Source organism: Puma concolor, chromosome B2 (assembly GCF_028749965.1).
Source record: "Puma concolor isolate L17-30 chromosome B2, mPumCon1.1.hap2, whole genome shotgun sequence".
NCBI lineage: Eukaryota > Metazoa > Chordata > Mammalia > Carnivora > Felidae > Puma > Puma concolor.
The window spans coordinates 140,652,146-140,774,041 of NC_141671.1; the positions used below are offsets into that span (position 1 = coordinate 140,652,146).

General features: G+C 36.9%; 1 protein-coding gene across 1 annotated transcript; it reads left to right on the forward strand.

Annotated features, from left to right (window-relative positions):
- Positions 1 to 50,029: 50,029 nt before the first annotated feature.
- Positions 50,030 to 113,514, forward strand: OPRM1 (opioid receptor mu 1). Its single transcript, XM_086708188.1, has 4 exons — positions 50,030 to 50,544; positions 89,401 to 89,753; positions 90,485 to 91,005; positions 103,068 to 113,514. The coding sequence occupies exons 1-4, from the start codon at positions 50,252 to 50,254 to the stop codon at positions 103,104 to 103,106; spliced, it is 1,206 nt and encodes a 401-aa protein (XP_086564314.1). The 5' UTR covers positions 50,030 to 50,251; the 3' UTR covers positions 103,107 to 113,514.
- Positions 113,515 to 121,896: the final 8,382 nt, after the last annotated feature.

Below are 121,896 nucleotides of genomic sequence, written 5' to 3' on the forward strand. Positions count from 1 at the left end.
AAAGCACTGAACACCTTGGCTTTTTATATGAGACTTCAAAAAAAGCCTCTTCTTAAAAGTAGGGCTAATTTGGAGAGGAAAAAAAAAATGATGTAGATCATTTAATACCGAAATCTGAAAGCTGAAAAATGAATTCTTCGGGAATCCATGCAAAAATATCAAGTAATTGTTACAATGAGAATATAAAAACCAGGCTGGCTTTATACTTCTTCCCAGGTTTAGTCAATTCTGGAAGCAACAAAACAAAGATTTCTCAACCTCAGCACTACTGATATTGTGGGTCAGATATTTCTTTGTTGTAGGAGAGCTGCCCTGTGCCTTTACCTATGAGCTCCATCATTTACTGACCTCCACCCAAAAAAGACTCCAGATGCCTGAGGTTTTTGCTATGGTCTGAATGTTGATGTCCTTCCACAATTCATGTATTTAAATCCTAACCCCCAAGGTGATGGCATCAGGAGGTGATTAAGTCATGGGGTTGGAGCCCTCATGATTGGGATTAATGCCTTCATAAAAGAAGCCCCAAAAAACTCCCTTGCCCCCTTCCACATGTGAAGACACAGCAAGAGAGTGCCCTCTAAGAACCAGAAAGTGGGCCCTCCTCAGATTCCAAATCTGTCAGTGCCTTGATCCTATACTTCCCAGCTTCCAGAACTGAGGTTGAGAACCAGTGCCATGAAGCTACCAGTTGATAATATTTTGTTACAGAAGCTCAAATGTACTAAGACAAATCCATGTGATCGGAGGTGGGGTGAAAACTGCCCTCTAGTTCAGAACTACTGAGCTAGAATAACAAAGTCCAGAGGGAAGGTATGACTAAGATCACTCTACGAGGATGGCATACAATCTAAAAAAAAAAAGAAACCTAGGGGGTCATTCTTAAATAACTTGAGTCATTCTTAATAAAAACAGAACTCAGGAATAGAATGCAGGTGACCAAGCAATAGGAGGACATGTCATAGTCAAGTCTGGTGCCTTATGATTGTTGACTGTTTTCTAATGATAAGGAATAAATCTAAGCAGCCATGGGAGATATGGTCACAGAAGATAAAAGCAATACATTGGGAGAAACTAAAATCACACTTTGATAAGTAAAACCTGTGAGACACTTTTGTGTTACTGTGAAATAGTAACAGAAAATAAGTTGAAAGATATGTGTAATTTCCTCATATTTCTTAAAGGAAATTCAGCAGTCACCTCCTGTAATGGATAAATCAAGGATGAATGGTGTAAGCCAATGCGATAAACTTACTAAAACAGGAGAAATAAAATCTATGAAAGGAAGCAGGCAGAAGTACAATTGTGTTGATTTTCTCATCTTTGAGATAGAACATTAATAGATGCATCTACAGAGGTTGTATGAAAAGATCAAGGGTTAGGTGTCATGGATACAAAGATATCTAGTAGAAGAGTAAAAACAATGAACCTTAAAACTGGAGTCACACATGAACTCACACATTCACTCTGCCTGCCACACAGAAAACAAAATAGAAAAAAAAAAAAGGAAATCCAACTAGCAAAAATAAGTGTCTAGGAAACGTTCTAAACAGAAAATAAAACGAGATTTTGGGGCACCTGGGAAGCTCAGTCGGTTAAGCATCCGACTTCAGCTCAGGTCATGATCTCATAGTTGATGAGTTCAAGCCCTGTGTCAGGCTCTGTGATGACAGCTCAGAGCCTGGAACCTGCTTTGGATACTGTGTCTCCCTCTCTCTCTGCCCCTGTTCTGTTTGCACTCTGTCTCTGTATCTCAAAAATAAATAAAAATGTTAAAAAAAAGATTCAAAAAACAAAACAAATGAGACTTAAAACTTAAGATTAGTTATCCCAGTTTTATGAGGAATCTGAAATAGAAGATAAACTCTATTGAAACATAAAGATTCATACCTGAACCAATAAACTAAAACAAGCTATGTGTTTTGTACAAATGACACAATGAAAACCAAGTGTCTCAGACAGATTGCAGGTAAAAGGGTAAAAATGTTAAATCAAGCAAAGAATAACAAAAAGAATTTTGAAATTGCAATAATAATAAGGTTGAATTCACAGCAGATATTGTTAAATAAATCAAAGAGGGACAGTACATTTGTCAATTAATATAGATAGGGAGATTTGACCTTTCTACAATATTCTTTCTTAAAAAGCAAGATGCTATGAAATGTATTTAAATTTCCTTTAGCATTCTTAAGAGTGTTTGCCTTTCTTGTATTAATAAGAAAATTAGATTTTTAAAATTAAATAAATCTTTTGCTACATCAATCTAACATTAGACTCTGTCTTACAGAAGTAAATCTCCATTATGTGAGGATTTGTATGTAATGTTGTCTATCTTGGCTGGGTTAGAAGATTGAAAGTCAAATGCACGTGCGTCTGCAAGTGGGTAGCTGCATAAATTATGGTATATCCAACTATAAGCTACAAGGAACTACTAAAAACAATGAGTTGTATAAAATCTACCAGGGGCTGCCCTCTAAGCTGCAGATTTATACATAATGGATACTTCTTTTTTATTATTTCTTTAATGTTTATTTATTTTTGGGAGAGAGAGAGACAGGGCACAAGTGGGGGAGGGCGGAGAGAGAGGGAGACACAGAATCCTAAGCAAGCTCCAGGATCCAAGCTCTGAGCTCTGAGCTGTCCACACAGATCCCGACATAGGGCTCCAACTCACGAACCCTGAGATCATGACCTGAGCCAAAGTCAGACACTTAACCAACTGAGCCCCCCCCGCCCCCGGTGCCACTATAATGGATAGTTCTTAAACACACACACAACACAATACCCATACTCTATACATGCTTGTTTCTGTTTGATTGATCACAGAGCAACTTGTGGAATATATACATCAAACTGTTCATATCGCTTATTTCTGGGAGGGAGATTTTACAGGCTTGGTAAAAAGATTTTATTTTGTTCTGAAAGAATCTCTTAATCCTTTGATTTGTTGTATAAAGCAAGTATTGCCTGGCAATTTAAAACACAAAGTCTTAAGATCTCAAAAAGCAAATCAAAATAAAACCCTACTCCCTGAAGGACCTATGTATTAGTGTGAACATAGAGATGCATAGTGTTGTTATAGATGAGGAAGCGGTCATTTGATGCCACAGTTTCATGTGGGTGTTTTTCTACTAAAAGGTTAGGATAGGTAAACTTTGTGTGGCAAGAATCAGACTGTCAACCAGTTAGCCTTGGCAGGTCATATGGAATCTGTCATAACTACTCAACTCTATGGTCTGAAAGCAGCCAGAAGCACTAAGTAAACAAATGACTGTGGCTGTGCACTTTATTTGTGGACACTGAAAGCTAAATTTCATGTAATTTTTGTGTGCCACAAAATATTCTTCTTTTGATATTTTTTCAACTATTTAAAAATGTAAAGGTCATCCTAGGCTTGGGATGCCTTAGCTCATAGGCTGCCCCTAAGTGAGCTTTGGATCATAGTTTCCAACCTTGTACTAGGGAGTTCAAGTGGAAGCAGAAACATACCTACTGGAATTGGGTCCTGTTGTCCAAGCCACTGCCTTTGGGATGCAGAGGAGCTGGTACCGAACTTATACAATGTGATTTGATATGTGGATTCTGAAAAATATCTCCCCATGTTCTTTCTGGATGAAATGCACTTGATTATTTTATCTGCTCTAATTCTATACTTAGTCTCATTGTTTGCCAGGGGAAAAAAAAACTAAAATTCTAAGAGACAGAAATGCATTAGGCTATGCTATCTCTCATTGTGTGGAATTGTGAAAATGACTTTCTCCTAACAACTATACCCAGAAAATGGAAGTTGTAATGGGTTAGAAGGGAGAAGAGACGCCCCCCTTTTAGATAATAGATCACCACTGAGAAAGGCTGTGTGGGCTGTAGGGTGGGTGCGGAGTGGCCAAGGAGAGACAGGGAGTGAGGTATAGGACAAGAGAGGTGGTGTGGTCCCTTGGCTGTAGAAGCAAAAACAATATAAAACATAAAACAACATATTCAACTGTTGGCCCCAGACCGCATCCTGATTTTACTACTAAGATTAAAACTGAATAAAACAAAGGCATTTGAAGGAAGGAAAGATAAAAGGCAAAAATCATTTCCATGTTTATTCAAATTTATGGCAAGGAATTACTCAGATGCCTTTCAGTCAGAGGACAAACCAATGCATCATGCATTTGAGAATATGGGGCAGTGGGTTATGACTTAGGTAAACCAGGATTTCATAAAGTAGGAATGTTGGAGAACTGCAAATAAACTTAAGGAAGAATGTGTTAATGTTAATAAAGAAGGCTCATTTTTTGTAAGACTAGTTAAAGTCCTAAATATTCTCATATGCTTTGTTAACCTCTACAGGGAGCTAGACTGTATCTTCTTTCCCAGATATATTTGAAAACAAGATGTGTGTGTGTGTGTGTGTGTGTGTGTGTGTGTGTGTGTGTGTGAGAGAGAGAGAGAGAGAGAGAGAGAGAGACAGAGAGAGACAGAGAGAGAGAGAGAGAGAGAGAGAGAAACCTCTCAGGATTAGCTCCCACAAAACATACTTTGGAAAATACTACTTTAGTTATAATATTCTATGATAAAATTTGCCCTAAGACAATAAAAGTCAACAGGCACACACAAACTATATAATGTAGGAAGAGAAACAAAATTTAAAATATGCATTTTAGGGGGTGCCTGGCTAGCTCAGTCAGGAGAGTGTGGGACTCTTGATTTTGAGGTCTTAAGTTTGAGCTCCACGTTGGGCCAAGAGATTTCTTTGAAATTATAATAACAAAATATAAATTTATGCACACTTTCATGCATTTAACCAAAATGCCTTCCTGTTGCACAAATTGTGGGAGATACTCACATAAACACTTTCTTAAAAGCAAAGGCTTCAAACTACCAAACATATTTCACATTCTAAAAGTTTATACTCTTAGTAACTCAGGATGTACTTACTAAAAGAAACTAATAAAAATGATAGCTTAGTTTCCCAGCCAAGTTTACTAATTTTTTAGATAAAGTTGAAATAAAATTACTGATGATACAGTAAAAATTTTTTAAAAATCATTGTTAAAATCTGTCATTAAATAAAACAAAAATGTGGGGCGCCTGGGTGGCTCAGTCGGTTGAGCGGCCAACTTTGGCTCAAGTCACGATCTCGCGGTCCGTGAGTTCGAGGCCCGCGTCGGGCTCTGTGCCGACAGCTCAGAGCCTGGAGCCTGTTTCAGATTCTGTGTCTCCCTCTCTCTGACCCTCCCCCGTTCATGCTCTGTCTCTCTCTGTCTCAAAAATAAATAAATGTTAAAAAAAAATTTAAAAAAAATAAAAAAATGTAAAGATTTTTAAAATAGTATACTAAATTTGATGCTTCTGAAAAAATAAGTGAAAGTAGATATAATAGTTTTAAAAATTATAAAGGAATGGTTTGAAATATATATTCCCAGACTATTTTTGTCTGCACACGTATTTATCAGGAAGAGATTTTGTCTTAAAAATATTCCATTTATCTCTTTCTATTTAAGTATAACAAACATAGAAAACACGTATAGAACAAATATTCATCTCAGTGAATTATCACAAAGTGAACACTCTGGTGACCATACCTCTCCCCACATACAACATGATCCTGACTTCTAACATAATGGCTACTTTCATGAGATTTTAACATTTATGAAAAGGGAAAATATGCTACATCTTCTTCTAGATATGGCTTTTTTTAGGAAATACTATGTTTATGATATTTATCCATGTAATTCTGCCTTGCTGTAATTGGTTTTCCTTTATTGACGAAAAGCACACTACTATGTGAAGATGCCACCATTTAATTATCTAGTCTACCTTTATGTTCAGGTTTTGGCTCTTTCACATGGATTTCTGATGATACTTAGCAGTGCAATAGCTGAGTCACTGGGACTAAGTATATTCCAATTTAGTAGATAAGCCACAGTTTTGCAAATAGGTTATTCCCATTCACATTTCTATTAGCATTTCCATTGCTTCGCATCTTTATTCAGACTTGATACTGCCAGCTTGTGGAATTTAGCCATTCTGGGGTGTGTGTGTGTGTGTGTGTGTGTGTGTGTGTGTGTGTGTGTGTGATTATGTTTTCATTTACATTTCAGTAATCACCTTTCTGTATATTCATTGAACATTGGGTATCCTCTTTCCTGTTCAAGACACTTGCCTATTAATTTTACGGGATCATCCATCTTGATTATTTTCTTTTAATAATTCTTACTATGCTCTGAATATCAGCCCCATTCATTTTTCAATCTATTTTTTTTATTTAGTATTTTGATGAGTTTTTCAGAGTAAGCTAAGCTCATCCTAAGAGAACAAATAACCTTCAATGAGCAGTGGATTCACACATGCATGTTAAGATTATGTCATTGGACGTGGGGACAGCTATTTTACCCCACAGAGTTCCTCAAAAGCCCACAGTGACCAACAGTCCACTATTTGAAATGCTGCTTATTACCATGGCAGGAAAAAAGAAAGAAAAGAGAAAAGCTCACACCAAAAGTGATACATGTCATTTTTGTTCACATGACAATACGCAGTTCTAGTCACTTGTACATACCTAACCTTGAGAAAGGTGGGAAATGTGCTCAACCAAACACCCAGGAAGGAAAGAATGCAATATTGGTGAGAACTAGTGATGAGAACTAGGGAAATACCTAGACATTTTCCCTTATCATTAATGTAAGTCTGATTTTTCTTTTTGAATGTTTGTAGTACATCCCGGTTTGGGCATATATTTAGTAAGTACTTCCCAAAATTATTCACAGCGTGGCACACAAGAAAAATAATATTTCAGTGGTAAAATGGAATAAATATCAGAGATTTAGTCATACTAGTGACATCTGTATAGTTTTTGGTGGCGAAAAAATGTTACTTTTTTCTACTACTTCATTATTAGAAAAACAATATTTTCAGTCATATATTGCATGCCAAATTTCTATAAAACATTCAAACTATAACTTTTTGAAAATTTAAATGAAAAACTTGAACTGCTTCTGTAAACATGTCTTTTTAATATCCGATCTTATACTTGAAATGGTAAGATTAAGTTCCTGGTCAAGGCTTTTAAATGATGATATATTCAAGTTTTTATGTGATCATCAATAAAACTTTGTCCACAACAAGTTTGCAGAAAAAATAAAATTACTATAGTGGAAATTATATTTGAAGATTCCAACAGCTCCTTTTTTTCTTTCAAAGTAAAATTAATTTTGAAATGGCTTATGGAAATGGGAATGGATTCTGAAATCCATTGTCAACTCAAGTATTTCAACTTACTGATGAAGTTTTCATTTGTAGAACACACATGTAATGCATTTTTAGAACAATATTCTATAGCCAGCATGAACATCATAAAATGGGTATACCAGCCACAAAAAGATAAAAGTATCTGTTATATGTAAAAAAAAAAAAAAAAAAAAAGAAAGAAAGAAAGAAAAAAACAGAAATTCAGAGCCTCCTGGGTGGCTCAGTCTGTTAAGCATCTGACTCTTGATTTCAGCAGAGGCCATGATCTCACAGTTTGTGACTTTAAGCCTCACATCAGGCTCTGCACTGACAGTGCAGAACCGATTTGGGTTTCTCTCTCTCTCTCTCCCTCTTTCTCTGCCCTTCCCCTGCTCATACTCTCTCTCTCTCAAAATAAATAAGTAAAAATAAAATAAAATAAAATAAAATAAAATAAAATAAAATAAAATAAAATAAAATAAAATAAAATAAAATAAAATAAAATAAAATAAAATAAAATAAAATAAAATAAAATAAAATAAAATAAAATAAATAAAATAAAATAAAATAAAATAAAATAAAATAAAATAAAATAAAATAAAAACAGAAATTCAGAGACCGGGCAAGTGCACCCCCAAAAGCCCTTGTCTCCCCCCATACACCAACCTAGGACTGCCTGCATGAACCCTTGTATGCCTGAGATACCACCTCTCCTTGAAGCATACAAACCCCTTCTTCCTGATGGGCAGCAACATATCCCACAGCTGACCGCCGAAGAAGTTGTCAGGGTGGTTGACACTGACTGGTGTGTGGCAGTGAAGTCATTAGTGGCAGATTTTGCCCATCATCTGCAGAAAATGTGGGTGTATCACAATCCTGCTCTGAGGAGCTCTGGGGGAGCTTTGTGCCAAGGCAGGGGCAACTAGCAGGGAGACATGTTTGGCTAAGCTTATATGGCTGGACTCTCTGGCTCTTTTCACAATTTTCTGGGCACTAATTAACTAGACCCAAATAGGAGGTCATAATGACATTTGCCCAATTTAACACAAGAGAAAACTGGGGCACAGAGAGATCAAATGTCTTATGCACAGCGACACAGATCGCTAAGTGGGCAGTTAGGATTTGAAACAAGGGAATGTGGCTCCACACACTGGGGATGGTCACTGATTTTCTCAAGGTAAAACAAAAATGGCACAATTGAGAACCATGGATATGTTGTGTTGATATTAACAACCTCCAGTGTGTGACCTGTTGATCTACAGAGCAAAGACGTCTGCAGATGTGCACTGAAAGAAAATAATGGCCTTTCACAATTCATCATGACTCTGCCTTTTCCTTGCTTAAAATAAACTCAGAACTAGTTTGTCTACAAGTTCAGTGTTAGATTGTAAGACAAAACCCTGACAATTATAGTTGTAGTTTGTACAGTACTTTTAATGCTTCAGCGTTTTAATATGGTATTAATTATATCAATAACATTGTGGCTTCTTTCAGATAAAACAAGTAGAATTTAGTTGCCAAAACTGGTCATTCGTTAAATTAGAGCTTAAGTAGAACGTTGTTTAGCAACACAATTTCCCTATTCTCTTGTAACAACACAAAAAGTCACAACTACACTCGGGAAATCACAAAGTACTTAAAGTAATACCACCATGAAGATTATTATTCAAGCATACTCTCAGTTTATCATCTTATATAAAATTTGAGTAGTCAATAAGAGTAATATATAAAGAGTATAAAGAGTAATATATAAAGAATGTAATTACAAAAAAAAGAATATAAATAAATTACAGTAGCTATACCAAAAGATTTAGATCAGTAAAAATAAATCTGGTTAACTTTTCTGACACCCTGATCTTTAGAAATCAAAAGATTTACATGGATTTGTCCTTCAAACTGCAGCAGATTTAATGATATTTTAACTTTAATCAAAAACCCAAAATGAAGAAAATAGGACATAAGCTAAGCATAGATGGAGCCTTGACAAATTCCAGCAGCAGAATATGTTACAAACGATATTATTCTGATGTGGTTCTTGCTTTGTCCAATTTGTTCATTTTTCACACGATTTAACTGCATGAATGCAATTTGAAGGAAATAGAAAATAGTTTAGGTTATTTGGTTCTGTTTTGTGGGAGGTTATTTCATTCTTTTGGACTTCAGGCACATAGAATTGGAGCTACCGGCCAGTTTGTGGCTATAATGCCTGCTTCTCGCAGTTTTCTTTTTAAATTTCTTTTCATCTGCTTTATTTTTCCCTCCTGTAATGGCTTTGTGTACCATCCCTAACATCACCAACCCATTGTGTCACCATAAATTATGGACTACAATTTATAAAATGGTTTGGGGCTATTCACCTCTTCATGTTACTTTATAATTTTCATGCAAAATACTTCTGACTCATTCATCCTGCTTCCTATAGATAGTTTTCGTTTTCACTGTGGCACAGTACTCCATCATTTGTGGTACATTTTACCTTCCCAGTCCCTACTGATGGTCATTTAGATGGTTTCCCATTCTGATTTTACTAGCAAAGCTGGACCATTTCTTCATGGATATGTAGAATGGTTTTTCTCAGAAGAACATCTCGGGGAACAGAGTCAGTGATGACATATGTACATACACAAATCCACTACAAATTACTCTGCAGAACTGTCAAACCTATTTATATTTCAGAAGCAGGAAGAGATTTTCCACTCTGATACCTAATTTCTGACCTAATACCTAATACCTAATTTTCTGACCCTAATTTCGATGGCAAAAAAAAAAAATGCATTTCATTGCTTTTTTAATTTGAAAATTTTCCTCACTACTGTGATTGAATAATCTTTACTGTTTAGGTATTCATGTTTCTTTCCATGCATGTAATTCATCTGTTACATCTTTTCTTGGCTAATTAGAGATTTTCCTGTCTTCCATCTAAACTGAATTTCTTACACATTTAAGATTTCTTGCAAATATTAAGAACGCTTTTTAGTTGCAGACTATATCAGAATTATCTCCAAGTCTGTGTCTGTCAATTTTGTCCATGCTATTTGTATAACAGAAATCTTTACTTGTGTGGTATTCAAACCCACAAATATTGCCTTTTTGTATTTCTTGCACATTTTATTTTTTAAAGTTTTGTTCAGGTCAAGGATGTATAAAGGGCACAAATTTTGAGTGGGCAGTTCGATCAATGTTTAAAAATGTTTATATATGTATAAACCCTTGTAATTGCCACTCAGGTAAAGATATAAAAATTTCTTGGGGAGCCTGGGTGACTCAGTCGGTTAAGCGTCTGACTTCAGCTCAGGTCATGATCTCACAGTCAGTGGGTTCAGCTCCACATCAGGCTCTGTGCTGACAGCTCAGAGCTCAGAGCCTGCTTCAGATTCTGTGTCTCCCTCTCTCTCTGCCCCTGCCCCACTTTCTGTCTGTCTGTCTCTCTGTCTCTGTCTCTCTCAAAAATAAATAAACATTTTTTAAAAATATATATATAAAATTTCTAGAATCCTAGAAACTTCCCTGTGTCTTTTCCCAGCCAAAACCCACTCCCCACCCTATGCCCATAGCTAGACTGCAACCATTCTATAGCCAGACATGAGTTTTGTTTCCTCTTCAACTACATGTAAATGGAATCCTAGCTTCTGTACTCTTGTCTAGTTTTATCCACTCATTGTTATGACAGTGAGATTTATCTCTGTTGTTGGCAGGTAGCGGTACTTCTATTTCGTAGCTGTATGGTTCTTCATTGAATAAAGACACCATATTGTATCTACCCATTCTACTACTGATGAGTGTTTGGGTTGTTTCCACCTTGGGACTACTATGAATAAGCTACTACATATTGTACAAACAAATTTTATACATATGTCTTTGAGTGGATATATGTACTCATTTCTCTTGAATGTATTTATATAACACACACGTAAGTGTATATAAAATTTCTGGGTCCAGAGTTGTGTATATATTTAGTATTAGTAATTATTGCAAACTTAGTTTCCAAAGTGATTGTCCCAATTTACATCCAAATTGCACGACTCTAATTGTACTACATTTTTGCCAAGAGTTTGTATTGTTGATGTGCTTAATTACCGGCATTCTCATGAGTGTGTGGCAGAATTGCATTTGTGTTTCTTCTTTTTTTTCTCAATATTTAACTTCATTTCTCTGGCTTATCAGTTGTTTAGAGATCAGTGACTGGAATACCACAGTACTAAAGTTATTGCATATAGACTATCAGTGTGGATGAGTCAATTTCCTGCTCCAAGACATTATTTAAGAAAATTTTCTAATCACATATAATAACCTTCGTCAACTTTATTTTCAGCATTTCTGTGTATGTAAAATTGCTTCATTTTAATGTATTAGTTGATGAATTAGATTACCAGGTTTCCCAGTGCTGAATCTGTGTTATATAACTAGAATGAAACTCTGTTTATTATTCTGTCAACGTGTTGGTCATTCTTTTTGCTTAGAATTCTGTTTACTCAGAATGTTTCTATCGGTATCCATATGTGATCTTGGTTGAGCTATTTAAATGTGCTGTATTTCGGGAGCATTCATATGAAGGCTATAGTTGCCTCCTAGAAAAAATTGGAAATGTCTTCTGTTTCTCTCCTCTGGAGCTTTCAAATAATATTGATTAGATCTCATTCCAAGCAAGGTAGAATTCTTTTTGCTTTTTTCAGGAAGTAACACTGACAGCAATCCCCCTTTCTTCTATGGCATTTGACTTGTGTTTTCTTAAAGACAAGGCAGTAAACTGGCTGGAAGCACGGACTCTGGTGCTGGAAGCCCATGGTTAGAATTTTGGTTCTACTCCTTACTAGCTGTGTGACCTTAGGCAAATCACTTGTCCTTCTGTGCCTCCATGTCTTCATTGGAGAGTAGGAATGATAATACACACACACACACACACACACACACATATACATATATATACACATATATATATATATAATACACACACACACACACACACACACACACACACACACACGCAGGGTCCTACCTCATAAGGTTGTTGCGAAGATTAAAAGAATTATTATGTAAAACCCTCAGAAGAGTATGTGGCACAGAACTATTAGAACTATTATTTCGACACTTCTGGGGGCAATTAAGACAATTTACATTCTGGTAGAAAACATATTTCATCACAATAAAATGTATAACATGGATGGAAATATTTCTTTTACATCTGTACATTTCCTTTGTATCTTTTATCATTTCCCCATTATCATTTTTTATACTTTATTGATCTATTCCTCTTTTTTCCTTGATTGATTTTGCTAATAAGTTTATGGTCTTGCTTTTTTCCCTTCCAAATAACTGGCACAAGATTTATTCATTATTTCCAATGATTTTCATTTTCTCATTTATTATTTCCTGCTTTTATCTTTATTTGCTTCTCCCTTTTGTTTCCTCAGGTTAATTTTAATTTTTCAAAGTCATTATGCTGAATGCCTAATATTTTCCTTTCATTTTTCTTGAGTATTTAGTCACAGTTATTTTATTCCATCTGTATGCCAAAGGTTCAGAAATGTAGTCTTTTCATTATGTTTAAGTTCCAGATATTTTGCAATTTTGGTGTAAAGTTCCTCTTTTACCAAATGATTCTTTAGGAGAGGCTTTTATCTATTCATTTTGTTTTTCTGCTCTTTCAATTTTATTTTAATAAATATTTGCCTTATTCTCCAGGTCTTTTGTGAATAAATTAATTTTTATTGAATTTTTATCAGAAAATGTTCAAACGGCATCTCCCACTCTGTGACTTGTTTTTACTTTTTCTAGTGATGCCTTTTAATGAACGGGGTTCTTAGATTTAACTTAGGGAAATCTGTCAAATGATTTACTTATTATTGTCACTTTATAAGCATTATTTTTTATTTTTACTACCCAGAGTTCATATAGGTTCAGCCTACATCTTTTCTAAAGTTTTCCTTTTGCTTTTTACATTAAATGATTTAATCTACTGAAATCAATTTTTGTATACATGAGGTTCATTTTCACAACACTGTCTATTCAATTTCCCCTCTTTAATTCCACTTCTCATATCCATTGTGTCCATATTGATTTGTCAGTTTGTCTCTCTTTTCATGAAGTCCAATGCCAAAAATACCTAACTACCATATCTTTCTAAAGGTTTGGTGACCAGTAGGGCATTTTCCTGCCATCATCTTTAGAAATACCCTGTCAGGGGCGCCTGGGTGGCGCAGTCGGTTAAGCGTCCGACTTCAGCCAAGTCACGATCTCGCGGTCCGTGAGTTCGAGCCCCGCGTCAGGCTCTGGGCTGATGGCTCGGAGCCTGGAGCCTGTTTCCGATTCTGTGTCTCCCTCTCTCTCTGCCCCTCCCCCGTTCATGCTCTGTCTCTCTCTGTCCCAAAAATATAAATAAACGTTGAAAAAAAAAAAATTAAAAAAAAAAAAAATACCCTGTCAAATTTCACTCACATATCCTACTGAAATTTTAACCCCAGTGAAATTTTGATTTGAATTGAATTCAACTGACAGATCAATTTGGGAAGAATCAACATTTTTATAACCTAAACCACAATATATTTCTCCATTTATTTTCTTGACTGCTTTACAGAAAATATTTACATTTTTTCCCATACAGTACTTGCATATTCTTTGCTAGCATTAAATCTAGGTAATTTATATATTAGTCTAAAATAGCATTTTATTGGGGTGCCTGAGTGGCTCAGTGGGTTAAGCATCCAACTCTTGATTTTGGCCCAAGTCATAATTTCACACTTCTTGAGACAGAGCCCCACGTTGGGCTCTGTACTGAGCATGGAGACTGCTTGGGATTCTCCTTTCTCTTTTAGACCCTCTCCCACTTGGACTTTCTCCTCCCTCTTTCTAAAAGGAAAAGAAAAAAGAAAAGAAAAGAAAAGAAAAGAAAAGAAAAGAAAAGAAAAGAAAAGAAAAGAAAAGAAAAGAAAAGAAAAGAAAAGGAATGAAAGGAAAAGGAAAAAGAGGAAAGAAAAGAAAAGGAATGAAGAGAAAAGAAAAGAAAAGAAAAAAGAAAAAAGAAAAGAAAAGAAAGGAAAGGAAAGAAAAAAGAAAAAAAGAAAGAAACTACATTTTACCAACTTAATTTCTGGTATATAGAATCCAATGAATTTTTATATATTGATGTTATATTCAGCTATGTTATTGAATCTCTTATTTCTTCTAATGATTTCAAAGTATAACCTTTGAGTTTTATATGTAAATAACATAAAATCTGAAAATAATTAAAGTTTCTTTCTTTTTAATCTTCCGATCCTTTATTTTCTTATCTTATAGTAGTAGTAGTAATCTTGTCTTATTCCTGAAACAAAACAATTTTTTAAAATATTCTACCATTCAGAATGGTTTGCTTTTGGTTTATGTTAGGTATCTTTTGTCAGGCAAAGGGAAGCCTTATTTTCTAGTTTAATAAGAATTTTTATCATGTGTGGAAGTTGAATTTCATCAACGCTTTTTCATCCATGTGTTAGTATGGTCACATGTCTTTTTCTTTTTAATATGTTAATTGGTAAAAGATATTTCTGGACACTTATGCCTTCCTGGGATAAATTCAACTTGCTTACGATATGTTCTTTTTTCTCTTGTAGATTTTGCTTTGAAATTTTGAATCTTTATTGAGATAGGCCTAAAATTGTCTGATATGGAAATCAAGTTTCTATCAAATCTGAAGTATGAACTGGGAGTATTCTCTTCTTCCATTCTTACAATAGTTTGTATAAGATTGCAATACTCTATTTCTTAAGAATTTATTAGAATCAGCCTGTAAAGCTATCAGGCTCAAGTGTCATCCTTGTGGAAAATTTTTTAATGGAAGAGTTAATTTCCTGAATGATTATAGGGGAATTTAGGATTTCTATTTATTTATTTTTTATTTTTTTTAACATTTATTTATTTTTGAGACAGAGACAGAGCTTGAATGGGGGAGGGTCAGAGAGAGAGGGAGACACAATCTGAAACAGGCTCAGGGCTCCGGGCTGTCAGCACAGAGCCCGATGTGGGTCTCGAACCCACGGACCGTGAGATCATGACCTGAGCCGAAGTCGGACCCTTAACTAACTGAGCCACCCAGATGCCCCACGATTTCTATTAATTTTTAATAAATTACAGTAAATTACATTTCTTCCCATTTTATCCATCTAATTTTATTTGCCTAATATTTTTCTTGCTAAAATTTTACAAATATTTTCTATTTTTTTTTCAAAGAATTAACTTTAGGTTTGTTGAGATTTCTTATGTCATCTTTAGTTTCTATTTTATTAATTTCTACCATAAACTTTTTATATCCTTTTTCAACCTCTAAAAATTTTTGTTCTGATATATAGATAGGAAAATTGTATATGTATTACATATATATACACATTTAAGTTCTACTCTCAGCAAAATTTTTTTAACGTTTTATTTATTTTTCAGACAGGTAGAGACAGAGCATGAACAGGGGAGGGTCAGAGAGAGGGAGACACAGAATCTGAAACAGGCTCCAGGCTTTGAGCTGTCAGCACAGAGCCCGACGCGGGGCCTGAACTCACGGACCGCGAGATCATGACCTGAGCTGAAGTTGGCCGCTTAACCGACTGAGCCACCCAGGCGCCCCCAGCAAATTTTAATAATGCAATACAGTACTATCAACTATTCTTACTATGTTCTGTATTCAATCCTCAGACATTATTCATTTTATAGTGGAAAGTTGTTCTGTTCTTATTCTGGCCTCTTAGATTGGCTACTTACCTCACCCATTTTTAACCTGTATGTGACTTGCTTTTTCTCTGATGGCTTTTAAGATTTTTCTTTACCTTTGTTTTCTGCCATTTCACCACAATTAATTTAAGTGTAAATTTCTTAGTGTCTATCCAGATTGGTGAATATTTCACTTTCTTAAAAACCTATAGGTGTGTTTTTGTTTTTTTTTTTTTAAATTTATAAAATTTTCAGACATTATTTCTTCAAGTAGTTTCTTTTCCCCACTTTTTTCTATCCTCCTTTTTCTGGAAGTCCACTTAAAATATGTTGAGCCTTCTCATTCTTTCCTCCCTATATCCTACCTTTTCTCATATTTTTCATCTCTTTGTCTCCCTGGGATGCAGTCTAGTTAATTCCTTCAAGTAGTGGCTGCAAGCACCTTCATTCTGTGCTATGTCTAACCTGCATTATTAGAGTTACTTCAACACTTTCTATTTCTAAAAATGTTATTTGCTTATCTTTCAGATCAATCTGTTATTTTCTAGTGTTTTTTTTTTGTTGTTGTTGTTGTTTACTTTCATGTCACCATCTATTTCTTTAAGCATTTCATCCATAGCTATGTTCTCTTTTCTGTGTCAGGGTTACTTACTCCAGGAAAGCCTGTCTGAATTCTTCTGCGCTGACAGCAGTGATTTCTTGAATCACAATTTTTTCTGTCAGTGGCCAGGAGATTGTTTATAGCTGACTGGCAAATAAATGGTCAATTGTCAGACTATAATTTTTTTCTCTCCCTATAGACTTTTGTCAGATTTTTGTAATTTAGAAGCCAATGTTATCAGAATATGTTCAGAGTTTTCTTTTTTTTCCATCATTCCTACCAGGAATTTGATTAGTCCTTTCTCTTTTTTTCTAAGTTTATTTATTTATTTTGTGACTCACATCACATGCTGACGTGAGTGAGGAAGGGTCAGAAGGAGAGGGAGAGAGAGAATCCCAAGCAGGCTCCATACATAGAGCCCAATGTGGAGCTCGATCCCATGAACTGAGAGATCATGACCTGGGCTGAAATCAAGAGTTGGATACTTATCCAACTGAGCCACCCAAGGCACCCCTGATTAGTCCTTTCAATCTATAGATTCAACTCTATCCTTAGCTCAGAGATCCTTTTCTTTTTTTAAAGGAGCGCATATCCTTAATCTGTTATTTCTTTTTTAAATTATCTACATGTTAGATTCCTGGATCTACCAACCAAATATTTCATCTTTTCCCTCATCATTGTTATCTCTGTGTCTTTACTCTGAATTTTGAGACAATTTATGCCTTTTAAACTCAAAGTCTTTAATTCAGTTTCCACAGTGATAATATGTTCCTCCATGTCATCTACTAAATGGATGTATTTGGGTAAAAACGTAGTTTCTAATACCAAAAAGGGAAAAAAATCATTTGTGTGCTGTATTTATATCTCCTTAAAAGATGGGGCAGGGGAGTCCCCCCAAAATTGTTTCCTGCCTATAAAATCAATTCTATTATACCAAATAATCTTATTTGTCTTCACTGATAATCATTTTTACCCTATTGGATTCCCTTAGATGAGATGTATTATTCTTTGTCCAGTTGTCACAGACAGTGGAAAGCAAAGTGGCTGTAATCTAGAACTAGGCATGCTTCCTGCCAATGGACCTGGAAGAACCTCTCTTCTCCTCAGAATCTTGAACTTCACTGGCCTCGAGGACAGAAATGACTTATTCCTCCCCTCATCCCTTCTGCCCCTCCGGGTGTTGGGGAACCTAATATCCCTGATGGTTAAGTGTTGCTCCATCTATTGCTTTCCAAAGCTTATCCCAGAATTCCAGGCAAAGTTCAGAAGCTCTGCACAGTTCTGTCTGCATGGACCTCAAGAGAGCCCAAGGCTTTACTTGCACCTAATTTCCTATGGGCCTATTGCTGCTGTATTTTTGCTTTATTTTCAACTACTTTGTTCCTCATTTAGCTTTTATGAGAAAGAGAGGAATATTTTGAGAGCTGTACTTATTCAACCACCTAAATGGTACTTTTTTTTCCAAAAGCAGGTCAGTTGTTATTGTCATAGCCCTTGCTCTATAAAAGTTTTCTCATGGCCCACAGGTTTCAAATTATTTTAAAGTCTCTGTCCTCTGCATACTGCTTCTCTAAGCACCTCAAGCCAGGGTTATTACAATTGCCAGCATTTAGTAGTCCCGGCCCTTATGGTTTCAGTTAAATTAAATCATTTTAATTTTTCAAATCTCTTAGGAGATTTTTTATTTATTTCCTGTGGCAGACAGAATAGAATTAGAACCATAATCTCCATGTCTTCTGGAAAAAAAAACATACATATAAGGGAGAGAAAAAATATTTTCCTTTGCTACACACATCATCTTTGATCTACGGTAGCAGTTGTGTGTTCTCAGAGGCTTCGGCCTGTCTCTTTCGGAGCTCTAACAATCCTGGAATACCTCTCCCTGCACAATGAAAGCTTCCCTATTACTGTCACATCGTGCCTGAGTTCCTCATCCAAGTCCAATATCCACAGATCAGAAACATACACAAAAGGGGAATAGGGGTGGAAAAAAGAAAAATACCCAAAAGTACATCAATCCTGTACATCATTTATGGGAAACGTGAAACATTCTGTGACAACTCAATGCAAGTTAATAGCATGTATCTGTTTCATACAGATAAGGAAATGCAGACTAGGAGTCTTTAACATTGCTTAATTTAGCAATAGTTATAATTCTAATTCCCAGTATTTATGTTGAGAGCCCAGAATATATCACTTCTATTCTGTTCCATTTGCAAAGGCAAGCATCCTCAGGCACCCCCTAGGCTTATATGGCCAAGCCTGTTACCCTAACTTGTCACATCCCCAAATAACTTGGCCATACTTTTGTCTGAGTTTCACCTCAGCCTATGAGCATGCACCAGTCTCATTTCCAAAAGTTCAATTACTTGGACTAAGCAGTTTCTCTAGAGACATAGAACTGGGAAAATTCTGGGTGCTCTCACTGTTACTTCAAAAGCTAATTCTCATTCCATCGAATGAAATATTTATCCCCTAGGGGAGCTAGGGAAGCTGAAGAGCATGTTTCAATCGTCTGCCTATTATCACTTCCAGTGCTTATTCCATTAGACAATTCAGTGACTCAAAGCCAGATGTTTTTATCCCCAAGTGAAAAGTCCTACATTTGGTCTAAAATGACAAATACACTGCAGTGCGGAAAATGACATTCTGAAATTGGCCAAAGGGTTTTGTTTAACATCAGAGCACTTAGAGCGTTTCTGAACTTTCCCCAAAATTTTATCTTTCACAAATACAGTCTCCGTATCAGTACGTGCTTCATGACATATCAATATTTATTGCCTGACCAGTAAGATTTCGTTTTCATACAGGTCTGGTTTTACTTAAGTTATGGCTCAAAAATAGATTGTCATGGTACTTCTTTTTTGGTGCTGAGGAAGATAAATCACATCTTCCTCTTACTTCTCCATGGGCTCCATCACTAATACCATCCTCCCACCCCGCCTTGCTTCCTCTATAACATTGGATAATTCTATTTACTTATTTTTAGTGCAGTAACTGATCTGTTTTTAAAATTTAGGCTGCTAGCATTTTTTTTTTTACTTACCACTTGAATAATTGAATGATTATTTTTGAAAAATCAGTGAGATTATATATATATTATATACAAGAGAGAATTCATATAATATATACTATATATCTATCTCCAGGTTTTTCTGGACACCACTAATGTATGAAATTCAAGAGTTTGAAATTCTCCTGTAGCTCTGTGATTCCTTGCTGATAAATAAGGATTATGCCACAAAAACAAAAAACAAAAAAAAAAAAAAAAAACACCATTGTTGATGGGGGAAAATGTGTTGGCAGAGAATTCTGGGACAGCAAAACAGAATGATATCACACTGACAGTAATTCACAGTTAGCCAAAAAACAAGGAACCACCCTGAGGCCAGCTGAATGGCTTCAACAACTCGGCAGATGCAGAGCAAACATATTTTCTAACTCCAAAATGGAATCCTATCCTTTGAAATAACTCTGCCATATGGTGGTGTTGCTAAAACTTTTACAATGATCAAGATAATTTAGCAGTTTGCCTGTGCAGAGTCCAGTAAGGTGTCCTGACCGAGATCACACCTATCCTGAATCTATCCACAACAGATACGAAAATTTGTGATGATTCACTAAGACTGCATACCCAAGCTCTATGGCAACCTTAAATCAGAACAATTTCTACAATAACTTTTGGGCAAAACAGCAGAATATGTAACAACAGGGCAGAGGGTCAGGATCCGATCCCTCTTGAGTGGAGAAACAGAAACGCAGAACTTCCTAATTGCTTCCAGATGTCTAAAGCATTTACTCTCTTCAGATGACTGTTTCACAAAATTTTATTTCTCCCCAAAATGACAACATCTCCTCCCCAAAACATCACTCAAGCGGCAAAATTAGAAATGCTCAACAGATAACTTCCTCATCCAAATCCACCAAGATCAAGCATCTGTTCTTTTACACACTGCTTCCTTTGGTGAATGGCCTTTCTTCCAGAGCACGTCAATGCCTCTCCCTGTGTTCTGGATCCCAGCTCCTGAAATTACCTACTTATATCCCTTGTCAGGATTTCCCTCTTCACTGGATTTTCTCATGACAAAATAAACATGGGACATCTTTTTCCTTTTAGAGAGTCCCTTGTTTGGGTGTCTGTGTTTTGTTTTTTTGTTTTTTTTTTTGAATGTTTATTTATTTTGAGAGAGAGACAGTACACATGTGCAAGAAGGGAAGGAGCAGTGAGAGAGAGAGAGAGAGAGAGAGAGAGAGAGAGAGAGAATCCCAAGCACAGAGGCCAATGCAGGGCCCAAACTGATGAACTGTGAGATCATGACCCGAGCCTAAACCAAGAGTCAGACTTTCAACTGGTTGAGCCACCCAGGCATCCCGTGTCTGACTCTCATGGTCATGAGTTCAAGCCCCACGTTGGGCTCCACGTTGGGTGTGAAGCCTACTTAAAAAAAGAAAAAAGAAAGAAAAGAAGAGAAGAGAAGAGAAGAGAAGAGAAGAGAAGAGAAGAGAAGAGAAGAGAAAAGAAAGGGAAGAAAAGAAATCCCCTTACAATCCTACCTACCTCCAATTTTGAGGAATTTTGCTCCCTTTACTAGCAAAAATAACAAAAACTGTTTTGTCCTCATTGCCTTCATTTTTTCATCATCCACTCTCTCTTAAACTCATAATTTTAGGTCTTCATCTTTACTACTCCATTGAAATCAATCTTGCTCTTCGTCAATAAATATATTCATGTCGTCACATCCAAGGGTCATGACTGACCCTCTTCGTACATGCCCTCTCAGGAGCATTTGACCCAACACACTTTCTTCTTTCAAACACCTCTTCACTTGGATTTAAGGACATCATATTTTTCTGATTTTCCTCCTATCTCACTAATCATTTCTTCTTGATTTCCTTTGTCATCCGCACATTAATGCCTCCAACAGGCTCCCTAGTATGGATCCAACTACTTACAAGGCAGTTCTACTAGATGTCCAGTAGTCATACTAATAGTGATATCTAAAAGCTAAACTTCTATTTACCCTACGTAAATAAACTTTTCTTTAAAAACTTTTTCACCTCTAGGTAGTATTGTTGTGATCCCAGTTGTTCCAACCAGTAACATAAAATACCTTGATTCTTCTCTTTATCTCACATCCAGCAACCTCTCAACAAATCCTGTTATCTCTGACTTCAGTCTCTTCCTATATCCTGAAATTTTAGTTCAAGGTCACATCATCTCTCACCTGGACAACTGACTAGCCCTCTAACTGCTCTCGCTGCTTCTTTTTTTTTTTTGCCTTTCCGCATCCCCGTTCTGATTATCTATTGTTGTATGACAAACTTTCTCAAAGCATAGTGACTTATAAAAATAAGGTTATTTTTGATTTTCATCTTTCCATTTGTTGACTGGGTTTAGCTGAGCAATTATCTGGTTGGTCTCAGTTGATGTCATTAACACAGTAGCTGCTGTATAGTGATTAAGATCTTGAAAACCTGGGTCTCTCTCTCTCCTTTGTAGTCTCAGGGCTTGTCCTCTCCATGTGATCTCTCCAGTACAGTAACCATATGTCTTACATGGTTATATATACTTCATTAGATAGATAGATAGATAGATAGATAGATAGATAGATAGATAATTTGTTCTGCTTCTCTAGAGAACCCTGACTGATACAATGATGCACATTTTGCATACCGTGCATCCTTTTAGCTTAAATAGACTTTCCTATTATTAATGTCTCTTTGAATTCTCTTATCTGGTTTCATTTCAATATGTCTTTGGAAAAAGAAAAGCAGTTTTTGACAGCCAGGAGGCAGCCTGGCACTCATAGCTAGGTCTTGGTGTTCTCCTGTGGAATGTAATTTCAGAGAACATCAACATCAGAAAAGGCCAATCTGTGACTCTTGTGGATCAACACAAAGACAAGACCATAACCATGTCTGAGTACAGACAAAAACATTAACATTCTCCAAACTGCAAAAATGTCTGAACATCCCCCTATCCTGGTTGATACAAATGACTACAATTTTAACCTTAATCTAGTCTTCTTTCCTTTTTGATAAGATTTATTAAGATAGAATTACCTCCACTCTCTGACAGTGTCCAATCCAGAACAAAGTCAGCTTCCTCAGTCTTCTTCAAAATTGATAAACCAAGCCCAAATCTTATTTTGAAAAGTTGTTTCTAAAACTCTCTTACTTAGATGACTCACAGTTCTTGATGGTGCAGATTTCCCCTTGTTGAAACAAGCAATAAACCCAAGTTGTTCAATTATAGTTATATTTCTGATAGTCTGGCTAGACAGTATTTGCAATCTTAACTTGTTATATATATTATCAGTGGCCTTAAATGATATCTGGATCAAATCAAGGTGCCACGCAATGCTTAAAAACAGCAGCATAAAATATGAAATTTTAAAAGACCAATAAAAGTTTTGTATCCTAAATAATTCTCAATGATACACTGATTGCCTTCAATGTTTATTTTAGTTTCTTATGGTTTAAAATCAATATTGAATATCAAAAGCACTCAGCAAATTGCTGTCTGGAAGTTATTAAATTAATCCCAAGTAGCTATATTGTTTCCTTTTCCTGAAGAAAACTGTAGGCTTGTAATCATTATAATTCTAGGTCCTGTGAGTATTCTGCAGCAATCAAACACTTATTAACTGCCACTGTTAATGCATCCATCAAAAAAATGTAGAATGTATAAATTTAAATTCAATTTAGGAGATAATGGAACAACACAGTTAAAAACTCAAATGATGAACAAAAAAGAGACAGAGAAAAGCCAAACATATTGAGGCACAGAAAAGAAAATGACAAACATACATCCAAATGCATTGAAAAAAAGATGAAAATATCTCCTACTAGGCAAAATGGAGCAGTAGAGACTTAATTAACTCTCCCATTGAAACAATCAAAAACAGGATGAGATGTATAAAACAAAAACTTTCAAGACATTGGACCATGGCAACAAAGGGCAGGGATTCCTGAGAAATGTAAATTGAGGTATAAACCCCACAATTGCTCGAGCTTACTGCTTTGAAATAGTTCCCAGTCAACTGCCACAGGAAGGGGCAACATAGGCAGAGAATCAGAGTTGTGACATCGAACTAATAGTCCAAACAGTTAGATGTACCAAGCAGAGTCCTGGAGACGAGAGGGCTGTCCGGGAAAAGGACCCTGAAACCTGCAGAAAATCACTCTTGAGTATTCAACAGAGTACTGAACAGTGCGTGTGTGTGAAGAAGGTATTGGAAGGCTGGCGAAAGAACCACCCAAAAGAATTAGAGGGACCAGTACCTGATACTCACACATAGCTGAATACAGTGCCCGTTCCTACCAGCCAAATGGAAAAACATCATATTTCACGCAGCATTGAGTAAAATAATCACAAGGCCCTCTAATCTACCAGTCAAAAAACCACAAAGTACATGGTTTGGGACAGGAAATGATCTTCCTATAATTTTAGTTATCTGCTCAAAAATCAGCCTTTGTTTTTACTAATTTTCTCTATCATTTTGCTATCATCTGTTTCATTGATTTCTTCTCTGATTTGTATTATTTCCTTTCTTTTGCTTGCTTTGGGATTATTCATCCTTTCTAATATTCTGAAGTGGAAGCTGAGGTCATTGATTTGAGACCCTTTTAAGACTAGTGCTATTAGTTTCCCTTTAAGTACTGCTTTGTCTGCATTGCACAAATTTAACAAGATGTATTTTCATTTTTATTCACTTCAAGATACTTTTTCATTTTCCTTTTGAATTTTTTATCCTATGGGTTACTTAGAAGATCTCTAAGATTCTAAAAATATTACTTTTAATATTTCTTTCTAATTCAATTCCACTGTGCTCAGAGAATATCCTATGACTTGAATCTTTGAAAATCTATTGAGAGTCATTTTATGTTCTAGAATATGGTCTACATTGTTAAATGTTCCACGTGCAATTAACAGATTATTCAATTAGTCTTGGTGGGGGGGTGGTGTTCTGTAAATGTCAATTTGTTCAAACTTGTTGAAAGTATTAAGTTCTCTACATCTTTACTGGTTTTCTGTCTACTTGTTCATTTAATATTAAGAGTAGATGATTAACTAACTATAATTGTGGGTTTGTTTATTTTTCTTTACAGTTCTTTCGAGTTTTTCAGTTTTTACTTGAGGATTTACTATTAAATGCATAAATTGCATTTAATTAGGATTGTTAAGCTCTCTTCATGAATTGACCTCTTTATTATCATGAAATGGCTCTCTTTATTGCTGGTAATATTTATTCTGAAATCTACTATTTCTGATATTAATGTAGCCACTCCAGATTTCTTTCAATTACTGTTACCATGGTATATTTTCCCATAGTTTTACTTTAAATTTATTTGTCATTTTTTACAATATTTCTTTATACTTTTCCTTAGTCCCTTTATGTAAAGATTCCATTGCTTGAATTTTTTTCTATAGCTATCTGATATTATCTTCATTTTTTTCATTGTTTACCTCTATTTCATTATAAGTATTATCACTATATATGCCTGTTCACTGATTTCTTTCTTCTGCAATATCTAACCTACTGTTAATCTCATCCAGTGTATTTATTCTCTAAGACATTGTATCTTTCATCTTGAGAAGTTTAATATGGAGATATATACTTTTTCCATTTCTCTACCTAATATGCCTAATCATTCCCCAGCTTCTTGAACATGTAGATTATGATTACAATAACTGTTTTAACATCCTTATCTACTAATTCTATCATGTGCATCATTTGGGAGTTGTTTTAGTCAATTTTTAGTTTTACTTCTCATTAAGGATCATATTTTTCTTCTCATTGATACACCTGGTAATTTTCTATTGTTTGTCAACATTATAAATTTCACCTTATATGTTGGATATTTTTGTATTTCTATAAATATTCTTTACCTTTATTCTTGGACAGAGATAAGTTATTTTATATGATTCTTTCAGGTCTTGATTTTCACCTTTGCTAGGCAAGACCAAAGCAGTATTTATCTATGGTGAATCTTCTCCACTATTGCAATAAAAGTCTTGATATCTGATGAATTAAGAGGTTTTTTACACTGGCTGGTGAAACTATTCTCAGTCCCAGTTCAAGTACTATTTTCTCTAATCTTTTAGGTGTTTTTTCCTCTAGTCTCGGTGGCCTCACATGCATGTACTTACCAGAATACACCTATATAAAAAGACTTGAGAAGGAACTCTACAGGTCTCTCTAAATACAGCGGTCTCTTATCTGGTAATCTGCCATACAAATAAAACCATGTTGACCTCCATGGACTCCCCAGCCCTCTCTTCTCAGCTGAAGGAGACCAGCAAGTTCTTTCTGGGTTCTTACCTCCTTGTATTATATGAAATTTTTTTCAGGCAAGGAGTTGGGACAATGTTGAAATTCACCTTGTTTGTTTCCTATTTTTGAGGCATCACTATCCTTTGTTACCTGATGTCCAATATCTTAAAAACCACTTTCATATATATTTCACATTTCCTCAGTTATTTAGGAGGTTAAGTTATTTAAGAGGTTAATTGCATTTCCACTGAAAGCAGAAGCCCCAGACTTGAAGATTTAAATTTACAAAGGACTGATCCCAGATAGAAATAGACTCCAGCTTTAATGTAATATACCCTGATTCTTCCCAAGGATATAATTATTGGTACAAGAAAATGGATGATTACTAAGAATGGTAAGGATTGACATTATCTTAATATTTTTTTCATTTCATACACAGTAAAGGGAAGAAGAAAGACTTCTCACATTAAAGATATCTGAATCTGCCCCTACTTTTATTCTTTCAACCTCCATGGTCTATTAATTTTCCCATCAGCTATTTCAAAGGAAGAACATTTCACCAAATAGAGTGACTGGCCAGCTGTCATTCTGTATGGACACTGTTTTTTTTTTTTTTTTTTTTGCATTGAGAACAACACAGACAATCACTCTGGGAATAATTTGGGGGAAGACTGTGAATAGTGTTCTGTTGTGTTTCCCTTTTTTACTACTGCTTTATGGACTTTATATTGTACTTGGGTTGAAGTTCACAGAAGTTTTAATAAATGTATACCCCAGGAACTCATAAACCATATCTGAAACTCTACAACTGTAATTGTTCTTTATTTTGCTCTGCTCTAAGGAATTCTGACACACGCCCATATCTCAAAAAAAAATTTCCCACTCTATTTAACTTATGTGTTTATTTAGGAAATATTTATTGAATGACTACTATGTCAAAATACTGTGTGAGACACCAAGGTTGTAATATATGAAACAAAAAATAGTCTTTTTATTAATGAAGTATATAATCTAGTGAAGAAATGGATAGCACAAGTAAGCAAATAAGTATTTAAATACAAGGTGTATTAGGTGCTGTGAAGGAAATCAACTAAGGCTATGCTACAAAATTTTTTAAAAATCAATTTTTATAATATAGAACCGTCTTATCTAAGTAAGTTAGTTATAAAATGACCCACTGAATGAAAAGAATCAATCACACGAATAGCACAAAAGAGAATGGGCATGGGGATGTGTTTGTGCTGAAATATTAAAAAAGATTAACTTGATGTGTTCAAAGATATGAAATAAAGCCACTGTGGTTGAAGTATATAGCAAAGGGGACAGTAGAAGCAGATGAGGTTGAAAGAGAAGCAGAAGCCATATTGTACAGGTCCTAAATGCTACAGTCACTGAAGAGTTTAAAGCATGGGGACAGCAGGATCAACCTTATGTTCCTAGAAGACCACTCTAACTTCCATATGTATAATAGATCAGAGGAAGGCAACAGTAGAAGCAAAGATGTCAAGTGGGAGACTAACGCAGGAGTCCAGATAAGAACAATGGTGAAATACACTGAGGTGGTGGAGATGCATGGGGTAGATGACTATATGTTTGGACAGAGAGTTTGTGTCTGGATGGGGATGGGGGGGGGGGGACAAGTTTCTGGTTTCAACAACTAAGTTAGAAATGATATCATCATTTACTGAGATGGTAAAAGACTAAGTGAGAAAAAGCTTTGGAAGTGAAATCAATTCAGTTTGGGGCACAGTAAGTTTGGAATGTTGGTGGGTTATCAAAATAGGGATGTCAAGTAGCCAGCTAAATAAAATGATTTGGGGGAGGAGTTTGAAATGGAACTATTATTTTGGTAGTTGTAAAAATTTCAATTATACTTAAAGGCATGGGATTTAATAAACTCATCTAAGGAGAGAATGTAATCAGAGGAACCTAGGACTTACCTCAAGTGTGATAGTTAATATTATGTGTCAACTTGACTAGATCACAGAATGCCCAGATTATCTGCTTAAACATTATTTCTGAGTGGGTCTGTAAGGATATTTCTAGAAGATATTGGCATTTGTATTGGTAGACTGAGTAAAATACATTGCCCTCCCCAGTATGGGTAGGCATCATCCAATCCACTGGGGACCTGAATAGAAGAAAAAGGAAAAAAGAAGAACTGTCTCTCTCTCTCTCTCTCTCTCTCTCTCTCTCTCTCTGAATATTGAACGGGAGCATTGACCTTCTCCTGTCTTCAGCACCTCTAGTTCCCAGGACTTTAGACTCAGACTAGAATCTACACCACTGGCTCTCTGGCTCTCAAGCCTTCAAACTATGCTACTGGTCTTCCTGGGTTTCCAGATTGTAGATGGAAGATCATGAGGCTTCTCAGTCTCCACGATCAATAGATACAACACCAGATAGGCAGGTAGGTAGGTAGACAGATTCGATTTCTCTGGGGAACCTTGACCAACATACACCAAGGAACTCCAACACCTAAATTTCACACAGAGTAAGAGAAGAATCAGAGAAGAAGAGAGAGAACAGTGTGACAGAAAAGCCAAAAGAGAAAAGTATTTTGAGAAAGGTAATGTGAGTAGGTTGTGGAAAGACCTGTGCTGATCAGTCCTAAAGCCCAATTGGACTCTTGTGAAGAACAGTTTTTGCAAAGCATTAGAAGTGACAGCCAGGTTGAATAGGGTGAAAAGAAGTAAGAAGTGAGGAAGTAGAGACTGCATGTGTGACAAACTTGGAAAAATGATCTTGAAAGAAATATGTGTGTGTGTGTGCAAATAAAGATATATTTCCTCACTAAAATAGACCCTGAATATTTGCCATGGTACCAACCGGAAGCATATAAATAAGTTAGGGAAAGAAAGAAAAGTTTCCAAGCATCATCAAGGAAGGAAATATGCCTAGCGGTCCATAGTCTTGAAAGATATGTGGAAATCCATTCAGTCTATCAATATTTGTGCAAACCAACCTATTGCAAAAATTCATTAGTATCAGCACAATGTTACAAAACACCTATCTAGCCAAAGATATTCTTTCTATTTAATAAGAAGAAATGGTTTTTGACACATATTCTTAAAAATTGCAGTAAGTTATGTGACCTTTGCCACTATGAAAGCTTTCTTTCTCTGACTGTATAAAACTACCATTAAAAAAAACAAACAAACAAACAAAAATACTATGTACAACCAGAACAAAATAGACCTCAGATTTAACTTCTAGGTGTGATTTTCCCATAATTTTACTTCAAAAAGAGCCAAATTCACAGGATATTTTCAGCAAATAAGAGAATTCGTTATGTCTCCCAATATGGGTGAGATACAGAGAGGTGAAAAGTCCATAAAATAAGCGAAGGTGAATGGCTGTTGCAATGGCTGTTGCAAGGTGAATGTTGTTGCAAGGGAGCAATCAAGAAACTAGTCTTATTATTTACTATGAAAACATACAAAGTTTAAGTGAAGGGACTATTTTTTAACTTAAAAGTTTCCACCCAAGTAAGGACACAGAGCCTATTCCATTCATTCTTACTGAACACAATGAGGTTGACCTTATTATTTTAATTTTACAGATGAGGACACTAAGGTTTATGGAAGTTAAACATCTTACCCAAGGACACACAACTGGTGGGTACCAGAGCCAGGGTCTAAACCCAGCTTGTCCAACTCCAAAGCCCATGCTCCCAGAGATGTGGCATAGTGATTAGCAGTAGAGGGAAGAGGTTAGGGCTGTAGGCTGGAAACCAGACTGCCTGAGTCTGACCCCTAACTCAACCCCAAATTAACTCTGTAAACTCCGGCAAGTTGTTTCTTCTACTCTAGGTCAGTTTTCTCACATATAAAAGGAAGATAATATTTACTTCATAGGATTGGTATGTAAATTAAATGAATTTAAACAAGACTTGGGCCATGGATTTCAATAAATGGCGGTCATTTGTATAGGAATAATTCTATCTTTAGTAAAGTCACCCTTGTAAGAGAGCATTCCTAGTGACTTCAGGAAGCAAACATGCTTTCCGGTCAAATCACCCTAAGCCGCTTTTGATCTGATATCTGAACACAGACAACTAGAATTTTAATTTCAAAATACGGACAAAATTGTCCTTCTCTCATCATTGCTTACGTGTTTGCTTGTTGTTCAGGCTTTCCCCTCCCCAGCCCCCAATAAGTCTTTGTCTGCCTGTAAAGAGAAGGATCGCAACTAAATCAATCAGCACCAAAGCTGGGAAGTCTTCCAAGATCATTTGGAGAGTACCCACAAAGCTAAGGGAAGTGTGATCTGTCACAATATTGTAAGCTTTCACTACGTCTGCGTTCTAAAACTCACCGGAAAAAGCAAAGGCGAACAAGATGGAGCAGTGGGTCCGGAAGGGCTTCTCCATGCCGTGTGCGGTAACGATTTTACCTGCGTTAATTGCCCTTTTCTTTTATGAACGAGAGAATTCAGTCCAGTAGATGTGGCAGAACTATGTTGTTCTGAGAAGACAGAAGAAGACGCCTATCTTTTATGTAATTGCAGCCCCTTGTTCCTGTGTTTGTTACATGCAATAAATGTCATTCTATGAGAAGGACCAGCGCTTGCATCCCATCAAAATCTTCCCCAAAAAACCTGGGGCATACATACCCTCTCATATTATGGCAGAAAAGCAACAGTACAAGGCACGTTACCGAAATAACATAGCCCAGGGGAGACAGAGCTGATTTGTTTTGTGGCAGAAACCTTTTCCACTGAATTTGCTGCAAAAGCAGGTGTAAGGACTACTGAAGACTCATCTTTTGAATATGGTGCATTCTGCCTTGTCCCTGTGATGGAAGAGCTGACAAATGAGGGACAGCAAGCACAAAAGGAGTAATTAACAGCTTTGAGAGTTAAACGAAAAGACATGTATGTACGCATATCTGTGTTTCTCCAGAGTGGCTATGGAATAAGTAATATCTATGCCAAAGTATGGTTTTATAGAAATCATTTTAGAGTTCCTGTGGTTACTTATTGATTTTATTATACATTTGGAACCTTGGAAAACATAGGGAAATCTAGATTTCCTAGCTCTAGGAATTAAATATTTAGAAAAATCAGCTTAAGAGAAAAGACAAGAAAGAAAAGTTTCAACAGATGACAAGTTTCATGCAAGTTTTTTTTCAATATAAATATAAACTGCATCCTGACTGTATGCTTATCTGTGTGCGTGTCTTCGTGCCCTCACACATGGTTATACACACGTACTGTGCACTCACACGTGGTTATACACACATAGAACTCAAGGGCAAGCAATTTGAATTGAAGTAATACATACATCTCAATTATCTGGATGCTACAAGAAAAAATTAAAAATATTCTGACCATAATAGTTTTCCATTTCAATCACGCATAGACCACTTTAAAAATGTTTAGGACATTTTTTATTTAAAATAAATCTTTGGCAGCTGTTGGAATGGAGAATAAAATAGGCCCATTGGTTTATTTCTTTCACAGATGGACTTCTAATACAGATGGTGCTACTAAAATTATGTTACAGCAATGTTTGCACAGAGATGGGATTTAAATTCAAACATGGGGGGAAAATGTTCATTCAGGACAAAAAAGAATTGCACTTTAAGAGTCGAGATGAGGGACACCTGGGTGGCTCAGTCAGTTAAGCCTCTGACTTCGGCTCAGGTCATGATCTCACAGTTCATGGACAGCTCAGAGCCTGGAGCCTGCTTCAGATTCTGTGTCTCCTTCTCTCTCTGCCCCTGCCCCGCTCATGCTCTGTCTCTCTCTGTCTCTCAAAAATAAATAAAAGTTAAAAAAAAATTTTTTTAAAGAGTCAAGTTGAGACAACCTTTTAAGTAACTTAGACCATACTGTAATTATCAACAAAATAATTTAAGTTATTGAACTTCCATTTCCAAATGTAAAAACTTAATTCTCTCCTGATACCAGGAAGTCTCTGTCTTGAGGACACAGCTGGAAGAGACAAATAATTGCATCTTTAACACTTCTGTGATGGGATCAATTCAATAATACCAATGGAACTGACAATTTATAATCATTGCTTCAACAAGTGATTTAATATGGGCTAAATAATAAAACTATAACATGCTAACATTTTCACAAAGGTGGGTTTGAATATCTGACAAAGTTCTAAAATAATCCCAAGCAAGTAAAACTCAACAGAAATAAACATTTGTCGGGGCGCCTGGGTGGCTCAGTCGGTTAAGCGTCCGACTTAAGCCAGGTCACGATCTCGCGGTCTGTGAGTTCGAGCCCCGCGTCAGGCTCTGGGCTGATGGCTCAGAGCCTGGAGCCTGTTTCCGATTCTGTGTCTCCCTCTCTCTCTGCCCCTCCCCCGTTCATGCTCTGTCTCTCTGTCCCAAAAATGAATAAACGTTGAAAAAAAAATTTTTTTTTTAAAAAAGAAATAAACATTTGTCTTCTAATTGCTGTCATGATGGAAATTTTCCATAACATACATTATTGAATTATACTACTCAAAGAGGAGCAGTAGGCAGATCCATCAGCTTCTGGTCTAGATTATCAATGGCTACATCTCTTTCTTCCTCCACAAGGTGCTGGGTAGACTTAAGCCGAAAATACACATTTGTGGAGCTCCCACTATTGGCAAAACAGTGGCATTTATGATGACATCTGATTTCCAGAACCCTTCCTGGGTATCATGGCTTTAAAGGGTTAATGTGGCAAATAATGCCATCCTCTAACACCTGTGAGCCTAGCCCAGAGTCTCACATTTAAAAGCAGGATTTGGGTCAAAACTGGCTTCAGGTTTTGATTACAGCTCAGGCAATTAAAAACATTTTCTCTATCTTTAAACTATTCATCCTCAATAATGTTCAAAAATAACAGAGGCTAAATTAAATGTTTTCCAAAAATAAAAAAAATATGAGATAATTTTTTTAGTAATATTATTGCTCACTATCCTTAATCAGTTAGGCTTGTGCAAGAGGAGAGGAGAGCTTCAAGTCTGTTAACCTTGAGCCCCAAATATTTTGATTCCTGCCTTTTTAAGTCAGCCAATAATCCAGAGAAAATAAGAACAATGAAGATGGTTATGTGTAGAGTGCCAACCAGTTCCAGCCAGGATATTTTCAAAGAATGACGTATGGAATTCTAGGAAGAGTTAAAGACAGCTATGTGCATTTAATTTAAATCACAGTGTAAATGTGTGTGAGAGAGTGGTTTGAGAAAATCTATTAATGATGTCGTTCAAGTGTCAAATAATCAATGCATGTTAACAAAATATGTGGAAACAATTTGGGAATTTATTCATCTAACAAATGTTTATTGAGAAACTACTCTTGCCAGAAAAACTCCCTGCTTTCATGGAATTAGTATTGAATGGTAGAACACAATAAACATAAAAGTAACATATAATCAGTTGACCCCTGAAAGCATGGATTTGAACTTCACGGGTCCACTTATAGGTAGATTTTTTTTTTCAATAAGTACAGTATAGTGTTGACATTTTCCTTGGAATTTTCTTAATAACATTTTCTTTGCTATAGCTTACTTTATTGTAAGAATCCAATACTTTATTGCAACAATGAATAATAACACAGCATACAAAATATGTGTTAATCAACAGTTTATATTATCAGGAAGGCTTCCATGATACAATTGGCTACTTGCAGTTAAGTTTGGGGTGAATCAAAGTTATACATGGATTTTCAACTATGTGGGTGTCAGCACCCCTAACTCCAGCTTTGTTAAAGGGTCAACTGTAATTGGTGGATAGTGGTAAGTGTTAAATAAGGCTTAGCGCTATGAAGTAAAATCAAGTGGCAATGGTGTGTCTATAGTTAACTATTACTACCAAGTTGTGACATTCAGCAATAAGCGTTTATTGCACATGTGTCAACTATGCTGATCTGACTGGGGTTGGCTGACTATAGAGTGGTCAAGGTCAATCTTGGCCAAGGGATTGGGGCAATTTAGCTCTAATCCATGTTTCTCAAAAGTCCAGCAGGCCAGTCTGAGCAGGTTCTCAGGGCCTTGTAAGAAGAGTGGGAGAACATATAGAAACAGCCAAGGCTTCCTGAGACCTAGACTTGAAATGGGCACAGTGTCACTTCTAGTTCATTCTACTGGCCACAAAAAGTCATATTACTGAACTTGAGACTCAAAGAAGAGTATAGGTCATCCCACCCACTGGCTTCAAGAACGAACTGGAATTAATAGTAAGGGTATGGACACAGGGAGGAGTAAAAAAAAAAAATGGAGCCAGGGATACATGAACCACAGTGTGTACGCTACTTGAAAAGATTGGTCAGGAAAGGGGTTATTGATCTATTTGATCCAATTGATCAGACACCTTAAAGAGCCAAAGGAGTGAGACACTGTGATAAATGGGAGAAATAGTTCAAGTGCAAAGGTCTTGAGGCAGTAAGGAGGATATGAGGAGAAAGAGGTAGAAAATGAGGTTACAAAGATGATAGAAGGATGTGGTTTGAGGAATAGATATTATAGGGCCTTGTAAGCCTTTGAAAGAATGTTCATTTTTTTTTGTAAGATGAAAGCCATTTAAAGATTATGAGATAAGGAGAAACAAACTTTATATTTAAGGGGACTACATCTCACAAAATGCAGGGCAGGCTAAAAATTGTCATGAAAATTGAAAAATTGAGAGCCATCGAGAAATATTGCCTACAGACAATAAGAAGAATGGGTAAATTTTACATATGGAATCATATATACAAAAGTACATACAGTAGTCCCCCATTACTCACAGAAATTGTGTTCTAAGACCCCTAGTGGATGCCTGAAACCCCAGATAGTACTGAATCCTATATGTACTGTATTTTTTCCTACACAAACATACCTATGATAAAGTTTATTTTATAAACTAGGCACAGTAAGAGATTAACAACAGTAATTAATAATAAAATAGAACTATATTAATATACTGTAATAAAAGTTATGTGAATATACTCTCTCGCTTAAAATGTCTTACTGTACTGTCCTCACCCTTCTTCTTCTTCATGTAATGATATGAGACGATAAAATGCCCATGTGATGAGATAAAGTGAAAGAAATGGCATAGGCATTGTGACATAGCATTAGGAGCTTCTTGACCTTCTGACTATCTCAGAAGGAGGATCGTCTGCTTCCAGACTTTGGTTGACCACGAGTGACCACGGGAAGCAAAACTACACATAAGGGGTGACTACTATATATAGGACCTTAAAGGAATATTCAAAGTAAGGTTATTCACAACATTCTTGTGCTGAATTTAGAAAATAGCCCAACTAAACAGAGACTTCAGACTTCAGTATGAATTGTGGCCTTGGATTTATTACTGAGAGGCTCACTAAGCACAGATATTCTCTATGTTATGTAGTATATGCATTTCTGAAAAGTTTTCTGGGACTTTGAATTTTAAACTGAAGTAATTTCCCAGTGCTATAATTTAAAACATGTAACCTCATGCAAAAATGAATTGAAATCCCCTAAAGTAAAAAACTTTACCATAGACAATAATGAAACTTAATAAAGTAACAGGTATAAAAAATTAACATACAGAAAGCTATACCGTGTATACACACACACACACATACATACACACACACACACACACACACACACACACACACACGCACACACAAGCATCCGACTTCAGCTCAGGTCATTCATGATCTCATGGTTCGTGGGTTTGAGCCCCGCTTCAGACTCTGTGCTGACAGCTCAGAGCCCGGAGCCTGCTTTGGATTCTGTATCTCCGCCTCTCTCTCTGTCCCTCCCCCTGCTCGCACTCTGTCTCTCTCTCTCTCAAAAATAAACAAACCTAAAAAAATTGTTTTGAAAAGAGTTTAAATTGCTTATAAAACATCTTTTAATAAGTTTTAGAACTGAATTTAAAGAATTTATATTGAAAGTCATTTTCAAATTTGGAAATTCTTTTTTTTTAATTTTTTTAAATATTTGTTTTGAGAGAGAGAGAGAGAGAGGGTGTGTGTGTATGTGTGTGTGTGTGTGTGTGTGTGTGTGTGTGTGTGTGAGCAGGGGAGAGCGGGGGACATAGGGGATCTGAAGCAGACTCTGTGCTGACAGCAGCAAGCCCGATGCGGGGCCCAAATTCACGAACCGTGAGATCATGACCTGATCCAAAGCCTGACATTTAACCGACTGAGCCACCCAGGTGCCCCTCAAGTCTGGAAATTCTAATTCAACTTTTGTTAACATAACATTAAGTTATTTTCTACAGCTAGTCATACATAAACAGATGCCTTGGTATGCGTGAAAGCACAGTACGTACGGACCTATCTTCACTGTGATAGGTGTTCCATCATTATACAGGGAAGAAGGAAATTGAGACTGATAGAAAGTTTTCTCAGTTGAAAACCAGGTTATCACCAAAACTAAAAAAGAGTTCTTTAGAAATAATAACCTCAATAGTAAATAATTGTATAAGGAAATAAAAATATGGTTGGGCTTCATTCTCTTAAGGGCTATGATCTCATTTATATGATTGAAAGCAAATATCCCGATATACCTCTCAATCTGGTTCTTCGTTGGACTGCCAATCTGATTTTAACACAAAATTGACTTGGTTTTTTACTAGCACTTATTATCTTCTGACGAATCATAAATTAGTCATAAACTAATTTATTCCTCCTTTCTCCCTCTCCAACTGCTCCCTACCCCCTCTTCCCTCCCTCCCTGTAGAATGCAAACTCCATTAATGCAGGGACTTGGCCATACTTTTATCTTTACCTGGTTCCAGTGCCTGACACATACAAGTTGCCCAATAAATATTTTTAAATAAATGAATGTGTGAATGTTATGGCCACATATCTATCTAAGAAGTGATATGGTCCTAGTGTGTTTGACGATGTGTATAAACCCAGGTATTTATGATGGACAGCTTAACCTCTAGGTTTTCAATTCATTCCACCCTCTCACAGAGCCTACTTTACTCACCTGTATAGAAAAATTCAAGATAGTACCTGCCTCATGAGGCTATTCCAGGTAAAGCACCTACCACAGTGCCTGGCATACAATAGGCTCCCAGAAAATGTCTTACTCCTATTCATATGTTGTGAGAAGAGATTGAGAAAGGAAAGGGAATTGGCCCCCTAACATCTAATTTCCTGAAGTCTCTGTTCTACTATGTTCCATTGTTAAGTTGTGGAACTATTCTCAATTTCAGTTGCTGAGTTAGTAAAATGGAAATGAAATGATTCCTAATCAGCTACCATACCCAGGTTCTTCCAAAAATCAAATCAGACAACTTAAATGGAATTGCTATGCTACTATATGATGTGGAAAACAAAGGCAAATGAAAAATTAAATTTCCTTACAACTTACAACCCACTGACAAATCCTTGAGACAGACAGAGTGATCTTCTGGGAACTCAGCTGCCTCTGTGATGACACTTTGCTAAAGGCCAAAGGCAATCTTAGCTTAACATTATCCTGACCCACCCAGGATCCTGTGAGTCAACTTTAACATATACAAATGTCTTTGGAAACTTATTGTATCTCTACCCTCCAAGATATAGGTTGGCAATCATCCTCCAAGGTTATGGCCCCCTGATATACATCTGAAGGGTCTCATGACTGAGTTTTCCTAAATAGTAACAAATGACCTTTTCCTAGCAGCAGCTAGCGCCTCCAGGTCCTGGAAACTTTACTTCCAAAATACCTTAGAGACATATGTTCTCCCTAACTTCCTCCAAGTTTGAAGGTATATCATCAATCACCCCTCACAACTGCAGTGCAGCTCTTTCTGCCCATGGGTCCTGTCCCCATGCTTTAAGAACACCATCTTTTTGCACCAAAGATGTCTCAAGAATTCTTTCTTGGCTGGCAGCTCCAAACCCCAACACTTCAAACCATGTCACTATACAACTGTGCTGTGTCATATGCCATCTACCCATTCAAACCATTTAGTCAAATAAGTCTACTGCTCTATCAAATAGTACATATTTCACACACCATGTGAAAAGCACTGAATTCTTCACCATGTGCAATGATTTAGCTGTTCATGGCACCGCCCAGGGAAGCCATAAATGGATCCAACATTGTCTTCTGACTTTAGTTTAGCATTTGGCTGCTAGCACCCGCATGTAAACATGGAAGAGATTTTCTTCACAACACATCCCTAGGTTCAAAGTTCTTTCTCATTTTCCATTTTCCCCCAGAAACTCCCTTTCTTGTCTTTTCTGGTCATGCTCATCAAAAATATGGGAGTCCAAAAGCTATTATAGTTCTGGGAAATAACAAAAATAAACTAAGGTTACTTATTGCCCAAGGACAAAGCATTAGATTTCTCTTTGAAGCATAGTGCCATTGTCTTACCCACACTTCAAGCCCAGGAACGAACACTCAAGTCCTGAAAAAACTACTATGCCCAGACCTATGATAACCTTTCTCTTTGTGGTTCATACATCTTGGAAAAAAGAGAGCATCTTCTATTTAGATGTAAGACCCACCCTCCTTAGATCCATCATTAAGCTCTTCTCCCAGGCATCCTACTCGCACCCCATTAATATCTCTCTCCTCTCTTTTTGAACTTGGAATTTCTCTCTCATAGAATTTTTTTTCATTATATATTTCTGACAACATGACCATCTTATTTGGCCCAGTTTATAGGTTCCTATTCTCTTTGTACAGGTCTCTAGATCCCTTCCATGGGGCTTCACTGAATTCAAATAAAAATTCATACATAAAATAATTCCCCCTTTATGCTTTGATCTTTCCTTAAAACATTTTAATGTACATAAGACTGACATTTTTTAAGGTAGTACATATGCAACACGACAGCAAATTAATTTTTTTTTTAAGTTAAGCCCTCTAGAACATAAATGAAAGTACTTTTTATATGGTTATTTTGTGAGGTTATATTTCTGGAAATACTTCCTGTTTCAAGGACCAATCTTCAAATTGCCTTCAAAAAATGTATAAACCAAATATTTTTTAAAAATTCAGCTCCATAGTCTAAGGCTGACTATCTCATTTTAAGCCCCATGTAACATGACATAAACACAATACATAAACTTGGCTCTAAATGACTTTTTTATTACATGAGAAAATCAATCCTAACATCAAAGAAAGAAGACCAACATTTGCAGCTATATTGAGGGATACATTAATAATTATAAAAAAGCACAGTTCCAGATGAGATTATTCTATCTAGATGAGATGGGCTATCACTGGTAATTCTGAAGGCTTCTATCAGAAAATGTTCTATCAGGAAATGAGAAAAATCCCCATTTATTTTTATATTCAGGAGTATTCCCTTAAATATTCAGAGTATACCTGACATTACCTTTCTGAGAGTCTCCTGATGTTACCCAGATATGTATTTACATTTAAGAAGACATATTAACATATTTACAGGGAAGTGTAAGCCCTGGTTTTTGATCTTGAAGTTCTTAAACTTGTTTAAAGAAATAACTTGACAAGTATTATGGAAACACTAGGATTTTAGAAATTTTCACTTATGCTGAGAAATACTGTAAAAATTCAAAATAAGACTATGTCTGGTGCCTTAAGGAATTAAAAAATTTTAATAGGAGTGTATTATCAAGTGTAAGCTTAGAAGTGTTAGCTTTCTTGAATCAAGTCTTACTATATGTCTGAATTCTTTCAAAAGAAATGCAGAGAAAAGTAAAATTATAAGCTAAAAATGAAAGAACAATAGATAGTTAATCAAAGATATGTGCTCAGCTTTCTTCTCACAAATTTTTTCTGGTAAAGACAATTTGGGGATATTTTCCTCACAGGATTTACAAAGTACAGGGAGATTGAACAAGAGGTTTGGGTGATGCACGTTGTCCTACATCAAATTTTGTGCAATCTACTCACTGAAAAGAGGAAAATTATATGAATGTCAGAAGGATCCAGAGTTAAAAACAACTTTAAAAATATATGTATTGCTTTCATTGTTCCTGTTAAAAAAGGGGGTCACAGAAAAGACCAAAAAATAGGGCAAAGTTGTATTAACTTATCTCTCTGAACCTGCAAATGGATACAGACAAAGGCTAGAATATGTAATCCAAGATAATGGCCAGAAATTACAGCCACAAAGAATCCAAGTGCTACCTAATGCTAGGGTTTTTATAGACATTTGTTTTAATTTTATATTAAAAATAATAAAAGAGGCACCAAGGTGGCTCAGTTCGTTGAATGTCCCACTTCAGCTCAGGTCGTGATTTCACTGTTCATGAGTTCCAGCCCCATATTGGGCTTGCTGCTATCAGCACAGACCCTGCTTCTGATCCTCTCTCCCCCTCTCTCTCCACCCTTTCCTCCCTTGCACTCTCTTTCCCTAAAATAAATAAAATATTTTTTTTAAAAAAAGCAATAAGAAAAGAAAAATCTATAATAGTTTAATACCATCAAAAGCTCCATGAGGGTCTATATCTCTTGAAATCCTATTTCAAAAACACAGTCTCTGAATGTTAATATACAGATATTGGCATTTAGACAATTTTACATTATTATTTTGCTAAAAGTGTTTACGGGGAAAATGACCAATCAGTTGTTTGGCACAAGTGCATTAAGTTCTGAGATACTCTGCTCCCTATGTCCAGAATGCCTCTCACCATCGGCTCTTCACCATGTTCCTGGCAATCAGTTGTTACAGAATGTTCACTGAAGATTTTCTATATTCTATCACTGACCAGTCTATATCATCCAATGGGGCCAAAACAGTGCCTTACAGTCAGTCAACAAACACTTATTAAATACTTCCTGTGTGCCAGAGAAGAAAATGATCAAAATACAGAGACAAGAAAGAGTATGGCAAGTGCAGAAAACTGTAAGTTGTTTAGTATTCACAGGGAGCAAAGTGCAAACAGTGAGTACCCCGGAGATGAAGCTAAAAGGGTTTATGCTGAAGGACTATATATAACAGGAAATTCAACTTTATCCTACAATAATAAGGAGCTAACAAACATGACCAATAGTGGCACAGTCAGATTTCCATTTGTAACATCTCCTTTGGCAGCACTGTGTAAGGTGAATGCATAGAGAGAAAAAGAGAATCATTGAGATTACTATTCAACTCTACAGGAGTAATAAAAGCCTGAACTAGAAGACTGATAGCAAGAATGAGACGAAATTTAAAAGGTAGAATCAGCAATCACAGTAATTGAATCTGGGGATAAAAGGGGAGTGGGAGCAGTCTATTTATTTACTTATTTAACAAGTATTTATACCACGTTTAATGCACCAAAGACTCTTGTAAGTGCTTCTATTAACAGCAACACATGTAATACCCATTAAAGCTCTAGTGAGAACTCAATTTTATAGATGAAAAAGCTGGCCACTAGCAGGTTAAGTAAATTGTCCACAGTTGCATTGCTTGTTTGCGATTAACATGGGAGTTTACCAACAAACGGGGCACCAGAGTTCATGCGCCGAACCACTGCAGGATTCTGCCCACCTAGAAGTGCTGAGGATGGCTACCCAGTTTCTCAGTTGGGAGACTCCAGGGATAATGACACCATGAAGAGAAGTATGTTTGGACAAGATGGTAAAAATACATTCAAAGGATGGCATTTCTAGTACCCGTGAGTTGTTCAAGTGGAAAAGTCCACCAAACCCATGGGTATTAGAATCTGAAGCTTTAGATAAAGGTCAGAGCTGGAGATATAAATTGATTGGGTCCATCATCCTATAGGCAAAAACCAAGAATGATTTGATATTACTTTGGAAAAGCACGTTGAGAAGGTTAGTAGACCGGATGCTGAAAAACATCAGCATCTACAGAGCAAGTACAGGAAGAAAGAACTATTAAAATAAATTAAAAGGTGTGATCAGAGTGATAGGATAATCAAGAAATGGAGTTGAGGAGAGAGACAGTGAAGAGACTCAAGAAGACAAATCCTGTAAGACTGAAAATGCCAGGAGGTTAGCATTATGAAAGTCCCTAATGCCCTTAGAAATGAAGGTCAGATTTTAAAGTGTCGAGGAATATGAGGCTGTGAGAAAAGAGGGGAAAGATTAAGGGCAGAGCCTGGGTTAGAGATAAAAACATGAATAAAGTGCCATTTTAATGAGAATGGAATGGCATCCTTTTACTAACACCAAAGTAAAAGGGTCTTTTGTACAAAGGCCTATGTGTAAATGGTTTGAATACAGAAATAACATGCTGTAAAAAAGCTGCCACCATCACTTTCTTTTTTTTTTTCTTAACGTTTATTTTATTTTTGAGACAAAGAGAAACAGAGCATGAACGGGGGAGGGGCAGACACAGAGGGAGACACAGAATTGGAAGCAGGCTCCAGGCTCTGAGCCATCAGCCCAGAGCCCGACGCGGGTCTCGAACTCACGGACCGCGAGATGGTGACCTGAGCTGAAGTCGGACGCTTAACCGACTGAGCCACCCAGGCACCCCTGCCACCATCACTTTCTATATGATCTATGAAGCATGGAGGTTCAAGGAGGGGGGAAATGGGGCAATGAATCAAGAAAAAGGAAACACAAAGTAGTATGTAGATAAGAATGCAGGTTAATGAAGTTGGTTTGGGTGAGTCATTAAAGGCTATGGTGCAAACGAATGATTTGCTCAAGGAATGACATGGCACTGACACATATGGTCAGTAGATTGGCAGGAAACAGAAAACAAGAAATATTTATAAACGTCTAAATCAGTGGTTCTGAAAGTATGGCTTATGGATTCCTGGAGGTCTCTAACTCTTTCAAGGGAGCCATGAGGTCAACACTATTATTACAATAACTCTATAAAGTTATACAGCTTTTTCACCATGTTGAAATTTGCATCAATAGTGCAAAAAAAAAATGATGGGTAAAACTGCTAGCACCTTGGTAGGAATCAAGGCAGGAGCTGAAAACTGTGTTGCTGTATTTTTCACGAATACACAGTCACAGAGAAGAAAAAAAATTCACTTTTAACATGTCATTGACAGATCAGTAAAAATAATCGGTTTTATTAAATCTTGACCCTTGAGTATGTGTCTTTTTGATATTTCAGATGATGAAGTGGGAAGTGAAGCACTTTTGCCACATCCCAGGGTAGAACGGTTGTCCCCAAGAAAAGCATTTCTGTGATTTAGTGCAAACTAAACTTTTTCTATCACTTTAAGGAAAACTGAATATATTTCTTACCAATGATAAAATTCAGACTTTCAAGCAAAATTGGAAATTAGAAAACTTTTGTCTTCCATTGTAGTTTGACAACATCCCAATATCTGAATAAATTTCCTAGAATACCAGTGGTGGCATTTTTTGATATCATACAGTAGACTGTTTCAGCATTCAGAAAATTCAGAAAATTGTCATAATCCAGTAAACCAACATTTTCCAAATCATCAGTGCATGATGTTACAAAATCATGCATGAGTAGCAGATTCGCTCAAAGTGGAAGATAAACCAATGGCTTTTAATATAACAGAACACACACACACAAATCACTATTTCAATTTCCACATTCCAACTAACCTTTAAGTAACTAGCATTTGCTAAATTCAGGTTTAGTATCAAAGAAAAATATCCACAATTATCTGCAGAGGCCACTAAAATACTCTTCCCCTTTCCAACCGCATATTTGTGTAAGACTGTATTTTCTTCATATCCTCAACCAAACAACATATTGCAACTGACTGCATAAAGAAATGTCCTCTTCTAAACCAGACATTTAAAAATAATTGCATAATATAAAACAATGCCACTCCTTCACTAAATATTTTACTTTGGAAAATATAGTATTTTTCTAAAAACTTATGTTTACCTATAATAAGTTTACAGTTATTTTTTTAAGCTTCTAATGTTTATTTATTTTTGAGAAAGAGTGTGAGTGAGGGAGGGGGAGAGAGGGAGAGACACAGAATCTGAAGCAGGCACCAAGCTCTGAGCTATCAGCACAGAGCCCAACGTGGGGCTCGAACCCAGAACAGCAAGATCATGACCTGAGCCGAAGTTGGACGCTTAACTGACTGAGCCACTCAGGCGCCCCAAAATGAATGGATGTTTCTAAAGTTTTTTTTTGTTTTACTTTTTAATATGATAAGTTGTAATAATGATAGCCTACATAAAACAAAGTTTGTTTTGAATCCTCGATATTTTTTAAATGTGTAGAGTCCTGAGACCAAAAATATCTGAGAACTTTTTGTCCAAACATAAAGCTAAAAAAGAAATAGAGTAATGGCAGACCTCTATAACTGGAAATTGAAGAGAAAGACTCAAATAGAAACGAGAATCCAGATTTTAAGAAAGATATTTAGACCAATGAATCACTTAAACTAGCTGCTGAAACTAGCTCAAAAGAGTTAACTGGACCCATAAATACTACCTTCAGGTCCTTAAAGCAATCAGCTCTTTAAGGTCAATTTTATACTATTAAATATAGTGTAATGTCTCCACTAATTCTTCTTGCTAATATTCAAGCCACACACAACAAGATATAAAAAGCCAAAAGGCAAATTATAAATACTTTCACATACAATGGAATATTACTCGGCCATTAAGAAGAATGAAACCTTGTCATTTTTGGCAACATGGATGGACCTAGAGAGTTTTACGCTATGTGAAATAAGTCAAAGAAAGATGAATACTGTATGATTTCATTTATATGTCGTATCTAAAAAACAAACAAGTGAACAAGCAAAATAAAATAGAAACAAACTGATAGTTGCCAGAGGGGAGGAAGGTGGGGGGACAAGCCAAATAGGTGAAGGGGAGTAGGAAGTACAGGCTTCCGGTTATAAAATAAATAAGTCACAAGGATGTAATGTACAACATAAGGTTTATGGTCAACGGCATTGTAAGAGCATTGTATGATGACAGATGGTAGCTACACTTGTGAGCACAGCATATAGAGTTCTCGAATTGTTCTGTTGTGCATCTGGAACTAACATAACTTGTGTGTCAACTATATTTCGATTTAAAAAAAAAAACAGGACAGCACCTGTACGATCCAAATAAAGAATTATCCAACCCCCTCAAAATGTGAATCACTATGTAGTACACCTAAAACTAATACATTATATGTCGATTATAATTCAATAAGTAAATTTTTTAATGTTTTAAATAAATAAAGTCCAAGGCTTTTGTCCACCCTATCTCAGACGTCTCTCTCTTAGGTTTATCAAGTTGAGGTAGTGTGAAATTATTTTTTATTTTTTGTTCTATTTTTACCATGTAAATAAGTGTACCTGTTCCATTTTACTGAATGTAAAAGCAACAATACAGTAATTAAGGATAATATTGTATCATAATGCAATTAAGTCCTTTAGTATACACATTTAGATATTAAATGGCATAGAAAGTATCAGTAAATAGGGGCGCCTGGGTGGCGCAGTCGGTTAAGCGGCCGACTTCAGCCAGGTCACGATCTCGCGGTCCGTGAGTTCGAGACCCGCGTCGGGCTCTGGGCTGATGGCTCGGAGCCTGGAGCCTGTTTAGGATTCTGTGTCTCCCTCTCTCTCTGCTCCTCCCCCGTTCATGCTCTGTCTCTCTCTGTCCCAAAAATAAATAAACGTTGAAAAAAAATTAAAAAAAAGAAAATATCAGTAAATAAACACATTAAGTGTTCTTCTAATGAAACCTTAGATGCCCCCTTTTTTCCAGAACATCAAACCACTGTAATACTTTTATGCATTGTATTTATGTATTCTTCATTAATAGCTGTTAATCTTCTGTTCCATTAATAGTCTCAAAAAAATCAGGACTAAGCTATTAAAATATGTGTGGGGTAAAGGCATTTATATGAATAAAGCCAATGTATTTTGAAATTCAAAGAAGAGGGGCTTTTAGCACTTGTTTAGAATCTATTCCATTACTAAATGCATCGCTTTGAAGCAAATATTTTTATGAAAAAAGTGTTTTGTGATAAGGTTTGATATCAATGTTAAATCTTGACTGGTGGATAAGTTTTTCCCTCTTCAGATAGAAAAATCTAGGCTAAACAAGAAATGTTAACAAAAAAGCACATATTCCTAATATATAGATTAAGGAAATTAAAAGCTTAAGGAAACTAAATATTATATGGCTAGAATCCATGTTATATAAAATAATTAAGCATGTAATAAATTGACTTATGTATTTACATTTCACCTCCTTTTACAAGAGACCTGAGATTTCACAGCAGACTTAAGACCACTCTGGTATGAAACATGCAATTATGGAGAAAAAGGAGAACACCCCATAAAGCAACTAAAATATAACAGAAGCTGGAACATGAGGTCCTTTTATACTATATGCTAAGTGATACCAATTTTTATTCCCATAACAGCTCTTCCCTGGTTTTATCAAGGCTTTCCTAAGATATTTATTTGAAAGAGAAATTAAGTTTGTCCTGCATTTTCTCAAACTGTATAGTGAATAGATGGGAGATACTGAGATATAGATATAAACATAATTTAAGGAAAGACTTATGATGTCCAGAATATCCCACATTCAAAACAGAAATGATAATTTTCTCAGTGAAACTTGAGAAAGAGTAGCAGAAAAGGAAAACATCAGATTTCAGTTAAAAATATATAGTTGAAGCCCAGAGTTCAAATTCCTACTCCATAGAATGAAAAACAAATAATGTTTCTAGAGAAAGACAGTGGGAATTTGTACTCTGTGACAGTAATTCTAAGAGAAAAGTCACATGGTTAGTCCATATGTCTATACACTGAGTCCTGGTTAGTTAACAGAATATACTGACTTAAAAAAAATAAATGTTATTATTATACTCATAAAGGTGTTTTGTTTTCAAGCTGTGCCATTTAAAAATCACCCAGATTATTTTAGATGAAGTATTGTCTTACTCAGTTTGGGCTGCTATAATAAAATCCAGAAACTAAGTGGCTTACAGTCAAAAGAAATTTATTTCTCACAGTTCTGGAAGCTGAAAGCCCAAAATCAGGGTGACAGCATGGTCAGATTCTGGTAAGGGTCTCTTCCAGGTTGCAGATTGCCAAACTGCTCTTTTCTCATTGTATCCTCATATGGTGAAAAAAGAGCTAGAGAGTTCTCTGGAGTTTCTTTTATAAGGGCAATAATCCCATTCCTTTTATTTTTTTAATGTTTATTTGTTTGTTTTGAGAGAGAGAGACCAGGCAAGAGGCAGAGAGAGAGGGAGAGAATGCCAAGCAGGCTCCAAGCTGTGAGCATGAACCCGACACAGGACTCAATCCCATGAACCATGAGAATCTGATACTTAACCCATCGAGCCATTCAGGCACTCCAACAATCTCATTCCTGAGGGCTCAACCCTCATTACCTAATTGCCTCTCAAAGACCCTATGTCATAATACCACCACACTGAGTGTTAGGATTTTAACATATGAATTTGGGGGGAGACACAAACATTCCATCCATAACATTTATGAAACATATGCTGGGCACCTGGGTGGCTCAGTCAGTTGAGCCACGACTCTTGATTTAGGCTCAGGCCATCGGATTGAGCCCTGCATCAGGCTCTGCGCTGAGCATAGATACTACTTGGGACTCTCTCTCTCTCTCTCTCTCTCTCTCTCTCTCTCTCTCTCTCTGCCCTTCTCTCCTGCTCACTTGCTCTCTCAATAAAAATGACCAAAAAAAAACACATATACTAATTATGTCTCAATTAAATTAGCATATTATAGATGGAAATATATTACACATTTAATACATACAGAGGAAAAAGTCTACTATGTATTAAATACCACGTAGTGAACGGGCCTACCCTCAGGAATCTTCTTGCACAGTGTATAAAGCTGAGAGAGTAAATAAAATATGTAAAGTAGGAAGTAGGCATACAAAAGATGACAAAATCATATTCCAAAAGATTTTCTTAGATTTGAGTCATGAACTAGATCTAACAAGATGTCATTTTAAAATTAAAAATCTATTGTGTTGTGCTCAGATCCCTCTAAACAACTATAAATTTATAGGACAGGAGAAACATGACTTATAAGGCATAAGAAGTAAGCTCCAATTGTATCTAACTTTTAAAACTGCAGAACTTGGACCAAAGTAGACCTTTAATAAATATCTATTGAACTCATTTGGCTCATGTTTAGGAAATGTCGTCAATACTAAACATAAGGACATAAGGAGAGTCAAGAAAGTAATGTGACTTCAAAAAAAAAAAGTCAATGGGGACTTCCAATAACTATATTGGTAGAAAGAAAAGTTTGTAATATTGCTAAGTTTTTATTGGTCAAGCCAAACTTAAGGCACTGTTTTTAGCTCTGGAGCTGTACCTTAAGAACCGGGGTTGGTGGGGGGAGGGAAAAAAGGAAAGGAAAGGAAAGGAAAGGAAAGGAAAGGAAAGGAAAGGAAAGGAAAGGAAAGGAAAGGAAAGGAAAGGAAAGGAAAGGAAAGGAAAGGAAAGGAAAGGAAAGGAAAGGAAAGGAAAGGAAAGGAAAGGAAAGGAAAGGAAAGGAAAGGAAAGGAAAGGAAAGGAAAGGAAAGGAAGAGTGAAAGGGAGGGAGGGAGGAAGGAAAAAGGAAATAAGGACATACAAACTATAATGTGACTAGGAAAAAGGCAAGGTTACAGAAAAAAACCAAAACTACATTTTATAAGGAACAGCCAAAAGAAAGTAATATTTAAATTGTAGAAGAGACTACTTAATTATTGTCAAATATATGAAGTGGAATAATAATAAGTTATCATTTATTAATTACTATTGTATTATATATATCATTTAATCCTGCTAACAGGCCTATGAGGTATTATTAACATTTTTTTTACTGATAAGAAAACTGTCACTCAGTGTGAGAAAGTAACATATTCAGATTCACACAATTAAAAGTTATAAATCTAAAATTCACAAAATGATTTGAGTCAAAGGCCAGGGCTTATTCCATTGTGCCTATTTGTCTTTCACATCAAATAAAGCTTAGACTGCTTCTATGTGTCCTCAAGAGACTAAATAATGCCAGAGAGATTTCAGTTCATTGTGAGTGAATTGATATACAAGTTCATACAAGAATATGTGGTAAGGTATTTTTATTAGTCTTTGGGAAATCTCTGTAAACTTTTATTGCTGAAATTACACCCTTCAGTATAAAAGGATAAAAATAATACTGAACATTGGCCAAGAAACTTATGGTTAGTGGAGTTTACTAATGAGTTATCTGTTTTCAAGAAAATGATAAAAAAAAAAATTGGAATTAAATGTTCTTTCCAAGCTCCTTAACCTACTCCTCTCTCTGTTCCCCAAGAAGGTTGCTTTTTACAACCAATTGGGGATACCTAATCCCAATGCTTATTGTTAAAAGACATATACATACACAAATACACACATGTACAGATATGAGAATTACTTCAGAATTAGTATTAACTTACCAAAAAACAAAGAAACAAACAACAACAACAAAAACATCTTACCCCTGGTTGATTTAAATTTTATTTCTAAAATAAAAATATTTGGGGTCTTGGAAGTGAGGTATCAAATTTTTAAGTGTATCAATATTCTTCAACCTTGTGTGGATATCAACCAGTTCCAGATATCTATGAAATTCCTCTAGGAATCTCTATAGGAGGAAACAGACTGAAATAATGCGAATGCTTGATGTTGACACACTTCTACTGAAAAGCACATGTTCATGTGCCTGGCAATAAAAGAGGTAATAAATAATTCTAAACAGATCTGTGAGAGTTAAGTGTGGAGGATCACCTTTATCTTTCGTTGACTTTCCTGAATGCCACAGTCCCCTGATTGCTGTAACCAGTTCTTGTGCCTTTTCCCCACCAGGATAGAAATCAGTTGCAACTAAAGCTTCTGCTCTAGGAGAAATTAAAGGAATATGGACTGAATGGAATAAGTTTCCTACACAAAAGTTTGTTTCTCGCTTCTTTTTCAGAAAAAGGACATTTGTTTCAGACAGGTTTGTAGGGTTGAAAATTCTCGTTCAGTGATGTAAAAACACCTTTGCTATGTGTAGACACGCAGGACTGAGACAAGGAGACTAAAGACGAGGAATTTGTGCGCCCTATGCCAAAGATTTCAGCAGACTAGAGGGCTGGAAAAGGGTTGGGGGGTAAGGATTACTCAGGTTGCACCAGGCCAATGTGCTTCCTGTCGTATTGTATTATACAGAGAAAACGGCGCTAGGAAAATAGAGTGATGTCAGCCCCCTTTCTTATGCTTTACTGCTGCCAAGAACTAACTCTCTCTCCCCCCAACCCTTCCCTCCAACTCCCTTCCCCATTCTGCTCCTCCTTAGATGTGTTTGCAGGGACGAGTGCCGGATGGGGAGACAGACCAACTCGTTAGATCGCTTTGCGCAAAATCCACCCCCCTTCTCTCTTCTCCCTCCCCTCCAGCCTCTGGATCCCGCACAGCCCTCCCTCTCCTCCCTACAGTGGTGTTGGGTTGAGGATGTGTCTCTACTACTAAGGCGAAAGGGGGCTACAAACAGTGGATAATATCAGATGCCCAGCTCTCCCCTTCTGCCTGAAGCTCCTCTCTGGCTGCACCAGGATTGGTCTCTGTAAGAAATAGCAGGAACTGTGGTAGCGGCGGCGAGAGGAAGCAGCTGAGACGCGTGGAACCTGGAAAAGTCTGGGTGCTCGCTGTTACCTCACAACGAGGTCCCAGCCAGGCGTCAGCACCATGGACAGCAGCACCGTCCCCACTAACGCCAGCAATTGCACTGATCCCTATTTGCACTCTTCAAGTTGCTCCCCAGCACCTAGCCCGGGTTCCTGGGTCAACTTCTCCCACCTAGATGGCAACCTGTCCGACCCATGCGGTCCTAACCGCACGGAGCTGGGCGGGAGCGACAGCTCGTGCCTTTCGACCGGCAGTCCTTCCATGATCACAGCCATCACCATCATGGCCCTCTACTCCATCGTGTGCGTCGTGGGTCTCTTCGGAAACTTCCTGGTCATGTATGTGATTGTCAGGTAAGGAAGGCGCCAGGGCTCCCAGCAGAGATTTCAGCAGCTAATAGGGGCTTAAAGGGACACCTGACCCCTGGGTAGTGTTTGGCGGGAGGATGAGAGAAGAGAGGTAAACAGGGGGGTATTATGGGAGCGACAGTGGATAGAGTGGTTGTTGTGAGTGCAAAAATCTACTTTTCTGTTTTTCTCTCCACTGTTAAAGAATCAAAAATTTCAGAAACAGAGAAGTTGCTTTGGTAGAAGCTGTAAGCTCCGGGGGGAAAAAAAAATAATAATAATAAGCTCTGTCTTAGAGCTCACTTACACTGAGCCAAGGGGGCTCTTGGGCACAGGAACCCACAGTCCCTTCCACAGGAGCTGTGGACACAGTAATTTGTGAATAATGAAAGAGAAATTTTAGTTAGATTTCCTAATTTGGGGGCCGATCTCCTTTTGAGTTCTTTTCAGAGAAGAACCTTGGCAACTCTCCTACCCCTGCTGGTTTCCGTGTACTTTGCTGCACCCCCTGCCCTCCTCTTTCCTTGTCACATTTGTCTCACTTCCCTCGTGGCCATCCTGAGGCCACACTCAGTGAGAAAGTTTTTCTTGTGTCTCTCCACAGTAAATAATGTTGTTTTGTTGTAATAAATATGACAGTTGGGCTGCCTAGACCATTTTGCAGTTGGCAGCTGTAGATCTGCTATGGGAGTCACAAACCGAATTGGGAATAGAGTGTGGTTCAGGAGAAATGCAGGGTATGACTGTTTTTCAAATCCTCTGAAAATGAGACCCAGTTAAAAGTGACCAAAAGCGACATAATTCTGGATTATAAACTATAATATAAAGAAGTTACAGTGGTTGCTCATGGGGAAAAAAGTGTCTTTACTCAGTGAAATTATTTCAAAAGAATTTGTGGGCCATATTCTGTTTACTCATATGCTCCAGGTTTGTTTGGCAAAGAGTGTACGAGTTTTCAATATTAATTGAGATTAATGTAGATTGCGTTAGTGCTGGTGTGTATATTCAAATCCTACATGCTAATATGGAATATGATATATTCATTTTTGTTAAAGTAAATAAATATTTTAACACCTTAAAATGGGGTTTTCTTCCTACTAGGGGTTATTTGTATGTAGTGAACATGGTATTTTCATATTTTGTTACAATATTCACTCCATCTATTCAGCAAGTATTGCAGGGCTTAATGGAGCTCCTCAATCATTAAACAATCATGTTTCCTATTATACTTTCATGATCAAGGTGCTGCAAGTTGCTTGTAATCGATTCTTTCTTATATGCCTGGTCTCTTTAATTAATGATTGTTAAAGAATAAAACTAATTTCTCTAATCTTTTGCTGAGGTATAAGATAAGTAGTGTCTCTGAGAAAAGAGCACCATCTATTGAGAAGAAGGCTAACAACAGAAGGGAAAATGCAGGAAGGAAATCAATGGAAGAATTTATTTTTGAAAACATTTACCTTGTAATAATCTAATACAAAGATTCAAAGATAAAAAAACAAGTCTAATTTGCAGTTATGATAATAAAAATAAATAAATAAAGCATAATTAAAGGACTGCTTTATAAAGAGAGAATATGATTCTCATTTGTCCTAAGAAAATTCATAGAATCACAAGCTGATAAGGCTGGAAGGGACCCTAGAGATTACCTATGCTAGATGAGTAAACTGAGGCACAGAAAATATCAGTGATTTCTTCAAGGACAGATAGTTCATTAGTTCTATAATACTGTTAGTTCAATATAATATCTATATTAGCCAATATAATTTTCTTTTTATTAGAGTGGCAAATTATGATTTGAGTTAATTCAACTAAAAGACTGACGGAATAGATTTAGTTAGCCGTAATAATGTGGAAATAATAAAGTACCCCAAATTTATGTCTGGAATCATGGACACAATGAAGAGAAATTACTAAAGTGTCTAGAAATCCTGCTGTCTGAAGCATAATCTTTTATTTCCTTTTATTTCTTCTCTTGGTATTTTCCTTCCTTATTTTTCTCCCCTCTAGTTTATGCTTTTCTATAAAGAGAGAGCCAGTAAAGCAGCAATTTGGCTGTGAAATAAGAAGGCTGGTCTTATTTCAGTGTTTAAGAGATTGCTGGTTAGGTGAGTTTGTTTTAAAGGCATCTGACCTCTTGATGGCTTGGAGACGGATAGTGACATTGCATCTTAGTGAGAACATGATATTATGCTTTACTTCTCTGTTCTAACAAAATGCAGTATGATTTGAAAACTCATCCCCAACACCCACCTGTGGCAAGTTGGGTGTTTAATTCCACAGTCAGGTAACCCTCTGGGAATATGACTGTGAAACAGAAAAATAGACAGTTTAGTGACTGATGAAGTGATGAAGAAAGCATCTGGGGTTGAAGAAAATATGTTTATTTAGCTTAGAATATTTAATTGGACTGTCTCCAGGCTGTGGTGTTTTTACTACAAAAGTGATAGTTCGGAGATATTATTGCCCCTGTTAAAAAGGTGAGTAAAATGCTAACCCCCATTAGAGTATTGAGGTAAAATGCTCACTTCCTGCTATTATTTAAAGTTCAACAAATACTTTTGAAAGGTCAAGTACAATTAATGGTCAAGTTGCAGTTTCCTAACCAGATTAAGGTAATATTTATTAGTATGTTTTAATACACCAAGTGAATCATGAGGCTCAGGTGACTATGGCAACCAAAACAACAACAAAAATAACTGCTAATGCAGATACCATGATTAATACTGCTCTGTTCTGTCTCAACTCCATCATCATCATACCTTCATCAACAACATTATTAAATAGTATAACTGAAGTAGGATTCTTACACAGTGCTGTTCTGAAAAACATGAGGGAGAAAAAGAGATACCATCGCCATCAAATGATCTAAAGATTTAAAATCCAGATGTCAAATGATAGAAATGCTATAGCTATTCATCACACAAAAACTTTTTTTGGTTTTAAAGAAAAAAATTACTTGCAAGATAATATTATAAAATTTACCACACAAATTCTAAAAACTGTGGTGATAAAATATTACAAAATGTATTATTGTCAAGAATATTTTTTAAAAAATCAACCGGAATAGTACACAGAGTTATAGCCACCAGGAATGTTTCATTTTTTGAGAGCACTTATCCAAAGCACAGAATTAATCATAAATATAAAAGTTGATATTGTCCCAGATGTATTTATTTTTGTAAGTTTTTTTTCCAAAAAGATTTGTCCATGTAGTCGTGAACATTGTCTATGCAGACACTGTTAAGAAAGAAAGAAAGAAAGAAAGAAAGAAAGAAAGAAAGAACAGAAAGAAAGAAAGAAAGAAAGAAAGAAAGAAAGAAAGAAAGAAAGAAAGAAAACAGAAAGAAAGAAAGAAAGAAAGAAAGAAAGAAAGAAAGAACAGAAAGAAAAAAGAGAAAGTAGAGGGTTGGAAACTGTTAGATCTCTATGAGTTGTGTAAATCATCCTGACCAATAAAGTTCCAATGAAGAGTGCCAAATGAATGATATTGCCTTCATTTTTCAGATTACTTCTTAATTTGAGTAGATAAATTCTCAATATGACCAGTTACCAGAGCAGAGAATGTATATATATGCAAGATGTTATTGTCATTTTTCTTTCACTAAAAAGTATTTCTGACTTTAAAACAAGTCCTATGAGCTCATACTTGTTTTATATACTAAATATTTGATTCAGATTTAAACTACAAAATGAACAGGCATGACTGATTAGAACAGAAGTATAAGCTTTTTTCCTCACTTCAGATATAAGTAGCTGAAAAAATAAGCAATAACAATGTTTTATCTAATATATATATATTAGATATATATTTTATATATATATTATATATATATTTTTTTATCTAATACACACACACACACACAAATACGTATATACATATGAGTTAATTTTAATGCATAAGTCCCTGAATATGGTCGCTAGTAATTTTAATAAAATAAAAAAAGATAATTGTTTATTTAGAAAGCTCAAATACTAACAAAGCTTGCTTTCTTTTTTAAAACTATAAAATATCCTAGTTAGAGGATGATTTTTTTTGAGGATGGATTTAAAGGAAAAAAAATCCTACTAAATAAAAATCTGTCCTTAACATAACGGTTTACATGAAAATATAAGAATTTACTTGTATTCCTTTTACTTGCAATACAGAGCTCCTGGTAGTATTTCTTACAGTGTCAACTTTAACTATTTCACATATAGGTGCTAATTCTACCATAACACTGTTCTTCACTGTGTCCTAAAAACACTAAGTTGCTTTTCATTTCCTCTGTGGTAGGTTGTGTTTCTGTCATCTACAAAGAGTTATCACTGAGTTTCTTTTCTTTCTCTCCTTTCTTTCTTGAAAGAATGAGCTATCTTATATTTTATTAAATGTTTCCAGCACAAAGGAATGTATAGAGAGTAATAAGATTCTTCACCTTCAAAAATTATATGTATAATTATAATAATTATATATACTAGTAATATATATTATATATTACACATAATAATATATATTATATACTTTATATAATATACAATACATGATTGTATGTTTTATATATTATAAGTTGGGGCACCTGGGTGGCTCAGTCGGCTAAGCATCCGACTTAGGCTCAGGTCATGATCTCATGGTTCGTGGGTTCGAGCCCCACATCAGGCTCTGTGCTGACAGGCCTGTTTCAGATTCTGTCGATCTCTCTCTCTCTCTCTCTGCCCCTCCCCCACTCGCGCTCTGTTTCCCTCTGTCTCAAAAATAAACATTATATATTATAAGTAATCCATAATATATAACAATTATATATACATAATAACCTATAATATGTAAATTATATTATACATATGCTACATATATATAAGAAGCAGCCTCATTTCTCCTATTATACTGACTCCCCAGAGACTATTATTATTGTAACTTTGGTGGCTATTATTCATAGGCATATTTTAAACTTTTATTTTTGCTGTGCTTCCATAAAGTATAATCTTTTAAACATGTTCTTTGAACTTTATATATTAAATGTTTATATTTTATATTAATGTGAATAGACATAATTTCACTATTTTCCCAGAGTTGTTCTAGTTCCAGCAGATCATAGAAACGAGATGGTAAAGAATTAACTCTCCTTAATACTGTTAACTTATCTCTAAATCTGTGTTAAAAATTATTGTGAAGATTTCTTCACAAGTGTTTTCCTGAACAAATATTTTCATTAATACTTACATGCAGTATTTGGGGAAAAACTTCTGGCAACTGCTACAATAAGTAAATCTTGTGAATAAAACCTAGGTATAATTTCTCTACTTCTAAGGAGGAAATAAAAATAATTGGTTTCTGACTACTTCAAAATGTCATTCATGCTAAATGCTAACAATCCTTACTTTGGGATTTTGAATGTCTTAGAGAACTCTTTACACATGAAAGTTTAAAATGTTATTTCTTCTAGAATTCCGCTTTAGGTATTAATTGAAATAAAATTATTTTGGTTAGCAGGAGCAGATAAACTGGTTTTGATAAATAATGTAAAACAGTTTGACATCTTAAAATATATTAACAATAAATACCAAGACTAAATGTTGTGTGAAGTTTTTAAAATATGTGAATTTCATATTTTTAATCTTCATAAAGATTAATGTATATGAATTAACTAAAACAACGATTTATGACCATAGTCTCCAAACTTGTGTTTAGATGTAGACATTTACTTCAAGAACTCCTAAGTCAATATATTGGAGTGCCTGGGTGGCTCAGTAGGTTGGGCAATTGACTCTTCCATGGGCATTCAGCTCAGGTCATGATCTCATAGTTCATGGGATCAAGCCCTGTATTGGGCTCCGTGATGAGAACACAGAGCTTGCAGAGGGATCAATCTCTCCCTCTCTCTCTGCCCCTCCCCTGCTCCTATGCACTTGTGATCTCTCTCTGTCTCAAAATAAATAAGTGAACTCTATTTAAAAAAACAAACTCATAAGCCAATATATAAAGGAAATCAAAGGAGCTATTCAGGATGAATCACATGCTGGGGCCACAGAGCACTGCTCAACTGCTAGCCCCATCCTACCCTCCATTGCTGTCCTCAGAGCACTTTCATGGAATTTGCAGAGCTCTCTCAGGTAATATTTTAAAATAGTGATTTTCATATCGTTTCAGACCTTTGTTGTACCTCACCTCTCATCCTGCTGTTCACCTTTGACTTCAGTGATTAGTATGGCCGTTAGTTTTGTCCGGATATATCTTGGCAACTTTCTACCCTAGCTGCATCTATAGCCCTTGTTTTCATCCCTGGAACTTCTCTGACTCTACCACCCTCCACAGAAATCAGCCTGGTATTCACAGGTGAGAATGTGTGAGGAAGTTGCCACCCACGAAAGACACCTTGACTGGGGAAATGGGAAGCTGTGGACAAATGGTCCCCTCTGCTTCCCTCTACCCTTAGGTACACAGTTCTGAGGAGCAGACCACAAGGCACATTAGAAACTCTGGTCTTCATTGTGACCATTTCAAGAACATGCTTTTCCTTCTTTCCTTTTTACCTTCTACTCCCCCACTTCTGTTCCCACTTGTATTCCCTGCAAATGCTTTCCAAAATGATTTACCTTCACACCAATTTCTGTCTCACTCTGTAAAGCTCATCATTCCTGTTATTTTTATGACTGGTTACAATGTGTTGGCACAGTAAAATCCAATTAATAAATAGGCCTTTGCCAATTCATTAAATATAGGTTTTCCTGAATAATTAAAAGTTCTTAAGAAAAATTCTAATCGGTATCCCATGTTAGAACAATGAAGAGAATTCATGAGCGAAGCTTTTCCTTTTATTAGTTTTCCTGTTTCAGGATTCAGGAAAGGCTTTAGTAGATTTTCCCTTAATGGACAGGAAGGAGGTAACAGTCATGTGTAGTGTTCAGATTCCTTCTTGAGTTCAGGGTGATGGTAGCAATATGCTCTCAGATATGTAAAAGAAATAAATAAAGCCTCCTGTGCCTTCTAATAAATTATCTGAAGACAAAAACTACCACCCCCTTCTCCACTCGTTCCAAGTTATATAATACCCATAAAAGTTCTTATGATAACTAAATTCAAGAAAATTTCAGGGTCCTCAAAATGAGCTGAAACAACAGATAAAAGAAATGTCGTATACAATAAACATCATGTAATGAGTTTGTCTTCGCATCTCCTTTCCCTAGTCATCCATTCTTGCTTCAGGCCATTTTATTTCCCCACAAATTCTTCAGGCTGAGGGTCTTTGAATTCAAGATATACATTGTAGAATATAAAGGTCACATAGAAAAAATGTTTTTTTGCTTTGGCTCAGGACCCCAAGTGCCACTTGTGGCTCAATTTCAAACGGTTCTGTGCCTCATTCTCCTCATCTGTAAAATGTAAGAATTGAACTGAAAAACTCTTGAAGTCCCTTCTAGTACTAAGAATTCCTATGGCAACTTCAAGGACTACTTCTCCATAATTTTGCAGCTACACTATCTAGAGAAAAAAGAGTAATGATTTACCAAGTTAAATAATGTTGTTTTCAATTCCATCTCACCCTCTTGCATTTTAGATAAGCTCAAATGGATTCTGTCAGAGAGAGAAATTGCTGAGATGCCAGTTTGGTGTCAATTAATATAATGAGCCAGACCGAAGGCAACAGTCAAGGCTTCATTCACTTACTGTGAGAGTATAAGCAAGACACAAAACAAGATAAAAGTGTCCGCTCCCCAAGGTTCTGTTTTTCCCCCACATTAAGGCACCAGGTCACAAGAAGAGCTAGGAGCGGGAAAGTATTGAGTCAGAGAGAAGAGTTTCTTCAAGGACTCCTGATAAGAAGGTCTCAGCAGAGACACCTGGAAATAGCTTTGTCAAGGCCTACTCAATAAGAAGGCTCCAAATGGAGGCAGTTGGACTAGTGATGCATATACATCTTAGAGCATTGCTGTTGAGGTGGAAGAGGGGCATGAGTCCTTGAACACAAATGCCTCCAGAGTATATACCAAGTCTCTTGTGGGGAGGACAGCTTCTCCCCATGAAGTCTACCAAGTAGAGCCTTTGTAGTTGCCTATGGTTGAGCCTCAAAGGTCACACACAGTATATGGCCTGGACTCAGACTTCTCAGATTCAGCTTAAACCCTGACACTTCTCTTTCCTCTCCTGTTCTCTCCCCCTCCACTCCTTTTCTCCTCTCCTCCCTCTCGAACTCCCCCTCTCCTCCTTCCCCCTCCCTCCCTCTCTCTCATTCTCTTTTTAATTCATGTAAAGATTATTTTAATATTTGCTTTCAGAAATTAATTATATTCAGGATGTTGCATTCTAAAGTAGGGCAGATAGGACTGTTACACATGAGGGAACCCTGGATGGGTTCAAATGAGAGAGATCATTCTGTTCTGGATATAAGTTTCTGCCCAGGCAAGAATATTGTCAAGTATGTTTTTTAAATTCAATCATGTGTTATCTTATTAGTTGCATATAAGTAGGTGTCCTAAAGAGATTCAAATGTAATCATTCACACTTAGTAAAAATTATTCTTTGTAATTTAAGGTTTAAATATATTAAACCAACATGATACATTCAGTCTCCAAATATGCTACATATTAATTTCTTCTATAAATTTTTATTTTCCCCTGTCATCTACTTTTTCTAATAAAATCCTTATTCTTCAAGTCTCAACTTAAAGCCATTTCTCTTTGCAGCCTCCCCAAAGTACTTCTACAACCAAGTTCCCTGCACTGTAACCCATGATAAAGGCTCTGATTGTGAAAAGTCTGGGCATTTTCTCATGCTTTTACAAAATGTCACTTGATAATCCTTGAAGACTTGATAGACAACTATCTCTCTGTGATAGTTAAGAAATGTGATAGTTGTTCAAAGTTGAACAACAGAAGCATTCATCTTTGAAATATTTTGTAATTCAAAGTTTTCAGCATTTCAGATTCACCTCAAAGTATTCAGATGTAAATTCTGATTCAGACAATTCTCTCAATTCACTGCTTTATTCATGGGTATTTAGCTTTTATAACTTGAATCATGAAAACTGATCTGTATCACTGGATTAATATCAGAAAATCATAAATTCACATACACACACATATATCTATATGTGCATATATGTGTAAGTCCAAAAACATTAAATTGGAAATAGATTGTGCTCTTATGATTGAAATACAGAAAGATTTTAAAGAGTGAAATTACTAAAAAGTTAATACAGTTAGTTCTCAATATTCATGATAGTTATGTTTTATGAAGTCATTGTGATTAATAAATTAGACAAGACTGAAGCTTTGCTTCTAGGGAAGATTTAGGGTTACGTTCCTGTGAGCCACAGTCACATTTGCATCAGTTAATCAAAACATAACTTTCTGTTATTTGTGGTTCTGTATAAAGGCATCCATTTAATCTTTATTGTCGATTCATTAACATTGAATGCACAGTCAACAGCATTGTAACCAATGTCTGCATGAAACTCATCTAAGATATTAGACACATCACTGCCATCTTATACTTAGGCACACCAGACAGCACTTCAGCACTCTGTTTGAGGTCAATTTTAAATAGTAAGATTACCGACAAACAACGCAAAAATGCTATAAACGTGTCACAGAAAGGAGACATTTGTAGTCTGAGAGTTGAAATGGGAAGGCAGAGTGTTGCTTTGTTTGACCTCCGCTGAAAACTTGTCCATCAAAGCAACTCAAAGTTTCTGTCACTCTGTACATAACTGCAAATGACCATAAAAACACATCAGTATAGAGTTTAGGGTTAAAATAAAATTTAACAAGCAAGGTTGTTTGCAAATACAGAATCCATTAATAATGAGGATCGACTGCATATACAAATGTTTTCCCAGGAAATATTTTAAAAACAGACCTGAAGAAAAAAATCAGAAAGCATGTTCCATATTAAATATGATTACAATTTCATGTCATGAAGGCACGTTTTGTATTTTTAATCATTATTTATCATAATCAAAGGGAATAGCTTGAAGACAAAATGGGTTCCCATATGAATCAGTATATCACTAGATACCTATATTAGCACACAAATTTAAGAACATGCATGATGCACAAGAGTCCCTTTTTCTCCATATCCATGCCAGTATTTGTTATTTCTTGTCATACTGACATTCATGAAGTGATATCTCACTGTGGTTTTAATTTACATTTCCCAAATGCCTAAAGATGCTGAATATTTTTCCATGTACACATTGGCCTTTTGTATATCTTCTTTGGATAAATGTCTATTCAGGTCCTTTGCCCATTTTTTAATTGGGTTTTTTGTTACTGAGTTATATGAGTTCTTTATATATTTTGGATCTTAACCCCTTATCACCTATATGGCTTGAAAATATTTTTCCCATCCCATGGATCATCTTTTCACTTTGTAAATGATTTATTTTGTGTGTCTAGAAGCTTTTCAGTTTGATATAGTGCTGTTTGTTTATTTTTTATTTTGTTGCCTGTGTTTGAGTTGTCATATCTAAAAAATCATTACCAAGACCCATGTCAAGGAAACTTGTTCCTATGTTTTCTTATAGGAGTTTCATGGTTTCAGGTCTTACATATAAGTCTTTAGTCTATTTTGAGTTAATTTTTGAGAGTGGTGTAAGATATGGGTCCAGTTTCATTCTTTTACATGTGAATATCTGATTATCCCAGCACCACATATGGAAGAGACTGTCTTTTCACCATTGAGTATTCTTGACTCCATTGTCAAATATTAGTTAACCGTATATGTTTGGGTCTGTTTCTGGGCTCTTAATTCTGTTCCCTTGGTCTATTTGTCTCTTATTAGGCCAGTACCATACTGTTTTGATGACAATAGTTTTATAATATAGCTTGCAATCAGGATATGTGATGTCTCCTGTTTTGTTCTTCCTTCTCAAGATTTCTTTGGCCATTCAGGATCTTTTTTGGTTTCCTACAAATTTTAGAAGTGTTTTTTTCTACTTCTGTAAAAATTCCATTGGGATCTTGATAGGGGTTGCATTGAATCTATAGACGGTTTTTGGTAATATTGACATTTTAACAATATTAAAATGGGTTGGGTTCTCCCAACACATAGTATGAGATACTTTTCCATTTATTTGTGTCCTCTTTGATTTCTTTCATCAACATCTTATAGTTTTCAGAGATATTTTTTTATCTCCTTAGTTAAATTTATTCCTAAGTATTTCATTGTTTTTGATGCAATTGTATATGAAATTATTTTCTTAATTTCTCTTCCTGATAGTTTGATATTAATGTATAGAAGTGCAGCAAATTTTTCTGGATATTTATTTTGTATCATGCAACTTTATTGAATTTATTTGTTAATTCTAACAGTTTTTTTGGTGGAGTTTTTAGGATCATGCATATATATAGTATCATGTCTACAAATAGTGACAGTTTTAGTCTTCCTTTATAATTTGGATTTTTATATTTCTATTTCCTTTTCTTTTCTTTTTTCCTAATTGCTATGGCTATGACTTCCAATACTATGTTGAATAAAATGGCAAGAATGGGCATCCTTTTCTAATCTTTATTCCTGAGAAAAATTTTCAGTTTTTCATTGTTGAGTACTATGTTAGCTTTGGGCCTGTCATATGTGGCCTTTATTACATTGAGGCACATTCCCTCTATACCCACTTTATTGAGATTTTTTATCACAAATGCGTGTTGGATTTTGTTAAATGTTTTATATGCATTTATTGAAATGATCACATGATATTATCCTTCATTTTGTTAATGTGATGTATGTGTCACGTTGATTATTTGCAGATGTTGTACCATCCTTGCATTCCTAAAATAAATCCCACTTGATCATGGTGCATGATCCTTTTAAAGTATTGTTGAATTTGGCTTGCTAATATTTTGTTGGGGATTTTTGCATATGTTCATCAGGAATATTGGCCTGTAATTTTATTTTTCTGTGGTGTCTTTATCTGATTTTCATATCAGGGTAATGCTAGCCTTATAAAATAAATTTGGAAACATTCCCTTCTTTTCAATTTTTTAGAAAATTTTGAGAAGGACAGGTATTAATTATTCTTTGAATGTTGGGTAGAATTCACCAGGAAAGACTTTTGATCCTGGACTTTTTTTGTTGGGAGGTTTTGATCAACGACTTGATCTCCTTGCTAGTAATCATTCTTCTCAGGTCTTCTATTTCATCATGAGTCAGTTTTGTTAGGTTGAATGTCTTTATGAATTTATCTATTTCTTCTAGGTTGTCCAATTTGTTGACTAAAATTGTTCAGAGTAGTCTATTATGATCTTTTTTATTTCTGTGATATGAGCTCTAACTTCTCTTTTTCACTTCTGATTCTATATCTATCTGTCTGTATGTCTGTCTATTTATCTTTCTCTTAGTGAGTCTAGCCAAAGGTTTGTGAATTTTGTTTATCTTTTCAACTCTTACTTTTATTAATTTTTTCTATTGTTTTTTTAGTCTCTATTTCAATTATTTCCATGTTATCTTTGCTGTTTCCTTTCTTTACACTACCTTTGGGGTTTTTTTTTTTTTTTTTTTTTTTTTTCTAGCTTCTCTGGATGCAGAGTTAAATTGTTTATTTGGGCTTTCCTTGTTCCCTGAAATAGGACTGTACTGCTGTAAACTTCCCTTTTAAAATTGCTTTTGCTTCATCCCGTAGATTTTGGACTGTTGTATTTCCATTTTAATTTGTCTCCAGGTATTTTTTTTATTTCTCCTTTGATTTTTTTTTTTACTCATTGATTTCAATAGCATGTTATCTAATATCCACACATTTGATTTTTCGAATTTTCTTCCTGTGATTGATTTCTAGTTTCATTATATATTTAACAGTCTATATCAAGTTAATAGCATCTTAAGTTTGAACATGTTCTAAAAGTTCTATATTTTTACTCCCGCCCCCATGTGTTCTGTTTCTGATACCATATTTAGCATCTTTTCTTTTGCCTATCCCTTAACTAATTATGATAGTTATAGTTAATTTTACTACTTTTGTCTATTAACTTTCATATTAACCTTGTAAGCGGTTAATCTACTGTTTACTATATATTTGCATTTATTAGTGAGATTTTTACTCCCATATGTTTTCCTGTTACTAATTAATGCATTTTCTTTTCAGCTAAAAAAAAAATCCCTTTAATATTTCTTGTAAGTCAGTTTAGTGTTGACAAACTCCTTTAGTATTTGTTTGTTTGGAAAACATTATCTCCTTTTCAGTCTGAATAATAACCTTGCTGGGTAGAATATTCTCATTTGGAAGTTTTTTTTTCCTGTCAGCACTTTGACTATATCATGCTACTCCCTTCTGGCCTGCAAAGTTTCTACTGAAAAATTAACTGATAGTCTTATCAATTTCCTTTGTATGTAGCAAGTTGTTTTCTCTTGTTGCTTTTAAAATTTTTCTCTTTATATTTAACTTTTGACATTTTAATTATAATGTGTCTTAGTGTAATCTCTTTGGGTTCATCCTATTTGTAACTCTGTTTGTTTCCTGAGCCTAGATGTCTCTTTCCTTCACCAGGGAAGTTCAGGGAAGTTCACCAGGGAATTTTTCAGCCATTATTTATTTAAATAACTTTTCTACCTCTTTCTCTCCCTTCTACATCTGGGGCCTCTGTATGTAGATGCCTTTTCTTTTGATATTGTCCCAAGGGTCCTTTAAACTATCTTCATTTTGTTTAATTCTTATTTCTTTTGTTCCTCTGGGTAATTTCCGCTGCCCTATAGTCCAGGTTGCTGATCCATTTTCAGCTGGTTTTGTCTTGTTCTTTCATTTGGAATACATTCTTTTGTGTTCTCATTTTGGGCAGCTCTCTTTTTCTCCTTATTAGATGAAACAACTCTCTCTTCAAGTCTTGAAAAAGTGGCCTTGTGTAGGACATGAACCTTATCATTCAACCTTGCCCTGGATTTTGGTTGTTTCTCAGACTTCTTTGATTGTCTAAGTAGCATGATTGGTTTTTGATGGGTCCTAGTTGTTGAGAGTATGCCAAGACCTGTCAGAGTTCCAAAGGTTTGGATCTCAGACAGGGCCTGGTTTTAGGCTAATTGTAAGACAGATCCTCTGGCACCAGCTTTTAAGATGATAGATAGATGATAGATAGATAGATAGATAGATAGATAGATAGAGATAGAGATAGAGATAATCTTATGTATATATAGATGGGTCTGCAATCATAAACCCTGCTGATTTCTAGACCAGGAAATTTGGAGGTATCCCCTCAGCAACACTGGCAAAAAAATTCATTAGTCATATATATAAAATCTCATTTCTTGGATGCATCAGGGAGCTGTAGCAAGGTCAAGGAAGGGCTCTAATATGGTATCTCCATGCCCACACTCCCTGGGAGCACTGCTGTAGCATCTGGATATGTGGCAAACCTGAAGCCTGACCCTCAGGCTGAAGCTCCAGGACAAGAAAATAGGCATTTGTCTCATGAAGACTGGGGACATGTTTTAGTCAGCTGTTTGTTCAGTACCTAGGGATGGTAGGCTGCTAAGAACTGTCTCTCTGATTATCTCAGACTCATAAGGCTCAGAAACACAATTCCCACTGGCCAACAGAGCCAGGCACTCAAGAGGCCTGTCTTGTGTGGGCTGCACATGTCTATATCTGTGGCGAGGCTGGCTGTGGTTGTGACATACCAGGACTGGGACAGGACAACCCACAGCTGAGATGCAATGTGAGGTACTTGTATGTCTAGCTATGGTGCATGAGGGGCAAGACACTCAGCAACAATGGCTGCAGTGTGAGGGAGTGAGGCTCCCACTAGAACTAACAGGCCAGAAGATGGGTGCAAAAAATGGTACCCACCAGCCCCGGCACCAATAAGGCAGAAGGTGAATGCAAATATGGCACCTGCCAGCACCTCCACCCCCAGAGTGAGTCTCAACAGGTTCTTGCCTTTCTGGCAGATGCTTTAAGGTTAACATAATGAGCCCCCTGATATGGATTAGTCGCCTTTCAAATTGTTGCTTTTTTTATGGGTCCCCTTGTAGTGGGTCTATGCTGAACCTTTTGAGTGGATTTCTGTTCCTCATAGCCCTATTGTTCTCCTGGAAGTAAGCCCTGTTTGTTTATGTTTTTTAAAGTTTATTTATTTATTTTGAGAGGGGGGCAATGCACACAAGCAGGGGAGGGGCAAAGAGAGGGGACAGAGAGAGAATCCCAAGCAGGCATGGGGCTTAAACTCAAAAACCATGAGATCATGACCTGAGCTGAAGTCAAGCGTCTGACACTTGACCAACTGAGCCACCTTATCGCCCCCAGTCCTGTTTGTTTTTAAGGCCAAACTCTAACTCTTTGGTGGCTCATTTGTCTGATGCAGTTCCCAAGGGGTGCCTGATATGTGACAAGAAAACCCTCACTCATCAAGGGACAAGTTCTGTATTATAAGAACCCTCCTGACTATGGTCATTACACCTGGGGTGGGGTTTCTTGCAAGGCCATGTCTCTGCCTCTTCTACCCATATTGATGTAGCCTTTTTATCCTTTTTTGTGTAAACACTGTTCAGCTAGCTTTCAGTTCCTTTTCAGAAGGAAATGTTCCACATATAGCTGTGGGTCTGTTGTGTTTGTGGGAGGAGGTGAGTTCAGGATCCTCCGATACCATTACCTTTAACCCTCATCCCCCCAGAAAATCAGCAATATTCATTACCATCCTTAGCCAGTGATTAGGGAGCAAGTGCTTAGAAAATAGCATGCTGAAAATTTTTCTCAATTGGACATGCTTTGTGGTTATCTTAAATCAGTGCAATTTTTTAGGCTCTCTCACAGTATTTTCATCTTCAACTATTTGAAGCTTTCAGGAAAAATTGAAACTGTCATCTGCAAATTCATATTAACTTCTTAGCAAATACAAAATCTGTCCTCAAAGACACCTATGTCTGCACACCAGCCACTCTGCACCCACCCCCATGCACCCAGATGGTGACTGGCAGCTTCATTTCACTCAACCTCTCATTATGCCCTTTCAGGCACAAAAGCTCACTGGTTGGATTTTTTTTTCTTTTCTTTCTGATTTATGTAACTTGCTCATTTTAAAAAAATTGTTTTCTGCAGTTCTCCAAGTTTCCTTTGAAAAATGTTATCTTTTGTGTTTTAGGACCAGGCTGGCTAGCTCGATAAAAAGGAGCACTAGTTATGCCAAAGTATTCTGTGGTGTTTGTAACCCCTTGGTTTCTTGTCCATGGTTTTACTCAATGGTTTTTCTAAGGACTCTCTGAAGTCTCTTTTCTGCCTAACTCCACATCTTTAATTTGGTTCCCATCTGTCTCCAAATGACTGAATCTTTGAATAGTTGTGCTCAGATAAAACTTTCTGGCATGTACAGGAATTCTTTAGATTAGCCAGATAGATGCTGGGTCTAAGTCTGCAAGGAGAGCAAAGTTGAGGAGAGATTTAACTGGGTGATATATAGTCCAGCCAAAAATTCTAAGGTTCCCAGAATCTCTTAAATGAGAATGAGATCTATATTTTATCAAGGAATCCAGACAGGTTAAAATAAATCATTATTTTTTTCCAATTAACTTATTAACTCATGGAACATCATAACTATTGCATAAGTCCTTGAAATATGCTTAGACACATAGAAGAAGGCCTCCCAGATCATCTATTCCAGTGGTGCTCCATCTTCATTGCATATCAGAATCACCCGGGAAGCCTTAAAACAAAACTAAAGGCCTAGCTCCACCTAAGGCTATGGTTGATTAAATCAGAATCTCTGGGGTTAGTTTTTAGACATAGGCAAGAAGGCCTCTTAATGTGCAGCCAAGATTTAGAGGCACAGATCTGGTTCAACCTATTCACTTCATGGAAGAGGAAATGGAGTCTTATCTGTCCAGGAGGTTTACGAGGTCTGTTCATACGCCTTGCTTCTCTGAACTTTAAGTTGTTTATAGTAAAAGTAGTAAATTAAACCACCTCTCAGAAAAGCCAAAGTTCAGGGTGTTTTCAAAATTTCCCTAAAATTGACCAATTGGCTCTCTTCCCAATAGGCATGGTGGAGCGGGTAGAGTCCTAAGAAGACTCATGTTTGAATCTCTGCCCCTTGCTAGTTAACATTGTCACCCATCCTCCCTAAATCGTACTAGTAAAACTTTACTAGAGAAATAATAACCATATTCAATCTCACATGGATTTTAGGTCCAAATTAGATAAGATATATGGAAGTGTACGATGAACATTAAAAGTGCTATATAAAAGTAAGGAGTTTTGTTACTTGTTCCCCTCCTACTGAGAATTCATCTTCCCACCCATTAGGCTCACGCCATTAGCATGTAGTGTCTCAGCACTCACCCAATGCTTTGCTTTCTCATAGGTCAGATATATTACCCATTATAATATTTTGAAATGCAGTTTATCTCTTTAGAATCACAGTTTCTGCAGAGGCAAGGCAAGGCACTGCATAGGTGTCACTGTTGTCATTCTCTTGGTTCCAATCAGTTCCTTCCCAACTGGATCATTCCAAAATCATCTTGCTGACTACCAAGATGATGTGAAGAGAACTCTAAAGACAGAGAAGTGCAACTTACTTGGTTCCTTATTGATAAGTCTTTCCATACTGTCCACTGAATAAATTCAGTGGGTAAAAAAGATGCAAACCAATTATGGGGGAGAAGGGAAATAGTTATTTTGTTACTTAAATGTTTCACATTTAAGTTGAGGTTACAGTCAGGGCATCTGAAGCAAAATTTAAGTCTAAATGCTGACTGCACGTGATGAAACTCTTTTTAGCCAGCAGCATTGTTTATTAACTTATAATACTGGTGTTCTCAAACACTAGCTTTGGAAGTTTAGTCATTTAGATTCCATCTCTGAGAAGACTCCTAGCTTCTTTTATGAGTCTGTGTCACTCACTAATCATAGTAAAATTGGTCAGAAAGGTGGAGCTCTTCATAATGGATGCCTTAATGATGATACAGTGAGTCTGTGTGTCTATCTTTTCTAACACCTTCATGATGGATTTTTTTTCAGAACTTGCAAAGCAATGTCCATAAACGTCCTAAGGATAGTAAATGGTGTAAATAAGCAACCACAGGGTAGGAAATAACATCCATGGGGCTTAGTGTCTTCCAGAATGAAGATCATTCTAAATACAAAAGCTGTGGAAAACAAGATCAATGAAAGGGAAGGTGTTCTTTGTTTCTGAACATTTTCCCACTGAAACAGTGGGTTCAGTGCCAGCGAGAGGTTGAGCATTTTCTGGGGGAGCATTAAATGTTAATTGAAAAATTCTGCCAGCAGTATGACCTGAACATCAGAAACTGATTGTGCCTGCCAAGAAGAACAGGGGAAATTATTACAGACATTATAATTTCATACTTATTCAGCCCCCATTGGCTATGAAAAGGCAACCACATGAGTTGAATGAAATTAAGAATGAGTGTGCTTCTGATGCTGCTGGTGATCCAAGGCCAAAGAAATAAGAGGTCCTATTAAAATCAGACAGTGTAAATTGAGATCCTGCAGTCTGTTCTTCTGAGAACAACAACAACAACAAAAAAGCTTATTTAACTTCTTTGCAAAATAAACGATACACATATCTAAATAATAAAGATTATACCTTACAATTTTAAAGGACTTTAAATTTTTCATTACATTGAGTAATTTGAGTTTCAAAAAATTTTTGTGATCATAGGGAAAAAATTGTTAACTCGACTAATATTGAAGAGGATGAAACTGAGGCTCTGAGCATTTATTTGCTATGCTTATTGGCCACTCACCATGTACAAAGCACTCCCCTTGGGGGTTGTAGATATACCAGTGAGAAAACTGATACAGTGTTCCCTGTCCCCAAATGTACAGTCTGGTGGAGAAGAAAATCAAACGATTTAGCCAGTTGATAAATGCCTAGGATAGGACCATAACAACTAACCTATGATCTTTAACCACACTATCAGGCAAACACTATTCCCAAGCTTTTTAACAATCAATCAGTATAGTTTTTCTGTCTCTATCACCAATCCCAGCAATGGGATAACTCCTGATTTAAGTGTTTATTCACTTTCCAAATTTTTTAAAGGTATTATTTATGTCTCAGAGACAAGAGAGAGAAAAGTGAGTGGACAGGGCCCTGGTTAATTTAATAAAACAATGAAAGAGAATCTTATCAACCATAATTTACAACTTTCTCAAAGCAGTTTATTATAAACATTTTACAAATAATAAGGATATTGCAGCAGAATAGTAGAGTCCTGAATGAATGGGATATAGGGGAAGAAAAATCTCAAGAATCATTGCTAAGAGATTCATTAGTGTCACTATACTGTAACCATGGCCATCTTCTGAACATTTTGTAACATGCACACGCACAGGTGACAGAAAACTCAAGCTGGAAGTCAGACAGGAAACTTGTATTCTTTAAAATTACTATCCTTTGTGTGGAATTTAAGATATAAATATCAAAGGAAAAATTGATACCATCTTTTGAAAAGATTATTTCTCTGAACATAAGAGATGTTTCCTGCATACAAATAAATATGTCACATTTCCACAAAAGACATTGTTCCATGAGTCAATGCCACAAAGCGTATATTAAAACACATAAACCACACCAACGATCATTTCCACAAGAGTATTATTTTCTCAACAATTTAGAAACTCAAAATAATAGTACATGAACAAATGAAGTAGCATGCCCATCTACACAGACTTGCTTTAATTGCTTTTTAAAATACATTTTATATAAAGTTGTAGGTCTTCTGCACTATCAAATTAATTCTAGTACAGTGACAGAAACCATGCTTTGGTGTGGCTGAGATGTTTTGTTCACACAGTTGTTTGAAGTTAAACTGATGTAAAATATAATATAGCAGTCAGCATTCTAATTAAAATAGATGATGTTATGGAACTTAACCAAAACATTTTGTGGAGAGATAATTGGTCAAAGAAAATAGTTGTGTTTTTTAGAACAATCATTGGTCAGGATGCATCTTTAGCACACTTGAAAAAATGTTACAAACATTATTAGTATAAGCAAAACAAAAGTAACACTTTTATAAATATTAACATTTACCAGGGTCTTTTGGAGAATAGTGTCAGCCTCATTAAATTTGAAGCCCATGAGAAGCATAGCCATCATTTTAGCTAACATTTGTTGAAAGTTAATACGTGTTAGACTCCACATAAAAATCCTTAAATAAACCGGGTTGTTTTTTTTTTTAATTTCATCATTACACAAACCATCTGAGGAAGGTACTAGTTATATTCCAAGTTTTACAGAAGAGAAAAATAGAACTCAGAAAATTTAAGTAATAAGCCCAATTTGTCCAACTAAAAATTAGAGAGCTAAGATTTGAATCAAGATCTATGTAACCCTGAAACTTAACTTTCAAAACTGTTATGTGTAATTGCATCAAGGCAAGATTTTCAAGCCAGTTTGCAAGGCTTCTATCTTCTCTTCTATAGCATACTTCTAAGAATATTCTCTAATTGACAATCTGTTCATGACTTTTCCTTTATTGATTGGCTATACTCCCACTGAAATGAAAATGAATTAAACAGAACACTTGTCTCCTTATAGGTCTAAATCTGGAGTTTTTCCTTAAATTGGACTGTGACATTTTGAACTGACTGGATCTAGGTCTCTATCTTTCAGCTGAAAGGTAGACTGATTGGTTCTGATTAATACGATCCATTAATTATTTGTGAAACTTTTAATTACAAAAGCTCAGCTGTCATCTAAAAGTGCAGTCATATAGGGGATAGATCCCCAATAGCATAACTTGATCTGCTGACAAGTGGATGCTAATACTTCATATCTGATGAATACAACACACTGATCAGGGGAAGGTTTGTATGCCAGGCTCAGTGCTGACAGTTATAGGTCAAGCTTGGTTTTGGATCTATTATCTAGCCAAGCACCATGCCATTTTCAGATTTCCATTTACATCAGCAATCCCTTTCTACATTTTTGGAAAAAGGAAGTTTGCAATTTGGAGAAGGTAAGCTCCTTGAGGGTGTGACTGTATACTTTTTTTTCCACTCTTTTATCTTGAAACCAAAAGAGTAAGAAACAGTCATAGGACATAGGACATTGCTGAAATGTTTCAGTCCACTTATTTGATTATACTGTATATTAATGCTAGATTCATTTCAGCCCTCTGTGTTTAAATGTCCTGATTCTGGTTTGTGAAAATTATAACTTTTGTATCATTGCTCCTATGAGAGTTAATGGTTGGTATAAACTTAGAATTCCTAAAAGTAAAATTCTTATAAATATCATTGCCATTGTTTAATTTGGGAGCAAAGATATTTTCTAAGGTTATTTTCCACATTCAAGAAGAGAACCTGAGTCCATGGAATCTGCTTTTTCCTTCTTCCAACTCACTGTCCCAAGGAATCCAAATGGGATATGGGCTAGAAGGAGGTAATAATGAATGAGAAACATTGAATCTGGGAGAATTAACTCTAGAAGAATCTGAGAAGAACTCATCTGGAAGAAAAGATAAGCTTTTATTCAGGATTTTGCTAAAAATTCACCTAATTAAATTCAAAGAAAAACATCTTATACCATGCCCTTATCTCCCTGGTGAGCAAAACACCAGATGGAAGGCAAGTTAGCTGGAATTACTGCCGATGAAAGTAGCAAGATATGTCAGTGTTACTCCAGAGAGCCTAAATAAAGTAAACAGAAACCTTCCCTTGTCACTCATGACTCTTACCTGTGACACTTGTTTTTGCTTCTCAAATGGCTTATGGAGCCACTTATGAAACATATGGAACTATATGGTCAACTGATCTTTGACAAAGCAGGAAAGAATATTCAATGGAAAAAAAACAGTCTCTTCAACAAATAGTGTTGGGAAATCTGGATAACAGCATACAAAAGAATGAAAACTGGACCAATTTCTTATACCATACACAAAAGTAAATTCAAAATGGATGAAAGACCTAAATGTAATACAGGAAACCATCAAAATCCTAGATGAGAAAGCAGGCAGCAACCTCTTTGACATCAGTCACAGAAACTTCTTACTAGATATGTCTCCAGAGACAAGGGAAACAAAAGCAGAAATAAACTATTGGGACTTCATCAAAATAAAAAGCTTCTGCACAGCAAAGGAAACAATCAACAACACTAAAAGGCAACCTTTGGAATGGAAAATGATATTTGCAAATGACATATAAGATAAAGGGTTAGTATCTAAAATCTATAAAGAACTTATCAAGCTCAACACCCAAAAAAAAAAAACAAACAACCCAGTTAAGACCTGAATGGACATTTTTCCAAAGAAGACATGCAGATGGCTAACAGACACATAAAAAGATGCTCAACATCACTCATCATCAGAGAAATATGAATCAAAACTACAATGAGATATCACCTCACACCTGTCAGAGTGACTAAAATTAACATATCAGGAAACAGATGTTGGGTAGGATGGGGAGAAAGGGGAATACTCTGACACTGTTGGTGCGAATGCAAACTGGGGCAGCCACTCTGGAAAACAGTATGGAGGTTCCTCAAAAAGTTAAAGAGTAAAACTACCCTAAGACCCAACAATTGCACTACTAGGTATTTATCCAAAGGACACAAAAACACAGATTCCAAGGGGCACTTGCAACCCAATGTTTACAGGAGCACTATCAACAATAGCCAAATTATGGAAGGAACCCAAATGTCCATCAGCTGAAGAATGGATAAAGAAGATGTAGTATATATTTACAATGGAATATTACTCAGCCACCAACAAGAATGAAATCCTGCCATTTGCAACAATGTGGATGCAGCTAGAGTGTAGTATGTTAAGTGAAATCAGTCAGTCAGAGAAAGACAAATATCATATGATTTAACTTATATGTGGAATTTAAGAAACAAAACAGACGAACATAGGGGGAGAAAAAGAGAGGTAAAACATAAAACAGAGTCTTAGCTATAGAGAACAAACCAAGGATTGCTGGAGGGGAAATTGGTGGGGGATAGGTTAAATGGGTGATGGGGATTAAGGAGCACACTTGTTATGATCGGGCTTGAGTGTTGTATATAAGTGATGAATCACAAAATTCTACTACTAAAAATAATATTATTCTATATGTTAACTAACTGGAATTTAAATAAAACTTAAAATAAAAAATACATATACAAAAAAATTAAAATGTCTTTATTCTAAAAAAGAAAAAATAAATATATTCTATGACAATTAAAGACACGCTTATAATTCTTCAGATGTTCTTTTTCATAATATAAAGTCTCATGTAACTCTTCTCCTAAGATATAAGAAATGTGAAGTGTTTAACTTTGATCACAAAGTTAGAGTATTAAATACAACAAAATATTATCAGAGTTTGTCTCTACATGTTAAGCTTACGATGTTTTGTATTTTACTTTTCATATATTCTCCAGGTTTTTTACAATGGATATGCAATGGTATAATGAAGAAAAACACAATAATATGAAAATAAAAGAGGAAAAATTTTTAATGTAATAGATGATCTTGAAAAGCAATAAAATATTCATCAGATGGCTTTTTCACTAAAATATAAGTTGAGACATGTTTGAAGTTCTCCCATTAAAAATACAGTTACATACATTAATTTGTGCCTAAAAATGTTGATAGTGCCAAATAAGTCTATTCCAAGTTGGAAGACAACTCCATGTCGACTTAACAACTCTTCACACCATAAGACGAAAATTTCAAATTTTAAAGACTAATGGGACTTTTTTGCTTTGCCAAATTACTGGTTTATTCATGAATCATTTTTTTTCCTACTAACAAGTGCTATTGAATTCCCCACAGGGGAAAGAAATACCTTCCAAAAAATCTCTCTGCATGAAAATACTTAGAAAAAAAATCTCAATAAACTGCCTTCTTTTTCTTAGAAAAATCCCAGGTCAGCATGATCACTAAGTTATAAAAAAATTTATAATGCTTGGATGGAAAACAGTCATCATAAATACACTACTTTACATAAGTGAAGATTGAGAGGAACTAATTGTATTAACTTTATTTCTCCTTCAATTGGTCTTGAAAGATTTTGGACAGCTACTGTCACTGGAATTAATTGAATGCCAAAATATTTAGATATTAGCAGGTTCTATGACACATTAAAAGAGATAGGCAGGGAATGCTCATCAACAGTTTTGACAAACGGAATTTGAAATTAGGTCTTCGTGTATCTTAATTAAATCTCTCAATTGCAAAACTCAGGAGTGGGGCACCTGGGTGCTCTGTCAGGTAAGCAGCCGACTCTTGAGCTCAGTTCAGGTCTTGATCTCAGGGTCATGAGTTCAAGCCCCAATTTGGGTTCCACACTGGGCATGAAGCCTAAAAAAAAAAAACCCCACTCAGGAGCAATGAGAACATTCCTATTTCAACTCCCTACATGATAAATGATTCTTTCCAACATGCTAGACTATTGTTAAACACTGGTAATGTTTATTTCTATAGGATACACACACAAAACCACACACAAAACATCTAAATTATATAGGCATTTTGCTTGCATAGCAACAAAACACCCAGGTATCTCAAATGTATAGTGCTAAGCGTATCTGTCTTTGACACTGCTCCAAACCTTTTCAAAGTTCTCTTTGAAACAGGGACAGGGGCTCCTAGGTGGCTCAGTCAGTTGAGCATCTGACTCTTGATTTTAGCTCAGGTCGTGATCCCAGGGTCATGGGATTGAGCCCCAATTCAGGCTTCACACTGAATATGGAGTCTTCTGAGGATTCTCTCTCTCTCCTTCTGCCCCTCTCCCCCACTTGCTCTCAGTCTCTCTCTCTCAAATAAAAAAAAAATAAATTTAATAAAATGGGGACAATAACCATAGTTGTTTCAGCTATCAGTAGGATTTTTGTGAGCATCAGTTTACACAAATGTATGCAGAAACCTTATTGCACTTTATAAAAGTATTTATTATATAGATAGCTTGTATTGCATGGTGTGTGTTATAGCAGTGCCACGTGATAGTGAAGAATATAAACTGTAACAGATGTGGATTTACATCTTGCTTCTGTCACTGTCATTCTTCAGTGGGTTACTTAATCTCCATGAAGCTCTTTCCGATGATCTACCAAAGAAAATGGATATGCCATCCATAAGCCTGTTACAAAGATTGAGTTAGAAAATCCAAGTAAACTGCTCCTGGTAGTGCCCCCTTATCTTCAGTTTCACTTTCCAGAGTTTTGGTTACCAGTCTCTTAACGGAAAACGACCCTTCTGGTGAAAATAACATCAGAAGGTCAATAGGCTAATGCTACATCACAATGTCTGTCATCATTCATCTCACGTCGCCTTATCACAGGGACATTTTATCATCTCATATCATCACAAGAAGGAGGGAGAGCACAGTACAATAGAAAATATTGATGTTTATGGAGACCACACTCACATAACTTTTATTAAAGTATATTGTTATAATTGCTCTATTTTATTATTAGCTACTGTTAATCTCTTATTGTGCCTAATTTAGAAACTAAACCTTATCATAGGTATGTATGTATAAGAAAAATCAGTATACACAGGGTTTGGTATCATCTATGGTTTCAGGCATCCTTGGGGACGTATCTCTTGAAGATAAGGGGACTACTATATAGCAATGCCCAACATAAAAGATTCAATAAATATTGGCTAGGGTTAAAATAATTTAAAATAGCACCCATTACCATCATCATTTAATGTGTTCTCATAGTAATTTTTAGAAGTAATGTAATCACCTCTTTACAATTGTAAAAATTGAAATTCAACCACTTGGCCAAGATCACAAGACACAGTACTCAGACCTGTGTATCCTAATTCTAAACCATATCTTCCTACTAGGCTATGCAGGACTGTTTTACTCTTATCTTGATCACGAAGGTAAATTGGGAGGAAATTTAAAAAATCAAGGTAGTTTTGGTTATTCACTGCTCTGTGGGTTCATAACACTTTAACAGGACTGGCCTTGCTCCTCAAAGTCAACAGTTTCTATGACTTGAGAATTGCCAGGAATGTTCCTACCTTAAAAGGTAAGATTTTTGGTTACTTAATCTCCCAACATTTAACATTTTAATTAAGGAAATACTGGATTTTAAAATCTAAAATATCTCTAGAAGATATTGTAAAGGAACACTATAAATATAAAACATAGGGCTGTAATCAAACAAGAAGGTTTTTTGCTTCAATGACTCCTAGACCTAAGGAACACTACTTGAAGGAATGGAATGCATTATAGGTGAACGAGTTACCAAGGGCCTGGTGAGGAGCCAGCCAATGGCTCAATGCATGGTCGTGGGCTCTGAAAGAAGCGAACAGCCCTGAAAAAAGGTGAACCCCCAGTAGCATCTGCTACAGGCAGACAATGAGTGAATACATTTGCCACAATTCCAGTGGTGCAGGCAGCTGTTGTGGCTGCAATGCCCTCTAAGTGGCCTGTGCCCATCTGTGGACATCACTGGAAAATTCCTAATGCTCCTTCCAATTGCTGATTGCTGTTGGCCCGCTGGTGCTGGTACAATCTCCTGAGCCAAGTATGCTCTACTATCAATGCTCACCAGCTGATAGCCACAGGGAATACACCTGGAGCCAAAGACAATTAAACTTATTAAGCTCGCTGCAATGAGAACACCACAGGAATTTTAGTGTCTGGTGATTTAGGATAGGCTTCAAGGAAGCAGAGGTCTATTTGCATAGGATGCTATCTCAAAGCAAGAGTAATTTGATGCGTGAGCATCAGTGATTTTTTATCTAGGACACAGAATTCACAAAGTAGGGCTGGAGTCATCACTGAATAAGAGGCAGCCATCACTTAATGTTAACCAGGAGAGGGAAATGTTTAGCATTTTTATGGCTGTGGGTGATTTGGATTTTATCTCTGTTCAGGCGTAGTTATGGAGTGGATTGTTTTTGTCTTGTTGCATCACGGCCATGAAGAGTTCTCCTATGTTGATATTCTATAGAGCTATGTTCCACAAAAAAATACCACAGCCTGGCTGTCAGCAACTTGGCTAACTCCCTGAAAGCTCCCTGGGGCTTTTTCCCTCAGATTCCTCAGCCTCACTACCATTAGGCACCACCCCCTGCTCTCCTCTGGCAATAGGGGAAGGATAAAAATGGGGATCAATACGGCGTGGTAAGAGCACATAGGAGGAGAAGATATGATTTGTTTCTGTTGGGGATGATGAGAATCCCTTAAGAATACGAGATGAACAGGAATGTCATATTTAAAGAGATATATAGATGTGGGCATTTGGGTCAGGAGAATTCATCACGTTGCTTGGGCGAGCAGACAGTAGGGTAGACAAGGAGCATGGTCTCTGGACTCCAGAAGCTTACAGACCAAGAAACAACACAGCTAATTCTAGCATAATCACCACATACGTTACACAGCACTAAGATTTCATGCACGAGCATGCGCAAGGTTGAAATGTACTCTCAAATTCATTAATAGCACGAGATTTCCCTTTATTGACTACTCAAATACTTCTTGAGAGTAAATATTATACAATGTTTCATTTCCAGATTTGAGAACAAGCACAGCACTCCACTCTCATCCCCCAAACTCTAGACCAACTTTCAGAAATTATTTTTTAACTAACATAATTTTGAGCAATAAATCAATGAATAGCCAGATATAAATCTGTGAAAATTAGAGAGGAGTTCTTGATAGGCCATGTGGATGTTTAAAGGGACCCATTAAATGCCATGCCTACTTTCCATGAGAATGTTTGAGCCAACCGAGAGAGAGGATGTCATGATTCTGTGAATGGAGAAAATACATCAGTATGTTTAGGATAGTACTTTGCTGGTAGGTATGCCTTAGATATGTAGTATTAACAGTTTCCTAATTCTAACCCCAGAATGAAATACACTAACCCACCTATTTGTAGTCCTGGACCACCAGTGACCTCCCTATAAGGAAATCAACCTCTTTAATATTTAGAATGTGAAGTAGCTGGATATGACATGAACAGGAATGCCAACTTTTAACTTCCCTTATGGTGTGTGTGTGTGTGTGTGTGTGTGTGTGTGTGCACGCACACACACATGCATGTTTTTCACAAAGGCCTCTTTTACTGTATTTCAGACACTATTAAAAATTGTCTCTGAAATTTCCTTTCAATAGTTTAAAAATGTTTTTTAGAATGTATTATTATTATTTTTTAATTATCATTATTTTTAGAGAGAGAGTGTGAGCCGGAGAGGGGCAGAGAAAGAGAGAGAGAGAATCCTAAGCAGACTCCATGCTCAGCACAGAGCCTGATGTGGGGCTCAATCCCACACCTTGGTATCATGACCTGAGCTGAAATCAAGAGTTGAATGCTCAACCAACTGAGCCATCCGGGCACCCCAGAATGTATTTTTACATTAAAGAAAACAATGATGCATCTTAATGTAAAAATAAATAATACAGGGAAGTACAAAGAAGAAAATAAAAAATAAATTGGAACCCAGCTTCCTGGAGATAGCATTTTGGCCGATATCCTTCCAAACAGCTCATATATGAGAAGAGTGCTACATTCTTGTTATTGCACTAAGCAATTCATGAAATTTAAGAGAAATTGGCATCTTTCATCACCAGGATGAAATTATGTTCAGGGATTTCTTTGACAAAGATTAAGTGTATTTTTTTAAGTAACTAAATAAAATAAGCATTTTTTTTTTAATTTTTTTTTTTAACGTTTATTTATTTTTTTTTGAGACAGGGAGAGACAGCATGAACGGGGGAGGGTCAGAGAGACAGGGAGACACAGAATCTGAAACAGGCTCCAGGCTCTGAGCTGTCAGCACAGAGCCCGACGCGGGGCTCGAACTCACGGACCGCGAGATCATGACCTGAGCCGAAGTCGGATGCTTAACCAACTGAGCCACCCAGGCGCCCCTAAAATAAGCATTTTTGATTGCCTACTGTGGGCTGGAGGGAAGAGTACCAAGACTCAAACTCTGACTCTGAGGGACTTTTTGTTTGTTAAGGGGGAAGGAACACAGAGTAGTAAACAGACATGGGGTCATCCCAGTTCTGCCCCTCACTGGTTTTACAACCTCGCGTTAGCCTGCTTATCACTGAGCCTTAGTTTGCTCATCTGCAAAAAGGGAAAGATAAAGTGCCTGTTCCATCATGAAGGACAGAGTTTGAATTGGACTCACTGGTGATAATTCACTGTAGCTCGATTTTAGCCTCAGTTTTCCTAGTCACACCCTAGAGCTATTCTCCATCAAGAACTGTGAAGTCTCCCCTTTAAGGACCCCCTACTCCTTTCAGACTAATAATACCTCCTCATTCTCTAGACCCTGAATCTGGTGCTCCCTCAAAACTGACCATCCCCATCCATCATTCTAACCACTTGTTTTGCAAACTACAAATCTCAAATGAGCACCCAACACCGCCAACAAAATGTTTCTTCGCTGAATTGGCTCTCCTGCTCTCCTCCCTGGCAGATCCCCCACCTTCCTTGCTCCATCACCTTCATTCACTGATGCCCAGACTTTTACTTCGTTCACTCATTTAACAAATATTTATGGTGTGCCTACATGGTAAAATTGAAGGCAGTGAACATGGATTGTTTTTTTTTCCAGCAGCTTTGCTGAAACAAAAAACAGAAATGGACACCAGGAAATGAAAAATGAGGTCAATAGAAGGATTTCACTGGAAAAAATATAAGCAAGCCAAAAAGGTCTTCAATGAGTCTGCAGACCTTTTCTGTATCTGTCCCCCTACTTTTAGTCTTGCTGCTAGTAATAATCAAGAAGAGACCATGTGTGCTATGAGTCCCATCTCCTTTCAGTTTCTCAAGGACATTGCTGCCACCAGTGCCCTCTATTTCCTCTGATTCACCAGATTCCCAATGCTAGTGTTTCTATCAGTGCACACACGCTCACTGATATATACCAGATCAAGGTTTTAAAAAAAACCTTTCTTGGGGCACCTGGGTGGCTCAGTTGGTTAAGCGTCTGACTTCAGCTCAGGTCATGATCTCACAGTTCATGAGTTCGAGCCCCACATCAGGCTCTGTGTTGAAAGTCCAGAGCCTGGAACTTGCTTCAGATTCTGTGTCTCCCTCTCTTTCTGCCCCTTCCCTGCTCACACTCTCTCAACAATAAATAAATGTTTAAAACAAAATTTTTTAAGTAAAAATTAAAAAACCCTTTCTTGACTCACATTCCCTCTGTTCTGCATAGCACAACATCTCAAAAGCATTCTATACGTTCCTTCCCCCTTGCTCCCCTTTGCTTTTTAACTCTTAACTAAATATCTCCCAACCCCACCACTCCACGGCACTGGTCAAGACTGTTAATAATGTGTATTTTGCTAAAGCCCATAAACATATCCCTGTCCTCATCTTACTTAATCTCTGCAGCATTCCATGACTTTGACCACTACAGACTTCATGACACTCTTTATTTTCTTGGTTTCCTTAACCCCAGTTCTGGGTTTCTTCTCTAAACTGGGGCTATTCAAGGGCACCTGGGTAGCTCAGTTGGTTAAGTGTCCAACTTCAGCTCAGGTCATGACCTCACAGTCCATGAGTTCAAGCCCTGTATCGGGCTCTGTGCTGACAGCTCAGAGCCTGGAGCCTGCTTCAGATTCTGTGTCTCCCTCTCTCTCTGCCCCTCCTCTGCTCATGCTTTGTCTCTGTCTCAAAAATAAATGAAAACGTTAAAAAAAAAATTTAAACTGTGGCTATTCATTACCTGCCATCTTTATTAGGACTTTAACCTGGGCCCTTTTTTCTTCCCTATATGGACTTTCTTCTTAAGCTTTATATATTATATATTATATACCTTAGTAATTAAGTCTTATTGATCCTTCTTCCCAATTATCTCAATTCACCATCTGTTACATCTTTTTAAATGATGTTACTAATTATTTTGCTGCTGTTGATTGTGGTGATGGTGGTGGTAGTGGTGGTTAGGGGGTAAGAAAGAATAAATACTTTGGGGGATATATTGCATTTGAGAAGCCAATAGCAGGTGGAGATGTCCAAAAGAGAGCTGCAAAGGCAGTCATAGAACTTGAGAGAGAGGTTGTGGATCAGCTAGGATTATGAGAAAGTAAAGCAAAAGACATGAACTCAGCTCTTCTTTTAAAAATATGATTCTGCTACAACATTCAATATAATGAGAAAATGTCTCAAGATTTCCAAGATGTTCCCAGCATGGCCATTTTTGAGAGAAAGATTAAGAAGCTTTGCATACCTACCATATTTTAGCTAGATAGTGAGTCAAATATTGCTGGGGCAAACTACTTTGCAATGTTATCAGCAATGCACTCCCAGAAACGTACATGACCCACATCACAGTACAGAAAGCACGTTATAATTTTAGGTGGAGCCTAAAGAAATGGAGGGGAAAAAAATCTCAAAATTTGTACATCTCTCTGTTTCAGGGTCTCTTATCATAAAACAAGGTGATCAGACAGCGCGGTTTTGAAAGCCCCTCTCAGTTCCTACTTATCATTACATGACCTTTTTGACCAAAGTTCTCTTTAATATGACAGTGATTTGACAAGGAAAAAAGAATATTCCCTCTTCATTTTTACTTTAAAAACTTCTGGTTCCCAAAAAATGTTTGGCTTATCTTACTACAATAAATAAAATAACCCAAGCCCTTCTTTCCATATTTAATTCCATTCAACAAGCATTTACTTGTCCCCATTTTGTGCTGAGTTCTGTGCTAAATGGACAATTTTCTCTATTTTTATTTCTTTTATCTTTTCCATTTGTGTTATCTTTGATATTTTACTTACATTGAGTGATTGTATGCGCATCAACACCAAAAGTGTAAAGGAAGACTTATATTCATTCTTTCATTAAGTACAATAGGTAATAATTTCATAGGCAGACTATGCCTCCTAAAAATTTATAATCTTTAGCGCATGCTTGAGCTTCTTCAGAAAGCAATTTTCTAATATTGATGGTGGTAGAATTGTTTTATCATATTTTGAAGTTGTATCCTTTTTTTGTTCCTTCATTATTAAATAAATGCCTAGGGATATATTATTATTTGAAGTTAGTGATAATGTACAACTCGATTATTTTTTGTGTACAAAACTGTCAGATTCTAAAATAGAAGAAATTTCTTTTTCTCTTAGAACTTCCAAATTTGAAATCTAAGATATTTCTAAGTTCTCAAAACCAGGTCTCTAAAATAAAAGTGAAACATTGTTTCTATGAACCAAAAGGCTTTACTCTGAGGTAGACATTCTCATGGTATATTTGAAGTCTGTTAGTCTATAGAGATGAGATTTTCTTGTAAACAAAAATATAAAGTTATAGACAAGAATATTTCAACCAGCAATGGTGGTTAAACACATCAGAAGATTTAGCATAGTAATATTTTTCTATGATACATAAATAATATTTATCACAGAATATAGGTATTAAGTAGGCAAAATATATTTTTTTCATATAAGCTTTGGATGAAATAAATGCTATCCATGTCCTGAAGTAAAATTTTCAGGAATGAAATAAAGCAGTAAGTAAGCCCTTCCGAAAGGCATAATCCAAAAAAAATGATTAACCAAAGTCTCTTAGCCAGAATGGAAGCCTCTCATTTTTTTTCCCTCTAATCAGAGGCCATGTTCTCACTCCATCGTCCACCTCAGTTCCATTTCCGAAAGGAGAATTTGAAAAGCCTTACAAAATGCATACAATAAAATAAGAGAAATAAAGATGAAAATAGGCAAAGAGGAAACCAAAAGAGAATGCAGTGATGAGACCATCAGTAAAGTTGATAAGATAGAAAGGTATGCGATTTTAATGTCATTAGGATTCTACGCAATTATTAATAGGAAATGCAGATTTTACTTTGATTTTTCCAAGCCACAAATGCAAAAAAAATATATAATCACTTATTCATTTCACATTTTCTATTTAAAAGATTCATCAACTCAATCGACTTCAAGAGAGCAGATTTTTCCCTCGCTGTGTGTGAAAGATATTTTTCTCATGAATTGTCATTAATGGGAGATGGAGGAGGAATAAAGTAAGAATAAAAAGAGAGAACAAAAAATGAAGTGGGGTGTGGATAAAGAGAGAGCAACACTCAGCCAAAAAGATTCTGATTGTCCTCACATTCTGGTGACAAGGAGACGGAAAGAGCCAATTAACCTCTGGAAGGAGGTGCCTCTGTGTTTATTTCCTGTAAGCCTCTCTCTGTCTTGTCTTGTGAGTCAGACTGGCAGGCAATACTCACGTTCTTGTCCACAGGACTCAGAGGTCTGAGGTTACTACTCTCTCCTTTTTCTAGTATAAGCTTATTGGAAATTTGGTCGTTGACCACACAAAACCACTTTGAAATAAATATAAGTGAAATATTTTAAAACATTCTATAACAAAGCGAGGAAACCCCCTGTTCCCTCTTTCCCTAACCTAGTGGAGAATATAACAGAAAATAACAAATGAGTATACGGTTTCTTTCTATGTTAATACCTAATGAGAGTATTATCACTGGCTTTGGTTTTGGTTCTTGTTTTACATCTCTCTCTCTCTCTCTCTCTCTCTCTCTCTCTCTCTCTCTCTCTCTCCCCCTTCCTGCCTCTCTGTCTCTCTCACACACACACATACACAGACACATGCTTGCCAGAAATATAAGAATGAAATGGACAATAAATGAGAATTTTAAGTAGGTAGTCATATGACCATTTTTGTTCATGTACGTAATAATTCATTTTCTCTATTAAAAGTGTGAATTTCTTTTTTTTAAATTTTTTTAATGTTTATTTTTGAGAGAGACACAGAGTGGGAGCAGGGGAGTGGCAGAGAGAGAGAGACACAGAATCCAAAGCAGGCTCCAGGCTTTGAGCTGTCAGGACAGAGCCCTATGCAGGGCTCAAATTCACAAGCTGGAGAACATGACCTGAGCCGAAGTCGGAGGCTTAACTGACGGAGCCACCCAGGTGCCCCTAAAAGTGTTAATTTCTTTTTTTAATTATTATTTATTCATTTTGAGAGACACAGACACAGCATGAGTAGGGGAGGGGCAGAGAGATAGGGAGAGGGAGAGGGAGAGGGAGAGGGAGAGAGAGAGAGAGAGAGAGAGAGAGAGAGAGAGAGAGAGAGAGAATCCCAGCAGGTTCCATGCTGCCAGCATGGCTCAAACCCACAAAGCAGTGAGATCATGACCTGAGCCAAAACCAAGAGGCAGAGGCTTAACCGACTAAGCCACCCAGGTGCTCCAAAAGCATGAATTTCTTTATGTGAGGTAGACAGAAAAGTCATGGCAGATGCTAGAGAAGTATCTTTCCAAGCACAGTGCTAGAAAGGGCTCATTGAGTCTTTACTGGGTTAGAGATCTTTCTACTTCGCTGGTATTAGCAAACGGGAAAAAGAGCGAGAAAAACTCCATTTGGTAAAAACACGAAAGAGCAGCAAATTAGCCCAAAAAGAGGTGAAGGCTCTGTTGCGAACCCCCAGAAAAGGTAGTAGAGCGATATGAAGGGTGACATGTTAGACAGCTGACAAACTGGATTCTAAAATATGCTCTTCCTCTTTTCAAGCTTCCTTGGCCATTTTTCTTCTGGCTAGAGACAAGGCCATCATGATTCAATAATTAACTCTAAATAAAAGAATAACAAAAGGTTTGCAAAGCCCATTTATACAAGCAATTTATTCAGCGTGGCTTCATTTAACACCTGTTGGTCACAATCAATGGTGTTTTGGCAAGTAGTAATAGTTGCAAAAATGACATTAAGAATGGGTCTGAAGATGAATAAGTATTCTTTTATAACCACAAAGAAAGGAAGGGCATTGACAAATAAAAAGTGTGTACGAAATAGGGGAGAATATTTGAGCTGCCAATGAAATGGGCTTCATAATGCCTCTTCCCCAACACAGCATCTAAATATGGGTCAAACATTGAAGGTCCTGAGAATACAGTTTCTTAAAAAAATAATAATTGCATGGTAATACATTTGGATTTTAATAAGCTACTCAATCACCTAGAACAGTTTTAAAGAAATACATACCAGGAAAGATTTAGTGGGATAATTATAAAAAAAAATAAATGAAAAAAGCTTGAGCCTCTGCCTAGAGAAAAAGCCCCAGTTCAGTGGGCAGAGTAAGGCTGGTCAAGGTCACGAAGGCCCTATAATCCAGGTGAGACACTCCAAGGACATGCCATGTATCCCTCCAGTCGTTGCCCATTTTGTCACCAAACTCGTTCATGGCACAGTAAGAAGGAATAGGTACAAAGGATGGAAAGAGGCTTGCGTGTTAATATCCAGGAGCTCTACTCAGATCCACTCAGGTGAACCAGGCAGCAGAGATGGTCCTTCCTTCAGCTCACCTCTTTGGTAGGTTTGCAAACTCTGGTTTGTATACTCCTATAATTCGTGGGGTGACTGATTGTTCGTGTAACTTTTCTGGGGCAACATTCATACCACTGCATCAGAGCAGAACAGAATGATCAGCTCATGTTTGCTGGACTGAAGGACCCCTTTTCTGATCAGACTGTCCCTTTAGAGTAAAGCCTTTAGAGATACATTGGAGGCAAACTGGAATTCTGAAACCTTTGGTCTTGTATAATTCTCTTACATATATTTAGGAAATTGCAAAACCCTCATTTATATTTGCTGTGACTCAAAGTGTGAGTAACTGGGGTAAGAACACTGGCTATCTTTAGAGGAAGACTCTTTGGATAAATTGAGAAAATTCAAACAGCATTGTTCCTGTAAAATGCCATTTGAAACAGCTTTTGTAGACATCCACTTTTTCTTTTGTGATGTAGGACCCTAACCTAATTTTGTTACACAAACATCTCTTTCTGGGGGAGGAACATCTTTTTAACTGAAATAAACACACATTAATAAGTACCTAGTGCTATAATGAGCCTGAAGGAAAGGTTAGAGGTATGTTGAGTCATAAAACTGACAGTAAAGAACCTGAATATTCAACATGATACACTCTTAAAGATAAGATGTGAAATGGAAGGTCGGCTGGGTGGGAAGTGACTAATGCAGCGGCGTGTGCCTTTGTATCGTGCACGTCTGGAATCAGTGATGGAGCTAGCAAGCATTTTGTCTGCTTTGTGGGAGAAATTTCTTTTTATAAACGTCAAATAAATTTTTTTAATTTTTTAAAATTTTTTATTTGAGAAGGACAGAGACAGCATGAGGCGGAGGGAGGGAGAGTGAGAATCCCCAGCAGGGTCCACACCCTCAGCTCAGACCCCAACACGGGGCTCGAACCCATGTGACCATGAGATCATGACCTGAGCTGAAACCAAGAGTTGGACGCTTAACCAACTGTGTCACTCAGGTGCCCCATATAAGTATCAAAAAATCTTTAAACCTCTTGAGCATCTAAGTCACTTATTCTGAAATCCTAAAAGTTGGAGTTTTGATTTTATTTGTTTGCTGTTGGAGTTTGGAGGATCTTGTCTAAATTACCTTTTTGATGTTTGCCACATTTAGAGTCCTCACTAAAATCAAATTGGTTTACTTCTTTAAGTTAAATGGCTTTCTCTACCTTTTCCTTTTGAAATCTTTTAAAGGAATAAAACTTCTAAAGCAACTCAAAAGGCCCCAAGTCTGACTCTCCTGCATTAATGCAACATCTGCGATTATAACAGACAAGATCGAGAATCAGAATTTTAGAGCTCAAAGAAACAATTCAGTCCTGTTGACCATAAGAGGTTCATGAAATCCTCCATTATAACTACAGCTTCCTGGTGCTTATTGAAAACCAAAAAAAACCTTTCCTGAACACTGAATTAAGGCCCTAAGAAATGAGTCCATAATACTCTAGCCTCCAACCAACAATTATCTTGGTCTGAGTTAGCTTCTTAATCATGTGACTGAAAAATGTACACAGGCTGAAGTTTAAAGAGAATGTATTGCACCAAGTAAACAAAAAGTACAAGGCTTCAGGTATAGGTTCCTGTCTTACTCTCCCAAATTCACATCCTCTGTGTTGGATCCACTTTCAAGTAGGTTCTTCCAACAACTACACACCCTACATTCTCTCAGGTTTAATTATTTAAAATATTATATTATTTCTCTAGAAGTCCCCCCAAAATCTTATTGGCTCTGGCTGAAACATGAGACTATATCTGAACATTCACCATGGCCCCGATCACTTTATATCGTGGTGCCCTGAACTAGTAATAGAGCAAATTGCAAAGCACAGAGACTAAGAGTGGAAAAGGAGTGGTTCCCCGAGTGAAACTGAGGTACCGTTCCTAAGGTTAAGGTAAATAGATGTGGAATGTCAAATACATCTGGCAATTTGACAATACATTTGCAGGATATCCTTCTACCATCAGATATAATTTATTAGTGCTGTCAATATACCCACTTATCTCTTCTAATTTCTGTGACCTTGAAGACATATAAAACTCCTAGGGTACTTACAAAGGGAAAGAAAAACCTATGTCCATGAAAAGTCCTAATGTTCATAACAGCTAATTCTCAGTATCCAAAAACGAGATGCAACTCAATTCCCACTAATAGATGAATGATAAACAAGTTTGGCATAGCCATACTATAATATCCACGTCCATACTCAATACTAATAATAATAACCATACTCAGTAATAAAAAAAGAATGCATTATTGATCCATGCAACAAAATGTGGATGCATCTCAAAATAATTGTGCAGAGCAGAAGAAGCTAAACAAAAAAAGGGTACCTACTGAATGATTCTATTTACATAAAATTCTAGAAAATGAAAACTAATCTAGAATAATGGAAAGCAGATCAAGATCAATGATTGCCTAGGGCTGGGGTTCAAGGGAAGAAACTAAGATGGAAAGATTAAGAGCTGCACAAGGAAACTTCTGAGGGTGATTGATAGGTTTATTATCTTGATCAAGAGTTGGCATTTTTTGCTGTAAAAGGCAAGATAGTAAATATTTTAGACTTTGCAGGCCATATGGTCTCTGTCACAACTACTCAACTCTGCCATTGCATTATCAAAACAGCTATAGATAAGAAGTAATTAAATGAATGGGAGTGTGTTCCAGCAAAACAGGCAGCAGCCAGACCCAGTCTGTAGGCTATAGTTCACCAATTCCTGATCTTGATTAAGATGACTGTTTCACAAGTGTGTACATATGTCAAAAGTTATCAAATTGTACACTTTAATTATATGCCATTTATTGTATGTCAATGATGCCTCAATAAAGCTATTAAAAAATAAAAAAAAAAAAAACAGCTTTACCTTCCTCATGTTGGATTGGATAAAATCCTACCTCCCCACCATGGCACAGAAATCCCTCCATGAACTGGCCTCTATATGCCCAACCTATCAGATTTATTGCCATTCATTCTCTGATAGGATTTTATCCTTTGGCAGTGCTAAAACTCACATGCCATGCCTTTGTTTAGGTGTTCTACCTATCTAGAATGACCTACTCTTACCAACTGTAAGATTATACTTGCACATTTACAATTCCAGGATGCCTTCCTTCCTCCCTTACCTTAACCCTTCTATTCCCTTTGTTTCTTTTTTGTGCCACCATAATAGTCTTGTGTGTGTGTGTGTGTGTGTGTGTGTGTGTGTGTGTGTGTGTATGGACATATGGGCATACATACGTATAAACACACTTGCACTAATACACTGACATATATACATACACATTCCTGCATGATTATACTTTTCCATAATTTTAACTATATATACTGAAATTTTTCTCATAGAGTTAAAATGAATTATTCATTTTATATCCATTTCACGAGTATCAATATACTTGGATACGTGACTGAGACCTCCCTGTGTCTATTACATCTATCACAGTGCCTGGCACACGTTAAAAAAAAAAGGTAATAAATCAGCAAGCAGCTATTATAACCATTTTACAGATTATAAAACTATAGGCAAAGAAACTATGTATTTAGCTCATAGGCACATGGTTATAAATAGTATTAGTATTAGAAAGAGAGCTCGCATATCTCATCTCAAATGCTTTCCACTAATCCTTGTGATGTATTTTATTACTGGAAGCTCATCTGTATTTCATGTTGGTCTTTTTCTGACTCTGCCACTGTTCCTCCTTCATCTCCTAGATACACCAAAATGAAGACTGCCACCAACATCTATATTTTCAACCTTGCTCTAGCAGATGCCTTAGCAACCAGCACCCTGCCCTTCCAGAGTGTCAATTACCTAATGGGAACATGGCCGTTTGGAACCATCCTCTGCAAGATTGTGATCTCCATCGATTACTATAATATGTTCACAAGCATCTTTACCCTCTGCACCATGAGCGTCGATCGCTACATCGCAGTCTGCCATCCCGTCAAGGCCCTGGACTTCCGTACACCCCGCAATGCCAAAATTGTCAATGTGTGCAACTGGATCCTCTCTTCAGCCATTGGTTTGCCTGTGATGTTCATGGCAACAACGAAGTACAGGCATGGTAAGTTGCAGGCCTGCGGGATGAAGGGTTTATAGACCGACATGCTGGTGAAGTCATGAGTCCAGTAGGGAGTGGTCTAACATCTTAGTCAAATTGTAATTTTAATGATTTTTTTCTAGCAAAATGCCTTTAAAGTTTTTGTAAAAGGAAGTTTTCCCTAAATTCTAAGCCCACTAAGCATTTTAAAGAGAATATAACCTATTGCTTCCTGATTTCTCTACATTTACTTCATCAAAATGATGGGAAAACAAGAAGATAGCTCTACCAAGAGTAATTAGAACTTAACCCCCCCCAAAAAAAAAACACTAAGTGGAAGCTTGTTTTAAAACTTTGAGTGGCTGTCTCCATGACAAATTCATCTTTCTAAAATGATGAGTCAACCACCCATCAAAAGGTGGAATGAAAATATCCACTGGCTGGAAACTCCTATAGACTTTGGACAGTGATTATATTTTTATGGCAACGTAGACCCATAGAGGATCTAGCTCACAGTGAAAGGTCTGCAACTGTTTACTGAATTAAAGCAATCAAAATGGACAAAAAATGAGATATGTAGTGGAAAAAAAAAACTAAAAATAAACTCTCCCTGAAAATCAACAGAGAGCTGAGTTTCTCCCTCAATTGCTTTAAATCTTCCCTTATTGGCTTCTCTTCGTGGCTTTAAGTTAGCTCTGGTCAAGGCTGCAATTAGATATTGCTGCTAATTCTCCCTTATAACCATTGTTTCCTAGGTTCCATAGACTGCACACTCACCTTCTCTCACCCAACCTGGTACTGGGAAAACCTGCTGAAAATCTGTGTTTTCATCTTTGCCTTCATCATGCCAGTCCTCATCATTACAGTATGTTATGGACTGATGATCTTACGCCTCAAGAGTGTCCGTATGCTCTCTGGCTCCAAAGAAAAGGACAGGAACCTGCGAAGAATCACCAGGATGGTGCTGGTGGTTGTGGCTGTGTTCATTGTCTGCTGGACTCCCATTCACATTTACGTCATCATTAAAGCCTTGATTACAATCCCAGAAACTACATTCCAGACCGTTTCCTGGCACTTCTGCATTGCTCTAGGTTACACAAACAGCTGCCTGAACCCAGTCCTGTACGCATTTCTGGATGAAAACTTCAAACGATGCTTCAGAGAGTTCTGTATCCCAACCTCCTCCACCATTGAGCAACAAAACTCCACTCGAATTCGTCAGAACACTAGAGACCACCCCTCCACGGCCAATACAGTGGATAGGACTAACCACCAGGTATGCGGCTTCTGGAATTGGGTATACCTACTGGAGATGACATAAAAATTATAGAGTTTGTACCAATCCAGTTTTAATCCATTAGAAGTGGATTGGTAACTAAGGGATAGAGGTTCCTCCTGTGAGGACTGAGGGAGGAGAGGAGTAAATTATGGTCATTGAGACAGAGGGGTACTTCATTATGTAAACAACTCTAGGTGCTGGTATGTATTTATTTAGATACAGAGATATGCCTACCAGAAATCCATAAAGCCACTAAAAATCACTATCTTCACAGCTGTTATTTCTATGCAAAATTTATGACGTTAGCACATGGTGGAAGTGATCCTGTTCTGAAACTCTTCTCATTTCCCCCAGTGTTCTATGTTTCATGCACATCACTCCAATATCTCTGTCATTTCTCAAAAGCCAGTCCTGCTCTGGCTCTGTGGTTAAATGGGAAGGGTTATCACTTGCTGACCGTGCTGATGAGTGTCAGATGTTCCCAGCAAATCAGGGTCACAGCAAAGGAGAAAAGAGAAGGAAAAAAAAAACGGCCAGCCCTAACCTGTTCAGCCATTAGTTTGTCCATTTTGACACCTGAACTCTAGAGGACACAGCAATCATACTACTTAATTACTAGAACTAACTTAGTTTTATAACTGCCCTTATACCAGTCAGGGTTAATATGGTGAGGAGTGATTATTTTTTGGAAGATGTATTCCTAGGCACAGAGTACAGATGCAGGGCTGCACAGAAGAGTCAAGATTTACACACAATATTATAATCACATGAGAACCAAAAAAAAGAAAAGAGAAAAATTTGTCTCTAACTTACTATGACCTTGATAAGCCACTGATGTGCAAAATTTGGAATCTGACCTATAAGGTAATTCAAACATACCGCCTAACTATTAACATTAATTGAAATAAGTAAATTTTCAAATGATAGTGCCAGCATCCAAAATTCGCAGCCTCTGTAATTTTATAACACAGAACTCAAATTCTAACATTTTGTGAAGTAAATCCTTGAGTCAGAACCTTAAAACTTCTTAAGGTCTGGGGGCAGGACTGTCTGAACAGATGACTCCATAAACATGACAAGGAAGTCAAATTGGCGAGGGAGAGGGGAGAGCCGTACAGCACAGAGCAGCCCCTTCCTCTCCGTTTTCTCTTCCCCGAGCCCCACTCTGTCTCCTCTTACCCCCGCTCCGCCCGCAACCCCGCCCCGCCCAGGCTCAGCCTTTCCAGTTGACCACAGACCCAAGGTAACGTGGTGCAGAGGGTCTGCGTTAGGGGGCGCTGATCCTCACATCGCTGATACTGAAGAACGCCAAAAGGAGCCGGGGCCATTGGGCCCCCTAGAGGGTATGATGGCAGCTCCACTTCCAACCAACGGGAAATTACTAACTTACTAAGTGTCACCTCCAATTTCATTTCAGAAATAAAAGCCAGAAAGAAATGTGTTTCTATTCTGCTTCCTTTCTCTATATTTTTTCCACGTCAAGACCTCTACACCTGCTTCTTCTAGGTCCCTCTCAGGAGCTAGCAAAAGCTTGTGAGTAATTTAAAAAAGGGTAGGGATTTAAATAGATTTTCTCTGACCTGAGGATAATATGTTGCGGAAAGCAATTTAAAACCCTCAGTCCTAAACCCAGGTTAACATATTTTGCATTGGAACAAAGTACTTCCACGGGAGCACAGTGATGGAGCCCACTGTAAGTGCTGAGTCTTTCTCAGTCAGGGCCTGCCTCTCCCTTGCAGGCACTCTGGGGTGTGGCTGTGGGTAGTGTGACCCAGGCCACTGATGAGGCCTCCAGTCCCATCTGATCCTCTCAGCGCTCTTCCCTCACCTGCTGTCCTGGAAACAGCTCAGCTCCTAGCCTGTCTGGTGAAGCACTTCTCCTGAGTTCACTATGATTGTCCTTTAGTTGCCCAGACCCTGCCCTTGACTTCCATCCATATCCAGCATTTCCACATTAGTGTGGTTCCTGCACAGCCAGAGAGAGGAGAAAGGAAGCTAATTGAGGAAGCTCTGTTCTAAGTAACTAAAAGGTTTGCTTTAAAAATACATCCAATTAGGGCTTATCTTCATCGCTGCCTCTATGAAGCAGCATCAGTGTCAGATAACAGCAGAAACACATTAGCCCTGGAATTGGCTGCTTTCCCAAAATGCCCAGCTGGGAGGGCTGGACGGAGAAGAGCGGCTGCCAGGAAAAGAGGAAAAGACACTCTGACATATTTGGAAATTAAGACAAATCAAAGGTCTCGTTCACTAATCTCCACTGATGTGTCATCATTAGAATCAAGGCAGTTACGCGCAGACATCTGGAACAATACATAAGCCTTTGGTGATAGTTTCAATAATATATCAAAATAATAAAACCATTTGGAGGAAAACCAGAGACTTTATGGTTATATCTATACTGCATAGTTGATTAGTCATACAAATGCAGAATCTGAAGGACAGGTTTGGGGGGTTTTGTTTGTTTGTTTGTCTTTTTCTGTTCTTAAACCATGAGCCACTATGTTGGGAAACAAAGCTAAGTGGATTTGCATGAACTTTTTTAACTGCTTGTCTGGAGTTGGTACTTGTAGATGTATTTGTATTTTCTCCAAGAAATATACTATCTATGTCATGTTTCAAGCACATTAGTCAACTTCATATCCTGCAGATCAGAGATCCAATATCAAACCTTCCCAGGGTGTCTGTATTCTGACAACTGTACACTGAGACCATGTCCATACAGCGCAACGCGAAGAGTTGCCAATTATCAAGGTAATTTGATAAGCCATCTGAGAAAATTCTGTGCCCCAAATAAAGTTTGAATCATGGTTACATAGTGAAGGGCTGCTCAGTCAGCTTTTGCTACATAACAAATAATTCCAGAACATAGCACCCTTAAGCAACCATTTATTTAGTTTGTGCTTCCATAGATCAGCGGTTGGACCTGGGCTGGGCTTCCAGACAGTTCTTCCGGTCCGGTCTCAGCTGGGCTCATGCTAGGGACAGCAGCAGGTGTCAGAACTGCTGTCAGCTAGCTAGTCTGGGATGACCCCTGCAACAATTGCAGACTGTACATGGGTCCTCATCTTCCTTGCTGTTCTCATGGTGGTCACGGGTTCTAGGTTCAAGGGGTGGCCAAACAGACCTCACCTCTTGATGGTAGGAGCTGAAGTTACATTGCAAAGGGATGTGGATATAGGGAGGGAAATCATCGTGGCCCTTTTTGCCAACTATCTCTATCGTAGACACGTGCTGCATTGGGTAGGCATAGCTTCCTGAGAGCACAGAACACGTCTGCCTTCCTCCTTCTAGTTCCTCCAGCATCTACCTAAAACAGTGTCTGACACATTAAAAAGTACTCCAAAAATATCTGTGGAATGAATGATGATCAGAGGCCTCATGATATTTCAGGAGATACAGAGGGTAGTAAGGATGACCCCTTTCTTACACAACCGACTGACAACGTCAATGCTTATATAACACTCTGACGTTATTCCCAGCTCCCCCTTCAGTAACTGGAAGCTATTCACAGCAGCATTCTTCATTTTCTACTCTCTAGTCCTCTGACCAAAAGTTCTACTTTTCAAAAAAAAATTGTCACACTTGTACTTGTCTTCTAATTTTATTTCTAACAAGTGCTATTGATGAGGAAGCCAAGAACAGGATTTCGTGCCCTAAAGAGGACTTGGCCCTGGAGAAGCATAAAAAAATAAATAAATAAATAAGGAGAGAAAAGATGTCTCATGTCCTTTTGTCCATTCCAGGGTTCAGCCTCCCACTCCAGCTGCAGGATTCCATGCCTGATTTATGTTCAGCTTGTTGTCTTTATAGCTTCTGGATTTTTATTAGGGAGAGTCAGGCATAGACATTCACTTTCCATCTGCTCTCAGTGCAATTTAATTTCTCTGTGCATGTACCACCCTGCCATTGCTGCTGGACTCCACCTTGCTTCAGAACACTTCCCCCATTTGCTCAGATCAATCCAGGTCACCTTGGACCTGAGATGCTGGCTTGCCTTCACTGCTTGGTTTCCACCCCGACTGCATTCTATAATGCATTTTCTGTTTTGACACCTAGACTACGTCCTTTACTATTTAACATTATACAGGAAACGAAGCAACTCTATTAGACAAGTTGGACTGTTATTTAAGGAGCTTGTATTAACCACAACTATAATAATAATGCTGTCTTACATTTATATCACAGCAAACAAATTAAAAAGTGCTTTCGTGTGCACTATCACATTGGCTTCATATAACAACCCTGATGGGTAAATATAAAAAAAAATAAATGCTCAGGGAGGCTAAATGATTATAAAAGATCAAACCACCAGTAAGAGGCAGAACCCAGACAAATATCTGGGCCCCTAATATTAATCCAAAGCTTTCCTCTGCTTTCTTACACAACGCCACATTGTACTCAAATATTACGTGGTCTCACCCAGAGGCTCTCAAACTTTACTGTGAGTATAAGTTCTGAGGAACTTCTCTAAGAAATTCTGGTTCACTGCCTCAAGATCAAGGTGGGGTCCAAGAATCTGCCTTTAGAATAAAACATGAAACTGAAAACTGATTTAAACTGTAACTTTATCCAAATACTACCAAGGTTACCGTTTTGTCTAACCCAGCTACCATTTCAGTCAATCTGATGGGTAAGAATTTTTTCACTAAATGCATCTTGCTAAAGCAAGGTAACGTAGCTATAGTTGGACAAATCCTTAACTTTCTAATGTATCTATCAGTGAGTCTCATAGGACAGAGTAATGTAACAGTGATAAAGCTAACATTACAGTACCTCCCGACAGCTTCTTCTCAGTAATATGACAAGTTGAACCCTAAGCCCTCTGGTTACCATTTTTTAAGCATTTTCTTAACGTTTTAATCAAAGTAGCAAGTTAAGAAATTAGGAGATGTTTTGCATTTGTATTTACTACAAAGCTCTATTATCCCCAGGTAAACTAAAAGCAGAAGACTATTTTTTAAACCAACTGTGTCAAATACCAGATCTTGATTTTTTTAATAAAACATCTGTGGAAAGATCATTGGAGAAGAAAAAGCATTTCAATTCCATCACAAAAGCCCCAAATGTGAATAGCTCACAAAACTACAGAGCTTGACCTCATTAATGCATATTTTGATAAACCAAAATGGTTGTTCTTTCAATTCTAGGGTTTAAGAAGAAAATCATTCCAGTTACAAGTGTGTATGTGTGTGTGTGTGTGTGTGTGTGTGTGTGTGTGTGTGTGTTCATGTGCATGATCTTATTGTGCCTCGTTAAGCATGTGTAGTACTAGAGTCTATTTAGATTTATTTTTTTTCAACGTTTATTTTTTGGGGACAGAGAGAGACAGAGCATGAACGGGGGAGGGGCAGAGAGAGAGGGAGACACAGAATCGGAAACAGGCTCCAGGCTCTGAGCCATCAGCCCAGAGCCTGACGCGGGGCTCGAACTCCCGGACCACGAGATCGTGACCTGGCTGAAGTCGGACGCTTAACCGACTGCGCCACCCAGGCGCCCCTTTTTAGATTTAAAATGATTATCTTTAATAAATAGCAGAAGAATTTCATATGCTTCTATAACTTGGCCATAATCTGGGAGGAGAAAATATTGTTTAATTGAAAATATGTTTATTCACAGAAAATATTTGGCTCTAAGGCTATTAGAAATAACACTTACTGACCAGTTTGTGTCCAGTATATCTCACTTAGTCATATGAGGTATGGATTCTTATCTCTACAGTTGAGGAAACCAATGTCTACAGAATTAACTTGCCCAAAGTCATAGTTACAAAAGTAGTGACTGAGGAATGAGTCCAGCTGAATCTGATCTTTATCTATGTGTCCTACTTCTCCTCCAGTGTGGTTGACACTCTTCTCAATGGTGACTTTTAGAATTAAATTTTAGCATTTACATACTAACAATTCAAACGCACAAAGGTCTTTATGTAGGCTTGTTTAGATGTATTCATAGGATATCTGTGTGTCTGTGTATAAAGATAAACATCAATATAGATTAATGAATATCATGGGGAATTAGAAATTCAATGACGAGAATTTTGGTTATCATTATATGAGTTCAAATTATTTGAACTAAACTCTTGCCATCATTAAGTCCATGTTGATTCTCACCATATGATAGTATTTGCTTTTCCGTAAGTTAAAATTTTTCATTCATGTCAGAGAGGTTCATATAGTGTTTTCATAAATCATATTTATCCTACTAGACAAGGCAACTTGGTGGGTGATGATGCCAGAGGAGACCAGGACAGTGGGTCAGGTGAAAGTTTGAGCTGGCATGCTATGTCTGTCCAACATGTGATGGGGCAAGCCCCCTTCATCTTATAAAAACTCAGTTTTCTCAACTCACACATAAGAGGACTGAACCAGAAGATCGTTCTGTATATCAGAGCCATACGGGGATCATGAATTGGCTAGTGGTCTTCCTGAATGAATACCCTCATCTTAGGGAGGGTACTCGTTTTACATTTTACGTTTCAAAGATTAGATTAACTAATATAATTACTGCAGCATTCTTCTGTGCTTGTTGTTTCAATTGATGTAACTAACTGATGAAATAAAGCAACATATTTAGCTTTAAAAAAAACTAACTTTAAATGAGATGTTATTATTTGGCTAACCTGAAGTGGTGAGTTGATATCTCATAATCACTTATCATGGAAAAGTCCTCACATGGAGATTTAGTGCTTTGGAACATGTCAGTCTTTATTCTCTATCTGTATTTATATCTTGGGAGCTAAATATGAAGGGTGGACATTTTGCTCTTTTAACTTTCTACAACACATTTATTATTCTACCTATATGAACTTGAAATGCAGTAACATATTATTATTTTGCTTTTGCATTTTTTTTTCCTCATCCCAAACAAACTGACCATCTGAATATAAAGGACCTACCACAAACCAGTCATTAATTTTTGAATGCCATTCAACCTATTTTTGATAGGCTGCAATAAATCTTTGCAAATTGCTAGTTTTTCACATAGCAAAAGGATTTGGGGAATGACACTATGAGAAGTACAAGTTTCTAAAATAAAACATGTCTTAATTTTTCCTTTCTAATTATTATTTTCATGGAAGTCAAGAACCTAGAGCCACAAATTTTGTTGCCCTTCTCCTTGTACACTAAGGAATTTCTTTCTTATATAATGGAGTTTCTGGCTTTGACATGAGTAGAAACGTTCATGACAAAAGGAAATATTAGAACACTATACTGCAATAAAAGCACATACATACACACACACACACACACACACACATGGTGAGGGTAAGGGGAGTCTACAAACAGGATTCATGTTGAGTGCTAAATCATTGTAATAGTACTTTTTCAAAACATGAATGGTTTTCATGATCAACATATGCAAAAGATTATAATGCCAACTCTCAAGACCCCATATGAGTTCGATCTTCTGCATTACCAGTGATGTATCCTGAAGGAACAAATACCCATAAATATTACTTTACTAACCATACCTGGGTGTGAGTCTATTTTACATTTAATTTAATGTTTGTTGCTTTACTACTTGTGAATCAAAGGAAATGAACTTTTTCTTTCCATAATACCTGAACTCATTAGGAACATACGTGTTACTGAAAAGCTTTCTGGCTATTTCAGAAATTCAGAGGGACAAGGAAACTCTCAAATGACTACACTATAAGTAAAGATCAACATCTAAATCCCATTCATGCAATTGGATTTATCAAGCATATGCAAAATATTCATAGTTCTTAAGTGATGGGAACTGAAAACAAAAAACAAAAAACTAAAGATCGATTGTCCAGTCCAAACTTCCTTATTCTACAAACAGGGAAAGTGTAGGCCAGAAATGTACTTTTTTGACTATATGCTTTTTTTTTTCCAAATATGAAAGATGATAGTGAGAATCTTGTCAAATATCTGGCTTTCAAGTAGAGTTTAAGAAAACTTTTATGACTAAAACAAAGTCAGGTTATTATGTATTGTATATACTCTAGTATATATAAATTTAATTAAACATTTCAACAGGTAAGGGAACACTTTATAATTAGATAAGGATAGCAGATACAATATAAAATCCAACAGTCTAGGTGGCTCATTGATTTATCCAGATTCTGCCACCCATCAGCTGAATGCTTCTGAGTAACCTCTGGAACTCTTCAGTTTCAACTGCTACTTCTGTGAGAATAGTGGTATTTGTAGTAGCTAGCACTTAGTTTTGACTTGAACGTGTTGGATCATAGTCCATGCACTTTGCCAGGCAACTGGCTAGCATTACTATTATTCTCAGCCACTCAGTGAAGCTTTACACTTCTCATCTCCTTCCTTCTCTTTTCCCCAAGAAACTAAATTACAGCTTTTATAAAGAAAATTTAAAAGGAATTAAATAATGGTGCCCAAAGGAATCATAAGGTTGATCTTAGCTAAGTCTTCTCAACATTGGCACTGGTGACATTTTGGGCCAGCCAATTCTTTGTTGTGGGGGAACGTGCACTTCAATGTTCAGCAGCATCCCTGGCCTCTATCCACTAGATGCCAGTATCACCCACCTACCCTGTTATGACAGCCAAAATGTTGCCAGACATTGCCAAATGTCCCCTGGGATGGGGGCAGGGGGCGGAAATGAATTGAGAACCACTGCTCTAAACTGACAGCCGTGTGTAACTGATCAAGAAATTCGTTGTGATGTCTTTAGAGGAGTGCCCAAACTAGGAGCTAGACCCCAGGTGTCCTGTGAAACAGCACACCGATTTCTCAAAAGAAAGCTTCCTTCTGCACTGCTAACCAGTTGCAAAGACTAAGACTCAATATTAATGGAAGACAAGAGGAAAGGACAATTCTTCAATCTTTCTTTTATTTGAAGCTTCTCTCTCAGAGAAAAGATTTTCAGCCTGAAACATTATTAAGAAAGGATTAAAGGTCAGTAAGGGTGAGGATAGTGTTCAAGGATCCTGGGAGGCTCAGAATGAGGTCAAGTCTCTTGGATGTTGTGACCCAGTAAGAGAACTTGTAAATGAAACACAATGAAACCCAAATCATAACCTCAGAAGCAAAGAAGAATGGGAATTAGTCCTGGAAAACTAGTGGAAAGAAATAGAGTCACTGTTTTAATGGTTATTTTGTAGCAACTAAAAAGCACACTGAATATTGAGCTTTGTACTAATTATTTTTAGGACCTAGATCATATTATTAATATATATTTTGAGAATACTTAGAAAGGAAACAATAACCTCTAGGAGGTAAGATAATACCTCTAAGAATTAGTTATGGTAAAAGGAATCTTGTTTTCTTAGAGGACAAGGAAATCAGGTAAGCGCAGCATCAATGGTGTTTTTAACAGGAGATTTGACAAACTCTTGCTAGTTTTTGTAATGTTATAGTATGTTGAATTATGATCTGGATATAATGGTATAATGAGTTAGGTTTATAAATTTGAATGGATTCCCATCTTAGCAGTCCAAGTCTTAGATGATAGGATAAAGAACCAATGTACTGGAAGAGTAAGCAAAACCTACAACTATAGTATCTACTAGAGAAAAAGTTTAGTCTGAAAATCCAACTACAGACACACAGAATGTGAGTCATAGCAGATATGAAACAAAAAAGTTACAGATCCTATTTCATGGACCAACAATATGATAGAGGCCATTTGAACTATTGCAATTATAGATAATCACATCAACAGAAGTCTAATGTCCAGAGCCTAAGAAATGTTAGCTTCTCTCTACTACACCACATTTTTTAGGAATGAAATAAGCAAATTATAATGTGTTCAGAGATGGACAACCAAAAAGGTGAAAGAAGTTAAAATTCCTCAATATGACAAATGGTTGAAGTAACTGCATATGATTCCCTGAGAAATAGAAGACTCTAAGAGGACAAGATACTTCTCTTTATATACTTGAAGGGACGTGAAGAGAGAATTAGATTTATTCACCACAACTCCACTAATTAAAGCCAACGGGTGGAAGCTATGGGGAAAGGGATTGCAATACAACCAAAGAAAGACTTTTCTAAGCCTTGAGATTCAAGGACTGCCTTCTTGCTGATTAAATCAGTAATAAATAAATAAACAAACAAACAAATAACAATTTCTTAAATTCCCTTCAGGGGTAGTAAACAAACTCCAGCCATTGTATGGATAGAGATTAAAAGTGCCTCAAGTAAGCTTCAGTTTGAATCTAAAAGTTTTTCAAAACTCTATTGTTCAAAATAGGCTAAAAAAATAACCCAAGGGGATTTGCTAGTTGACTTCCTGAAAACATAAATAAATAAATAAATAAATAAATAAATAAATAAATAACAGTTCAAAAAGCTGTTGACAAAACTGGAAAACTGATGGTAGATTAAAATAGTGTATCACTGTCAAATGTCAAATATCCTGAAATCTGTAACAGTACTGTGGTTATGTCAGGAAAGAAGCCCCGTCTTAGAAAATGGCAGGGACTTACAAGTTTCCAAAGGAGGTATCTCAGCAAGCAAGCAGGTTTGGCACTGTTCCATGGGTACCAAAATAGACAATGTGATTCAATGGACCAGAGGAAACAATATCAATGCTCGCTGTACCCCTTTGGGAAGAAGTAACCAGACTCCAAAGAAGGTGACTCAGCAAGCAAACAGGTTGTCTTGCCACAACTCTTTGGATGCCAAAAGTAGACCAAATGTCAGATGGTTTAGCACTCACAGCACAGCAAACAGCAGACACTTCACAATAGCTGTGTCTCCTCTGTCCCCACCCCACAGGGCAGTGGGATGGAACCATCTGCACACACGATGGGTCACAGTTAAGGAACCCAGAGCTAAAGTCTCAGCCCCTTTTGGGGCAAGCTTTTTCCTCCCTAGGAAAAAGCACTTCACAGGGCAATCAGCGCTGTGGTCACCTTGGCCTACCTACTTGCCTGTGTGACCATCTGGAGAAACTGTTCCAGGTCAGAGGATAGCTAAGCTTTGTAGTTGGGCAGTCAACAAGGATGTGCAGGAAACCCAGAGCGCCTGGCAGACTGCCTTTCCAAATGGTGATCATGATCTTTCTATTCCTTATTCTTAGGAAACATATGTTGAAATATTTAGTGATAAAAAAAGTCAAGTTAGTATCAAATAGTTCAATAAGATAGTGTGTGTGTGTGTGTGTGTGTGTGTGTGTGTGTGTGTGTAGAAGGAGAGGGAAGAAAAGAATAGAAAGCAAATGATGAACAAATGGGATAAAAAGTTAATAGGTGAATCCGGGTAAAGTGTACACAACTGTTCTTTGTACCTTTCTTATTCTTGCATTTTTCCTGAAGTTTGAAATTTACCAAAATAAAGTGTTTATGGTAAGTTATACTTACAGTAAGTTACACTTACTATATAAACACCTCCTTTTCTTCTCACCAAAAACTATAGTAACAATAACAGCAACAAGCACTTGTTAATTACAAAATTTATTTCTTTTCCACAATTCTCCCCCCTTATTTGAAAATCTCAAGCCACATTTTTATGTGTGTGAACAAATTTCCTGGTATTGCTCAATATGTATGCCAGCTTTACCATGGAGGTGGGGGTGGAAAAATTCCTGTATTTCAAGTCAGTTGCTTCAGAAAAAAATCCATTAATTTTGAGAATTGGGTGAAAAATAAAGATTTCTTTCTTTAGAAATAAAGAATACAAAAAGTATCGCAAAGAGAGACACTGCTTTTCTTTTGAAAATTTTGTCAGGTCGTGAATAATTTGAGGCTAAAGAAGGAGGAAGAGGGTCAAGAACAGAAGGAGATAAGGGGGTTTGGATTAAAATGTATTTTTTCAAAGAAGCCATCAATAATATCTCTTTGAAGTCTAGTGTATAATTCTTATTCATTAGCCTTATTCATTAGCGATATTCATAATGATCCAAGAGATTATTTGTGATGACCCAAGAGATTAATTAATGTCTTGACAATTAAGAAAAGCTCTGAGGGTCCCGGGTGAAAGTATACTGAGGACCCTCAGTGCAGCTCTGACATACAGAGCTGCTGCCCATAAATGCCCACATACAGGAGACGTCCCATAAATGTGCACTGCTACCCAATTTGAAATGCTCATTGTCTTTGCTCTTTTTTCTTCTTTCAGCTGGAAAATTTGGAAGCAGAAACTGCTCCATTGCCCTAAGTGGGTCTCATGCCATTCAGACCCTCACTGAGCTTAAAAGGCACCATCTCTGTGGAAGTATGTCGTTGCAGGAACATGTGGGAGGCTCTAGTTTCCTAGGAAAGTGCCGGCTTCTGAGTCATCAAAACTTGATCCTCTGTGGCCACTCCACTCTGCACATGAGAGGGACATCTAAACTAAGTGAAGTGCTGGGAAAGAGAGAACTATACCGCACCGAAGAGTCCAGTTTGTGTACATAATCCCAAGGAAGATGCCCAATAGGACAGAAACACACTGTGGTATGTGAACTGAGGTCATCCTAGAAGGTGACTCCTTTGTGTGTAATATTTTGTTTGCAAGCAAACATTGATGGCCTCATCAAAGAAAATGCCCATCAATTGTTAAATTCACCATAGCGACATGAAAAGTAATGCTACCTCTGATCAAAGGACCTTGTGTGGAAAGTCCAAGACTTTCTAGTCTTCTGTAAGGAATACTTTGTTCTACTTTTTACCTTTAATATTAACCTTAAAATTATCTTCTGGTTAAGACATCATGTCCACCTTCAAGTCTTGGTTTTGTATTCTTTAAAAGAATAACATCCCTTACCTAGCTCCACATAATTGCAAGAGAAGAAATTAACATGAAAGGTAATCTGAAAGCCAGAAATGTGTCAGCTGTAGAAAGGTTTATTCTTGCGCACTGAAAGTACTTCCTGAGAGTCTTAGTGGGAGATTGTCCATTCTAAGGCTTTCAGTGGTTTACTCCCTAGTTTCAACTGTGCAGTTTCCTTCTTCTAAGTATTCATAAAAGGTAACAGTGGATCAGTGAGCTCATCATTGCATCTGTGCAGGAAGTCAAGCATTAAAATGTACTTACTTTTCATTTCTCTGTGGTTTCTCCATACTGCATGCTCCCTTTGCATATTATTTTCTCTCTCTTTTTTTTAACTCTGCTCAGAATACTTATGCCTTTTGAATCAATGTGATAAAATGACAGGTTTTTTTGGTTGATTTTCAGAACACTTTAGCCTTTTGAAAAATATGGATCCAATAAGCTTAGTCTCAAAACAGAAAGACTCAAATGACCATAGATAAAAATGGCTAATCTTTTCACTCCTGTGTAGTTCCTTGGACATGAAATATTAACAATGACCCAAGAATATTTTCCTGAAGATTGTGTTTATATAATGTCACCACCAGTATGTTGGTCTTTCTGATCTTTGCTAAATTATGTCAAGATTTTCTTTGTAAAATTTCAGTCTTATAATCAATTTCTCTAAGACAATTCTACTCTATGGTTTTCTTTGTTGTAACACACAGTAGAGATTAGGCAATCGCCCATTTTATTTTATCTATGTAGACAGTCAAGTTAGATGCCTCATGCCAAAAAGCCGTCCACTTTGAACTTTTGTCTCTATTAATCAGATGAATCAAGCATACTGAAGTTATCTATGAAAACATCATAGAAAACAGGGTGCCAGCTTCCCTTATAAGAATATTTCTGACTCTACAGGCTTCCGGTAGATTCAATGTTAAAATCTGTGTCTGTCCCTCAATATAATAAGGCACAAATATGCACCGGACATCCAGAGGCAATGTTTCAGGAAGACAGCTGTCTTGGATCAAGATAACTAAATTTACTGTCTCAGATCTAGTTGGCTGTAGTTAATGTGGACCCAATACATATATCCATTGGATGAGAAAAAAACAAAAGCCAAGATAATATTTTATCTTGAATATTGAAGTCTTATATTGGCCTCTAAAAACCTATTTCTCAAGTATCATGTCCCAGAATGGATATGCATTATTTTTTACTTTTTTTCTGATCAGAGTAACTAAAACTGGAGCCTTAAAAATTTTTAGAATGTTAAATAAATGCATTTGTGTATAAATACATATATGCATATATACACTATTAGATATCTCACAAGTAAAAGGATAATTCAAATAAAACACAATAAGGGAGAATAAAGTATCTGTATGTAAGTCACTAGGGAGGAAAATTCTTCCCTTTAATGGGCTGTAATAACAGAGGTTCTCTCAAGAGATGAAGTATTACTGCTTTCTGCCCATAGGATGTTTCTCAACAATCATTATTTCTGCCTAAGGACCAGCTTTAGGTAAGACATTCTAAGGTAAGTAACAAATAGGTGTGTTTTTTCAGTAGTTTTCATTCAAAACCATTTTTTATCAGAAATTTGCTAGAACTACCTTGCTTTTCCATGGCAAACAGGGAAGTGCCAGCCCTGACTCAGTCTGATGAGCTTAAGTTCCTTATGAAATCCGAATGTAAAGAAAATGCAATGTTCTGCTTTGTTCTTCCTTCTCATTTTACCTTCTTGTCCTTATGGATAGGATTTCTTCTGGCTTGGCAGTCCAGTAAAGGAGACTGTAGATGTGAACTAAGGATAAGACATAGTAGCCTCAGCTTCTCACCCTCTCTATGAGCCACACATGCCCCTGCTGTGGCTGTGCATATACAGCCACAAACACTACCCTTTTCATAGAAATATCCACCCATAGGAAATGGGTGTCTTCAGAAATCCTCACTGCCATTGTAAAAGCATCAAGATTTTTGCTGAGATTCTCAACAAAATTCTTTTTCTCACAAGCCATACTGCTTGGCTGAAGGGAAGGGATGGAAAGAAACATGAGCTTTCATCAGTGCCTTGTCCCAACCACTGTATTTTCCCTTGTGTGAGATGCTTCAGGATCACAGTGACAGAATATGGTATCCAGGTTATATTTAAGACTACTGCCATTAGGACATTAGAGCCTAAGAGTGACAAGTCAATTAAAGGGTCTGCTTTGTGACATCCAGTCAAGAGCCAGTTAAATGTAATTAGAAAGAATTTCAACCTAGTCATTGGTTACCCCTGAGATCAAACTAAAACCACAAGGAAGTATGTACATTACTAGCTGTTCAAAAGTAAGCAAAACCAAATTGCAAAAGTTTAGTGCACTGTGGTGTGTGGCAAATAAATATTCAAGCTCTTGCCATGTAATGCCATGGCATTTTTTAAAGGAGTCAGAACGTAAGTCAAGTTCAATTTAATTTACACAAAATTTTTGTGTCCGAGACACTTAAGTTACAAACATAACGACCATTGACACTGAGATTTTAGGATTACAGAAAATGGGTTGAGGGTGGGCTGAAAATGCATCCTGTAACAAGGTACTTTTCAAAGAACATTGACTAGCTGCATGTACATTTAAAGGAATTTTTAAAACTCAGAAAAAATTAAATATATAAATCTTTGAAAGCGTGTCTTGATTCAAATATGTGAAAAGATGATTCTAGACCCTGGGCACATATTCAGAGAAAGATCTGTTTGGGGGGTGGGGTTCTTCCCATTACATATTTAATGCAAATTTAATACTAGACTTTTTCAATTCCCTTTGCGTTGTCTGTAACCTTGTATGAAGTGAGAATTCCATTGAAATCTGAATTTGGAATTGCATTTAAACTTTACAAATTTACAGAGGAAATTGGGACAACTACTGCTTCATCTGCTCTTTGAATGAGGTGCAGGTTTGCATTTCGTGACCAACTCACTCGAAAACTAACGCTTAGAGTTCTGAGTCCCGAGGTCCCAGAACCCACACCTAGAAAAAACAGCCCTGTGATTTCACGTGGTACAAGGTATGAGCTCTTTCTTTCTCTCTCAAGCTCCAGAAACTTAAAGTCTCTGATCCATTCACATCTAGAAAAGTACCCCATCTGCTTGAAGACAAAATAAAACTCCACGCAATAGAAAAAGATGTCCCTGGAGTGTACTACCAGCCCTAAGACAGTGCAAAATGTTTATTATTTATTTGGGGGAAATTAGTTAAGAATCAAGTAGAACCAATAAGGGGTAAGCAGAGAAGGAGAGAGTGTCTTCATTTTTATCACTGTCCCATCAGACTTATTTGGCATCATTCTTCACTACCACCCAGAGGACCTGGTTGGCACTACTACCCTTTATACTAAGAGACTGTCTTTAAAAATCGTGCAAACGTTTTGCAGAGCAGGCAGTAATCTACTCAAAGCTGCAGTGGTTCTTTAGGATATATTAGACCAGAAACAGAACCTACATAAAACAAGCAAGTTTTACAGCTCTGTGTTTCAATAAAACCCCTATATACTTGTGGAAAGAACACAAAACAGCCCTCTGTAGTATGAAAATTGCCCAATATTAATTTTAACAGCCCCAAATGTCTCAATGTAAGCATAGATACATTTCTATTTTTCAGACGGAGTATCTTAGGTTTTGATTTTGAAAGAATGGTAGTCTTAAATATATGTCATAAGGGGAGATGCTCATACTTTTTGCAGTAACTGAATTTGCCTCTGTACACCTCAATAACTGCACACACATCTCAATGATTTGTTGTCATTCGGAGCTATCTCCTGAGTCAAACATTGTTTTCTTCTCCCCCTACAATTATGTGTATGAAATCTAAACCAGTGTAACTAGAAAAAGAAAAGGCTTATTGCCTAAGTTCCAACTAATAGTGTCACATTCTTAGTGATGTATGCACTGCCTGAAAAGAATAAATGTATATTTGTTCATTTATGGTTTCAGAGAAAGAACATAGAGGTCTTTCTGGAGACAGTGAGGAAAATACATCTTTGTATTGTCACATGCCTTGTAATAGGAACGTTTAGCAACAAAGATCCTCCAGGAATAGGTGGATTACCTATTTATTATTTAATAGGTGAATTATTTAATAAGAATATTATTTATCATTTAATAGGTAGTTTAAACATTACCTACAACTGCCTTCTTATTTTGCTATTTGATTTCTTAAAGAACCTAAATCTTGAGAATAGGCTATAATATATTCATTTAAGTCTCTTAAGAGATATTTCTATTGTTTTGCTTCCAATACATAAATGTTTTATTTAATTAGTATTACCCACTAAAGTAAGAAAGTCTCTACTGAATACAGAGGGTTATAGAATGCCAAATGGAAATGAGAGAAAAAGGGATACAAACAGAGGAAGATTTGAGAAGAGAAAGGGAAGGAATAGAGAAGACACTATGTTCCTGAGAGCCTGGGTAAAACTGAATATGGTCATATACCCTGAACAACCATAGGTGAGCTTCATTAATATAGACACAGCAAAAATAGTTGCAATTACTGAGCCCCGGAGAAAAGGGAGAGATCACATTTGTGTGACCCGATGACTGATTTTACTATCCATCGTGGAGGACACAGCAGATCAATCACTGAGAAAAACAGCAAATTATTTTCCCCCATTTTGAGGAGGGAAGTAATGTCCCAACACTACATGGTATTTGCAACATTTATATGTCTCATTGGCTCCCCTTTCTATGGTTCCCTCAGAGAAGGGCTTCTGGGACACAGAGATATTTTCACATCCCATATCTGGTTCTGGCATAATGTCACTGTCCCCACTGCTAGGGCATCAAAACAACCAAGCCTAGAGATCCATCGGTGCTTCTTTGGGTCTGCAAATGCCTACGTAGATTTGGCTTCCACAGATATTCCCAGTTCTGAGTTAGAAACGACCAGTTACAGGCATATAGTCTATATTATCCCCTCAAAAGATCTCTAATCAGACGCTAACCTATGGATTCCACTGGTTTTTGAGTGACATGGTTTTTACTTTCCCAGAATAATACAATGCAATTTGCATGAAGTTTCCATTATATGGCATAACATTAAGATGTGGTATTAATTTCTACAGTTTTCCTGACAGAGTAGTACACATGACTTTTTTTCTGGCCATGGTCAAGACATCATGTTTTAAAATTAGTGGATATTATTGCCTAAGGAGTCTGACTACCAGAGACTTCCAAAAGAGATTTCCCATTTATAAAGTAAATTAGGATAAAATATCAGTCAGATGTTTCAGACTGCCTATTCCTTATTTGCCAGCTTTTTGAGGGTTTTTTTGTTTATTAGTTGCTTGCTTAGCTGGTTGATTTGGGGAGGGTTGTTGTTGTTGGCTTATTTTTTGTGGCTGTTCAAAATTTTTTACTTCTCCCTGGGATATTTGTCATCACACATACGCATGCTCTTCAATTTTCTCTGCTCAATGGATTTCCCTTTGTAATGACCAGGGTGGGAGGTCATCATTGCCAGAAGAAAGTAGAAAATCGAGACATACATTTGCTCATGGTTTGACATCATGGTGGGCCACCTACATTTCCCATTTCATCCAATAATGTCCCCCTTCTCTATATCATTTTGACTTTAGAGTCAGTCAGAACTCAACCCTTAATATCCTGACTAGCACAAGAAACCTATCAGCTGATTGTTTTCCTGCATCTCTGCAAGTGGTAAACCTGATTCCTATTCCTTGCTCTTGCCTCTGCAGGAGTCCATTCAAAAAACAGAAAAATAACAAGGCCTTCCTGTTACTCTTTGGCTGTGAGACAATTTGTTCCCATCTGCCCCCAGGCTCACCCAGTGTTCTTACTCAGTAGGAAGCTGCTACTGATCATTGCTGTATTAGCTCAAAACTCATTTGCCTTATGAAATCCATGGCCCTTATTTCTCAAGAGAATAGAGAAAAACAATAGGCCTCCTACCCAGCTAGGCACTTTCCATGCAAGCCACTACATCTATATAAATTAGGTTCAAATAGCATCAGGTTATTTTCGAGATTTACAAACTCAATATTGCAAATAGTAGAACCTGGCAAGTAGCTCTTAGGATCCCCTTGCTGCCTGTCAATCAGTCACATAACTTCTACATGGATTAAGTGAGGGGGGAGTGGGGGGAAGAAACAACAAGAAAAACTTATGTTTACATCAACAACTGCTGCGTGATTTTTGTTTGTTTTGATAAATTTCATCCATTTACTAGGGATGTTCATTACACGATTTCTTTTTCATTTTTATTATGAAATTCTTCCTTTTCTAAGAATGAACTAAATCATTTTTTAATATTTATTTATTTTGAAAGAGAGCAGGGAAGGGTCAGAGAAAAAGTGAGAGAGAATCCCAAGCAGGCTTCGCACTGTGAGCGCAGAGCTCAACGCAAGACTCGAACCCACAAACCATTGTATCATGACCTGAGCCAAAATCGAGAGTCTAACATTTAACCAACTGAGCCACCCAGGCACCCTTGAACTAAATTTTATCATAATGAAATTCACAAATCAAATTGTATAATACAATTCCTAATAATGACTGGTGATCCCTTTATTTTAAGTAATGTTCACTACGATACAATTCCAGTGAAATCCAAAAGCAAGACTAGGTCACTGAAGTTACTTGCACCAGCATGTAGCTTGGCCCATAAGCATGGATATGCACATAAAAAATATGAGTATCTCTTTTAAAGTATCATTTTCTTATAACAATGCTGAAGCTTCTGGTAGGAAATTGGGAGATCAGTTTGGTTGTTTTCTTATTGATCCTGAAGACCATTGAAGTGATCATGCTGGTTATTCTCTAATAGGCTAGTTTCCCACTTAGACAGCTGGACGGTGAGCAGTTAAAGACACCATGGGGAAAAAGCCACCCTATACTTCATGCAGAATTGAACGAGAGGAAAGGGGAAATCCACTAAATGCTAACTGCCAGGTAACAGCCACACTGTTTCTGGCATAAATTTAAAAGCAAGAAGTGTTTCCTCTGGCTCTGGTTTTGCATAGTGCACAGATATCTTTGTAAAAAGTAGGAAATTAATCTTAGATTGGATCTATAAACTAGTCATTTTTTTTTTACTCTGTTGTGTTAAAAGAGCATAGTTTTGACCTCTAGCTGTATTTTGTAATATTCTGAAGTCTAAGAAGCTCTTGTCAGCACTTTATAATGTTGGAGACTCCCACACACAAAAGCAATTCGAGTGTTAAGTGCCCACTGTGTGAAAAAATTCATAATGGGAAAAGTAAAACGTCAATAATATTTTTGATGTGTATTTTGTTTCCTAAGAACATCTATATTCATTTGAAAAAAAGTTTCTATACATTTTCTCAAGCATATTTATTTAGTTCTTGGCTGGATGAACAGGTGACTTCCCAAGCTGTTGGGAATATCTCTGCAGCCTCTTGAAGATCAGAGGACTCTGTGATTCTTGAAATGTCTGGTTTGGTTGAACTTTCTGTTACCGATAAGGTCTTTACATTATGTGGCATTTTTGAACATAATTATCATGGACACACACACACTTAACAAAATGGAGCCTTGGAAATTGTATGGAAATTGTAATCAAAATAAAAAGCGATCAATGAAATAAAATTTACTAAGAACTTAGCTCCTTATTTGGAAGTCCAGCATCAATAAATTAATTGCAAGCTCTTTTACATTTATACTCGGGAAATAAAATGAAATTTAGAAAATGCTTTCAACTATACATTCTCTACTTAAAATCTTCATTTGAACTTCAAATTATGCTTTTATCTCCACCCAAACCATTAATTTCACTATAAAGTCTGAATGGTCATAAATTCTGATTCCATAAAATTCAATGCTACAACTTATAATTTAATACTCCCACCATAAAAATTGCTGCTCTGTGAATATAAGAATATAAATTCCTATTAATTTAATGAGAATTTTAAAAAAGAAGTGCCAGTTTCCACTAACACATCCTTCTCTTGGCCATACATTTTCCGAATTTTTCATTTAATTAATAATAATTCTGAAAACTTAAAACAAGTGATCTTGCTGCTTTTATTTTGTTCTGTTAAATGAAAAAAAAATTGCAAGTGGAGCTTTAAAAAAAAAGAAATTGGAAAATCTGTTTAATCAGATGTAACAGCCAAGCTTTTAAAAGGTGTGAATCTAAGCATTGGGTGCTCTGTCACATGTCATTCAATTTTTTGTCACACTAATGACACATTTTTGTTTTCCAAAGATAATTAGGATAATTTCCATTAGCAAAGGAGAGGAGGTGTGCTGCAGGCTTTTAATTATATTTGAAATTCAAGTAACTAAAAACAGTTTAAAAAGATACCCATGTTTCCATGGGAAAAATCAAAATATTGTTTAAAAATATGTTTTGTTAAATGAGATTCTCTGTGGTTGATTTGGTACAAATATTTTTGTACAGATTCTCTCACACGCTGCCCACAAACTACTTTTTTCCCCAGCAATAAAAATGGCAGCAGAAATGTTGCTTCCTTTTTCTATAGTTCGAAGTCAAACCTACCAGAAGCAATCAACTGTCTATGCATTGATTTTGTTCTCACAGCTCCCATTCAGAGGTCTGACAAAAAAGCTGAATTGATCATTTTCCTTGAACATGTTGGGGACAAAAGGAAAGAAACAGATCTGCTGCTCTACATATGGATTCAGCTTCTATGCAGCACATATCCAAAGAGCTGATTATAGAAATGCCAAGTGGTAGCGTAAAAAGAGGGTCTAGAATAGTTCATGTTTTACAGATTTTCTACCCAAGTAAATGAAATGATAACCACACCATTAGAAAAATAGTACAAAGACCATAGATTTAACGGTGGGCACAACATGCTTCCTGTGTTTAAGACCTTCCCTAAATCTGCCCGCAGCACAATAAATCAAAAATATTTACCTAGGTGTCTGTATTTCACCTGTGTGCCCTTGCCAGGAAACTAGAGACAAATGAATACAGTTGACCTTGAACAACATGGATTTAAACTGCACAGGTCTATTTATAACTGGGTTGGTTCTTTTTCAATAAATACAGTATAGTCTTGTAAATGTATTTTCTCTTCCTTATGATTTTCTAATAACATTTTCTTTCTCTAACTTACTTTATTGTAAGAATACTGTACATAATATGTATAACATATAAAATATGTGTTAATTGACTATGCTATCTCTAAGGCTTCCAGTCACCAATAGGCTATAGTTAAGCTTTTGGGGAGTCAAAAGTTTTATGCAGATTGTCAACTGCATGCTGCGGGGGGGGGGGGTGGTCAGTTCCTCCAACCCCCTCATCCCTGCCCCCCCACATCGTTCAAGGATCAACTGTATAGTTTTGGTTGTGGTAACACCAAAGAGAAATGTTTAAAAATATATAACATTCTTTCCATGTTGATGGTCTGGTAGTTTTTCTTTAGTTTTTTGTTTGTTTTCTGGTTTTAATTAATGTCTTGGTCCCATCAGAATGTCTTTTTAATTATAGAAAAATAAATATTTCCATTTTCAGTAAAGACTAAGCTATCATTTTACACTTTATGCACATTTCCAGATAGGAGAGGATAGTCAGCTTTAGCTTTCAAAAGAATGAACTGCCAGATCCCAGTGGTCTCATGGGCAGATCAAAATGTTGACTTGTACATCAAACAGTGAGCACAACAGTGTATTATTTTTACATTATTCCCATTTGACTGTTGAGGATAATTGTATGTAAAAATATAAACTTTTGACTGTATTACTCTTATTGTGCCAGAATACATAACCATTTGGGCTATATTGTGATTGTCTTGCATGTAATGTACAATGATATATATGACTAATAAAGAAAATCTGATAGCGATATATAGATTTTCCTCGTCTTTCTCATTTGCACATCATAACTTACCTGTTTAAAAAGGATATTCTCCAGGTGAATGTTGCCTGTAAGGAGTCTAAGAATTAACTAACAGATGACTTTGGCACTGAATAAGTACTTTATTTTTTAAGTTTTTGCTTAAATTCCACTTAGTTAACATACAACATAGTATTAGTTTCAGGTATACAATATAGTGATTCTACACTTCCATACAACACCCTGTGCTCATCACAGCAAGTGCACTCCTTAATACCCATTACCTATTTAACCCATACCCCCGCCCACTTCCCTTCTGATAACCATCAGTTTGTTTTCTATAGTTAAGAGTCTGTTTCTTGGCTTGCCTCACTCTCTGTTTTTTCCCCCTTAGCTTGTTTGGTTTATTAAATTCCACATATAAGTGAAATCGTATGGTATTTGTCTTTCTCTGATTGATTTATTCTGCTTAGCATAATACTCTCTAGCTCCATCCATGTCTTTCCAAATGACAAGATTTCATTCTTTTTTGTGGCTGAATAATATTCCATTGTACATCTGTACCACTTCTTCTTTATCCATTCATCAGTCGATGAGCACTTGGCCTGTTTCTATCATTTGGCTATTGCAGACAATGATGCTATTTTTGAATTAGTATTTTTGTATTCTATGGGTAAATACCTGGTAGTGCAATTGCTGGATCTTAGAGTAGTTCTATTTTTAACTTTTTGAGGACACTCCATACTGTTTTCCACAGTAGCTGCACCAATTTGCATTCCCACCAACAGTGCAAGAAGGTTCCCACTTCTCCACATCCTTACCAACATTTGTTTCTTGTGTTGTTGACTATAGCCATTCTGACAGGTGTGAGGTATTATCTCATTGTAGTTTTGATTTTTATTTCCCTGACAATTAGTGATTTTCATGTGTCTGTTGCCCATCTATATGTCTTCTTTGGAAAATTTTCTATTTATTTTTTCTCATTTTTTAATTGGATTGTTTGTTTTTTGAATGTTGAGTTTTATAAGTTCTTTATATATTTTGGATACTAGCCCTTTATCAGTATGTCATTTGCAAATATCTGCTCCTATTCTGTAGGTTAATCTTTTTAGTTTTGTTGGTTGTTTCCTTTGCTGTGCAGAAGCTTTTTATTCTGATGAAGTCCCAATGGTTCATTTTTGCTTTTGTTTCCCTTGCCTCTGTAAACATATCTAGAAAGAAATTGCTATGGCCAATGTCAAAGAAGTTACTGCCTGTACTCTCCTCTAGCACTTTTTTAAAGTTCTTATTTATTTATTTTGAGAGAGAGAGAGAGAGAGAGAGAGAGAGAGAGAGGAAGTAGGTGAGGGGCAGAGAGAGAGAGAGAGAGAGAGAGAGAGAGAGAGAATCCCAAGTAGGCTCCACATCAACAGCACAGAGCCTGACATGGGACTTGAACTCACAAACTGTGAGATCATGACCTGAGCCAAAAGCAGGAGTGTGATTCCTAACCAGCTGAGCCACCCAGGCACCCCTCTTCTCCAGGATTTTTATGTTTTGAAGTCTTACATTTAGATCTTTAATCCAGTTTGTATTTATTTTTGTGTTTGGTGTGAGAAAGTGGTCCAGTTTCATTCTTTTGCATGTTGCCGTTCAGTTTTCCCAATACTGTTTATTGAAGAAACTGTCTTTTTCCCACTGGATATTCTTTCCTGCATTCTAAAAAATTAATTGATTGACTATATAGTTGTGGGTTTATTTATAGGTTTTCTATTCTGTCCCATTGATATGTGTCTATTTTTGTGCCAGCTCCATAGTGTTTTGATCACTAGAGTTTTGCAATATAACCTGAAGTCCAGAATTGTGACACCTCCATCTTTACTTTCTTTTTCAAGTTTGCTTTGGCTATTCAGGGTCTTTTGTGGTTCCATACAAATTTCAAAATTGTTTTTTCTAGCTCTGTGAAAAATGCTATTGGTATTTTGATAGGGATTGCATTAAATCTGTAGATTGCAGGGCACCTGCGTGGCTCTGTCCATTAAGCATCCAACTTTGGCTCAGGTCATGATCTCACGGTCCATGAGTTCAAGCCCCACATCGGGCTCTGTGTTAACAGCTCAGAACCTGGAGCCTGCTTCAGATTCTGTGTCTCCCTCCCCTGCTCATACTCCTTCTCTGTCTCTGTCTCTCTCTCTCTCAAAAATACATGAAGATTAAAAAAAATTTTTTTTTTAATCTGTACATTGTTTTGGGTAGTATAGACATTTTAACAATATTTGTTCTTCCAATCCATGAACATGGAATGCCTTTCCATTTCTGTGTGTTGTCTTCAATTTCTTTCATCAGTGTTTTATAGTTTTCAGAATACAGGTCTCTCACCTCTTTGGTTAGGTTATTCCTAAGTGTCTTATTGTTTTTGGTGCAATTGTAAATGGTATCAATTCCTTAATCTCTCTTTATGCTTCTTCATCATTGGTGTATAGAAATGCCACAGATGTCTGTACATTGATTTTTGTATCCTATGATTTTACTGAATTCATTTATTGGTCCTATCAGTTTTTTGGTGGAGTCTCTCCTGTTTTCTATATTGAATAAGTACTTAAGATAAATGAAGTAAGTGGGCTTTTTCTCTTCGATTGTTTCTACTTTAAAATCAAAATGTCCCTAAACCTTGACAACCGTGACTCCTTCAATTAGAACTGCCAATCCAACTATATAGAGAAATAATCCTCTGCTATAAAGTCCATTGTTGAAAATAAATGTAGGCACTCCTAGTCTTCTTTTCAAAAATAAATTTGGTATCTTAAGTGGTGAAATTCTTTGCAAGAAACAAGAAGTTCAATGGGGGTAAATTTTAGAGCATACTTTAAGTTGCTCAGCATAATTTTTTAAATGGGGAAGCTGTCTCCACGCAAAAACACTTTATGGTAAGAAAAAACTAGTGTAAAATAATACTGGATAACTCCAGATTACATATTTTAAAAAGATATAAACATGAAACTTCTGAAAAGAAAAACCTAGGCCCAGATCCCAATATATGCAAATGTTTTCTCTGCCTAGTAGTACCAGAGGAACTTCCTGAAGCACAGCTTTGTTCTTCTGCTCAACTTCTGCTCAAAACCTCTGAATGATGTTCCATTACCTATCTGTTAAAGTCTAATGCCTTCATGGAGTGCAAGAATCTTCATATTTTGTGTGAACATACCACAATTTATTCATCCCACTATTAATGAACAGTTGGGTTATTACCAATGTTAGGCTGTCATAAACAATGCTACTACATCTATAGTCTGGTGTGTGCGTGTGTGTGTGTGTGTGTGTGTGTGTGTGTGTGTGTGTGTCTATACACACACACATATATATTTCTCTTGGATACATACCTGAGGGTGAAATTGCTTAGGAAATAATATCAAATGATTTCCTCAATTGGTTTCATTAAATTATGCTTCTTCCAGCAGTGTGTGAGAGACTTCCAGTGCTATGCCTCCTACCCAATATTTCATCTTGTCAGTTTTTAACAATTTTAGCCACCTCAGTGGTATATAATGATATTTTATTAGGGGGTTAAGTTGTATTTCTCGATAATAATTATGTTGAGCATCTTGTCAGGTCTTCACTGACATTTGCAAATTCTGTTTTGTGAAATGCCTATGTAAGTTTTTGGCCATTCTTTATTGGGTTCTATGTCATTTTCTGTTGACTTCTAACTCTTTACATTCTGTGGGGTTTTTCATTTGGATTTTTTTTTTGTTTGGAAGTTTCTTGTTGGTATTCATTGAAAATATCTTTTCCCACTTTATGGCTTGACATTTTACTCTTTCACAGGCATATTTGAATGAATGAATAATTGAATGAATGAAATTCTGGATTGTAAAACACTCTAACTTATCAATGATAGTGGTTTTTACATCCTGTTTAAGACACCTTTTCTGACAACAAAATGAAGAAGATATTCTATGTTTTTGTTCTAGAATCTTTTACCTTTCACAGTCCATAATTCTTTCACAATACACAATTATGTATGGGTATGAAATTAAGAAGGATTTTCCATATGGACATTCAATTAACCCACCACCGCTATCGAAAAAAGAGCATCCCTTCTGCCTAGTGGAAGCCCCATGTTATAACTCACTTAACCTTATATATCTGCATCTGGTTCTCTTTTTTTTTTAACTTTTTTTAATTTTTATTTATTTTGAGAGGGAGAGAGACAGAACTTGAGTGGGGGAGGGGCAGAGAGAGAGAGAGATGGAGACACAGAATCCGAAGCAAGCTCCAGGCTCCAAGCTGTCAGCACGGAGCCTGATGTGGGCCTCGAACCCATGAACCATGAGATCGTGACCTGAGCCAAAGTCAAATGCTCAACTGACTGAGCCACCCAGAGCCCTAATGCATCTGTTTCTCTTTAATCTGTTCTATTGCACTGTTTTAGATACAGAAATTTTACAAGGACTCTTGATTATCTAAGAGCATAAGGCCTCTAACTTTTTTCTTTGCCCTCAAGATTGACTTTGCTATCCTTGGCCCTTTATTTTTCCATACAAATTTTAGAATCAGCTTGTTGATCTCTACAGAAAAGGCCAAAGAGATTTTGATTAATGCAAAGTATTGCCTGCTGGGAAGGACTGTGACTGGGGCATACGGTTTGAGAGCTGAACAATGGAAGCAGCTTTAAGTCTGGTTGAAACCAAATTTTAAAGGGCTTTGAATGTTATTTAAGGAATGTATACTTTCTTCAGTGGACAGTGGGAAACCATCAGAGATCTTTAAGCAGGAAACTAAGATGATTAAATTTGCATTTTTGAAACATCACCAGGAAGCAGCATCCATGCCAAATCTATCCATCTAAATTCCCATATACCTGCCTTAAAAGTAGAGTCGTGTTTATACCCACATGCTGGGCAATGGACTATTCCCCCTGGAACCTCAAAGCAGAGAAGTTGTTTCATGCCTAGGATTGGGTGGGAAGAGATCTCCCCAGGTGTTAGAATAAACACAGCCCACAATGTGCTTCTTTCTAATGCACCAAAGTTCAGTCCAAGTCTTGTTTTGAGAAGCAGGAGAGTGCCACCCTCTCTCAACCAGTTCATGTCTCCAGGAAAGATGTGTACTTCTCCGGGATGTCAAGGTGACGAGAGCAGATATAATGGCTCTGTTCTGGAGTTGTGCCCAAATGACCCACCCTGCCTCCCACTCTCTTGCTCCGCCTTCCTCTAACCCCCAGGTTCCCTGAGGCAGAGAACACACTCATCACTAAGACGTGCTAGACATATAACACAGGCGGAACAACACATACACTGTGTACCATAAAATACACACAAAGCAGCAACTTGTTAAAAGATCTTCATCCATGACTCAGACTCCTTGCATTCCCACTTCTGATCCAGACTGCAGGAGCAATCAGACAGTCCTGCAAAAGTACAGACCGTTCCCTTCCAGAAACTGGCTGACTGAGCAGCTTATTTAAAAATTCGTATGCATTTTTAGGACAAGAGTCAAAGAAAAATGCTATTCAAGAAGAGGAAATGGGAATCGTAGTTAACCCACTTATCAAAAATAGATGACAGGAACTGTCTATTTAAATTAGATTTAATGCCGAGAAGATCTCATAGCCCTTCTTTGCTTCTCGCCCATTTCCTACAAGGTCATGGGGCTTTCAGGGCAGTCAGGTGGCCAGCTCAGCCTTGGACCATTTCTGTAGGTCAGATCTATAGTCTGCATCCTGACAAAGCTTTGTTCATGGAATTACTTGGATCTGTCTTTTGCAAAAACAAACTAGACCAGAATAACTAGAAGTCTATGAGAGTATATGTCTTCCCTTACTGAGTCTGTGTACCCATCCTACGGAATATTAATGGACTTCATCTCTGTCCAGATCCAGAGGGATCTTCTTTTTTTAATTTTATCCTCTCCCTAGTGACAGGCTCCACATAGGAAGGCTGAGTCAGCCGCAGTGCCCAACCTCTCTGAGCTACCCGGGCCTCTTATCCAGGCCTCTCCAGCCTCTCCACCTCATCAAGGAGACACAGGGGCTCCCGCTAGAGAGCAGTAGTGCGGCTCCTTTTACGACTTTCCTTGCACAGCCCAATGCTGGTGGCAGTGCTCAGGCTCTCCCCCTGAAACTAGACACGCCTTTGCTTAGAGAAAAATCACAGCAGACATACACTAAGAACACCAAGCTAGGAAACAAGTTGAAAGAATTTGATTTTGAATATTACCTAAAGAAACACCAACGTGGGGCTCCTGGGTGGCTCAGTTGGTTAAGCGTCCCCAACTTCGGCTCAGTTCATGATCTCCCAGTTCATGAGTTTGAGCCCCACATCCAGCTCTGGGCTGACAACTTGGAGCCTGGAGCCTATTTCCAATTCCGTGTCTCCCTCTCTCTCTGCCCCTCCCCTGCTTATACTCTATCTCTCTCTCTTTCTCTCTCTCTCTCTCAAAAATAAATGAACACTGGGGGGAAAAAAAGAAAAGAAACATCAATATAATCATAATAGAAAAGTCCAAAACCTTTTGGACTTTTCTTTTTTTAGTATTGAGTATTTTCACCTTTTTGTTTGCATAGGGAGGGTAGGTGAACCATCGTCTTTTGAGTGTTTAGGACCTATAAAGACATAATTCAGCTCTGCCCATCCAGAAAGCCTGAGACATGTCTCAGGGAGTCCTGGTTGGTCACATGGATGGCTGAATGAATCTGTCGGGTTGGATCTATCATAAAAAATTAAGAAGCCACATCAAAAGGATCACATGCACAATCCCACATGTGTCACAACCTGTCACTTCCTACCCTGCTACTTCATCACCTCTGCTGCTACTCCCCCGTTCCTCCCATTCTTCACTGCACCAGAGCCCCATTCTGAAGCTAAATGGTTAATATAAAGACTACTCTGCCTAAGGTACAGGAGAGAAGAAGAAGTGAGAGGAAACCCCTATGGAATTTATGATATTCAGCTCTCCTTGATTCTTCTAGTAAAGTGATGGCACCAAATTTCCAAGGAATCTCGTAGAAACGAATGCTAGATATGGCCAAGTGACTCCGCGCAGACCAAGTTCTCCTATAGCCCTCATGCCCACGTTATACTCCCTCTCTAGGTTGACTAAGGGACTTCGTGACCCACTCTAACTTTAGCCCTCAGTCCCTTTCCTGAACTGTCTTCCCTCACTGGCACCACATCCCAGGAGACAGTCACAAAGCCACATTCTGAAATGCAGTCACAACAAAAACTTACAGCTCCTTAAATTCAAATATGTGGAGAGTGCAATGGAAACTGGCAGCTGTTTTCCATGATCTACCCATACGATGTGGACGGATCTAGACTCTGAGGGATTCCAAGCTGTTCACTTGCAGTGGAAAGGCGAATGAGTGAAGCAGGCAGAGTGGTAGTCAGCTGCCCACACCTACCTGCCAGAAAAAATCTCTTCCACTAGTTGGGAATGTAAGAGTCTTTGAAAGAAGGTGCTCACTTTATGATCCTGTGACTGACAAGATATAAAGGGATATTGTGAACATTCATCAAACCCGAACTATCTACAGTTTTCCACTAAGTGCTTTACAATTATCATCTCACTTACTCTCCATAACAACTTTATCAGGCAGTACTACTAGCATCCCATTTTATAGATGAGGAAATAAAGGCTGAGAGATTATATTCTCCCTGTAACCCAGGCAGTAAGTTATTTCAAAACTGTGCTCTTAACTTCTACATTATACTAATTCTTCCAAAACTTATTCCCCAAGCATATAGGTGACATGCAAATAAAATATAAATAAAAGCCCATAATCAGAAAAGTAAAGCTAGAGGTGAGTTTATGGTAAAGAGAAGATTACAGATATGTATACTGATAAAAAGAAAGGATAGATAGGAATATATTTACTCTTAATTTTTTTTTTTAATTTTTTTTTCAACGTTTATTTATTTTTGGGACAGAGAGAGACAGAGCATGAATGGGGGAGGGGCAGAGAGAGAGGGAGACACAGAATCGGAAACAGGCTCCAGGCTCTGAGCCATCAGCCCAGAACCTGACGCAGGGCTCGAACTCACGGACCGCGAGATCGTGACCTGGCTGAAGTCGGACGCTTAACCAACTGCGCCACCAAGGCGCCCCTACTCTTTAAAATGTATTTGTTGTCTCTGAATTTGCTTATTATCCATGGCATGATTTATGCAATATCAACAAATTATTTTATGATAAAGAAATAAGCCTTTATATACTCAGTTCTTGGTGCTAGTAATTATACTTTCTAATGGTAGAAAAATTGTTTCTATCATTTGGACAGTTATCTAAACAGAAATTAATCAGCAAGTGCTTTATACCTGGAGTATTACGGGTTATTGGAAATTCAAAATAGAAGAAGTGCTTACACCTTACATAAAACAGAAAAGGGTATAGGAAGGAGCCAAGATGGCAAAACA

Coding starts and splice junctions, on each gene's coding strand:
- OPRM1 (XM_086708188.1), top strand. CDS start 50,252: ATGGACAGCAGCACCGTCCCCACTAACGCCAGCAATTGCACTGATCCC. Junction 50,545..89,400: donor GTCATGTATGTGATTGTCAG/GTAAGGAAGGCG, acceptor TTCATCTCCTAG/ATACACCAAAATGAAGACTG. Junction 89,754..90,484: donor AACAACGAAGTACAGGCATG/GTAAGTTGCAGG, acceptor ATTGTTTCCTAG/GTTCCATAGACTGCACACTC.